The sequence below is a fragment of the Zea mays genome, chromosome 1 (assembly GCF_902167145.1).
Source record: "Zea mays cultivar B73 chromosome 1, Zm-B73-REFERENCE-NAM-5.0, whole genome shotgun sequence".
Classification (NCBI taxonomy): Eukaryota; Viridiplantae; Streptophyta; class Magnoliopsida; order Poales; family Poaceae; genus Zea; species Zea mays.
Genome location: NC_050096.1, coordinates 259,343,997 through 259,488,175, shown reverse-complemented (window position 1 = coordinate 259,488,175; position 144,179 = coordinate 259,343,997). Strand labels below are relative to the sequence as shown.

The following is a 144,179-nucleotide window of genomic DNA, read 5'->3' as shown; positions in this document are numbered from 1 at the left end:
TGGGCCCCATGCTGGTGATGGCCGCGATCTTCTCCGGGTTGGCTTCGATGCCTCGCTCGGAGACGATGAACCCCAAGAGCATGCCTCGGGGTACCCGAAGACACACTTCTCGGGATTAAGCTTCACGCCTTTCGCCTTGAGACATCGGAATGTCACTTCAAGGTCGGAAAGGAGGTCGGAGGCTTTCCTCGTCTTGACTACGATGTCATCGACGTAGGCCTCGACCGTCCAGCCAATGTGTTGGCCGAACACATGGTTCATGCACCGCTGGTACGTCGCGCCCACATTCCTCAAGCCGAACGGCATGGTGACATAGCAGTACATGCCGAAGGGTGTGATGAAAGAAGTCGCGAGCTGGTCGGACTCTTTCATCCTAATTTGGTGATACCCTGAGTAGGCATCGAGGAAAGACAGGGTTTCGCACCCAGCAGTGGAATCCACGATTTGATCGATGCGAGGCAGAGGGTAGGGAACCTTCGGACATGCTTTGTTTAGACCAGTGTAGTCTACACACATCCGCCATTTTCTCCTTTTCTTTCTCACAAGCACAGGGTTGGCAAGCCATTCGGGATGGAATACCTCTTTGATGAACCCTGCCGCCATTAGCTTGTGGATCTCCTCGCCTATGGCTCTGCGCTTTTCCTCGTCGAATCAGCGTAGAGGCTGCTTCACGGGTCAGGCTCCAGCTCGGATATCCAGCGAGTGCTCGGCGACATCCCTCGGTATGCCGGGCATGTCCGAGGGACTCCACGCGAAAACGTCGGCGTTCGCGCGGAGAAAGTCGACGAGCACTGCTTCCTATTTGGGATCGAGCTCGGAGCCGATCCGGATCTGCTTGGAGGCGTCGTTGTTGGGGTCGAGGGGGACGGACTTAACCGTCTCCGCTGGCTCGAAGTTGCCGGCGTGACGCATCACGTCTTGCACCTCCTTAGAGAGGCTCTCCAGGTCGGCGATGAGGGCCTCGGATTCGGCGAGGGCCTCGGCGTACTCCACGCACTCCACGTCGCATTCGAACGCGTGTTTGTACGTGGGGCCGATGGTGATGACCCCGTTGGGGCCCGACATCTTGAGCTTGAGGTAGGTGTAGTTGGGGACGGCCATGAACTTCGCGTAGCATGGCCTCCCCAGCACCGCGTGGTAGGTTCCTCGGAACCCGACCACCTCGAACGTGAGGGTCTCCCTTCGGAAGTTGGAGGGCGTTCCGAAGCAGATGGGAAGGTCGAGTCGTCCGAGGGGCTGGACGCGCTTTCCGGGGATGATCTCGTGGAAAGGCGCAGCGCCTGCCCGGACCGAGGATAGATCAACACGCAGGAGCCCGAGGGTCTCGGCGTAGATGATGTTGAGGCTGCTGCCTCCGTCCACGAGGACCTTGGTGAGCCTGACGTCGCTGATGACGGGGTCGACGACGAGCGGGTATTTCCCCGGGCTCGGCACGTGGTCGGGGTGGTCGGCTTGGTCGAAGGTGATGGGCTTGTCGGACCAGTCTAGGTAGACTGGCGCCGCCACCTTCACCGAACAGACCTCCCGACGCTCCTGCTTGCGGTGCCGAGCCGAGGTGTTCGCCGCTTGCCCACCGTAGATCATGAAGCAGTCGCGGACCTCGGGGAACTCTCCTGCATGGTGATCTTCCTTCTTGTCGTCGTCGCGAGCCCTGCCACCCTCCGCGGGTGGCCCGGCCCTGTGGAAGTGGCGCCGAAGCATGGCGCACTCCTCAAGGGTGTGCTTGACGGGCCCCTGATGATAGGGGCACGGCTCCTTGAGCATCTTGTCGAAGAGGTTGGCACCTCCGGGGGGTTTTCGAGGGTTCTTGTACTCGGCGGCGGCGACAAGGTCCGCGTCGGCGGCGGCGCGTTTCGCTTGCGACTTCTTCTTGCCCTTCTTCTTGGCGCCGCGCTGAGTTGACGCCTCGGGGACGTCTTTCGGTGGGTGGCCCTGGGGCTGCTTGTCCTTCCGGAAGATAGCCTCAAACGCCTCCTGGCCAGAGGCGAACTTGGTGGCGATGTCCATCAGCTCGCTCGCCCTGGTGGGGGTCTTTCGACCCAGCTTGCTGACCAGGTCGCGGCAAGTGGTGCCAGCGAGGAACGCACCAATGACATCTGAATCGGTGATGTTGGGCAGCTCAGTGCGCTGCTTCGAGAATCGCCGGATGTAGTCCCGGAGAGACTCTCTCGGCTGCTGCCGGCAGCTTCGGAGGTCCCAGGAGTTTCCAGGACGCACGTACGTGCCCTGGAAATTGTCGGCGAAGGCTTGGACCAGGTCGTCCCAGTTGGAGATCTGCCTCGGAGGCAGGTGCTCCAACCAAGCGCGAGCAGTGTCAGAGAGAAACAGGGGGAGGTTGCGGATGATGAAGTTGTCGTCGTCCGTTCCACCTAGTTGGCAGGCCAGCCGGTAGTCTGCGAGCCACAGTTCCGGTCTCGTCTCCCCCGAGTACTTTGTGATAGTAGTCGGGGGTCGGAACCGGGTCGGGAACGGCGCCCGTCGTATGGCGCGGCTGAAAGCCTGCGGACCGGGTGGTTTGGGCGAGGGACTCCGATCCTCCCCGCTGTCGTAGCGTCCCCCATGCCTGGGGTGGTAGCCTCGGCGCACCCTCTCGTCGAGGTGGGCCCGACGGTCGCGGTGATGGTGCTCGTTGCCGAGGCGACCCGGGGCCGCAGGCGCTGTGTTGCGCGTGCGCCCGGTGTGGACCGAGGCTTCCCGCATGAATCGGGAAGTCGCGGCACGATGTTCCGAGGGGTACCCCTGCCTTCGGGAGGCAGAGCTCTCGGCCCGTCGGACCGCGGCGCCCTCCAGGAGATTCTTGAGCTCTCCCTGGATTCGCCGCCCCTCGGTGGTTGATGGCTCCGGCATCGCGCGGAGAAGCATTGCTGCGGCAGCCAGGTTCTGGCCGACCCCACTGGAAGCGGGTGGCGGCCTCACCCTGACATCGTCGGCGACGCGGTGCTGGATACCCTGGGGTAGATGGCGCACTTCTCCGGACGGAGGTTGGCCCGCCCATTCCTGCCCGACGTCCCGGCGGATCGGCTCAAGCGCTCCTGCTCCCTCATCGAGCCTGGCCGGCACCCCGCGGATTTGCTCGAGGTGTGGGTCATGACCCCCCGCCGGAACGGGGACCACAGCTAGCTCCTGTAGGATGTCAACGTGAGGCACAGGCCTAGGGAGATCACCATTCTCCGGCATACCGAGATGGTTGCCTTCAGAGGGACCCCCTAGATCGACGTGGAAGCATTCACGACTTGGGTCGCAGTCCTCGTCGCCGAGGCTGCGACTACCATCGGAACAGTCGGAAAGGCAGTAGTCGCATGCGGTCATGAAGTCTCGCATGGCACTGGGGTTGCCAAGTCCAGAGAAATCCCAACAGAAGTCGGGCTCGTCATCTTCCTCGGACCCCGAGGGACCGTAGGTCGAGACGTCCGCGAGCCGGTCCCAGGGTGACCGCATACGAAACCCCAGAGGGTTTGGACTCGCCTCTACGAGAGCGTCCGCCAAAGCGAAGTCGCTTTGCGGGTCGAGGCTGAATCCGAAGGGCGTGAGATGGGAACCGGTGGGTACCTCTTGGTCGACGGGCGGTGACGAAGTCACATCCGGGACTGACTGCACCGTCGTCTCAGGTACGAGGGTGACGCCCAGCAAGCTTTCCGTGAGCGTGCTGGCGTCGTCCGTTTGCTCAGAATTGGCGTGTTGCGGGGAGACGGCGCTCGTCTTCGTCTCAAACGCGAGGTCGATGCCCGCCGCGCCCCCCGTTGGGGCGCCGGCACCGTCGACTCGCTCGACAGCCGACGAGGTGCCGCCTCCTGCTTGGCCTTGGTTGCCCCGCCTCCTCCTCCGTCGGCGGGGGAGAGGGCGGGGTGAACTCGAATGTTGCTCTTCCACCACGCGGGGAAGACGTCGTCGATTCCGCCGCCAACGGGCGGGCTGTCGGCCGCCATTTTTGCTGTCGCGCGTCGGGGGAAGGAGTACCATGTCGTAGCTGCCGTCGAGGGACATGAACTCAAAACTCCTGAAACGGAGCACCGTCCCGGGCTAGAGAGGTTGCTGGAGACTGCCCATCTGGAGCTTGACGGGAAGCTGTTCGTCAACACGCAGCAGGCCCCTACCTGGCGCGCCAACTGTCGGCGTTTCGAGACCGGGGGGTCCCTGGGCCGACGAGTGAGAATGTCGCCGCGTGCCCCAACCCAGATGGGTCGGCGCGAGGCCGAGCGCGAAGGGGGGGAAGAAGGCGTGAGAGAGGTGGAAATCCCGCGGCCTTCGTGTTCGTCCCGCGCCTAGGTCGGGTGCGCTTGCAGTAGGGGGTTACAAGCGTTCCACGCGGGAGGGAGCGAGCGGTCTCACGCGAGCGCCAGTCCCGTCCTCTTACCCGCGTGGGCCAACCCTCTGTAAGAGGGCCTTGGTCCTTCCTTTTATAGGCGTAAGGAGAGGATCCAGGTGTACAATGGGGGTGTAGCAGAGTGCTAACGTGTCTAGCGGAGGAGAGCTAGCGCCCTAAGTACATGCCATCGTGGCAGCCGGAGAGGTTTTGGCACCCGGTTCATGTGGTGTCGTGGCCGTCGGAGGAGCGCTGGAGCCTAGAGGAAGGATAGCTGTCGGGGCTGTCGAGTCCTTGCTGACGTCCTCTTGCTTCCGTAAGAGGGCTGGGAGCCGCCATCGTCATAGAGCGTGCGGGGCGCCATCATTACTTTGTCTGGCGGAGCAAGCCAGATGGGACGCCGGTCTTGTTTCCCGTAGCCTGAGTCAGCTTGGGGTAGGGTAATGATGGCGCCTCCTGTTGACGTGGCCGGTCCGCGCCCTAGGTTGGGCGATGTGGAGGCTCCTCCGAGGTCGAGGTCGAGTCTGTCTTCTGAGGCCGAGGTCGAGTCCGAGCCCCTGGGTCGGGCGAGGCGGAGACCATCGGCAGAGGCCAGGGCTGAGTCTGAGCCCTGGGGTCGGGCGAGGCGGAGTTCGTCGTCTTCAGGGGCTGAGCCCGAGTCCGAACCCTGGGTCGGGCGGAGCGGAGTTCGCCGTCTTCAGGGGCTGAGCCCGAGTCCGAGCCCTGGGTCGGGCGGAGCGGAGTTCGCCGTCTTCCGGGGCTTAGCCCGAGTCCGAGCCCTGGGTCGGGCGGAGCGAAGTTCGCCGTCTTCAGGGGTTGAGCCCGAGCCCTGGGTCGGGCGGAGCGGAGTTCGCCGTCTTTCGGGGCTTAGCCCGAGTCCGAGCCCTGGGTCGGGCGAAGCAGAGTTTCCTATGGTGCCTGAGGGCGGGCCTGACTGCCTGTCAGCCTCACTCTATCATGCGGCACAGCAGTCGGAGCGGCGCAGGCGGCGCTGTCCTTCTGTCAGGCCGGTTAGTGGAGCGGCGAAGTGACTGCGGTCACTCCGACTCTGTCGACTGGAGGACGCGCGTCAGGATAAAGGTGTCAGACCGCCTTTGCATTAAATGCCCCTGCGATTTGGTCGGTTGGCGTGGCGATTTGGCCAGGGTTGCTTCTTGGCGAAGACTGGGCCTCGGGCGAGCCGGAAGTTTGTTTGTCGCTGGAGGGAGCCTCGAGCGAGACGGAGATCCTCCGGGGTCGGCTGCCCTTGCCCGAGGCTGGGCTCGGGCGAGGCGTGATTGAGTCCCTCCAAATGGACCGATCTCTGACTTAGTCGCACCCATCAGGCCTTTGCAGCTTCGTGCTGATGGGGGTTACCTGCTGAGAATTAGGAGTCTTGAGGGTACCCCTAATTATGGTCCCCGACATAGAGGTTGTGATAAAAATTTGAGAATGTTTGGAGAAAGTTGTGATGCACTATGTGTAGAAACCTAAGTGACCTACACATGAAATCATAAAGTTTCAATGTAGACCGACTAGGTTTCTACACATATTGTCTCACAACTTTCTCGAAACATTTTCTCAAATTTTTATCACATCCTCAACATATGATATCATGATATGTGGACAAGTTTCATGATTTTCTGACTTTGTTTGTGTTTTATATAACTTTTAAACAACTCGATGGCAAGTTCACGACCATGTTGTGTCGACGCATCCTGGCAAGGTGGCGGTGGAGCGTGGTTGCTACCGCCGGCATCGCCTCCATTGCTCCTATAGAGGAACAACAGGCGTTGAGATCCGAGTCGTTGTTGGTTGTCGCGCTTGCAGTCACTCTGACGCTTAGGCGATGGGTCCTATCTGTGGATTAAGGTTTAGGGCGAGGTACTAGCGTTGGCTATCCTGCGACCCCCTTAATCCTTTATATGGCGTCGTGTTACTAGGGGCTCCAATCGAGGTTAGCGTCGGCCCTCCCAATCAAGGGCTCAATTAAGGAGATGGTTAGTTCGGTTTAATCCAATCCGGTCTCTGATGACCAGCTGTAGATGACACACCTAACAATCTCCCATTTGTTCTCTACATTCCTTATACTCAATTTTTCTGGATTCCATCCCTCGACAAGTTTACACATAGAGACCAATGTGTGGCAATGGCCGATTAAGTATCACCGCACTCATTGACTACAACATGCTCCCTTGCTTCAGAATGAAAAGATAATTTATTAGGTTGCAATTTGTAGCCTCTGTCAAAGATCATAGTCACTTCTTTAAAGCCATGACGGCTATGTGTTGTCTTAACACGTTGGATAGAAGGCCTTTTGTGAGCGGATCCGCTAGCATCTTCTATGTTCTTTTACGCTCAACTTTTATGGTTTGATCCTAAATCTTCTCCTTAACAACACAACACTGAATGCAATGAACTTAGCAACACTACTTGACTTGTTGTTATAGGAGTAAGATACTGCTAGCTCATTATTGCAGTAAATTCTCATTTCTATGCTATCAACCACTCTTAAACTGTTTGGGACAGCTCTAGCTCCAGAAAAATTGGTAGAGTTGGTGGAGCAGGTCATTAGATGCTTCAGAAAATCGTGGAGTTAGAGCGGTGAACCTTTAGAAAAATTTAGGTAAATTATTTTATTTATTATTTAGATTAAAATATTTTTAAATCTATTTAAATTGATATTATAAACTATAGCTCTACACTGAAGCTAGAACCCGGAGCCATCCTAAACACCCCCTTAATCCAGGTACGAGTTTCTACATCCATAGTACCTGCCCATTTGCCTCATACATGTCTAGAATTTGAGGGCGATGGTGTCACCATCATTTAATTGCAATAGGTTTTTTGACAAATTAGTAGCAATATTAGTTCTTAAAAACATCAAATCTGGATTTTTTTTGATATATCAATGTTACGTAAAAAATAAAAATCCAAGCAATTTATTTAGATTAATTTGTCGTGTAGATAATCAAATTGCCATGACTCAATAGCTCCCGCCACTACCGGAATCGCAGGCTTTGCCGAGTGTTGTATTCTTTGCCGAGTGCCTTTTGTCGGGCACTCGGCAAAGAAGGCTTTGCCGAGTGCCGCACTCGGTAAAGTTAGGCTCTCGGCAAAGAGCCCCTTTACCGAGTGCTGAACACTCGGCACAGGACGACACTCGGCAAAGACAAGTTTGCCGAGTGTCAAACACTCGGCAAAAGGCCGTCAGCGGCCGTCCCAAAGCTGACGGCCGTCAGTCTTTGCCGAGAGCCAACGGCTGGCACTCGGCAAAGAGGCTTCTTTGCCGAGTGCCACATAGTAGGCACTCGGCAAAGGAGGCTTTGTCGAGTGTCATCTCTAGACACTCGGCAAAGTATATTTTTATTTTTTATTTTGTCTCCCAAAATTTTTGTGGTATGTTCCTACACTATGTAGACCTACATGTATCATTTGTGGACAATTTTAACAGAGTTTTCAATCGTTAGTAGATTTAGTTCGTTTATTTAAATTTCTTCGGAAAATTTAGATTTGAACTGCAGGTCACTCGAAACTTGGAAAACCGTGCATGCAAAAATGATATTCATGTTACTTAGCATAAGTTACGACCGATTCTAGGAGCGGACCGGAAACTTCGAGCAACATGCTCACTAAACATGGCCGTGAACTTGCCATCCACATGTTTAAAAATTGTATAAAACACAAACAAAGTCAGAAAATCCTGAAACTTGTCCACGTGTCATGATATCATATGTATAGGCTGCGATAAAAAATTTAAAATGTTTGGAGAAATTTGTGAGACACTATGTGTACAAACCTAATCTCGCCTAGCTCACAGGAGGGACCCCACAGAGAGGATATGAGAGATTCATGGTTTATCTTAGCTTGTGGTCGGGAGGGAGGCCAATCAAGACTTTTCTAAACGACACCGGGCCGAAAAGAGGTGAAGTAATAGGCCGGGAAAGACTAACACTAGCTAGGGTTAGGCTAAGCCTAGATTACTCCTACTCATAAGGAATGAAAAAACAATGCAAAAAAGGTAAATTTGATAATAGATTTTATTGGGTCGATTGTGGGGGGCTTCAAGCGGTCGTACCCCTTCATCTATAAAAGGAGAGGTCTATACCCATTGCAAATATTTCGCTTACAACCATATCCGCAGTTACAACAAATATCCGTCCACGACTATACCCGCGGGTAGAAATTTATATCCATACACATGTTCATCGAGTTGTGGATGGGTTTCGAATATCCGTAAGATACGACATGCCTAATTATTTTTTTTCAACAACTCAATAGCATAATTAATCAACTTTCTTCTCAATTCACTGTCATACACAATTAAAAACTTAATAAAAGAATTATTATGGGCATACAAGTTGTGACTAGGATCACTGGAGCTTGGAAAGGGTAGCCGATGGCGGTGTTGCGCCTTATGGGATTTGGAAGGGGGCATGAGCCACAGTGCATAAAGCCAACAAGACTAGAAGGGGTGGCCAACGCTGGAAAATTAGAAGCCTTGGTCATGGGGTTAAAGGAGTTAGGATTTGGCATTTGCTGTGTAACATGAGCTAGAATAAAACAATAAGATACAGATCGATTTCTGATATTCAACAGATAATCCGTAGATTAGAGATAATATCATAATTCATACCCGTCCGACTTTAGGCAGATAGGGATCTGATCTGTACGTCAATATATATATATATATATATATATGACTCCATCGTATTGATGGATACCCGAATCCGTGTGCTAAATTGCCATCCTACCGATGATGAGGCGCGCACGGAACGGCGGGACGGGAAAGAAGCCTCTGCCGGATGGCAGCGGCCATACCGCACTGCGTCACTGTGTGGCTCACTCACCACGGCCGCGCGCGGCAGTAGCGGCGATGGCGATGGCGATTGGGTGCACGGATGGGATATGATGGCAAGTACAAGAAAGCTACGTCCATCTGTCTTCACACGTCAGAGACCACGCGGTCGCAGACAAGACACTCGGCAAAGGGACTGGCAAAGGGGCCCACTGGAGGACTCTTTGCCGAGTGCCAGTCCACCAGACACTCGGCAAAGAAGACTCCTTTGTCGAGTGCCTACGAGAGCTCTCGGCACAGGGACTGGCGGTGGGGCCCACTGGACCCGTCTTTGCCGAGGGCCTCTAGAACAAACACTCGGCAAAATTAGCCTCTTTGCCGAGTGCCAAAGAAGACACTCGGCAAAGGATCCGTCACCGTCACTTGGCGCCGTGACGGTGACTTTTTTTTGCTGAGTGCCAGATGGCACTCGGTCTGGCACTCGGCAAACTCTTTGCCGAGTGCCCGACAAAAAGTACTCGGCAAAGAGGCTGTTGCTGATGTACAGTTCGCCGAGCGTTCTTTGCCGAGTGTTACACTCGGCAAAGCCTTTGCCGAGTGTAAAATAGCCTTTGCCGAGTGTCTGCGACACTCGGCAAAGAAGCTGTGTCCGGTAGTGCGCCTCTAAGCAAACATCAAAATTGGGATATGAAAGCAACCTGAAAGATGAAATCAACATGTTATAAAAATTTAATTTAAGGTAAATGGCAGAACCATGAACCTTGTGAAGAATCGCGCAATCGCAAATTGATTTGGAGATCCCGATGGGAATTAGGAAAAAGAGATTGTTGTTGTTTACTGCTATCTTCGTTGGTTACTTGGTCGGTCGATAGTTCACTACCGGACACAGCTTCTTTGCCGAGTGTCGCAGACACTCGGCAAAGGCTATTTTACACTCGGCAAAGGCTTTGCCGAGTGTAACACTCGGCAAAGAACGCTCGGCGAACTGTACATCGGCAACAGCCTCTTTGCCGAGTACTTTTTGTCGGGCACTCGGCAAAGAGTTTGCCGAGTGCCATCTGACACTCGGCAAAGAAAAGTCACCGTCACGGCGCCAAGTGACGGTGACGGATCCTTTGCCGAGTGTCTTCTTTGGCACTCGACAAAGAGGCTAATTTTTGTCGAGTGTTTGCTCTAGAGGCCCTCGGCAAAGACGGGTCCAGTGGGCCCCACCGCCAGTCCCTGTGCCGAGAGCTCTCGTAGGCACTCGGCAAAGGAGTCTTCTTTGCCGAGTGTCTGGTGGACTGGCACTCGGCAAAGAGTCCTCCAATGGGCCCCTTTGCCAGTCCCTTTGCCGAGTGCCTTGGCAACAGCACTCGGCAAAGATGGCTTTGCCGGTTCCCAGGTTTCCTTCTTTGCCGAGTGCCATGGTCAGCACTCGGCAAAGATGGCTTTACCGGTTCCCAGGTTTCCTTCTTTGCCGAGTGCCAAGGTCATAGCACTCGGCAAAGCGACCCTTTGCCGAGTGTTACACTCGGCAAAGTGACCAGGATGTCCCTTTTTTATTTGTTTTTGTTGTTCCATCCAAACAAACAAAAGATATATATCATTCACATCACATTATATATCAATCGCATCACAGAATGAACACATTTATCATCAACACCATATATATCACAAAGTCTCACTAATATAAGTCTCACAAATATAAGTCAGGATCATCACAAAACAGATATAAGTCTGGATCATCACTAACATCACCAAGTATCTCACAAGACCAAGTCTAACTAACATCACCAACACTCACAAATATAAGTCTAGATCATCACAAAACAGATCATCAACGAGGTGGGCATCTGGACTGGTTCGGCGAAGGGCTGGACGAAGCATGAGGGTTGTTCGACGCCGCCGATTGACCCTGCACAGAGAAGAGATTGTATGTGTGAGAACATATGAATATATATCATGCAGTACTAAAATTTTGATACTCACAGGAGTAGTGAACTCAGCAGGGTCAGCTGCAGGGAACAACAAAGGTGGTGGAGCATGACCCTGTGCGGCGCCAAGGCTCTGCATGTACGCGAACATCTCCGCCATCCTCTTCTCCAGCTCCTCACGTTGCCTCCTCTCATCATCTAGCTGAGTCTGTAATATTTCGCCCTAATGTTACGATAATGCAAAGAGAAGATATATAATAATCAATGAACGATGAATAGATAAGGAATAACCTGGAGTTGCTGGATACGATGCTGTGAGCTGTCCTGCCGAGGTCGTATGGCTGGGCTCGCGCTCGTGCTCCTTGCTCGCACCTGAGAGAGAGTGGGAGTGGAGGACGAGTCGATTGCCCCGTCGGCAATCCAGTACCGCCCATGCCTCTTGCCTCCTTCGACCCTCATGAGGACATCTCTGTCGATGTCCTCGGTCCTCGGATCGTAATCTGGCCCATGGACCTCCTTGGCCATGGCGGTGTACTCACTGAGGCGGCTGTGGATGGCAGGGTTGGTGTACGCCTCGGGCCCGTCATCCGGGTTGTAGGTGACGTCGGACGTCGCCTTCCCCTTGTGGGCCATAGCATATGCCGAGAACGTGGAGCAAGGCGCGCCACCATGTGCCGCCGACTGCGAGAAAACCAACGAGATGGTTAGAAATCATGTCTAATCGAAAGTTATATACCTAAATAAAAAAGAGTGTGTACCCATGCTTCCGCGTATTTGCCCAGGCTGCGGCTGCCTTGATGGTGGGAGGGACCTTGCATCAGCAAACGCCATTCTCGGCTAGCGTTGTGCGCCTCGTCCCACTCAGCCGAGCACCACCTCTGCACCATCTGCTCCCAGCACTCAGGATGCGCGGCGCACCAATGAGGAATCATCTAAAAAAATATAAGTACACCGCATATCAGAAGATAAAAATAAGCATATTTAGTACCAATAATAAAGTTTTGTATTTACCTGCAAGTACTGGTCCGGAGTCAACGACATGGTTCGGGCGTCCTTCTTGTTCACCTTCTCCCCAAGGACGGAGCCGTGGTAAGTGACGATGGCCTAGATGCGCGCCTCGTAGTGCATGTCCACGACGAGCTTCTTACAGCACGTAGTAGACACCACATCCGCCCTGGCCTCGTATCCAGCATCGCATCTGAAGAAATCCTACATACAAAGACGATGTATCCATACATTATTTCAAGAATATGCAACAAATACGACTTATTAAACAATATAGTGCGAGGAAGACTTACCCACAGCTCTTGCTTCACCCGCTCCGCCTTGTTGTTGAATTGTCTGCCGTCCCGATCTACTGCATCGGGGGCGACGGCGTAGTGGTCGAAGGTGTATGCTGGGCTCGTCACTCCGGCGTACTCGACAAGTCCAGGGAAGTGTTCCCTGCATAGAAGGCCGAGGATGCCATTGGGGTTGCGGCCGTGACCCCCTGCAGTCTCCAAAACCATCCAAGACATGTCCAAGTGATTAAGATAAAGTATTAGTTTCTATTATTAATTTGAACATATAATATGAAAAAGCAGCAACAACATCTAAAGTTACCTACCTCTCTCCATCGGGTTGTATCAGCGGACGTCTGTCACGAAGTATGGGTCGCTTAGGGAGACTCGCGGGACCTCGCAGGTAGATACTCCTCGAACCTGAGGAGCCAGAACCTGAGACGTCCTGCTGAGCGGCGGCGGCGTCGACGTCGTCGTCCTGCTGCGTCGCATCGTCGTCGTCCTGCTGTGCCGCATCGATAGCGGCTTGCTGCTCCACCTGCTGTTGTACGGCGTCATCCTGCTGCGCCTCCTCCTCCGTCCTACGGGTGCTCCTCCTCCCCCTCCCCCTCCTCGTCCTCGTCCCACCGCCCACCATCTTTGTCCAACAACCTGCAATTAAGAGTAAACAATTAAGCACAAATAAAAAAATATGTATTTAGAAACATATGCAAAATAAATGAAATATAGCATTGCATCGATTAAAAATAATCTTCATATGTGTCCGGGTTAGCCGGACCACCTTCTGGGTTGGCCACGAGACCATCTATCTGTTGGCGAACTTCGGCACCAGTCAACATTGCAGGTGGGCGGTCTGTCACCACGACATCTTTCGTAAAGTTCTTGATGTCTAGTCGGAATGCATGGTCAGGAGGGAGAAATTGTCGATGTTTATCAAATGACGAATATTTGCCACCCTTCTTCAACCAAATGAACCTAAGAGCTTCCTTGCAAACTGGGCATGGGAACTTACCGTGAACACACCGGGCGCAAAATAGCCCATACGCCGGAAAGTCATGCATGGAGTACTGGTACCAAACATGCATTTTGAAGTTTGTCTTCGTAGCTCGGTCGTACGTCCATACCCCTTCCTCCCAAGCACGGACCAATTCATCAATCAAAGGCTCCATGTACACGCCCATTTTATTCCCCGGGTGTCCAGGAATTATCAACGACACGAATATGTTCTGTCTTTGAAAGCATACGCCGGGGGGATATTGATGGGGATAACGAACACGGGCCAACATGTGTATGGGGCAGCGGTCATTCCATAGGGATTGAACCCATCTGTGGCCAGCGCAACACGAACATTACGAGCCTCTTTAGCTTTCTCATGGTGAATGGCATCTGAAAGGGAATTAGGCTTACACCTAGTTCCTAAATAATTTTGGTGGTTGAATTGCCCAACACAAATAATTGGACTAACTAGTTTGCTCTAGTGTATAAGTTATACAGGTGTAAAAGGTTCTCACTTAGCCAATAAAAAGATCAAATATTGGATTCAACAAAGGAGCAAAGGAGCAACCGAAGGCACCTCTGGTCTGGGGCACCGGACTGTCCGGTGTACACCGGACAGTGTCCGGTGCACCAGAGGACTCCAACTCAAACTTGCCACCTTCGGGAATCTCCAGAGGCACTCGCGCTATATTTCACCGGACTGTCCGGTGTACACCGGACAGTGTCCGGTGCTCCAAGGAAGAGCCGCCTCCGGAACTCGCCAGCCTCGCGAATTCACTTCAGCCGCTCCTCTATAATTCACCGGACTGTCCGGTGTACACCAGACTGTCCGGTGTAACAGCGGAGCAACGGCTATTTCGGCGCCAACGGCTACCTGCGACGCATTAAATGCGCGTGCTGCGCGCGCAGACGTCAGGCGTGCCCATACTGGCACACCGGAAAATGAACAGGACATGTCTGGTGTGCACCGGACATCCAGGCGGGCCCAGAAGTCAGAAGCTCCAACGGTCAGAATCCAACGGCATTGGTGACGTGGCTGGGGCACCGGACATGTCTGGTGTGCACCGGACTGTCCGGTGCGCCATCAAACAGACAGCCTCCACCAACGGTCAAGTTTGGTGGTTGGGGCTATAAATACCCCAACCACCCCACCATTCATTGGATCCAAGTTTTCCACTTCCCAACTACTTACAAGAGCTCTAGCATTCAATTCTAGACACACCAAAGAGATCAAATCCTCTCCAAATTCCACACAACGCCCTAGTGATTAGAGAGAGAGATTTGCTTGTGTTCTTTCGAGCTCTTGCGCTTGGATTGCTTTCTTCTTTCTTGATTCTTTCATTGCGATCAAACTCACTTGTAATTGAGGCAAGAGACACCAAACTTGTGGTGGTCCTTGTGGGAACTTTGTGTTCCAAGTGATTGAGAAGAGAAAGCTCATTCGGTCCGAGGGACCGTTTGAGAGAGGGAAGGGTTGAAAGAGACCCGGCCTTTGTGGCCTCCTCAACGGGGAGTAGGTTTGCGAGAACCGAACCTCGGTAAAACAAATCCGCGTGTCACAATCCTTATTCTCTTGCGATTTGTTTTGCGCCCTCTCTCGCGGACTCAATTATATTTCTAACGCTAACCCGGCTTATAGTTGTGATTATTTTTGAGAATTTCAGTTTCGCCCTATTCACCCCCCCCCTCTAGGCGACTTTCAATTGGTATCAGAGCCCGGTGCTTCATTAGAGCCTAACCGCTCGAAGTGATGTCGGGAGATCTGAAAGGGAAATGTGCCCTTGGGCCATTTCTAAGTATTTTGGTGATTGAGTGCAAACACAAGTGCTTAAATGTGAACTTATGCCCATGGATGAACAAAGTGCAAATCACAAGTAAAGGTATGTTTCTAAACCTTAGTACATTGGTTTTGTGTACTAATATACTTGTCTAAGTGATAGAAACAGAGAGAAGAAGAAAGAAGAAGAGTTGGCTGTGTACAGCCAAAAGACTGCTTCGGTCTGGGGCACCGGACTGTCCGGTGCACCCGACGACAGAAGGCAAGGATGGCCTTCCAGATTTGTTCTCAACGGCTCCTAGCTGCCTTGGGGCTATAAAAGGGTCCCCTAGGCGCATGGAGGAGTACACCAAGCATTCCTACAACATTCCTAAGCACCAAGACATCGATCTCGCGCATTCGTTTCATTGTGATAGCATATAGAGCTCTTGTGGAGTTGTGAACTTCTTGAGTTGTGTTGCGAGCTCTTGTTGCTACTTGTGTGCGTGTTGTTGCTCTGATCTTTTGAAGTCTTGTGTGCGTTGCTCATTCCCCCCCTTGCTCTGTGTTTCTTTGTGAACTTCAATTGTAAGGGCGAGAGGCTCCAAGTTGTGGAGATTCCTCGCAAACGGGATTGAGAAAAAGCAAGCAAAACACCGTGGTATTCAAGTGGGTCTTTGGACCGCTTGAGAGGGGTTGATTGCAACCCTCGTCCGTTGGGACGCCACAACGTGGAGTAGGCAAGCGTTGGTCTTGGCCGAACCACGGGATAATCCACTGTGTCATCTCTGTGATTGATCTCTTGTGGTATTGTGTTGTTGAGACTCCTTTATAGCCACTTGGCAATTATTGTGCTAACACTTAACAAGTTTTTGTGGCTATAAGTTTGAGTTTCCCAGGATCACCTATTCACCCCCCCCCCCTCTAGGTGCTCTCAATTGGTATCAGAGCCGTTCTCTTCAAGAAAGGGACTAACCGCCCGAAGAGATGGATCCTAAGGGGAAGGGAATCGTGATCAACGACAAGGAAAAGGAGTCCTTCGTCAACGAGCCCAAAGATGACAAGCCTACCGACTCCGGCTCGGGCCATAGACGGAAGGAAGGGAAGAAGAAGAAGACAAGGCGCATCAAGGAGATCGTCTACTACGACGATAGTGATGAGTCTACTTCTTCCCAAAAGGACGACGACCACAACGACTACGAGCAAAGGAAACCGGTTAATTCTAACTTTTCCTTTGACTACTCTCGTATTCCGCAAAGTTCAAATTCACATTTGCTTTCCATTCCACTCGGCAAGCCCCCACACTTTGATGGGGAGGACTACGGATTTTGGAGCCACAAAATGCGTAGTCACCTATTCTCTCTCCATCCTAGCATATGGGAGATTGTAGATAGTGGAATGCACTTTAATAGTTCGGATAGTCCTATATTCATTAATGAGCAAATCCATAAGAATGCACAAGCTACTACTGTTCTTCTAGCTTCATTGTGCAGGGATGAATATAACAAAGTGAGTGGCTTGGATAACGCCAAGCAGATATGGGACACCCTCAAGATCTCTCACGAGGGCAACGACGTCACCATGCTCACCAAGATGGAGTTGGTGGAGGGCGAACTTGGGAGATTCGCTATGATAAGGGGGGAGGAGCCAACCCAAACATACAACCGGCTCAAAACCCTTGTCAACAAGATAAGAAGCTATGGAAGCACGCGATGGACGGACCACGACGTCGTCCGCCTAATGCTAAGGTCCTTTACCGTTCTTGATCCTCATTTGGTGAATAATATTCGTGAGAATCCCAGGTACACCAAAATGTCGCCCGAAGAAGTTCTTGGGAAGTTCGTAAGCGGGCGAATGATGATCAAGGAGGCAAGATACGTGGACGACGTGTTGAACGGTCCTATCCATGAGCCTCAACGCATTGCTCTCAAGGCAACAAGGAGCAAGGAGGCGCTACCAAGCAAGGTGGCGCAAGTTGAGGCGGTCGGGCTAAATAATGAGGAGATGGCCCTCATCATTAAGCGCTTCAAGACGGCGCTTAAAGGTCGCAAGGGACAGCCAAGCAAGACCAAGACAAAGGAGAAGCGCTCATGCTTCAAATGTGGTAAGATCGGTCATTTCATTGCTAACTGTCCCGATAATGAAAGTGACCAGGAAAAAGGGGACAAGAGGGAAAAGAAGAAGCATTACAAGAAGGCCAAGGGCGAGGCGCATCTAGGCAAAGAGTGGGACTCGGACTGCTCCTCCTCCGACTCTGACAATGAAGGACTCGCCGCCACCGCCTTCAACAAATCAACCCTCTTCCCCAACGAGCGTCACACATGCCTTATGGCAAGGGAGAAGAAGGTATGTACTCGCAACTCTACCTATGCTTCTTCAAGTGAGGACGAATCTAGTGATGAGGATGAAGTAGATTATTCATGTTTGTTCAAGGGCTTAGATAGATCTAAGATAGACAAAATTAATGAATTAATTGATGCCTTGAATGAAAAGAATATACTTTTAGAAAAGCAAGAGGATTTGTTATATGAAGAACATGATAAGTTTGTAGAGGCTCAAAAATCCCTTGCATTAGAAATTAAGAGGAATGAAATGCTTGCTTGTGAAGTGTCAACATGCCATGATTCTATTTCTAACTTAAAGAGCATAAACGATGATTTAAATGCTAAACTAGAGGTAGCTAGTAAATCTAATTCTTGTGTAGAACATGTTGAGATTTGCACTAGGTGTAAAGATTTTGATGTTGATGCTTGTTGTGATCATTTAGTTTCAATTTCTAAATTAACTGAGGAATTGGCTAGTCTTAATGCCCAACTTAAGACTAGCAAGAATGAATTTGATAAACTAAAATTTGCAAGGGATGCCTACACGATCGGTAGACACCCCTCAATTAAGGATGGACTTGGCTTCAAGAGGGAAGCCAAGAACTTAACAAGCCATAAGGCTCCTATCCCCGCTAAGGAGAAAGGGAAGGCCCCTATGGCTACTAGTGCTAAAAAGAACCATGCCTTTTTGTATCATGATAGGAGACAAACTAGAAATGCTTATAGGAGTTATAATGCTTATGATGATTTTGACTCTCATGCCATGTTTGTTTCTAGTTCTTCCCATATGCATGGTAGAAATATGTATAGGAGAAATGTTATTCATCATGTGCCTAGAAAGAACATTATTCATGCTCCTAGGAAAGTAGTGAATGAACCTTCTACAATTTATTGTGCTTTAAATGCTTCCTTTGCTATTTGTAGAAAGGATAAGAAAATAATTGCTAGGAAGTTAGGGGCAAGATGCAAGGGAGACAAAACTTGCATTTGGGTCCCTAAGAATATTTGTGCTAACCTTGTAGGACCCAACATGAGTTGGGTACCTAAAACCCAAGCCTAAATTTGCCTTGCAGGTTTATGCATCCGGGGGTTCAAGCTGGATTATTGACAGCGGATGCACAAACCATATGACGGGGGAGAAGAAGATGTTCACCTCCTACGTCAAGAATAAGGATTCCCAAGATTCAATCATATTTGGTGATGGGAATCAAGGCAAGGTAAAAGGGTTAGGTAAAATTGCAATTTCTAATGAGCACTCTATCTCTAATGTGTTTTTAGTAGAGTCTCTCGGATATAATTTGCTATCGGTTAGTCAATTATGCAATATGGGATATAACTGTCTATTTACAAATATAGATGTGTCTGTCTTTAGAAGAAGTGATGGTTCACTAGCTTTTAAGGGTGTATTAGACGGCAAACTTTATTTAGTTGATTTTGCAAAAGAAGAAGCCGGTCTAGATGCATGCTTAATAGCTAAGACTAGCATGGGCTGGCTGTGGCATCGCCGCTTAGCACATGTGGGGATGAAGAACCTTCACAAGCTTCTAAAGGGAGAACACGTGATAGGTTTGACTAACGTACAATTCGAAAAAGATAGACCTTGTGCAGCTTGTCAGGCAGGTAAACAGGTGGGAGGAGCGCATCACAGCAAGAATGTGATGACCACATCAAGACCCCTGGAGCTGCTACATATGGATCTCTTCGGACCCGTCACCTATCTGAGCATAGGAGGGAGTAAGTATGGTCTAGTTATTGTTGATGACTTTTCCCGCTTCACTTGGGTGTTCTTTTTGCAGGATAAGTCTGAAACCCAAGGGACCCTCAAGCGCTTCCTCAGGAGAGCTCAAAATGAGTTTGAGCTCAAGGTAAAGAAGATAAGGAGCGACAACGGGTCCGAGTTCAAGAACCTTCAAGTGGAAGAGTTCCTTGAAGAAGAAGGGATCAAGCACGAGTTCTCCGCTCCCTACACACCACAGCAAAATGGTGTGGTAGAGAGGAAGAACAGGACGCTCATCGATATGGCGAGGACGATGCTAGGAGAGTTCAAGACCCCCGAGTGCTTTTGGATGGAAGCCGTGAACACGGCTTGCCACGCCATCAACAGGGTCTACCTTCATCTCCTCCTCAAGAAGACATCGTATGAGCTACTAACCGGTAACAAACCCAATGTATCTTACTTTCGTGTATTTGGAAGCAAGTGCTACATTCTAGTGAAGAAGGGTAGAAATTCTAAGTTTGCTCCCAAAGCTGTAGAAGGGTTTTTGTTAGGTTATGACTCAAATACAAAGGCGTATAGAGTCTTCAACAAATCATCGGGTTTGGTTGAAGTCTCTAGCAACGTTGTATTTGATGAGACTAATAGCTCTCCAAGAGAGCAAGTTTTTGATTGTGATGATGTAGATGAAGAAGATGTTCCAACGGCCGCTATACGAACCATGGCGATTGGAGAAGTGCGGCCACAGGAACGAGATGAACGAGATCAACCTTCTTCCTCGCAAATGGTGCATCCCCCAACTCAAGAAGATGAACAGGTTCATCAACAGGAGGCGTGTGATCAAGGGGGAGCACAAGATGATCATGTGATGGAGGAAGAAGCGCAACCGGCACCTCCAACCCAAGTTCGAGCGATGATTCAAAGGGATCATCCCGTCGACCAAATTCTGGGTGACATTAGCAAGGGAGTAACTACTCGATCTCGATTAGTTAATTTTTGTGAGCATTACTCTTTTGTCTCTTCTATTGAGCCTTTCAGGGTAGAAGAGGCCTTACTAGATCCGGACTGGGTGTTGGCCATGCAAGAGGAGTTAAACAACTTCAAGTGCAATGAAGTTTGGACATTGGTACCACGTCCCAAGCAAAATGTTGTGGGAACCAAGTGGGTGTTCCGCAACAAACAGGACGAGCACGGGGTGGTGACAAGGAACAAGGCTCGACTTGTGGCAAAAGGTTATGCCCAAGTCGCAGGTTTGGACTTTGAGGAGACGTTTGCTCCTGTGGCTAGGCTAGAATCAATTCGTATCTTGCTAGCATATGCTGCTCACCATTCTTTCAGGTTGTTCCAAATGGATGTGAAGAGCGCTTTCCTCAACGGGCCAATAAAGGAGGAGGTGTACGTAGAGCAACCCCCTGGCTTCGAGGACGAACGGTACCCCAATCACGTGTGTAAGCTCTCTAAGGCGCTCTATGGACTTAAGCAAGCCCCAAGAGCATGGTATGAATGCCTTAGAGACTTTCTGATTGTTAATGCTTTCAAGGTTGGGAAAGCCGATCCAACTCTTTTTACAAAGACATGTGACGGTGATTTGTTTGTGTGCCAAATTTATGTCGATGACATAATATTTGGTTCTACTAACCAAAAGTCTTGTGAAGAGTTTAGCAGGGTGATGACGCAGAAATTCGAGATGTCGATGATGGGCAAGTTGAACTACTTCCTTGGGTTCCAAGTGAAGCAACTCAAGGAAGGCACCTTCATCTCCCAAACGAAGTACACGCAAGATCTGCTAAAGCGGTTTGGGATGAAGGACGCCAAGCCTGCAAAGACTCCGATGGGAACCGACGGACACACCGACCTCAACAAAGGAGGTAAGTCCGTTGATCAAAAAGCATACCGGTCAATGATAGGATCTTTGCTTTATTTATGTGCTAGTAGACCGGATATTATGCTTAGCGTATGCATGTGTGCTAGATTTCAATCCGATCCTAAGGAATGTCACTTAGTGGCGGTGAAGCGAATTCTTAGATATTTAGTTGCTACGCCTTGCTTCGGGCTCTGGTATCCAAAGGGGTCTACCTTTGACTTGGTTGGATACTCAGATTCCGACTATGCTGGATGTAAGGTCGATAGGAAGAGTACATCGGGGACGTGCCAATTCTTAGGAAGGTCCCTGGTGTCGTGGAACTCTAAGAAACAAACCTCTGTTGCCCTATCCACCGCTGAGGCCGAGTATGTTACCGCAGGACAGTGTTGCGCGCAACTACTTTGGATGAGGCAAACCCTCAGGGACTTTGGCTACAATCTGAGCAAAGTCCCACTCCTATGTGATAATGAGAGTGCTATCCGCATGGCGGAAAATCCTGTTGAGCACAGCCGCACAAAGCACATAGACATCCGGCATCACTTTTTGAGAGATCACCAGCAAAAGGGGGATATCGAAGTGTTTCATGTTAGCACCGAGAACCAGCTAGCCGATATCTTTACCAAGCCTCTAGATGAGAAGACCTTTTGCAGGCTGCGTAGTGAGCTAAATGTCCTAGATTCGCGGAACTTGGATTAAATTGTAGCATACATGTGTTTATGCCATTGATCATGTTCATTCTGCATTTTGTTGCTTATTGTGGTGCTCAAGTTGTACAAACACTCCCGGGACCTCACAAGTCCGTTGCAAAGTGATGCACATGTTTAGGGGGAGTTGTGTTACAACTTGACCCTTTGAGACTAACCATATGCTTGAGTTTGCATGATTTAGTCTCGAAGGAGAATTGAAAGGGAAAAGGTGGACTTGGACCATGAAAGACTTCCACTGCACTCCGATGAGAGGGTAACTTATTCCAAGTCCATCTCATGAACTCTTATTGCCATTTGCTCTTAATTGAAGATTCTGGTGAGGCAATGAGGTTAAAAGGGCCAAGATTGATCCCGTTTTGGTGCTTGATGCCAAAGGGGGAGAAAATAAAGGCCAAAGCAATAGATGGATCAGCTACCACTTGAGAAACTTTGAAAATAGTAGAGTAGAGCTTTTGGTTTATTCAAAACTCTTGCATTGTTTAGTAGAGTAGAGCTTTTGGTTTATTCAAAACTCTTGCATTGTTTCTTTCGTCAAAAGTTGGCTTCTTGTGGGGAGAAGTAGTAATTATGGGAAATAGGGGGAGTTTTTGAAATCTTTGATCAATCTCTTTTGGAATGACTCTCTTTACGCTTCAACATGTGTGTTTGACCCAGAGATAGAGATGTGAGTTTGATTTACAAAAACAAACCAAGTGGTGGCAAAGGATGATCCATATATGCCAAAATTAAATAGAACTCAAATTTATTCTATTTGAAGTGTTTTTGCACTTGTTCTAGTTGTTTTATGTTGTGTTGGCATAAATCACCAAAAAGGGGGAGATTGAAAGGGAAATGTGCCCTTGGGCCATTTCTAAGTATTTTGGTGATTGAGTGCAAACACAAGTGCTTAAATGTGAACTTATGCCCATGGATGAACAAAGTGCAAATCACAAGTAAAGGTATGTTTCTAAACCTTAGTACATTGGTTTTGTGTATTAATATACTTGTCTAAGTGATAGAAACAGAGAGAAGAAGAAAGAAGAAGAGTTGGCTGTGTACAGCCAAAAGACTGCTTCGGTCTGGGGCACCGGACTGTCCGGTGCACCCGACGACAGAAGGCAAGGATGGCCTTCCAGATTTGTTCTCAACGGCTCCTAGCTGCCTTGGGGCTATAAAAGGGTCCCCTAGGCGCATGGAGGAGTACACCAAGCATTCCTACAACATTCCTAAGCACCAAGACATCGATCTCGCGCATTCGTTTCATTGTGATAGCATATAGAGCTCTTGTGGAGTTGTGAACTTCTTGAGTTGTGTTGCGAGCTCTTGTTGCTACTTGTGTGCGTGTTGTTGCTCTGATCTTTTGAAGTCTTGTGTGCGTTGCTCATTCCCCCCCTTGCTCTGTGTTTCTTTGTGAACTTCAATTGTAAGGGCGAGAGGCTCCAAGTTGTGGAGATTCCTCGCAAACGGGATTGAGAAAAAGCAAGCAAAACACCGTGGTATTCAAGTGGGTCTTTGGAACGCTTGAGAGGGGTTGATTGCAACCCTCGTCCGTTGGGACGCCACAACGTGGAGTAGGCAAGCGTTGGTCTTGGCCGAACCACGGGATAATCCACTGTGTCATCTCTGTGATTGATCTCTTGTGGTATTGTGTTGTTGAGACTCCTTTATAGCCACTTGGCAATTATTGTGCTAACACTTAACAAGTTTTTGTGGCTATAAGTTTGAGTTTCCCAGGATCACCTATTCACCCCCCCCCCCCCCCTCTAGGTGCTCTCAAGATCACACCAAGAGGGAGATGGAAACCGGCGACAAGCCCACTACGAGCCAAGGGAGCACTTCATCGGAAGAGTCCCGCACCAAGAGGAAGGAGAAGAAGAAGGACTCCTCCAAACGGAAGGAGAAAAGATCCTCCTCTTCTCACCACAAGGAGAAGAAGGAGAAATCTTCTTCCCACAAGTCGCATCTGAGAGCACCTAGGGGGGTGAATAGGTGATCCTGTAAAACTTAAAAACTTAAGCCACAAAACTTTGATTAAGCGTTAGCACAGTTAATGCCACGTGGCTAGAGAGAAGATCTTGCACAATACGATAACCACAAGGAATTCAACACAGAGAAGACACAGTGATTTATCCCGTGGTTCGGCCAAGTACAAAACTTGCCTACTCCACGTTGTGGCGTCCCAACGGACGAGAGTTGCACTCAACTCCTCTCAAGTGATCCAATGATCAACTTGAATACCACAGTGTTATGCTTTTCTTTTCTTATCGCGTTCGCGAGGAATCTCCACAACTTGGAGTCTCTCACCCTTACACTTGAAGTTCACAAAGAAGCACGGAGTAAGGGAGGGAAGCAACACACACAAATCCACAGCAAAATGCGCACACACACGGCCAAGAATCGAGCTCAAAAGACTATCTCAAAGTTCTCACTAGAACGGAGCTCGAATCACTGAGAATGACAAACGAATGCGCAAAGACTGAGTGTGGATGATCAAGAATGCTCTAAGGTTGCTTGGTGTTCTCCTCCATGCGCCTAGGGGTCCCTTTTATAGTCCCAAGGCAGCTAGGAGCCGTTGAGAACAAATCTGAAAGGCCATCCTTGCCTTCTGTCGTCGGGCGCACCGGACAGTCCGGTGCACACCGGACAGTGTCCGGTGCCCGATTTCCTTCCTTAAATAGCGAAGCCGACCGTTGGCGGCCTTGGAGCCGTTGGCGCACCGGACATGTCCGGTGCACACCGGACAGTCCGGTGCCCCCATCTAGCCGTTGGCTCGGCCACGTGTCCCGCGCAGATCGCGCGGCCGACCGTTGGCCCGGCCGACCGTTGGCTCACCGGACAGTCCGGTGCACACCGGACAGTCCGGTGAATTTTAGCCGTACGATGTCAGCGAATTCCCGAGAGCGGCCACTTCACGCCGAGTCAGCCTGGCGCACCGGACACTGTCCGGTGCACCACCGGACAGTCCGGTGTGCTAGGCTGAGCTGAGTCTTGGCTGTACACAGCCAAGCCTTTTTCACCTCTTTTCTTTTCTTCTTCTTTCTATTTCTAACACTTAGACAAGTATATTAGTACACAAAACCAATGTACTAAGGCTTAGAAACATACCTTTACTCTTGATTTGCACTTTGTTCATCCATGAGCATAAATTCTCATTTAAGCACTTGTGTTGGCACTCAATCACCAAAATACTTAGAAATGACCCAAGGGCACATTTCTCTTTCAATCTCCCCCTTTTTGGTGATTTATGCCAACACAACATAAAGCAACTAGAACAAGTGCAAAATCACTTCAAATAAAACTCAAATTTATTTTGATTCAATTTTGGCATATATGGATCATCCTTTGCCACCACTTGGTTTGTTTTTGCAAATCAAACTCAAATCTCTATCTCTAAGTCAAACACACATGTTGAAGCATAAAGAGAGTCATTCCAAAAGAGATTGATCAAAGATTTCAAAAACTCCCCCTATTTCCCATAATCAACACTTCTCCCCACAAGAGGCCAACTTTTGACAAAAGAGACAATGCAAGAGTTTTGACAAACCAAAAGCTCTATTCTACTATTTTCAAAGTTTCTCAAGTGGTAGCTGATCCATCTATTGCTTTGGCCTTTATTTTCTCCCCCTTTGGCATCAAGCACCAAAACGGGATCAATCTTGGCCTTTTAACCCCATTGCCTCACCAAATTCGTCAATTAAGAGCAAATAGGCAATAAGAGTTTAAAGATGAACTTGGAATAGTTACTCTTTTCATCGAAGTGCAGTGGAAGTCTTGTATGGTCCAAGTCCACCTTTTCCTTTCAATCCTCCTTTGAGGCTAAAACAACCAAACTCAAGCATATGGTTAGTCTCAAAGGGTCAAGTTGTAGCAGAACTCCCCCTAAATATGTGCATCACTTACACAAGGACTTGTGAGGTCCGGGGAATGTTTGTACAACTTGAGCACCACAATAAGCAACAAAATGCAGAATGAACATGATCAAAGGCATAAACACATGTATGCTACAATTCAATCCAAGTTCCACGAATCTAAGACATTTAGCTCACTACGCAACCTGCAAAAGGTCTTCTCATCTAGAGGCTTGGTAAAGATATCGGCTAGCTGGTTCTCGGTGCTAACATGAAACACTTCGATATCTCCCTTTTGCTGGTGGTCTCTCAAAAAGTGATGCCGGATGTCAATGTGCTTTGTGCGGCTGTGTTCAACAGGATTTTCCGCCATGCGGATAGCACTCTCATTATCACATAGGAGTGGGACTTTGCTCAGATTGTAGCCAAAGTCCCGGAGGGTTTGCCTCATCCAAAGTAGTTGCGCGCAACACTGTCCTGCGGCAACATACTCGGCCTCAGCGGTGGATAGGGCAACGGAAGTTTGTTTCTTAGAGTTCCACGACACCAGGGACCTTCCTAAGAATTGGCACGTCCCCGATGTACTCTTCCTATCGACCTTACATCCAGCATAGTCGGAATCTGAGTATCCAACCAAGTCAAAGGTAGACCCCTTTGGATACCAGAGCCCGAAGCAAGGCGTAGCAACCAAATATCTAAGAATTCGCTTCACCGCCACTAAGTGACACTCCTTAGGATCGGATTGAAATCTAGCACACATGCATACGCTAAGCATAATATCTGGTCTACTAGCACATAAATAAAGTAAAGACCCTATCATTGACCGGTATGCTTTTTGATCAACGGACTTACCTCCTTTGTTGAGGTCGGTGTGTCCGTCGGTCCCCATCGGAGTCTTTGCGGGCTTGGCGTCCTTCATCCCAAACCGCTTTAGCAGATCTTGCGTGTACTTCGTTTGGGAGATTAAGGTACCGTCCTTGAGTTGCTTCACTTGGAACCCAAGGAAGTAGGTCAACTCGCCCATCATTGACATCTCGAATTTCTGTGTCATCACCCTGCTAAACTCTTCACAAGACTTTTGGTTAGTAGAACCAAATATTATGTCATCGACATAAATTTGGCACACAAACAAATCACCATCACATGTCTTTGTAAAAAGAGTTGGATCAGCTTTCCCAACCTTGAAAGCATTAGCAATTAAAAAGTCTCTAAGGCATTCATACCATGCTCTTGGGGCTTGCTTAAGTCCATAGAGCGCCTTAGAGAGCTTACACACATGGTCGGGGTACCGTTCATCCTCAAAGCCAGGGGGTTGCTCTACGTACACCTCCTCCTTGATCGGCCCATTTAGGAAAGCGCTCTTCACATCCATTTGGTACAACCTGAAAGAATGGTGAGCGGCATATGCTAGCAAGATACGAATGGACTCTAGCCTAGCCACAGGAGCAAAAGTCTCCTCAAAGTCCAAACCTGCGACTTGGGCATAACCTTTTGCCACAAGTCGAGCCTTGTTCCTTATCACCACTCCATGCTCGTCTTGTTTGTTGCGAAACACCCACTTGGTTCCCACAACATTTTGCTTAGGACGAGGCACCAGTGTCCAAACTTCATTGCGCTTGAAGTTGTTGAGTTCCTCCTGCATGGCCAACACCCAGTCCGGATCTAGCAAGGCCTCTTCTACCCTGAAAGGCTCAATAGAAGAGACAAAAGAGTAATGCTCACAAAAATTAACTAATCTCGAGCGAGTAGTTACTCCCTTGCTAATATCACCCAATATCTGGTCGACGGGATGATCCCTTTGAATCGTCGCTCGAACTTGGGTTGGAGGTGACGGTTGCGCTTCTTCCTCCATCACGTGATCATCTTGTGCTCCCCCTTGATCACACGCCCCCTTTTGATGAACCTGTTCATCGTCTTGAGTTGGGGGATGCACCGTTGTTGAGGAAGAAGGTTGATCTTGCTCCAAATGTTCTTGAGGCCGTACATCTCCAATCGCCATGGTGCGTATCGCGGCCGTTGGAACGTCTTCTTCATCTACATCATCAAGATCAACAACTTGCTCTCTTGGAGAGCCATTAGTCTCATCAAATACAACATCGCTAGAGACTTCAACCAAAACCGATGATTTGTTGAAGACCCTATACGCCTTTGTATTTGAATCATAACCTAATAAAAACCCTTCTATGGCTTTGGGAGCAAATTTGGAATTCCTACCCTTCTTCACTAGAATGTAGCATTTACTCCCAAAAACACGAAAATACGATACATTAGGTTTGTTACCGGTTAGCAGCTCATACGACGTCTTTTTGAGGAGGCGGTGAAGGTAGACCCTGTTGATAGCGTGGCAAGCCGTGTTCACGGCTTCCGACCAAAAGCACTCGGGGGTCTTGAATTCTCCAAGCATAGTCCTCGCCATATCTATGAGTGTCCTGTTCTTCCTCTCTACCACACCATTTTGCTGAGGTGTGTAGGGAGCGGAGAATTCGTGCTTGATCCCCTCCTCCTCAAGAAATTCCTCCACTTGAAGGTTCTTGAACTCGGACCCGTTGTCGCTCCTTATCTTTTTCACTTTGAGCTCAAACTCATTTTGAGCTCTCCTTAGGAAGCGCTTGAGGGTCCCTTGGGTTTCAGACTTATCCTGCAAAAAGAACACCCAAGTGAAGCGGGAAAAGTCATCAACAATAACTAGACCATACTTACTTCCTCCTATGCTCAGATAGGCGACGGGTCCGAAGAGGTCCATATGTAGCAGCTCCAGGGGTCTTGATGTTGTCATCACATTTTTGGTGTGATGAGAGCCTCCCACTTGTTTCCCTGCTTGACAAGCTGCACAAGGTCTATCTTTTTCGAAATGAACATTAGTTAGACCTATCACATGTTCTCCCTTTAGAAGCTTGTGGAGGTTCTTCATCCCCACATGTGCTAAGCGGCGATGCCACAGCCAGCCCATGCAAGTCTTAGCCATTAAGCATGCATCTAGACCGGCCTCTTCTTTTGCAAAATCAACTAGGTAAAGCTTGTCGTCTAGTACACCCTTAAAAGCTAGTGAACCATCACATCTTCTAAAGACAGACACATCTACATTTGTAAACAAACAGTTATATCCCATATTGCATAATTGACTAACAGATAGCAAATTATATCCAAGAGACTCTACTAAAAACACATTAGAGATAGAGTGCTCATTTGAGATTGCAATTTTACCTAACCCTTTTACCTTGCCTTGATTCCCATCACCGAATATTATTGAATCTTGGGAATCTTTGTTTTTGACGTAGGAGGTGAACATCTTCTTCTCCCCCGTCATATGGTTTGTGCATCCGCTGTAAATAATCCAGCTTGAACCCCCGGATGCATAAACCTGCAAGGCAAATTTAGGCTTGGGTCTTAGGTACCCAACTCATGTTGGGTCCTGCAAGGTTAGCACAAATATCCTTAGGGACCCAAATGCAAGTTTTGTCTCCCTTGCATCTTGCCCCTAATTTTCTAGCAACTATCTTCCTATTCTTTCTACAAATAGCAAAAGAAGCATTTAAAGCATGATATATTGTAGAAGGTTCATTTACTTTCCTAGGAACATTAACAACATTTCTCCTAGGCAAATTATGAACAGCATTTCTCCTACCAACATTTCTATCATGCACATAAGAAGAACTAGAAGCAAACATGGCATGAGAATCAAAGGCATTATATGCATTACAACTCCTATAAGCATTTCTAGATTGTCTCCTATCATGGTACATAAAAGCATGGTTCTTTTGCACACTACTAGCCATAGGGACCTTTCCTTTCTCCTTGGCGGAGATGGGGGCCTTATGGCTTGTCAAGTTCTTGGCTTCCCTCTTGTAGCCAAGTCCATCCTTAATTGAGGGGTGTCTACCAATCGTGTAGGCATCCCTTGCAAATTTTAGCTTGTCAAATTCATTCTTGCTAGTCTTAAGTTGGGCATTAAGACTAGCTAATTCCTCATTTAATTTAGAGATTGAAACTAAATGATCACTACAAGCATCAATGTCAAAATCTTTACACCTATTACAAGTTTCAACAATTTCTACACAAGAATTAGATTTACTAGCTACTTTTAGTTTAGCATTTAAATCATCATTAAAACTTTTTAACTTAGCAATAGTTTCATGACAAGAAGATAATTCACTAGAGAGCATTTCATTCCTCTTAATTTCTAGAGCAAGAGATTTCTGAGCTTCTACAAATTTATCATGTTCTTCATACAACAAATCCTCTTGCTTTTCTAACAGTATATTCCTATCATTCAAGGCATCAATCAATTCATTAATTTTGTCTACCTTAGTTCTATCTAATCCCTTGAATAAGCATGAGTAATCTATCTCATCATCATCACTAGACTCATCCTCACTTGAAGAAGCATAAGTACTAGTATTAGGAGTGCTTACTTTCTTCTCCCTTGCCATGAGGCAAGTGTGACGCTCGTTGGGGAAGAGGGATGACTTGTTGAAGGCAGTGCCGGCGAGTCCTTCATTGTCTGAGTCGGACGAGGAGCAGTCCGAATCCCACTCCTTGCCAAGATGAGCCTCGCCCTTTGCCTTCTTATAGTTCTTCTTTTTCTCCCTCTTGTTCCCTTGATCCTGATCACTATCATTGTCGGGACAGTTAGCAATAAAATGACCAAGCTTACCGCATTTGAAGCATGAGCGCTTCCCCTTGGCTTTGGTCTTGCTTGGTTGTCCCTTGCGATCTTTAAGCACCGTCTTGAATCTTTTGATGATGAGAGCCATCTCTTCATCATTAAGTCCGGCCGCCTCAATCTGTGCCACCTTGCTAGGTAGCGCCTCCTTGCTTCGTGTTGCCTTGAGAGCAAGAGGTTGCGGCTCGTTGATCGGACCATTCAAGGCGTCGTCCACGTATCTCGCCTCCTTGATCATCATTCGCCCGCTAACGAATTTCCCAAGAACTTCTTCGGGCGACATCTTGGTGTACCTGGGATTTTCACGAATATTGTTCACTAAATGAGGATCAAGAACGGTAAATGACCTTAGCATTAGGCGGACGACGTCGTGGTCCGTCCATCGCGTGCTCCCGTAGCTCCTTATTTTGTTGATAAGGGTCTTGAGCCGGTTGTATGTTTGTGTCGGCTCCTCGCCCCTTATCATCGCGAACCGTCCAAGCTCGCCTTCCACCAACTCCATTTTGGTGAGCAAGGTGACGTCGTTTCCCTCATGAGAGATCTTGAGGGTGTCCCAGATCTACTTGGCATTGTCCAAGCCGCTCACCTTGTGATACTCGTCCCTGCACAAAGAGGCTAGCAACACAGTAGTAGCTTGTGCATTTTTATGAATCTGTTCATTAATAAACACAGGGCTATCCGAGCTATCAAATTTCATTCCACTTTCCACAATCTCCCAAATGCTTGGATGGAGAGAAAACAAGTGAGTACGCATTTTGTGGCTCCAAAATCCGTAGTCCTCTCCATCAAAGTGAGGGGGCTTGCCAAGTGGAATGGGGAGCAATTGAGCATTTGAACTATGCGGGATGCGCGAATAATCGAAAGAAAAGTTTGAGTTAACCGTCTTTCGTCTATCGTGGGCGTCATCGTCCTTTTGGGAGGAGGAAGATTCGTCGCTGTCGTAGTAGACAATTTCCTTGATGCGCCTTGTCTTCTTCTTCCTCCCGTCTTTTCTTTTGTGGCCCGAGCCTGAGTCGGTGGGCTTGTCATCATTGGGCTCGTTGACGAAGGTCTCCTTCTCCTTGTCGTTGATCACCATCCCCTTGCCCTTAGGATCCATCTCTTCGGGCGGTTAGTCCCTTTCTTGAAGAGAACGGCTCTGATACCAATTGAGAGCACCTAGGGGGGGTGAATAGGTGATCCTGTAAAACTTAAAAACTTAAGCCACAAAACTTTGATTAAGCGTTAGCACAGTTAATGCCACGTGGCTAGAGAGAAGATCTTGCACAATACGATAACCACAAGGAATTCAACACAGAGAAGACACAGTGATTTATCCCGTGGTTCGGCCAAGTACAAAACTTGCCTACTCCACATTGTGGCGTCCCAACGGACGAGAGTTGCACTCAACTCCTCTCAAGTGATCCAATGATCAACTTGAATACCACAATGTTATGCTTTTCTTTTCTTATCGCGTTCGCGAGGAATCTCCACAACTTGGAGTCTCTCACCCTTACACTTGAAGTTCACAAAGAAGCACGGAGTAAGGGAGGGAAGCAACACACACAAATCCACAGCAAAATGCGCACACACACGGCCAAGAATCGAGCTCAAAAGACTATCTCAAAGTTCTCACTAGAACGGAGCTCGAATCACTGAGAATGACAAACGAATGCGCAAAGACTGAGTGTAGATGATCAAGAATGCTCTAAGGTTGCTTGGTGTTCTCCTCCATGCGCCTAGGGGTCCCTTTTATAGTCCCAAGGCAGCTAGGAGCCGTTGAGAACAAATCTGGAAGGCCATCCTTGCCTTCTGTCGTCGGGCGCACCGGACAGTCCGGTGCACACCGAACAGTGTCCGGTGCCCGATTTCCTTCCTTAAATAGCGAAGCCGACCGTTGGCGGCCTTGGAGCCGTTGGCGCACCGGACATGTCCGGTGCACACCGGACAGTCCGGTGCCCCCTTCTAGCCGTTGGCTCGGCCACGTGTCCCGCGCAGATCGCGCGGCCGACCGTTGGCCCGGCCGACCGTTGGCTCACCGGACAGTCCGGTGCACACCGAACAGTCCGGTGAATTTTAGTCGTACGATGTCGGCGACTTCCCGAGAGCGGTCACTTCACGCCGAGTCAGCCTGGCGCACCGGACACTGTCCGGTGCACCACCGGACAGTCCGGTGTGCCAGACTGAGCTGAGTCTTGGCTGTACACAGCCAAGCCTTTTTCACCTCTTTTCTTTTCTTCTTCTTTCTATTTCTAACACTTAGACAAGTATATTAGTACACAAAACCAATGTACTAAGGCTTAGAAACATACCTTTACTCTTGATTTGCACTTTGTTCATCCATGAGCATAAATTCTCATTTAAGCACTTGTGTTGGCACTCAATCACCAAAATACTTAGAAATGACCCAAGGGCACATTTCTCTTTCAGCATCGAAAAGGCGACAAGCACAAGAGGATGAGGAAGGTGGTCTACTACGAGACCGACACTTCATCAACATCCACCTCCGACTCCGATGTGCCCTCCGTAACTTCTAAACGCCAAGAGCGTAAGAAGTTTAGTAAGATCCCCTTACACTATCCTCGTACATCTAGACATACTCCATTACTTTCCGTTCCATTAGGCAAACCGCCAACCTTTGACGGTGAAGATTATGCTAGGTGGAGTGATTTAATGAAATTTCATCTAACCTCACTCCACAAAAGTATATGGAATGTTGTTGAGTTTGGAGCACAGGTACCATCCGTAGGGGATGAGGATTATGATGAGGACGAGGTGGCCCAAATCGAGCACTTCAACTCCCAAGCCACAACCATACTCTTGGCCTCTCTAAATAGAGAGGAATACAATAAGGTGCAAGGGTTGAAAAATGCAAAGAAAATTTGGGACCTCCTCAAGACCGCGCACGAGGGTGATGAACTAACAAAGATCACCAAGCGGGAAACGATCGAGGGGGAGCTTGGTCGCTTTCGACTTCGCCAAGGGGAAGAGCCACAAGACATGTACAACCGGCTCAAGACTTTGATGAACCAAGTGCGCAACCTCGGGAGCAAGAAGTGGGATGACCACGAGGTGGTTAAGGTTATTCTTAGATCACTCATTTTCCTTAACCCCACTCAAGTTCAATTAATTCGTGGTAATCCTAGATATACTCAAATGACCCCCGAGGAAGTTATCGGGAATTTTGTGAGCTTTGAATGTATGATCAAGGGCTCCAAGAAGATCAACGAGCTTGATGAACCCTCCACGTCCGAAGCACAACCCGTGGCATTTAAGGCGACGGAGGAGAAGAAGGAGGAGTCTACACCGAGTAGACAACCAATTGACGCCTCCAAGCTCGACAATGAGGAGATGGCTTTAATCATCAAAAGCTTTCGCCAAATCCTCAAGCAATGGAAGGGAAAGGATTACAAATCCCGTTCCAAGAAGGTTTGCTACAAGTGTGGTAAGCCCGGTCACTTTATCGCTAAATGTCCATTATCAAGTGACAGTGACAGGGATAACGACAAGAAGGGAAAGAGGAAAGAAAAGAAGAGGTACCACAAGAAGAGGGGCGGCGATGCCCACGTGTGCCGCGAGTGGGACTCCGACGAGAGCTCCACCGACTCCTCCTCCGACGAGGACGCCGCCAACATCGCCGTCACCAAGGGACTCCTCTTCCCAAACGTCGGCCACAAGTGCCTCATAGCAAAGGACGGCAAAAGGAAGAAGGTAAAATCAAGATCCTCCACTAAATATGAAACCTCTTGTAACACCCGGATTTTAGGGGTCCAAAACCCGGGCGCTAACAAAAACACCAGGTATGCTGGGACCAAGTCTCACACATATGATGTAAAGTGGCACAGGATCGAATGTCACATCTTTATATATAACAGGAGTTCTATACAAAATAAATAATTACATTATAAGGAGACAACGGTCCAGCAACCCAAAGTTGACTGGGAGACGACGACCTAGACCACTCACGAACTCATCGCAGCATCATCCATGAGCATCATCCTGCAGTACCTGGTCTTGACCTGTGGTGTATGTGAGACAGCAAGAGTGAGCTCACATACGTTCATCGCTCAACAAGTTGTGGGGAATAATGTGCATGAACTCGCCAAAGGTGGGAGCTCACGTGAAGTGTAAGGCTTACCAAAGAGGATGGTTAGAGCTGAGCATTGCTTTTAAAGTTGGTCAAAATTTTATTAGCAATTACTAAGTATAAGTAAATACCAACCCAATTAAATAGTAGAACAAAAGTAACAAACTCACCTGCGATGCAATGCATATGACAAATTGAGTTTAAGTTCCATAATTTAATCATGTGAGTGTCCGAGCTGCTCATGACCGTGAGCACGGCTAGTATACCAGTTTTACACTCTGCAGAGGTTGCGCATCTTTACCCACAAGTCATGTTACCCATCTGCCAAGGGATCGCGACTTCCCATACACCTCTACCGAGGAGGCGAGGCAGGGTAACACTACGAGGCCTTTACAAAGTTCCACTAGCTTCAGAAAACCCGCTACAGTTTATAGGAAGCTCCAATGCAGGAATCCCTTGCAGGACCGCCATCACAGCAAAATCCTCCCGAGGGCCTCCCCAGGAATCCCTTGCAGGACCGCCATCACAGCAAAATCCTCCCGAGGGCCTTCCCAGGAATCCCTTGCAGGACCGCCATCACAGCAAAATCCTCCCGAGGGCCTCCCTACACTGACCACTCCCCTACTGCCCTTGCCCCTTTCGGGTAAGGTAGTCTTCCACTAGCTTTCCTAATTAATCGGCCAAGGGCGTCCCATTAAACCCTTGTGGTAGCACTGTTTTCCCGGGTGGTTCTCCATGTTCCAATTAACATAATGATCTCATCATGAATAGTAAATAGCAACTGATAACAAAAGTATGAATAATATGTATCTCAATGCCCAAATCCACATATAGCACTAGCAAGTACTACCCAGAAAGTTTAGTGGTAAACAAGGCATAAAGATAGACAAACTAGGGTAACCTATTAGGTCCCATCAAATTAACCTATGCAGATCATTATGATTAATTAGAACATGAGTGGGTAAAAGAAGTGATCAAGGGCACAACTTGCCTGGCACTTGAGATTCCAGGTACCAAGATGATCTTCAGATCCTCGTTAACCTCACTGCTAGTCGTAGCAATACAAACAGACATGGTATAGGCAAAATTAAAATCACACCAAACATAAGAACATACTACATAATAATGATCTACGCGTTGCTACGAGACTAACGCAACTTGAACGGATCAATTCGGAGTTAAAACGGAGGAGTTATGAATTTCCAAGGGTGTTATGTGCTTGAAATGGGATTAAATAGGAAATTGATTTTCTAACTGTTTTCATGATAAAACAGAGACTCTAAGTGATAGACAATAAAATTACAAAATTTTAGAAATTGGAATGGAGTAATTTGGACTAAAAATGAAATTTCTATGCATTTTACAAGTTTTAGCACTTATTTATATAATAAAAATCCATTTTCCAATTCATTTATTCAGTTTAAATTAGCACTGGACTGGGCCTCATTTCCTTGAAAGCACAGGGGGCTCGGAGCAAAAGGTCCCAAGACACAGACAGACCCAGGCGCGGACGGCGGGTTCTATTTACTATAAACAAAAGGGCTCTTTAACAAAAGTGCCAGCGCGAAGGGGTATTCTCAATTATCGTCCGTAGGATCTAGATCTTGTGGCTCGGATTAGATTGTCCACTCAACGAACCGGTACGCTACGACGACGCTTGGATCCGGATCTGACGGTCCGAATTCTAAATAACCGAGATCGACTCGCACCCATCAGATTATGGATCTACGGCTCACATCCCCACCCTGACTCGGTATGGCTCGGCCTAATCCTAGCCGTTCCCTCACCATCCAACGGCCGATGCGGGGCGCGCGACTTTCTCCCCCAACCCGACGCACACACGGCGGAGACGGCGCCCAGTGCACGGCGGAGGCCTCGCCGGAGGAGGTCAATCCCAAGCTCCAGCGCGCCAAACTCTAATACGCTGGGCGCGGAATGAAATTAAGATGAACGCGAGCCAGGAGATCGGGTCCTTACCCTAAGTACGGAGCTGCTTCGGTCGGTCCACGGCGAGTCGCAAACGCGCGGTGGCGGTGACGAACTGGGCGCGCTCCGGTCATCCTCCGGCCCCGTAATCGCCACCGGAACGGACCAGGGGCGCGGGCGAAGCCTTCTGTCCGCACCCGAGGCCCCAATTTGGCGTCGAGCACCACCGGCGATGGTGAGGTCGTCAATTCGCCCGCTCGGTCACCACGGGTTCCGGCGTGAAATTGCCGATGGCCCAGGCATCCCAGCCCCCACGGAGTGCGCCATACGCCAACGCCGAGCCCAACAGAATTCCGCGCCTACACCATGGAAGCCAATCGCGACTCCGGCTAGAATAGCCGCGGCGGCTAGCTTTCTCTCCCTGCTATTTTGGTGGCGCGACTTGCTTGATAGTTGGACGAGGAGACTTTTAGGGGTTGCATATTTATACGCGGAATTGATCATAGTCCGATGGGTGCTCGGTTAGCCCTCAGCGAAGATCTAGGTGATTTTGCTTGAGTTTGTTGCGATCCACGCGGGTTGATAGAAGCTGCCGAGATCCATTGATGTGTGGAGAGGAAGAACCTGACTCGCCGGTCCCACATGACAATGACACCAGGCGAGGGTCCGTGTAGGAGTTGTGCGGCAAGGGCGCGATCGCTGCGGACTGCGTTGGGCTGGCGTAGGGATTTCCTGGTGGGCCGAAAAGGGGTGAGCCGGCCCAGGTAAGTTTCCTTTTTCTTTTCTTTTTGTTTCCCTTTTTTTCTCCTTTTCAAATTCAAACTCATTTCAAATTTAAACTCCGTTCTTGTGGCAAATTTGTCCTCAGTTTATATTGTGCTATTAAGGTACTGACCTTGAAGATACCTATTTTTATATATATTTTCTATAAATCCAATGTTCTTTCCCTTTCTTTTCTCTATTTTCAGGGTTTTATTTTTAAGTTAGGGTTTAAATTCCATGGACCAATTGATATGCTATTAATGACACATTTATTTTATTAAGTACAAATGCACAATCAAGTAAAACCCTGCATGATGCATAATTTTTTTTTTAGGGTCTTTTGTTAATTATTTATTTGTATGGGTGAGGTGTCCACATGAAATGATAAATAGGGATAACACACATACATATAAAGGAATATAATCTCTCCCTTTATTTTTTTTTACAAAGTGGGTATTACAAATCCTACCCCCCTTAAAAATAATCTCGTCCTCGAGATTTGTAGAAAAGGGATGCAACCAGTTTGGTTTAGGAATCAAAAGTTTTGTTTCAAGTTTTTTTTTTATACTTGCTAGTAGATGGTTTGGAAAATATAGATAGATATATATATATATGTGTGTGTGTATAGCCATCTATTATGTCAAATGAGGTACGCTTATGGCAAGTATAGGTTGTGGCAAGGAAGAGTATAGTAAGGAAAGACTTCATCCTGAACTGTGGATCTTGATTCCGCTGGCGATTCAACTTGATCTTTGAAGTCTTGGGTTGATGCTTATCCTTCTTTGATGTGGTTGGTCTTCTTTGGCCTTTATTTCTTGGAGTTGTCATCCGAGTTAAGGACATATGGCTAGGACATATGTGAGTAGGATGGATTGTATGGTGTAGGTAGGTTAGAATCTCTTGCTAGGTTAAAATTGTGGGGTTATGCAACTATTGGATGGTTAAGGTAGTTGCATATGGCCAAGTCGATCTGTCATTCTTTATTTAGTACATGGTGAACTAAGTTAAGACCCGTTCTATAGGAGTAGAGTCTAATCTATTTCATCAGTATTATCTAACATGTTTGATAAGTCACTTTAGATTAGATCAGATCTAGGTTAGATTGGTGTGACTAGTTTGACTAGATAAGATCTTATTTATTTTAGGCTAGATCATGGTTGTTACACTAGCGTGGGATAAATATGCTTATTGGGGTAAGATGAATCCATAAGGATAAGGTAGAATCTTTTGAGGTCAGATAGATCTATTAGGATAAGATAAATCTTTTTAAGATAAGATGAGAATATATTTTTTTTTAGGATAAGATGGATCTATGAGTGTAGGATAGACTTTTTCAAGATAAGATGAATTTTGCTAGGCTAGATTCTTTGATGAGGGATAACCTAGTTCATTTAGATATTTTTATAACCATTTTTTTTCTATATGTATATGCAGATGTGATCATGGACATTACTCCACAACTAATCACACTCAATCAAAGATCCAAATCAAACAAGTATCATAAGAACAAACATTCAAGCATACAAATACCTATAAAAATAGTTTTGTTTTTGTTCCTAAGAGTAGGTCTCCTATTCCTAAAGTCACTTTAGGCACAGGATTTCAAAGTGTGAAATCCACATTTGTCTTTAGAATGAAAAGGTAAGAATAATCAGAGTAAAGCGGAAATAGATGAGAAAAGATTAAGAAAAGTTTAGAAAAGAATCAGAGTAGCAAGGGTAAGTAAGTATTGGTTGTCCAGTTCTATCTAGGCTTCGTCCTACAGTCAACATTCCTCTGATACCACTTCTGTAACACCCGGATTTTAGGGGTCCAAAACCCGGGCGCTAACAAAAACACCAGGTATGCTGGGACCAAGTCTCACACATATGATGTAAAGTGGCACAGGATCGAATGTCACATCTTTATATATAACAGGAGTTCTATACAAAATAAATAATTACATTATAAGGAGACAACGGTCCAGCAACCCAAAGTTGACTGGGAGACGACGACCTAGACCACTCACGAACTCATCGCAGCATCATCCATGAGCATCATCCTGCAGTACCTGGTCTTGACCTGTGGTGTATGTGAGACAGCAAGAGTGAGCTCACATACGTTCATCGCTCAACAAGTTGTGGGGAATAATGTGCATGAACTCGCCAAAGGTGGGAGCTCACGTGAAGTGTAAGGCTTACCAAAGAGGATGGTTAGAGCTGAGCATTGCTTTTAAAGTTGGTCAAAATTTTATTAGCAATTACTAAGTATAAGTAAATACCAACCCAATTAAATAGTAGAACAAAAGTAACAAACTCACCTGCGATGCAATGCATATGACAAATTGAGTTTAAGTTCCATAATTTAATCATGTGAGTGTCCGAGCTGCTCATGACCGTGAGCACGGCTAGTATACCAGTTTTACACTCTGCAGAGGTTGCGCATCTTTACCCACAAGTCATGTTACCCATCTGCCAAGGGATCGCGACTTCCCATACACCTCTACCGAGGAGGCGAGGCAGGGTAACACTACGAGGCCTTTACAAAGTTCCACTAGCTTCAGAAAACCCGCTACAGTTTATAGGAAGCTCCAATGCAGGAATCCCTTGCAGGACCGCCATCACAGCAAAATCCTCCCGAGGGCCTCCCCAGGAATCCCTTGCAGGACCGCCATCACAGCAAAATCCTCCCGAGGGCCTTCCCAGGAATCCCTTGCAGGACCGCCATCACAGCAAAATCCTCCCGAGGGCCTCCCTACACTGACCACTCCCCTACTGCCCTTGCCCCTTTCGGGTAAGGTAGTCTTCCACTAGCTTTCCTAATTAATCGGCCAAGGGCGTCCCATTAAACCCTTGTGGTAGCACTGTTTTCCCGGGTGGTTCTCCATGTTCCAATTAACATAATGATCTCATCATGAATAGTAAATAGCAACTGATAACAAAAGTATGAATAATATGTATCTCAATGCCCAAATCCACATATAGCACTAGCAAGTACTACCCAGAAAGTTTAGTGGTAAACAAGGCATAAAGATAGACAAACTAGGGTAACCTATTAGGTCCCATCAAATTAACCTATGCAGATCATTATGATTAATTAGAACATGAGTGGGTAAAAGAAGTGATCAAGGGCACAACTTGCCTGGCACTTGAGATTCCAGGTACCAAGATGATCTTCAGATCCTCGTTAACCTCACTGCTAGTCGTAGCAATACAAACAGACATGGTATAGGCAAAATTAAAATCACACCAAACATAAGAACATACTACATAATAATGATCTACGCGTTGCTACGAGACTAACGCAACTTGAACGGATCAATTCGGAGTTAAAACGGAGGAGTTATGAATTTCCAAGGGTGTTATGTGCTTGAAATGGGATTAAATAGGAAATTGATTTTCTAACTGTTTTCATGATAAAACAGAGACTCTAAGTGATAGACAATAAAATTACAAAATTTTAGAAATTGGAATGGAGTAATTTGGACTAAAAATGAAATTTCTATGCATTTTACAAGTTTTAGCACTTATTTATATAATAAAAATCCATTTTCCAATTCATTTATTCAGTTTAAATTAGCACTGGACTGGGCCTCATTTCCTTGAAAGCACAGGGGGCTCGGAGCAAAAGGTCCCAAGACACAGACAGACCCAGGCGCGGACGGCGGGTTCTATTTACTATAAACAAAAGGGCTCTTTAACAAAAGTGCCAGCGCGAAGGGGTATTCTCAATTATCGTCCGTAGGATCTAGATCTTGTGGCTCGGATTAGATTGTCCACTCAACGAACCGGTACGCTACGACGACGCTTGGATCCGGATCTGACGGTCCGAATTCTAAATAACCGAGATCGACTCGCACCCATCAGATTATGGATCTACGGCTCACATCCCCACCCTGACTCGGTATGGCTCGGCCTAATCCTAGCCGTTCCCTCACCATCCAACGGCCGATGCGGGGCGCGCGACTTTCTCCCCCAACCCGACGCACACACGGCGGAGACGGCGCCCAGTGCACGGCGGAGGCCTCGCCGGAGGAGGTCAATCCCAAGCTCCAGCGCGCCAAACTCTAATACGCTGGGCGCGGAATGAAATTAAGATGAACGCGAGCCAGGAGATCGGGTCCTTACCCTAAGTACGGAGCTGCTTCGGTCGGTCCACGGCGAGTCGCAAACGCGCGGTGGCGGTGACGAACTGGGCGCGCTCCGGTCATCCTCCGGCCCCGTAATCGCCACCGGAACGGACCAGGGGCGCGGGCGAAGCCTTCTGTCCGCACCCGAGGCCCCAATTTGGCGTCGAGCACCACCGGCGATGGTGAGGTCGTCAATTCGCCCGCTCGGTCACCACGGGTTCCGGCGTGAAATTGCCGATGGCCCAGGCATCCCAGCCCCCACGGAGTGCGCCATACGCCAACGCCGAGCCCAACAGAATTCCGCGCCTACACCATGGAAGCCAATCGCGACTCCGGCTAGAATAGCCGCGGCGGCTAGCTTTCTCTCCCTGCTATTTTGGTGGCGCGACTTGCTTGATAGTTGGACGAGGAGACTTTTAGGGGTTGCATATTTATACGCGGAATTGATCATAGTCCGATGGGTGCTCGGTTAGCCCTCAGCGAAGATCTAGGTGATTTTGCTTGAGTTTGTTGCGATCCACGCGGGTTGATAGAAGCTGCCGAGATCCATTGATGTGTGGAGAGGAAGAACCTGACTCGCCGGTCCCACATGACAATGACACCAGGCGAGGGTCTGTGTAGGAGTTGTGCGGCAAGGGCGCGATCGCTGCGGACTGCGTTGGGCTGGCGTAGGGATTTCCTGGTGGGCCGAAAAGGGGTGAGCCGGCCCAGGTAAGTTTCCTTTTTCTTTTCTTTTTGTTTCCCTTTTTTTCTCCTTTTCAAATTCAAACTCATTTCAAATTTAAACTCCGTTCTTGTGGCAAATTTGTCCTCAGTTTATATTGTGCTATTAAGGTACTGACCTTGAAGATACCTATTTTTATATATATTTTCTATAAATCCAATGTTCTTTCCCTTTCTTTTCTCTATTTTCAGGGTTTTATTTTTAAGTTAGGGTTTAAATTCCATGGACCAATTGATATGCTATTAATGACACATTTATTTTATTAAGTACAAATGCACAATCAAGTAAAACCCTGCATGATGCATAATTTTTTTTTTAGGGTCTTTTGTTAATTATTTATTTGTATGGGTGAGGTGTCCACATGAAATGATAAATAGGGATAACACACATACATATAAAGGAATATAATCTCTCCCTTTATTTTTTTTTACAAAGTGGGTATTACACCTCTAGTGATGAGGATGATGCTAGCAATGAGGAGGATAACTTGCGCGTTCTTTTTGCCAACCTTAACATGGAACAAAAGGAAAAACTAAATGAGCTAATTAGTGCCATCCATGAAAAGGATGACCTCTTGGACTCCCAAGAGGACTTCCTAATCAAGGAAAATAAAAAGCATGTTAAGGTTAAAAATGCTTATGCTCTAGAGGTAGAAAAATGTGAGAAATTATCTAGTGAGCTAAGTACTTGCCATGATACTATTACCAACCTTAGAAATGAAAATGCTAGTTTAAATGCTAAGGTTGACTCACATGTTTGTAATGTTTCAATTCCCAATCTTAGAAATGATAATGATGATTTGCTTGCTAAGATTGAAGAATTAAACATTTCTCTTGCTAGCCTTAGAGTAGAAAATGAAAATTTAATTGCTAAGGCTAAAGAACTAAATGTTTGCAATGTTACAATTTCCGATCTTAGAGATAATAATGATATCTTGTGTGCTAAGATCGTTGAACTTAATTCATGCAAACCCTCTACATCTATTGTTGAGCATGTTTCCATATGTACTAGATGTAGAGATGTTGATATTAATGCTATTCATGATCACATGACTTTGATTAAACAACAAAATGATCATATAGCAATATTAGATGCAAAAATTGCCGAGCATAACTTAGAAAATGAAAAGTTCAAATTTGCTAGAAGTATGCTCTACAATGGGAGACGCCCTGGCATCAAGGATGGCATTGGCTTCCAAAGGGGAGACAATGTCAAACTCAATGCCCCTCCAAAGAATTTATCTAACTTTGTTAAGGGCAAGGCTCCCATGCCTCAAGATAACGAGGGTTACGTTTTGTACCCTGCCGGTTATCCCGAGAGCAAAATTAGAAGAACTCATTCTAGGAAGTCTCACTCTGGCCCTAACCATGCTTTCATATATAAAGGTGAGACATCTAGCTCTAGGCAACCAACCCGTGCTAAGTTGCCTAGAAAGAAAACTCCTAATGCATCAAATGATCATGCTATTTCATTCAAAACTTTTGATGCATCATATGTGCTTACTAACAAATCCGGCAAGGTAGTTGCCAAGTTTGTTGGGGGCAAGCACAAGGGCTCCAAGACTTGTGTTTGGGTACCCAAAGTTCTTGTTTCTAATGCCAAAGGACCCAAAACCGTTTGGGTACCTAAAATCAAGAACTAAAATTGTTTTGTAGGTTTATGCATCCGGGGGCTCAAGTTGGATACTCGACAGCGGATGCACAAACCACATGACAGGGGAGAAGAAGATGTTCTCCTCATATGAGAAAAACCAAGATCCCCAACGAGCTATCACATTCGGGGATGGAAATCAAGGTTTGGTCAAAGGATTGGGTAAAATTGCTATATCACCTGACCATACTATTTCCAATGTTTTTCTTGTAGATTCTTTAGATTACAATTTGCTTTCCGTTTCGCAACTATGTCAAATGGGCTACAACTGTCTATTTACTGATGTAGGTGTCACTGTCTTTAGAAGAAGTGATGATTCAATAGCATTTAAGGGAGTGTTAGAGGGTCAGCTATACTTGGTAGATTTTGATAGAGCTGAACTCGACACTTGCTTAATTGCTAAGACTAACTTGGGTTGGCTCTGGCACCGCCGACTAGCCCATGTTGGAATGAAGAATCTTCATAAGCTTCTAAAGGGAGAGCACATTTTAGGACTAACAAATGTTCATTTTGAGAAAGACATGATTTGTAGCGCATGCCAAGCCGGGAAGCAAGTTGGCACTCATCATCCACACAAGAACATCATAACTAGTGACAGGCCACTAGAGCTCCTACACATGGATTTATTCAGCCCGATCGCTTACATAAGCATCGGTGGGAGTAAGTATTGTCTAGTTATTGTGGATGATTATTCTCGCTTCACTTGGGTGTTCTTTTTGCAGGAAAAATCTCATACCCAAGAGACCTTAAAGGGATTCTTGAGACGGACTCAAAATGAGTTCGGCTTAAGGATCAAGAAAATTAGAAGCGACAACGGGACGGAGTTCAAGAACTCTCAAATTGAAGGCTTCCTTGAGGAGGAGGGCATCAAGCATGAGTTCTCTTCCCCCTACACCCCACAACAAAATGGTGTAGTGGAGAGGAAGAATCGAACTCTTTTGGACATGGCAAGAACCATGCTTGATGAGTACAAGACACCGGATCGGTTTTGGGCCGAGGCGGTCAACACTGCCTGCTACGCCATCAACCGATTATATCTACACTGAATCCTCAAGAAGACATCCTATGAACTCCTAACCGGTAAAAAGCCAAATATTTCATATTTTAGAGTTTTTGGCAGCAAATGTTTTATTCTTGTTAAAAGAGGTAGAAAATCTAAATTTGCTCCTAAAACTGTAGAAGGCTTTTTACTAGGATATGACTCAAACACAAGGGCATATAGAATCTTTAACAAATCCTCAGGACTTGTTGAAGTTTCTTGTGACGTTGTGTTTGATGAGACTAACGGCTCTCAAGTAGAGCAAGTTGATCTTGATGAGATAGGTGAAGAACAGGCTCCGTGCATCACGCTAAGGAACATGTCCATTGGGGATGTGTGTCCCAAGGAATCCGAAGAGCCTCCACATGCACAAGATCAATCATCCTCCTCCACGCAAGCATCTCCACCAACCCAAAATGAGGACCAGGCTCAAGTTGATGAAGGAGAAGATCAAAGAGATGAGCCACCTCAAGATGACGGCAATGATCAAGGGGGAGATGCAAAAGATCAAGACAAGGAGGATGAACAACCAAGGACGCCACACCCAAGAGTCCACCAAGCAATCCAACGAGATCACCCCGTCGACACCATCCTCGGCGACATTCATAAGGGGGTAACTACTCGATCTCGGGTTGCACATTTTTGTGAGCATTATTCTTTTGTTTCCTCTATTGAGCCACACAGGGTAGAGGAAGCACTACAAGATTCGGATTGGGTGATGGCGATGCAAGAAGAGCTCAACAACTTCACGAGGAACGAGGTATGGCATTTAGTTCCACGTCCTAACCAAAATGTTGTAGGAACCAAGTGGGTCTTCCGCAACAAGCAAGACGAGCATGGTGTGGTGACAAGGAACAAAGCTCGACTCGTGGCCAAGGGGTATTCACAAGTCGAAGGTTTGGATTTTGGTGAAACCTATGCACCCGTAGCTAGGCTTGAGTCAATTCGTATATTATTGGCCTATGCTACTTACCATGGCTTCAAGCTTTATCAAATGGACGTGAAGAGTGCCTTCCTCAATGGACCAATCAAGGAAGAGGTGTATGTTGAGCAACCTCCCGGCTTTGAAGATAGTGAGTATCCTAACCATGTCTATAAGCTCTCTAAGGCGCTTTATGGGCTCAAGCAAGCCCCAAGAGCATGGTATGAATGCCTTAGAGATTTCCTTATTGCAAATGGCTTCAAAGTCGGCAAGGCCGATCCTACTTTGTTCACTAAAACTCTTGACAATGATTTGTTCGTATGCCAAATTTATGTTGATGATATTATATTTGGGTCTACTAACGAATCTACATGTGAAGAATTTAGTAGGATCATGACAAAGAAATTCGAGATGTCTATGATGGGGGAGTTGAAGTATTTTCTAGGATTCCAAGTCAAGCAACTCCAAGAGGGCACCTTCATTAGCCAAACGAAGTACACTCAAGACATTCTAACCAAGTTTGGAATGAAGGATGCCAAGCCCATCAAGACACCCATGGGAACCAATGGGCATCTCGACCTCGACACGGGAGGTAAATCCGTCGATCAAAAGGTATACCGGTCGATGATTGGTTCATTGCTCTATTTATGTGCATCTCGACCGGACATTATGCTTTCCGTTTGTATGTGTGCAAGATTCCAAGCCGACCCTAAGGAATCACACCTTACGGCCGTAAAACGAATCTTGAGATATTTGGCTTACACTCCTAAGTTTGGGCTTTGGTACCCTCGGGGATCCACATTTGATTTGATTGGTTATTCGGATGCCGATTGGGCGGGGTGCAAGATTAATAGGAAGAGCACATCGGGGACTTGCCAGTTCTTGGGAAGATCCTTGGTGTCTTGGGCTTCAAAGAAGCAAAATTCGGTCGCTCTTTCCACCGTCGAAGCCGAGTATATTGCCGCAGGCCATTGTTGCGCGCAATTGCTTTGGATGAGGCAAACCCTGCGGGACTACGGTTACAAAATAACCAAAGTACCTCTTCTATGTGATAATGAGAGTGCAATTCGCATGGCGGATAATCCCGTCGAACATAGCCGCACTAAACACATAGCCATTCGGTATCATTTTCTTCGGGATCACCAACAAAAGGGGGATATCGAGATTTCATACGTTAACACTAAAGATCAATTAGCCGATATCTTTACCAAGCCTCTTGATGAACAAACTTTTACCAAACTTAGGCATGAGCTCAATATTCTTGATTCGAGAAATTTCTTTTGCTAATTTACACACATAGCTCTTAAATATACCTTTGATCATGTCTCTTTTACATGCTATGACTAATGTGCTTTCAAGTATATGTCAAACCAAGTCATAGGTATATTGAAAGGGAATTGGAGTCTTCGGCAAAGACAAAGGCTTCCACTCCACTCTACTACTCATCCTTCGTCGTCACTCCGAGCTTCTCTCCAACTTTGGTATAATCTTCACTCATTTATTGTATGACCAAAGGAGGAGAAAGTGCTTCGTTGGGCTCTAATGATTCCGTTTTTGGCGATTCATGCCAAAGGGGGAGAAAATATGAGCCCAAAGCAAAAGGACCGCACCACCACCTAATTTTTAAAATTTGGAGATTTTCAATTGGTCAATTTCAAATTGGTATCTTATTATGTTCTAAAGGGGGAGGAAGTAGTATTTCAAAAATGATAAATCAAAACCCTCTTGAACACTAAGAGGAGGATCTCATTTAGGGGGAGTTTTGTTTAGTCAAAGGAAAAGCATTTGAAACAAGGGGAGAAAATTTCAAACTTGAAATTGCTTTGAAAAATCCTATTCATTTACCTTTGATTATCTTGCAAAAGGACTTTAAAAAGAATTTACAAAAGAGTTTGCAAAAACAAAACTTGTGGTGCAAATGTGGTCCAATATGTTAAAAACAAAGAAACAATCCATGCACATCTTGTAAGTATTTACATTGGCTCAATTCCAAGCAACCTTTGCACTTACATTATGCAAACTAGTTCAATTTTGCACTTCTATATTTGCTTTGGTTTGTGTTGGCATCAATCACCAAAAAGGGGGAGATTGAAAGGGAATTAGGCTTACACCTAGTTCCTAAATAATTTTGGTGGTTGAATTGCCCAACACAAATAATTGGACTAACTAGTTTGCTCTAGTGTATAAGTTATACAGGTGTAAAAGGTTCTCACTTAGCCAATAAAAAGATCAAATATTGGATTCAACAAAGGAGCAAAGGAGCAACCGAAGGCACCTCTGGTCTGGGGCACCGAACTGTCCGGTGTACACCGGACAGTGTCCGGTGCACCAGAGGACTCCAACTCAAACTTGCCACCTTCGGGAATCTCCAGAGGCACTCGCGCTATATTTCACCGGACTGTCCGGTGTACACCGGACAGTGTCCGGTGCTCCAAGGAAGAGCCGCCTCCGGAACTCGCCAGCCTCGGGAATTCACTTCAGCCGCTCCTCTATAATTCACCGGACTGTCCGGTGTACACCAGACTGTCCGGTGTAACAGCGGAGCAACGGCTATTTCGGCGCCAACGGCTACCTGCGACGCATTAAATGCGCGTGCTGTGCGCGTAGACGTCAGGCGTGCCCATACTGGCGCACCGGACAATGAACAGGACATGTCCGGTGTGCACCGGACATCCAGGCGGGCCCAGAAGTCAGAAGCTCCAACGGTCAGAATCCAACGGCATTGGTGACGTGGCTGGGGCACCGGACTGTCCGGTGCGCCATCAAACAGACAGCCTCCACCAACGGTCAAGTTTGGTGGTTGGGGCTATAAATACCCCAACCACCCCACCATTCATTGGATCCAAGTTTTCCACTTCCCAACTACTTACAAGAGCTCTAGCATTCAATTCTAGACACACCAAAGAGATCAAATCCTCTCCAAATTCCACACAACGCCCTAGTGATTAGAGAGAGAGATTTGCTTGTGTTCTTTCGAGCTCTTGCGCTTGGATTGCTTTCTTCTTTCTTGATTCTTTCATTGCGATCAAACTCACTTGTAATTGAGGCAAGAGACACCAAACTTGTGGTGGTCCTTGTGGGAACTTTGTGTTCCAAGTGATTGAGAAGAGAAAGCTCATTCGGTCCGAGGGACCGTTTGAGAGAGGGAAGGGTTGAAAGAGACCTGGCCTTTGTGGCCTCCTCAACGGGGAGTAGGTTTGCGAGAACCGAACCTCGGTAAAACAAATCCGCGTGTCACACTCCTTATTCTCTTGCGATTTGTTTTGCGCCCTCTCTCGCGGACTCAATTATATTTCTAACGCTAACCCGGCTTATAGTTGTGATTATTTTTGAGAATTTCAGTTTCGCCCTATTCACCCCCCCCCCCCCCCTCTAGGCGACTTTCAGCATCAAAGTGGGTCCATGCTTCACCATCGGATGCATGAACCATCTTGTCAGGATTGTATCGTTTGCCTTTTTTGTGCCATGTCATCTGTTTCGCGGATTCCTCTGTCATGTATAGACGCTGGATCCTCGGTATGAATGGAAGGTGGCGTAGGATTGTCACGGGGATGTCGAGCTGCCTCTTCTATCCATCACCAGAGTCTACCTCCATGAACCTAGACGATTTACAAATCGGACAGTACTTTGTCAGTGTGTTCTTTCCTAAATAGGACGCAGCCCTTCGGACAAGCATGTATCTGCTCATACGTCATCTTGAGTGCACGAAGGAATTTCTGTGCCTCGTACATGCTCTTTGGCAGAACGTGATCCTCCGGAAGCAGGCTGCCAATAACTGTCAACAAACCATCGAAGGTGTCTCGACTCATGCTATACTGCGACTTGAACGCCATTATACGCCCAATGGCATCCAGTTGAGAAACCTTTGTCTTGCCGTGAAGGGGTTTCTGTGCCGCGTCAAACATGTCATAGAATGCCTTTGCGGTCGCCTCTGGCTCGTCCTCCATACGTCCTTCGGCGAACTGTGCCTCGTGATAGTCGTTCAACATGTCCGCTACCCCGGCATCAGCATCGTAATCCTCGACGCGTTGTCTCACCACCTCCTCTCTCGTGTGATGCGCTTCACCATGGAAGATCCACCGAGTATAGTCCGGCGTAAATCCATTCTTCCAAATATGTTCTACCATGGCCTTCTTTGTTTTCCTTTTCCTGTTGTCACATTTGCTGCACGGACAAGGGACTAGACTAGCTCCTTTAGCAGCTTCGCCAAATGCCCGTTCCACGAAAGCATCGGTCTTCCTAATCCATTCAGGGGTGACATCATTACGTCGAACGCGGCCCGTGTACATCCACTCATGGTCCTCCATCCTCTAACATATATAACCGAGTATAGTTTAATATAGACATGTAATGCATGTACACTACGTTCCTACCTTCTAATAGGTGAGGATAGGTCCTAATCCCACCCGCGGTTGCGTAGATGGAGTTAGTTTTCATGCTCTACTCCGATCCGAGATAGAATTTCGGCAGCACCTCCCCGCTGTTCTCCAGATACACGTCCTGGCAGGGAGAGTGTACTGTCCGGAGAACAACAGGGAGGTGACGCCAAAACTCTATCTCGGACCGGAGTAGAGCATGAAACTAACACCATCTACGCAACCGCGGGCTGTCCAAAAAACGTGGACAATTCGAAACTGATACATTTGTAGATATGCAAAGATCTGCATATCTACACCGTATCTCTTTCGAACGGGAGACGCCTAACTGGGTTACGTGATCTACGACCATGATGCGGAAATAGAGGTTATACCTAGGGTGGCGGTGGAGTCAGGCTAGTGGGGCTGTGGCAGGTCGGTGCAGTGGCGACGCGACGCGGTGCAGGCAGACCTGCAGCGGCTAGGAAGACAAGTATCTTCTCTGTAAAAAATAAATACAAGTCTGTTAATACAAAAAAATCGACAGCACCTCCCCTGTACGTTGAGGTTTTTAAAACCTGCAAATAAAACTAACAGCACGATGGCTGACATGCACACAGTAACAAGTTTATAAATGGTTGGGTGACCTCGGCTTACATGATTTATACATTCTATCATCTAATCAATAATAAATATAAATTGACGCATAAAAAGTTTATACCTCGCGTGGGGGCGACGATGGTACGCATGGCGTGGCCGGGAGGCGGTGGCGGCGCGCGAGGAGGTGGCTTCCGGCGGCGGTGGTGGCGCGCGGCGTTGGTGGCGGGGGCACGGCGAGGGGCGCGGGCACGGCGGCGCGGGCGCGCGGCGGCCGAGGGCGTGGAGGGTGTGCGCGGTCGGGCGAGGGGCACGGACGCGGTCGGGCGAGGGCGAGGGCGTAGAGGGCGCGTGTGGTCGGCCGAGGGCGTAGCGGGCGCGGCGGCGGCGGCGGCGCGTGAAAGTGAGAGGGCGAGGGCGCGGCGGCGGGCGAGGTTGCGGCGGCGGGCGGGCAGGCGCCGGCGAGAGCACGGCGGGCGGACGGGCGGGCGCCGGTGAGGTAGGGTGCGGCGGGCAGGCACCAGCGAGAGCACGGCGGGCGGACGGGCGGGCGCCGGCGAGGGCTCGGGCGCCGGCGAGGGAGGGCGCGGCGGGTGCGGGCGCCGGCGAGGGCGGCCGCGGCTGGCGCGGGCGGACGCGGCGTGGAGGAGGCCGCGGTGGGGTGTCGAGCCGGCGACGGCGCGGGGCGGCGGCGGCAGCGCAGGGAGGCGGCGGCGGGCGCGACAGACGAGAGAGCGAGAGCAGAGAAAGAAGGAGGAAGAATGGCGCGGGCGAAGTATATTCGCCTTCTTTGCCGAGTGCCCGTGATCTGGCACTCGGCAAAGTTTTTTTTAATTTTTAAAATAAACTTTGCCGAGTGCCAGATCGATGGCAAAGGATCCTTTGCCGAGTGTCTACCATCTGACACTCGGCAAAGATTAACTTACACATCTTTGCCGAGTGTCACCCTGGGGACACTCGGCAAAGCATACTTTGCCGAGTGTCAACCATTAGACACTCGGCAAAAGTATATTCTTATTTTTTTGATTTTGTCTCCCAAAATTTTTGTGGTATGTTCCTACACTATGTAGACCTACATGTATCATTTGTGGACAATTTTAACAGAGTTTTCAATCGTTAGTAGATTTAGTTCGTTTATTTGAATTTCTTCGGAAAATTTAGATTTGAACTGCAGGTCACTCGAAACTTGGAAAACCGTGCATGCAAAAATGATATTCATGTTACTTAGCATAAGTTACGACCGATTTCAGGAGCGGACCGGAAACTTCGAGCAACATGCTCACTAAATATGGCCGTGAACTTGCCATCCAAATGTTTAAAAATTGTATAAAACACAAACAAAGTCAGAAAATCCTGAAACTTGTCCACGTGTCATGATATCATATGTACAGGCTGCGATAAAAATTTTAGAATGTTTGGAGAAAGTTGTGGGACACTATGTGTAGAAACCTAAGAGAACTACACATGAAATCATAGAGTTTCAATGTGGATCTCTTAGGTTTGTACGCATAGTGTCTCACAAATTTCTCCAAACATTCTAAATTTTTTATCGCAGCCTGTACATATGATATCATGACACGTGGACAAGTTTCAGGATTTTCTGACTTTGTTTGTGTTTTATACAATTTTTAAACATGTGAATGGCAAGTTCACGGCCATGTTTAGTGAGCATGTTGCTCGAAGTTTCCGGTCCGCTCCTGAAATCGGTCGTAACTTATGCTAAGTAACATGAATATCATTTTTGCATGCACGGTTTTCTAAGTTTCGAGTGACCTGCAGTTCAAATCTAAATTTTCCGAAGAAATTTAAATAAACGAACTAAATCTACTAACGATTGAAAACTCTGTTAAAATTGTCCACAAATGATACATGTAGGTCTACATAGTGTAGGAACATACCACAAAAATTTTGGGAGACAAAATAAAAAAAATAAAAATATACTTTGCCGAGTGTCTAGAGATGACACTCGTCAAAGCCTCCTTTGCCGAGTGCCTACTATGTGGCACTCGACAAAGAAGCCTCTTTGCCGAGTGCCAGCCGTTGGCTCTCGGCAAAGACTGACGGCCGTCAGCTTTGGGACGGCCTCTGACGGCCCTTTGCCGAGAGCCTCTTTGCCGAGTGTTTGACACTCGACAAACTTGTCTTTGCCGAGTGTCGTCCTGTGCCGAGTGTTCAGCACTCGGTAAAGAGGCTCTTTGCCGAGAGCCTAACTTTACCGAGTGCGGCACTCGGCAAAGCCTTCTTTGCCGAGTGCCCGATAAAAGGCACTCGGTAAAGAATACAACACTCGGCAAAGCCTGCGATTCCGGTAGTGGTTGCGGCGGCGTGCAGCGTAAACATCTTATTAATATTCTAAAACGTGTAGGTTTCATTGCAAAATAACCCGGCTACGTCAACCATAAATTAGGGAAAAAGAAATATGGTGCGTTCGACCATCGTGATCTAGAATCTTCCAGTGTAAGTCAGGCTATTGCAGTTCTTATACAAGTCACTCGCAAAAAAATTGAAAAAAGGCTCTATGTGTTCTCGTTGTTCTACAAGATAGCTCCAGATCTCCAATCCTACGGTCCAACCTAGGTGATTTTCTCCGCGACCCTCTCGGTCTCTCCTCATTATATTATCGTTGCCTCCATCGCTGGCGGTTGTGCTCCAGCGCCCAGCACCGCCGCGGGTTTCGACTGTGCATCGTTGTCGCCATCGGCAGTGGTGGAGCTCCGATTTCCTTCCTTCGCGCCTTGTTCCATTGGCTTTGTTTATTTGCTTTATGCCTGAGAAGTAATCTGGTTTTGCAGTTAGCTTCCTTGTTCTTGCGGCTGACCAGAGTCAAGCTCGCCATCGCTGGAAGCCGCAACGGCAGCTCGGCGTTGTGCTTCTCCCTGTCTTTCTTCTTCTCCAAGAGCTCGAACGCGCCCCATCCTACGCAGGTTTGTAGCTGGGTTTCAGGTTAAGCCGGGAATTAAATAAATAAAAAGAATACATAACGATGAAAACTAACAATACAAAATAGTTACAATGTTGGTAAAAAAACATACACATTGTTACAGCAAGGAGCTTTTATACAAAAAAACCCTTCATATTCTATGGGGAATTTGAGTACTTCTTTATTATGGATTACAGTCTTATTGCTTTCAGGTTCTATACAAAACCTGCTGTAGAGACTTTTCATAGTGGTCATGTAAATACAATCTAAATCTCCCAACCCCCCCCCCCCCCCCCCCTTTACCTTTGCTTTGATCCTTTTCCAGTATATATGATTTATGAATTTTTTGCATGGAAATTCCATTCTATCAACCAGATAGCAATAGATTAATGGGTAGACATTGTAACCAACACTTTAAACATACTTTAGCTCCTAAAATAGACACATAAACCTACCAGTTAGGAAATACAATCATAACATCATCCTGTTTACGAGGTAGAGATGGCTTGTGTATAACTATATGACATATTATGAACGCTTTAATAAAGCCAAATATATTCTTCAACTCATTCTTATATTTTTTAAAAAATAAAAACTGCATACTATATATATGTCATGTGTTTTTCCATCGTTGCTTTTTGCATTATATATGGTTTCATCATGTTTTTTCTCCTGATACAAATAAAATTCTAGTGTAGACGAGAACAGAAGTAGTCGAAGGGCGGGAGATTTCATGAGAGCAAGCAAGTGTGAGAGAAAAAATAATTAAATAATGGGCTACTTGTGGCCATCGAATGGGCTGCTCGTGGCCTCCTACTCCTATGGGCCTTGTTAGAAAATAATTAAATAATATACTGATGCGTCGTGGTTAATGGTATACTGATGCGTCGTGGTTAATGGTGTCATCAAGATTCGTGGAGCAGATCGATAAATCTGGCTAGCTGGTCGATAAATCGGTACTCGGCGCCATCGGCCCCGCCGTATCCCCGATTTCATATTTCAAATTTGAGAAAATTTGTAAATTTTGATAACTTTTGATGTCAATTCCCTTACAAATACTATGGATTATTCCAAGACTTTTCATTAAAACCGAATTTAAAAATACGCATCCGAATTCAAACTAAAATTCAATGAAGTTTGAAAAAAAGTAAAAAAAAGAACATGTACTAAATGGGGCGATTGTTCACTTGGCCCAAACAACCCATTTTAAACTGTTGCACCTCAAATATATTCCTTAGAACTATTTGTTTTCAAATAAAACCCTTAAAGAAGTGTGACAAATATTCATTTGCATAAAAAGTTTAGCTCTTTGTTAGTGCATTCATTCTTGGAGCAAGATTTTTGTTTGTTAAGTTTTGGAAGGATTTGTTTTTGTATTCCATTAATACGAGGATCTCATTATTCTTTTCTTAGGAAAAAGGACTAAAAACTTATTTAACCATGGAGTTGATATTTTATTTTGGGTGAGTATTATTTCCAAGGTTCTTATAAAGTTTTCTAGAATTTAAAAAAATATGTCTTCATCTCACCAAAGAAAAGAATTTAGAAAAATAAAAGGATTTGAAAAGGAAGAAAAAGAAAAAAGAAAGGAAAATCTTTCACCCTCAGATGACCCGTGGTCGAATTCGGTCTAGGCGGCAGCCAATAAACTCATGTGTCGCGCCCCGCTCCTCCCCTCTCTCTCGGCTAACAGGTAGGTCTGCCTCCCTTGTTTCTCTGTTGCATGGGGCCCGGTCGTCAGCGCCTCTTCTCCCCTTTCCTATTCTTCTTCCTCCCTCCCTTTCCTTCTGAGCGTCGAGCTTCGCCCGGAATGGAAAGCAGGCGCCGCCCGAATCTTGCCTTCCTGCGCAATTGGAGCCGCCCCATGATCCCCTTACACCCCCCGTTCCCTTCCCTTGCTTCATTGGCCGCAATCCCAAGATCGGCGTGACACGGATGGCAAGGCCATCGCCGCCATGGTCATCTTCCCCCTGGCCGTGATCGCCCGACCCCTCTCCCTCTATAAAATCGAGAAGCCCCCCGTTCATCTGCGTCGCAAGCCAAGCTTCACTTCCTTTCCGCGTTCCCAAGCCCGAGCTCTCGCCGCGACCTCGTCGTGCCATCGTCCCGAGCTCCGTCCTCGCGTCGCGCCGACTCTGCTCGTAGTGGACACCACCGCCTACCTCGACCGGAGCTCCCTGCGTGCACGAGGAGGCCCTCGGACCCATTCCCAAGCTTTCCCGTCGCTTCAGTCACGCCGTCCACAACACCACCGCCATCATTCGTCGCCGGCCATCCTTGCTGCTCGGAACCCCCTCGGTAATGCCTCGATTGCACTTGTGTTTAGGGGTGTAAACGGTACAGATATCTGAGCATTCGATCGTTCGAAGACGCTAATTATTCGGCTGGATAGTTTTTTTTGATATCCGCAGAATTTTCGAATTTCGGGTTCGAATTCGAATATTACAGTTCGGATATCGGATACGGATACGAGATGACTGGTATCCGTCGGATTTCGGATATCCAGACCGATACCTGTCCGGATTTCATATTTCGGATATCCGGACATCTAACCAGATATCTTACCAGATTTCGGATATTTACATGTGGAATCGCTCTAAATATCTAAGATTCAACATAATCAATACTTCACTTTATCATTTTCATATGGAGACTTGAGGTTATGTTCTTATATAATGTTTATTGATCCTGGTAACTTATTTGCAATTTTCGGTCGATAGTGGAATATTTTATGAATTTAAATGCATTTTGATAATTTTCTATATAAAAATTATAATAATACACAAATAGTCTCGAAAAATCATGAAGTTTGACGGAGGAGCAATATATGCCCATATAGCATCCTCAAAAATGTTTGGGCCATAAAATCTAAAGATTGCCAGTGTTTTTTTCAATTCACTTTCACTTGTTACGTGAGTTACATGTGATATCACCTTAACTATCCAAATTTTAACATAATCAATACTTCACTTTATCATTTTCACATGAGGATTTGAGGTTATCTTCTTATATGATGTTTATTAGTTTTGGTAACTTATTTGCCATTTTTGGTTGACATTATAATATTTTATGGATTTAATTGCATTTTAATGATTTTCTACAGAAAGAAAATAATAATACACAAATAGCCTAAAAATCATGAAATTTGACGGAGGGGTAACATAAGTAAACATTGAATTCTAAAAAATGTTTGGACCATAAATTTCATAATGTGTCAGGGACTCTTTCATTTCACTTCCACTTATTGCGTGAGTTACATGTAAAATCACCACATGTATCCAAGTTTCAACATAATCAATACTTTACTATGATATGTGTGGAATGGTGTCTTATACGATATCCTACAAAAAAATCGTTACCGACGCTATCCGTGTTCGATTAGCTCCGTATTCGATCCACGACTATCTGTATTTGTATTAAACATCCGTATTTGTATTCGTATTCGAAGCTATCCGTATTCGAATTCGAATCCGAATAAAAATATGAAAACAAATATGATTTCATTGATATCCGTCCGTATTCGATTCGATTACACCCCTACTTGTGTTCTTCCCCGCTCCCTCCCAAGCCTTTTACCCTCTTCGATTTGCCTTGGAGCGCCGAGTTGGACAACTCCGGCGAGGCGCCACCACACGCCGACCACTGCACTCTGCCCTCCCTCGCCGCTGGCTCATCGACCACAGAGCCGATCGGGTTAAGTCGAGCCGACCCACCCTGACCATCAGATTCGGATCGTGCGACTGGAGTCAAACAAAGCTGAGACGACTAGCCTATTTAAATCTCAGCCCTAGGATTTTGATCGGATAGCCCCAGATCGCCCATACCACTTCACCTGAGCCACCGAGTGTTTCTTTTAAAAGAACCCTAAGCTTTTCTGTTTTCGTGATTAGGTCCTTCCACTATTAAGACCCTCACCGATAGGTCCCTGGTCTTTACAATTAGGTCCATGAAGTCTGATTTTCCTTATAATTTAACCATATCAAAGTATTTTTGCCATAAAATGCTCATTTCAAACCCAAATAAGTCGGTTCTTATTTTGTTAAGCTCCTAAAATTATGTTGAACATTTTAAGATGATTTTTATGGCATTTTCATAACCTCTTAAAATTGGGTATTTCTAGGTTATTAGTAATAACTAGAAATATGTTTTCCCTATTACAGTTTTTAAAAGAAAATTTGAGGCTTTGTTTCTAAAACAAATATAGGGACAGATAATAGACTAAGTACCCCCTCTCCTATAAGTTTATTTATATATGCCTTCTCTTGTTTCATAATTGGTGTGTGCTTATTGAATGTTGTATGTTTCCTTTATTTTGAATGTGTGCTATTAGAAGATACTCCCGTGATAGAAAATCGGGATCAGTTCAAAGAGAAACCTCAGGGTTTCTGTGAAGAAGGCAAGTGGACATCTTCCCCTATATTTCTATTTGATCCCAAATCATCAAGGCAATTAAGTTTACATTTTTATATGCATAATTTGATGGGGATTACCTACTTAGCATTTACTAGTCTTTACCAACCCATACCTTGATTAAACTTGGGTTTATGATTCGCTTATTAGTTGATATTGCTTTAACTTTGGTTAATGATGTCACTCCTTTATGCTATTAATGTTCCATGGATTAAACTTGTGCTATCGTTGTGGTTAATTGGATAACTAACAAGATCATGTGTGATAATTCGAACATGGAGTGACCACCCAGAAAACAGTGCAACCACAATCTCTAACTAGAGATGTATAACTAGAGAACTTCTCCCAGTCTAGATGTTCCATGGATTAAACTTGTGCTATTAATGTTCCTTTATGCTAAGATGTATAATTAGAGAGCTTCTCCCAATCTTGGGGCGACCAATAACAAAGGATTTGCTAGATATTTTTTAGTTCATCTAAGGCCTACTAAGCTTTGCTTGTCCACACAAACTGGTCTTGCTTTTTTAATAACTTAAAGAAAGGTAATCCTTGAATACTGAGCCAAGATATGAATCCGCTTAATGATGCCATACATTCAATCAGCCAATGCATGTCACTAAGGTAACTCAAAGGTTTTATATTTAGGATCACAACGATCTTATCTAGATTAGCTTCAATCCCTTGATGTGAGATGAGGTACCCTAACAACTTTCCATATGGCACGCCAAAGGTGCACTTGTCAGGATTTAGCTTACTACTAAAGTTTCTCGGGCTTTCGAGAGTTTATGAAAGATCGAAGATTAGTTTTTTCTTAACTCTGGGCTTGATTACCACATCATCAATGTATGCTTTCACATTGCTATGTAATTGAGATGCCAGACATTTCTAGATTCCCCTCTGATATATGACCCCCACATTATTTAGTCCAAATGGCATAGTGGTGTAACAGTATGTATCGAATGAAGTGATGAATAAAACCTTGATCTGGTCTTCTTCCTTTAACGGGATTTGATGATAGCCGGAATAATAGTCCAAGAAAGAGGGTAAATTTCAACTGGAGGTAGACTCTACAATTTGATCAATCTGTGGTAAATAAAATGGATCTTTTGGGCAAGCCTTATTAAGGTCGGTATAGTCAATACGCATTCGCCATTGTTTATTCTTCTTTTGAACAAGTACATGATTTTCTATTCACTCAGTGTGGAGTACCTCCTTTATGAAATCGACTTATACAAGCTGAGTTATCGCTTTTTTATTACATCTCGACTATCTTCAGTGAAACATCACAACTTCTGTTTGATGGGTTTGGAGGCAGGACTCACATTAAGTGTATGCTCAACTAGTTCTGTCGGGACTCCTAGCACGTTAGAATGTTTCTAGGTATAGATATCTTGATTATCCCTGAGGAAACATGTGGGCTTAAGTTCCTATTTTGGTTTAGGCTAGCCCCAATGTGAGTAACTTTGGTAGTATATGTTGTGTCTAGTTCAACCTATCTAGTGAGAGGGGACCAACCTATAGGTTTGCTACCTTTTTGTTTGAGGTGAGAAATCCTCTGCTAGTTTGTCATTCGAAGAATGCAATGCAAGGGCCGCCTTGAGGTTGTTGCATTTGGCTCATACCATCTAAGACTCGTCTAGACTACATCCTTCCTTGTCACAAGTATAAGACTATCTTATGTTTCCTTTGATGGAGATCATGCCCTTAGGTCTTACCATCTAAAAGACTAGGTAATTGTAATGAGAAATTTCCTTAAATTTTGTGAGTCTAGGCCTCCCTATGATGGCGTGATGAGTTGCATCAATGTCAGCTACCTCAAAGTGTAGGGACTCATGCAGAAATTGGACTCAGTACCAAAAATAATGTGTCCTAATGGTGTGGTAGACTAGCCAAGGATGATACCATAGAAGGGTGCTAGGCTTGGCCTCAATACCTTCTCGGATAAGCCCATCTTCCTGAAGGTTTTAGCAAAGATGATGTTTAGACTCATATCTCCTACCATCAAATTAAGGACTAGGGCATAACATCCTATGTGTGAAACGTGATTAGGTTGATCACTCATATCACAAGTAATAATTGTATTTTTGTTATGAAAAGTAATAGAAATGGAGTGATCTCCGTTCGAAAAAAAAATATCACAAGTAATAGGTAACTCTGACCATCGCTGGAACTTAGGTGTGGCAGGTTCCATGGCAAAACGTCTTCCATCTTATGGGTTCCATGCAACGACTCCAAGCTCTCTCTCTCTCTCTCTCTCTCTCTCTCTCTCTCTCTCTCTCTCTCTCTCTCTCTCTCTCTCTCTCTCTCTCTCTCTCTCTCTCTCTCTCTCTCTCTCTCTCTCTCTCTCTCTCTCTCTCTCTCTCTCTCTCTCTCTCTCTCTCTCTCTCTCTCTCTCTCTCTCTCTCTCTCTCTCTCTCTCTCTCTCTCTCTCTCTCTCTCTCTCTCTCTCTCTCTCTCTCTCTCTCTCTCTCTCTCTCTCTCTCTCTCTCTCTCTCTCTCTCTCTCTCTCTCTCTCTCTCTCTCTCTCTCTCTCTCTCTCTCTCTCTCTCTCTCTCTCTCTCTCTCTCTCTCTCTCTCTCTCTCTCTCTCTCTCTCTCTCTCTCTCTCTCTCTCTCTCTCTCTCTCTCTCTCTCTCTCTCTCTCTCTCTCTCTCTCTCTCTCTCTCTCTCTCTCTCTCTCTCTCTCTCTCTCTCTCTCTCTCTCTCTCTCTCTCTCTCTCTCTCTCTCTCTCTCTCTCTCTCTCTCTCTCTCTCTCTCTCTCTCTCTTACGCTTAGCAATGACTAGGCACGCTTGGCTCGGCCTCGATCATCCTATGGCTCTGAGGGAGGGTGGTCGCTCGGTATATTTACCCAAGAACCAAGGTAGAGTCTAGGCACGGGGACTATCTTCAATCAGATCACCACGGACGCGTTCGTAACAAACTGTAACAACCTCGTCCTAGAAGAAGCATCCGCCAAGCCAAGCCCACATGGAAGTGGTACACGACACGCGGCACATGCTGGCTGATGTGAACTGGAAAGTGGAGATGGGTCGTGTGGGATACAGGGAAGTTGGGTCGTAGTGGTTTGGCCCAATTGGTCGATGGAGTAAGGGACGGTTGGACCAGCTTTTGTAAATAGGCTCGTGAGTAGTTTCCCATTTTTTTATTTCTGTTTTCATTTTAAGTTCTGATTTCCGGTTTTTATTTTCTAATCTAAATCTCAAATTTCAAACATCACACTTAATGCACATCCAAAACTCCAGCATGAAGTGCAACAATATTTTATTATTCTATTTATTTATTATTCCTATTCAAGCAACTGCTTTTAAATATGCAATTCACATACATTATTCATTCAAAAATAAATATCCATTACTTGCTTATTTTGAGATAAAGTAATGTATACTCTTTTTTTATAAGTATTTCTAACTATATAGTTCGTTCAAAAAGTAATTCAAGTCATATGATGATTATTTTTATTCTATCATTTATGAGAAAACACTTTTATTTAAATCACGAAATTATTTTATTCCTAAATCCCAAAAATTGTATTTTATGGTGTTACAATTTCACATTAGCACATGGATGACAGTGAAGTCAATGACTATGTGGATGTCTTCGACATCATGGTGTAATAAGTTAAATACTATTTATGTTGTTATATTGGAGCACTGTGCAATGATTTTTATTTATGTAATCGCTGTGTACGTGAAATTTTAATTCTGACACATACATGGTTCAAATTCGATTTGCCTTCTGAAACCGGGCGTGACACTATATCTATATTTGTGGATTCTATTAAGTTGTGTGAGTATCGTAACTAGAAGTTGTCTTGTTAGGAAAATGTTGCCTTCCCTTATTTGTTTATGTATGCCAATATAATTATAATGAGTGGACCGAGCTCCCTCGAATCTAAGTCCGAGCCTATTAACCAAGTCTGAGTTGTCCAGTCCTAGACTGAATTCCCTGACTGTGTCTAGGGTTTAGGATTCAAAACGCCTGCTATTGATATATCTTGGATATCCCTGGCATGTGTGTTTACAAACAGTTAGCCTATTTCATATTGATAGTCGCCTAGAGGGGGGGTGAATAGGGCGAAACTGAAATTTACGAATATAAACACAACTACAAGCCGGGTTAGCGTTAGAAATATAAACGAGTCCGCGAGAGAGGGCGCAAAACAAATCGCAAGCGGATAACGAAGTGAGACACACGGATTTGTTTTACCGAGGTTCGGTTCTCGCAAACCTACTCCCCGTTGAGGAGGCCACAAAGGCCGGGTCTCTTTCAACCCTTCCCTCTCTCAAACGGTCCCTTGGACCGAGTGAGCTTCTCTTCTCAAATCAAAGTCGGGAACAAAACTTCCCCGCAAGGGCCACCACACAATTGGTGCCTCTTGCCTTGATTACAATGGAGTTTTGATCACAAGAACAAGTGAGAAAGAAAAGAAGCAATCCAAGAGCAAGAGCTCAAAAGAACACGGCAAATCTCTCTCGCTAATCACTAAAGCCTTGCGTGGAATTGGAGAGGATTTGATCTCTTTGTATGTGTCTAGAATTGAATGCCTAGCTCTTGTAAGTGGTTGAGAAGTGGGAAAAACTTGGATGCAATGAATGGTGGGGTGGTTGGGGTATTTATAGCCCCAACCACCAAAAGTGGCAGTTGGGAGGCTGTCTGTTCGATGGCGCACCGGACAGTCCGGTGCACACCGGACAGTCCGGTGCCCCCTGCCACGTCATCAATGCCGTTGGATTCAGACCGTTGGAGCTTCTGACTTGTGGGCCCGCCCTGGTGTCCGGTGCACACCGGACAGGTACTGTTGGCTGTCCGGTGTGCCAGCATGGGCGATTCTGACTCCTGCGCGCGCTGTGCGCGCATTAAATGCCGCAGCAGGTAGCCGTTGGCGCGAAGTAGCCGTTGCTCTGGAGTCGCACCGGACAGTCCGGTGCACACCGGACAGTCCGGTGAATTATAGTGGACTAGCCGTTGGAGTTTCCCGACGCTGGCGAGTTCCTGAGGCCGACCTCCCTTGGCGCACCGGACACTGTCCGGTGTACACCGGACAGTCCGGTGAATTATAGCCGAGTCGCCTCTGGAAATTCCCGAAGGCAGCGAGTTTGAGTCTGAGTCCCCCTGGTGCACCGGACATGTCCGGTGCCACACCGGACAGTCCGGTGCGCCAGGCCAGGGGTGCCTTCGGTTGCCCCTTTGCTCCTTTGTTGAATCCAAAACTTGGTCTTTTTATTGGCTGAGTGTGAACCTTTTACACCTGTATAATCTATACACTTGGGCAAACTAGTTAGTCCAAAGATTTGTGTTGGGCAATTCAACCATCAAAATTATATAGGAACTAGGTGTAAGCCTAATTCCCTTTCAATCTCCCCCTTTTTGGTGATTGATGCCAACATAAACCAAAGCAAATATAGAAGTGCATAATTGAACTAGTTTGCATAATGTAAGTGTAAAGGTTGCTTGGAATTGAGCCAATATAAATACTTACAAGATATGCATGGATTGTTTCTTTCATTTTTAACATTTTGGACCACTTTTGCACCACATGTTTTGTTTTTGCAAATTCTTTTGTAAATCCATTTCAGAGATCTTTTGCAAATAGTCAAAGGTAAATGAATAAGAGTTTGCAAAGCATTTTCAAGATTTGAAATTTTCTCCCCCTGTTTCAAATGCTTTTCCTTTGACTTAACAAAACTCCCCCTAAATTGAGATCCACCTCTTAGTGTTCAAGAGGGTTTTGATATATCATTTTTGAAATACTACTTTCTCCCCCTTCTTGAACATAAAAGAATACCAATTGAAAATATTCTTTGAAAAACTAGGTTTTTGAAATTGGTGGTGGTGCGGTCCTTTTGCTTTTGGGCTTATACTTTCTCCCCCTTTGGCATGAATCGCCAAAAACGGAATCATTAGAGCCCATTAAGTACTATCTTTCCCTTTGGTCATAATTAAATGAGTTAAGATTATACCAAAGACGAAGTCCGGTCCTTTTGCTTTGGGCTCCAAAGACAAGGTCCTTTTCTTGGAGCGATGGCGAAGGATGAGTTACGGAGTGGAAGCCTTTGTCTTCGCCGAAGACTCCAATTTCCTTTCAATACACCTATGACTTGGTTTGAAATACACTTGAAAAACACATTAGTCATAGCATATGAAAGAGATATGATCAAAGGTATATAAATGAGCTATGTGTGCAAGTTAGCAAAAGAAATTTCTAGAATCAAGAATATTGAGCTCATGCCTAAGTTTGGTAAAAGATTGTTCATCAAGTGGCTTGGTAAAGATATCGGCTAATTGATCTTTAGTATTAATGTAAGAAATCTCGATATCTCCCTTTTGTTGGTGATCCCTAAGAAAATGATACCGAATGGCTATGTGCTTAGTGCGGCTATGCTCGACGGGATTGTCGGCCATTTTGATTGCACTCTCATTATCACATAGCAAAGGGACTTTGGTTAATTTGTAACCGTAGTCCCGCAGGGTTTGCCTCATCCAAAGCAATTGCGCGCAACAATGACCTGCGGCAATGTACTCGGCTTCGGCGGTGGAAAGAGCGACCGAATTTTGCTTCTTTGAAGCCCAAGACACCAAGGATCTTCCCAAGAACTGGCAAGTCCCCGATGTGCTCTTCCTATTAATCTTACACCCCGCCCAATCGGCATCCGAATAACCAATCAAATCAAAAGTGGATCCCCGAGGATACCAAAGCCCAAACTTAGGTGTATAAGCCAAATATCTCAAGATTCGTTTTACGGCCGTAAGGTGAGATTCCTTAGGGTCGGATTGGAATCTTGCACACATGCAAACGGAAAGCATAATGTCCGGTCGAGATGCACATAAATAGAGTAATGATCCTATCATCGACCGGTATACCTTTTGATCCACGGACTTACCTCCCGTGTCGAGGTCGAGATGCCCATTTGTTCCCATGGGTGTTTTGATGGGCTTGGCATCCTTCATTCCAAACTTGCTTAGGATATCTTGAGTATACTTCGTTTGGCTAATGAAAGTGCCCTCTTGAAGTTGCTTGACTTGGAATCCTAGAAAATACTTCAACTCTCCCATCATAGACATCTCGAATTTCTTTGTCATGATCCTACTAAATTCTTCACATGTAGATTCGTTAGTAGACCCAAATATAATATCATCAACATAAATTTGGCATACAAACAAATCATTGTCAAGAGTTTTAGTGAATAAAGTAGGATCGGCCTTGCCGACTTTGAAGCCATTAGCAATAAGGAAATCTCTTAGGCATTCATACCATGCTCTTGGGGCTTGCTTGAGCCCATAAAGCGCCTTAGAGAGCCTATAGACATGGTTAGGATGCTCACTGTCTTCAAAGCCGGGAGGTTGCTCAACATAGACCTCTTCCTTGATTGGTCCATTGAGGAAGGCACTTTTCACGTCCATTTGATAAAGCTTAAAGCCATAGTAAGTAGCATAGGCCAATAATATGTGAATTGACTCAAGCCTAGCTACGGGTGCATAGGTTTCACCGAAATCCAAACCTTCGACTTGGGAATATCCCTTGGCCACAAGTCGTGCTTTGTTCCTTGTCACCACACCATGCTCATCTTGCTTGTTGCGGAAAACCCATTTGGTTCCTACAACATTTTGGTTAGGACGTGGAACCAAATGCCATACCTCATTCCTTGTGAAGTTGTTGAGTTCCTCTTGCATCGCCATCACCCAATCCGAATCTTGAAGTGCTTCCTCCACCCTGTGTGGCTCAATAGAGGAAACAAAAGAGTAATGCTCACAAAAATGTGCAACCCGAGATCGAGTAGTTACCCCCTTATGAATGTCGCCGAGGATGGTGTCGACGGGGTGATCTCGTTGGATTGCTTGGTGGACTCTTGGGTGTGGCGGCCTTGGTTCTTCCTCATCCTCCTTTTCTTGATCATTTGTATCTCCCCCTTGATCATTGCCATTATCTTGAGGTGGCTCATCTTCTTGATTTTGTTCTTCATCAACTTGAGCCTCATCCTCATTTTGAGTTGGTGGAGATGCTTGCGTGGAGGAGGACAGTTGATCTTGTGCATTTGGAGGCTCTTTGGATTCCTTAGGACACACATCCCCAATGGACATGTTCCTTAGCGCGATGCACGGAGCCTCTTCATTACCTATCTCATCAAGATCAACTTGCTCTACTTGAGAGCCGTTAGTTTCATCAAACACAACGTCACATGAGACTTCAACTAGTCCAGTGGACTTGTTAAAGACCCTATATGCCCTTGTGTTTGAGTCATAACCAAGTAAAAAGCCTTCTACAGTTTTAGGAGCAAATTTAGATTTTCTACCTCTTTTAACAAGAATAAAGCATTTGCTACCAAAAACTCTAAAGTATGAAATATTGGGCTTTTTACCGGTTAGGAGTTCATAGGATGTTTTCTTGAGGATTCGGTGAAGATATAACCGGTTGATGGCGTAGCAGGCGGTGTTGATCGCTTCGGCCCAAAACCGGTCCGGTGTCTTGTACTCATCAAGCATGGTTCTTGCCATGTCCAATAGAGTTCGATTCTTCCTCTCCACTACACCATTTTGTTGTGGTGAGTAGGGAGAGGAGAACTCATGCTTGATTCCCTCCTCCTCAAGGAAGCCTTCAATTTGAGAGTTCTTGAACTCCGTCCCGTTGTCGCTTCTTATTTTCTTGATCCTTAAACCGAACTCATTTTGAGCCCGTCTCAAGAATCCCTTTAAGGTCTCTTGGGTTTGAGATTTTTCCTGTAAAAAGAATACCCAAGTGAAGCGAGAATAATCATCCACTATTACAAGACAATACTTACTCCCACCGATGCTTATGTAAGCAATCGGGCCGAATAGATCCATGTGGAGTAGCTCAAGCGGCCTGTCGGTCGTCATGATGTTCTTGTGTGGATGATGGGCTCCAACTTGCTTTCCCGCCTGGCATGCGCTACAAATCCTGTCTTTCTCAAAATGAACATTTGTGAATCCTAAAATGTGTTCTCCCTTTAGAAGCTTATGAAGATTCTTCATCCCAACATGAGCTAGTCGGCGATGCCAGAGCCAACCCATGTTAGTCTTAGCAATTAAGCATGTGTCGAGTTCAGCTCTATCAAAATCTACTAAGTATAGATGACCCTCTAACACACCCTTAAATGCTATTGAATCATCACTTCTTCTAAAGACAGTGACACCTACATCAGTAAAAAGACAGTTGTAGCCCATTTGACATAATTGGGAAACAGAAAGCAAGTTGTAATCTAATGAATCAACAAGAAAAACATTGGAAATAGAATGGTCAGGAGATATAGCGATTTTACCAAGACCTTTGACCAAACCTTGATTTCCATCCCCGAATGTGATAGCTCGTTGGGGATCTTGGTTTTTCTCATAAGAGGAGAACATCTTTTTCTCCCCAGTCATGTGGTTCGTGCACCCGCTGTCGAGTATCCAACTTGAGCCCCCGGATGCATAAACCTACAAAACAATTTTAGTTCTTGACTTTAGGTACCCAGATGGTTTTGGGTCCTTTGGCATTAGACACAAGAACTTTGGGTACCCAAACACAAGTCTTGGAGCCCTTGTGCTTGCCCCCAACATATTTGGCAACTATCTTGCCGGATTTGTTAGTCAACACATAAGATGCATCAAAAGTCTTAAATGAAATGTTATGCTCATTTGATGCAATAGGAGTTTTCTTAGGCAACTTAGCACGGGTTGGTTGCCTAGAGCTAGATGTCTCACCCTTATACATAAAAGCATGATTAGGGCCAGAGTGAGACTTCCTAGAATGAATTCTCCTAATCTTGCTTTCAGGATAATCGGCAGGGTATAAAATGTAACCCTCGTTATCCTGAGGCATGGGAGCCTTGCCCTTAACAAAATTAGACAAGTTCTTAGGAGGGGCATTAAGTTTGACATTGTCTCCCCTTTGGTAGCCAATGCCATCCTTAATGCCAGGGCGTCTCCCATTATAGAGCATACTTCTAGCAAATTTAAATTTTTCATTTTCCAAGTTATGCTCGGTAATTTTAGCATCTAGTTTTGCTATATGATCATTTTGTTGTTTAATTAAAGCCATATGATCATGAATAGCATCAATGTTAACATCTCTACATCTAGTGCAAATAGATACATGCTCAACGATAGATGTAGAGGGTTTGCAAGATTTTAATTCTACAACCTTAGCTTGTAACATGTCATTTTTAGTTCTAAGGTCGGAAATTGTAGCATTGCAAATATCAAGATCTTTAGCCTTAGTAAGCAATTTTTCATTTTCAATTTTAAGGCTAGCAAGAAAAATGTTTAATTCTTCAATCCTAGCAAGCAAATCATCATTATTATTTCTAGGATTGGGAATTGAAACATTACAAACATGAGAGTCAACCTTAGTATTTAAACTAGCATTTTCATTCCTAAGGTTGTCAATCATCTCACGGCAAGTGCTTAGCTCATTAGATAACTTTTCACATTTCTCAATTTCAAGAGCATAAGCCTTTTTAACCTTAACATGTTTCTTGTTTTCTTTAATTAGACAATCCTCTTGGGAATCCAAAAGGTCATCCTTTTCATGAATAGCACTAACCAATTCATTTAATTTTTCCTTTTGAGCTATGTTAAGGTTGGCAAAAAGGGAACGCAAATTATCCTCCTCATCACTAGCATTATCATCACTAGAAGATTCATATTTAGTGGAGGAGTTGGATTTAACCTTCTTCCGTTTGCCGTCCTTTGCCATGAGGCACTTATGGCCGACGTTTGGGAAGAGGAGTCCCTTGGTGATGGCGATGTTGGCGGCGTCCTCGTCGTCGGAGGAGTCGCTTGAGCTTTCGTCGGAATCCCACTCCCGACACATATGGGCATCGCCGCCCTTCTTCTTGTAGTACCTCTTCTTCTCCTTTCTTCTCCCCTTCTTGTCGTCGCCTCGGTCACTGTCACTAGATATGGGACATTTAGCAATAAAATGACCGGGCTTACCACATTTGTAGCAAACCTTCTTGGAGCGGGACTTATAGTCCTTCCCCTTCCTTTGCTTGAGGATTTGGCGGAAGCTCTTGATGACGAGCGCCATTTCCTCATTGTCGAGCTTGGAGGCGTCTATTGGTTGTCGACTTGGTGTAGACTCCTCCTTCTTCTCCTCCGTTGCCTTGAATGCAACGGGTTGAGCTTCGGATGTGGTGGCATCATCAAGCTCGTTGATCTTCCTCGAGCCTTCGATCATGCACTCAAAACTAACAAAATTCCCGATAACTTCCTCGGGGGTCATTTTAGTATATCTAGGATTACCACGAATTAATTGAACTTGAGTAGGGTTAAGGAAAATAAGAGATCTTAGAATAACCTTAACCACCTCGTGGTCATCCCACTTTACGCTCCCGAGGTTGCGCACTTGGTTTACCAAGGTCTTGAGCCGATTGTACATGTGTTGTGGCTCCTCCCCTTTGCGAAGCCGGAACCGACCGAGCTCCCCCTCAATCGTTTCCCGCTTGGTGATCTTGGTGAGCTCATCACCTTCGTGCGCGGTCTTGAGTAAATCCCAAATCTCCTTTGCGTTCTTCAACCCTTGAACTTTGTTATACTCCTCTCTACTCAAAGAGGCTAGGAGTATTGTTGTTGCTTGAGAGTTGAAGTGCTCGATTTGGGCCACCTCATCCTCATCATAGCCCTCATCCCCTACGGACGGTACCTGCGCACCAAACTCAACAACATCCCATATACTTTTGTGGAGCGAGGTTAGATGAAATCGCATTAAATCGCTCCACCTTGCATAATCTTCACCATCAAAAGTTGGTGGTTTGCCTAATGGGACGGAAAGTAAAGGTGTATGTTTGGAAATGCGAGGGTAATGTAGGGGGATCTTACTATACTTCTTGCACTCTTGGCGCTTAGAAGTGACAGATGCCGCGTCGGAGCCGGAGGTAGATGTCGATGAAGTGTCGGTCTCGTAATAAACGACTTTCCTCATCCTCTTGTGTTTGTCCCCACTCCGACGTGGCTTGTGGGAAGAAGATTTCTCCCTCCTCTCCTTGTGATGAGAAGAAGACTTCTTCTCCTTCCCTTTGTTGGAGGAGCTCTTCTTCTTCTCCTTCCTTTTGATGTGGGACTCTTCCGATGAAGTGCTCCCGTGGCTTGTAGTGGGCTTTTCGCCGGTCTCCATCTCCTTCTTGGCGTGATCTCCCGACATCACTTCGAGCGGTTAGGCTCTAATGAAGCATCGGGCTCCGATACCAATTGATAGTCGCCTAGAGGGGAGGTGAATAGGGCGAAACTGAAATTTACGAATATAAACACAACTACAAGCCGAGTTAGCGTTAGAAATATAAACGAGTCCGCGAGAGAGGGCGCAAAACAAATCGCAAGCGGATAACGAAGTGAGACACACAGATTTGTTTTACCGAGGTTCAGTTCTCGCAAACCTACTCCCCGTTGAGGAGGCCACAAAGGCCGGGTCTCTTTCAACCCTTCCCTCTCTCAAACGGTCCCTTGGACCGAGTGAGCTTCTCTTCTCAAATCAAAGTCGGGAACAAAACTTCCCCGCAAGGGCCACCACACAATTGGTGCCTCTTGCCTTGATTACAATGGAGTTTTGATCACAAGAACAAGTGAGAAAGAAAAGAAGCAATCCAAGAGCAAGAGCTCAAAAGAACACGGCAAATCTCTCTCGCTAATCACTAAAGCCTTGCGTGGAATTGGAGAGGATTTGATCTCTTTGTATGTGTCTAGAATTGAATGCCTAGCTCTTGTAAGTGGTTGAGAAGTGGGAAAAACTTGGATGCAATGAATGGTGGGGTGGTTGGGGTATTTATAGCCCCAACCACCAAAAGTGGCCGTTGGGAGGCTGTCTGTTCGATGGCGCACCGGACAGTCCGATGCACACCGGACAGTCCGGTGCCCCCTGCCACGTCATCAATGCTGTTGGATTCAGACCGTTGGAGCTTCTGACTTGTGGGCCCGCCCTGGTGTCCGGTGCACACCGGACAGGTACTGTTGGCTGTCCGGTGTGCCAGCATGGGCGATTCTGACTCCTGCGCGCGCTGTGCGCGCATTAAATGCCGCAGCAGGTAGCCGTTGGCGCGAAGTAGCCGTTGCTCTGGAGTCGCACCGGACAGTCCGGTGCACACCGGACAGTCCGGTGAATTATAGTGGACTAGCCGTTGGAGTTTCCCGACGCTGGCGAGTTCCTGAGGCCGACCTCCCTTGGCGCACCGGACACTGTCCGGTGTACACCGGACAGTCCGGTGAATTATAGCCGAGTCGCCTCTGGAAATTCCCGAAGGCAGCGAGTTTGAGTCTGAGTCCCCCTGGTGCACCGGACATGTCCGGTGCCACACCGGACAGTCCGGTGCGCCAGGCCAGGGGTGCCTTCGGTTGCCCCTTTGCTCCTTTGTTGAATCCAAAACTTGGTCTTTTTATTGGCTGAGTGTGAACCTTTTACACCTGTATAATCTATACACTTGGGCAAACTAGTTAGTCCAAAGATTTATGTTGGGCAATTCAACCATCAAAATTATATAGGAACTAGGTGTAAGCCTAATTCCCTTTCACATATATTTTAGGAAATAAATTAAATTATTAAAAAGAAAAGATTGAGGATGATGTTGAAAACAAGGATATGGCACTAATTTAGGGTGTAGTATATTTGGGTCACTTCATGGTGCCCTATATTTTTTTATAAGCATTCATAAAATAAAGCAATGTTGAAGTTGTTTATGAGTTGAACTCTGTATCCGAAGATATAACAGTGATTTAAGGCACGGTAAAGATGCTCTAAGAGCATCTCTAATAAGGTGTCTCAAAATAATATCCCAAAAAACAAAATATTATACCATTTAATATGTTTAGGGTACTAAAAACAAATTGAGTTTCAACAGTTAGACCTTAAATCATGTATTTTAAAAAGTAAATTATATTGTTAGGAAAGAAAATATTAAGAATAATGTAGAAAACAAGGATATGACATTAATATAGCGTGTAGTATATTTAGGTCACTTTGTGATTTGTTCTATATTTTTTGATAAAATTAATAAAAATACACTTTTAAAAAAATTATTAGTCCATCCCTATATTTAAAATAGAACATTTAATACATTGTTGAAGATGCTCAAAGTCCTTTCACGTCTGCGTCTTAGCCACAGATTGAGGCCGACCAGGCAGGTGAACCGGATCTGAAACGAGTTTGTAAAGAAAAAATCTTATTTTTATTTTTGAATATATATATATATATATATATATATATATATATATATATATATTGTATAGAGCATGTGCTTCTAAGGATTCAAAACGCCTGCTATTGATATATCTTGGATATCCCTGGCATGTGTGTTTACAAACAGTTAGCCTAATTCATATATTTTAGGAAATAAATTAAATTATTAAAAATAAAAGATTAAGGATGATGTTGAAAACAAGGATATGGCACTAATTTAGGGTGTAGTATATTTGGGTCACTTCATGGTGCCCTATAATTTTTATAAGCATTCATAAAATAAAGCAATGTTGAAGTTGTTTATGAGTTGAACTCTGTATCGAAGATATAATAGTGATTTAAGGCACGGTAAAGATGTTATAAGAGCATCTCTAATAAGGTGTCTCAAAATACTATACCATTTAATATGTTTAAGGTACTAAAAACAAATTGAGGTCCAACAGTTAAACTTTAAATCATGTATTTTAAAAAGTAAATTATATTGTTAGGAAAGAAAATATTAAGAATAATGTAGAAAACAAGGATATGACATTGATATAGCGTGTAGTATATTTGGGTCACTTCATGATTTGTTTTATATTTTTGATAAAATTAATAAAAGACACTTTTAAAACTATTTTATGAGTTCATCCCTATATTCAAAATAGAACATTTAATACATTGTTGAAGATGCTCAAAGTCCTTTCACGTCTGCGTCTTGGCCACAGATTAAGGCCGGCGAGGCAGGTGAACCGGATCTGAAACGGGGTTTTAAAGAAAAAATCTTATTTTTTGAATATATCTATATATATAGTATATTATGAGCATGTGCTTCTAGTAACTAGAGAAGACCCAGGTCGGACGGTATCATCCGATCGAGTTAGACCTCGTTCGGGCGTCTATAAAAGAAGACGCGGAGCACTAGGCTTCAGTTTTTGACGTCCCACCCAGATTCACGAGCGGTGGCGCCCACCCAGGCGTGTGGGGCGGCGGTGGTTGTTACCCGTGGCGGCATACCCCGGCTGGCTCCCTGACCCGGACACGCGGTGGCGGTTCCTCGGTCGAGAGTAGCGGCAGCGATTCCCAGATCAGTGGCGCGGTGGCGGTGGCTCCCTGATCTAGAGGGCGAGCGATGGTGGGCCCCGACGAGGGCAAGCGGTGGCGCCTCCGGGGCCACGAAGCAGGCGAGAGGCGGCGGCACTCCCAAGGCGGGCGAGCAAGCAGCGATGCACCCCCCATGCCCAAGCGGCGCCGGCACACCCTAACCCACGAATGACGTTATTGCCCCCCGCGTGCGAGTAGCGACGGTGCCCCACGAGGCACGAGGTTCGAGCGGACCGAGTGACGACCTCAGTCCGTTCTTATTTCCTGACGGCGTCCTCCGACGACTACCACCTTTGATCCGTGTTATGTCTTTCGATTATTATGTTTTATGCCTACTACATGCACTATTTACGCTAAAACATGTAGGATTTTATGCTTGAACACAGAGTTCGTACATTAGTTTACTATATGCATATTTTTTGCATGCACGTTGAAAAGACAATTCCTTGATTTACGTTGTTCTTAATTATCATAAAAAATCAAATCAAATCATTTATGTTTGTAACTGCCAGATTTGTACGTCTGTTATAAAATTGTCTCTAATTCCCGTCTGATCGTAATTATCATAAAAATCAAATCAAATCGCTTATGTTCGTAACTGTCAGATTTTTACGTCTACCATAAAATTGTCCCTAATTCACGTCGGTGTTCTTAGTTGGACTAATATTAGGTTTTTTTATCAATTATGCTACACGTTGTAAGTATTTATATAACTTTGTATAAGAATTTAGGCTCTACGTGACTCATGTCATGCTTTTTTTTTGCGCGTGTGGAGTGGAAACGAAAATATCATTTAAAATTTGTGTGCATGCAATGAAAACTCTCACGATCTACCATAAATTTTGGATCTGCATACAAATAGAAACCGCATGCATCTGAGTCCCATATTTTTTGGATCTACTATAAAAATAGGATCGTGAATACAACCCACCAGGGCTATCAACCTCTCACATTGACTCGATATTCACGCTTATAACTGAGGACTTTTATGCTTAAAACTTAAGGTTTTTAAACTCGAACCTGTACAGAGTCGACCAGTGAACCACATGCCAGATTTTTTTAGTTGTGTACCGCATTGCATAAATACATACACCGCGTAGCACAATTTGTATAAGTATATATATCATAAAAAAAGTGGTTCTAAAGAGTTTAGCTGCATGGTTGTTGGATCGATCATATATTTATGAAAGAAATAAAACATTTAAATAATATTTTTTGTTTCCATGTTTGCTAATTCATTTCATTTCATCGCACATTATTGTCATCCTAAATTTACGTGCATGCAGCAAGAAACAGATTTTTACACAGTGTACCGAATCGCATAAATACATATATCGTGTAGCATAATTAGTATCAGTATATATCATAACTAGTTCTAACGAGCTTAGTTGCATGATAGTTATTAGGATCATATATTTATGGAGTAAATAAAGTATTAAATATGATATTTTTTTTGTTTTCATGCATGTCAATCAATTTTCTTTCATCGTATATTTTTGCAATCCTAATTTTGTACGCATACAATTAACAAGTAACAGATTTTTACGTGGTGTACCAAATTGTATAAATATTTAGACCGTATAACATAATTAGTATCAACATATACCATAAATTGGTCCTATATTTACATACATGCAGGGAAACATATTTACTCATACATGTGTTCCTATATATTTTTTTTTTGACGTGCACACACTCACGTAGTGTTGGGGACGCATCTGACAAACGGTCTTTGGGTGGGTGGACGCCAGGCCCAGCGGCCGGCCTCCGTGGATCCACAGACGAAGCTGACTTGGCAGACTACAATAATACTACGTACCTACCAGAACCCGCGTGCAGGATCTAGATCTGCAGATTACGCGGCGTGTGTGAAACTTTTGACTATAGCATGCCATGCGGCGCGTGAAACTTCCACGGGCATTCAAAAAACAGTCTCCAACCGGACGTCTACACGTCAAATCTTCCACGGCGTATATGCATGTAGGCATTCAACAAGCGAAGACTAAATTCAACGCGGCGCCTCATATGCATATGTGCTTGTCGGCATTCAAATTAAACGGTCTCCACAGGGAGACTCCCTGAGTACTCTCCCCTCGTCCATATTCGGCCAAGACGCAGACATCGATCTCTGGCCAAGCGGCCCAATCTCCTGTATCCCTAAGAGCATGTATAGTGTTGTTTAATGTACAGTAGTGATTTGATGTCTTTACACTATACATGCCCCAATTAAGTATTCTTCTCTTGGCCATATTCTGTTCGATTGGTTAACTGTATCATCCCGTTATAGATCATCATGTGCATTAACTTTAGTTGAGCATCTAGTTGAGTGTTTGTGTGAGGATGGGCTGCATAAGTATATACAAAATAAGTCGTTCTGAGACCATTTCCTTTCATGTGCACATACGCCCAGAATTATCATATCTAGTCGTCCAGGCTGACGCGAGCATGAGTGCGCATGTGCAACAAACGAATTAGCCGGATTATGTTATAAGGTTGTGTCTAGCAAATCATGTATATAACCATGTAAAACACTATTTTTTGCAATATAAATAGCACTTATAATGAAATTTAAACTGATAAGAGGATATTTGTTTAATATTATAATTTATCAAGATTATATAATACAACAAATTTTGAATTAACATTTAGTTCAAAATTTATTAGATTAAATAATTTAGCCAGATTATAATCCCAAACAAACATCCTCTAAATACTATGGTTAAAGAGGGCCTATTAAATAGAAGTTTTAGGGACTAAAGTTTAGTCCCTAAGTTTTTTTATATAGAGACAATAATTAAGTAAAAATAAAATATGTAAAAGGTATTTGATGGTATTACATATAAGAATTTGGAGAAAACCCGTTCGTAATATAGATTTTTGGTGTATAGAGAGCATTGTGAAGATTCTATAAAGAAGATATAGAGGATAATTATAATAATGGACATCGCGCTGGAGATAGTGTTCGCCGTAACAATACAACATGGCCTCAGTCCGGTCTCACCAACGCGATCTCGATCCGGACTTGGCACGGGAGTGGGTAGTCATAAACCATACTAAAATTTGCTTAGATCTATTTCCTTAGAAAAAAAAATATATATATATATATATACTTGATGTGCAAGTTCTTAAAAATTTCGGCAGAGGGTTCTCTTAGCTATTTATTTAGTATATGCAATATAAGAGACAGACAGACAGTGCCTGGTTGACTGGCTGTGCACAGGATTGATTCTCTTGGGTCTTCTTGGCTATTTTTTCAGTATATATATATATAAGATAAGATAGTAGTGATAAGTAGTGGCGGGTTGTTGAAGGAGATCCCACGACCGAACTTCTCTCTTGCCTTCGCTGGTCGAGATGACGATGAAAGCAAGTATGAAGCCCTACTGCGTGGCCATCATCATACAACTGATCTACACTGGCATGTTCGTGATATCCAAGGCTGCTTTCAACCATGGGATGAACACCTACGTGTTCATCTTCTATCGCCAGGCAGTTGGCTCCCTCATCTTGCTGCCTACAGCTCTTCTACAAAGGTATGTATAGCAATCATCTTTGTATCGCTTAATTCAGATCCGTTTGACTATGTTTGTTTTGTAGGAAAAATGCACGACCAGCCATGTCACTTGGGGTGCTCGTAAAGCTCTTCTTCTGTGCCTTAATCGGGTATAGTATGTACAGAGCGAAAGCAATGAAAAGCGATCACATTTAGCTAGTCCGTGCTTTACCTGTTGAAATTGCCTTTCAGGATTACGGTTGGGGTGAACCTGTACCACGTGAGCCTCAAGTTCACCACTGCAACGGTGGCATCTGCGGCGGACAGCTCGCTCCCGGCCGTCACCTTCTTCCTGGCGGTGCTTTTGAGGTTTTTATCATCGATATCATAGCCTGCAGCCACCTCGATCTTAATGCAGCCATCACTTTTTTTTCTTGGCACTGTGCTTAGGTGAGCCAGCAGGCTAATTAATAGTTCTGCTAGCTATAACATCGATCTGTCTGGCCAAGCAGCAAGCTAGGTTTATATAGTAATATTTGTATTTTTAAGTATGTTCAATAGATTTATAAAATGTCGATACACGTAAGAGTCTTGCAGAGCAGGGATGAAAACACCAGGATTGAAATAATGTTGCTTAATTAGTTAATTATTACCAGGATGGAGAGAGTGAAGCTGAGGAGCTCTTCAGGCATAGCCAAGGTCGCCGGCGTAGCGCTCTGCCTGGCGGGAGTCTTCACCATCGCCTTGTACACCGGCCCGTCCGTGAGCCCTATCAACCACCACCGTGCCTTCGCCTCTCAAGACCCAGCACCGAAACCTGTTGTAGTTCCCAGGGGGGTATGGATCAAATGGACGTTGCTCATGGTGGTCGCCAACATGTGCTGGTCTTTGTGGATAATTTGTCAGGTTCGCGCGCATGCATTCTGTGTTGTTCTCGCATGCTTGTCTGCATCTACATACACCACACGATAATGGCCTGTTCTCCTTGTCTGTTGACCGTCCGTGTGCAGGCAGCGGTGCAGAAGGATTATCCAGACAAGATGGTCGTCACCGTGACTCAGTGCCTGCTCAGCACGGCGCAGTCGTTCGTCGTCGCAGTGGTCGCAGAGCGGGACTTCTCCAAATGGAAGCTCCGCTTCGACATCAGCCTGCTCGCCGTCCTATACTCGGTAGTTTCCACTATTCATTCATTCATTTATTTGGTGACCATTAGAGTAGACGACGGCCGGTTTTACATGCATGCATCTGCATGCTTCAGGGTGTTATGGTGACGGGGGTGTCCTACTACCTGCAAACTTGGTGCCTAGAGATGAGAGGCCCCATGTTCTTCGCCACCTGGACGCCACTGTGCTTCGTGTTCACGATATTCTGCTCGTCGTTCTTTCTCGGAGAGATTGTTCACCTCGGCAGGTAAATCATGCATACACATACACTCACTATCAGCTGCTGATCACTGTTCTAAAAGCACGCTGAAATGAACTTTCCCTGGCAGCATCTTGGGTGGGATTTTGCTGGTCGCAAGTCTTTATACCATGCTGTGGGGTAAAAGCAAAGAGGACAAGACTGACGATGCCACCGATGATATTGAGAAATGTGGGGAGGATAACAAGTCCGCGGAGAGCTGCCCCGGAGAACAACAACGACAGCGTACTACAGCTACAGCAGCAGAGGTCAAAGAATCGACGTTGATAGGCTCGGCAGATTTGCGCGTCCAAGAACACTGAATCTGATAATATTAATTGGAGGATTGCATGAACCAATTTATACCACTTTTTTTCTAAATCTGCCGTCCAAGAACAGTGAATCTTTTTTCTAAATCGGCAGATTTGCGCGTCCAAGAACAGTGAACCTTCTGATCACAGAACCAATTTATACCACTTTTTTTCTAAATCTGCACATACGTTAGCGAAAAATTATACTGGTCAAACTTCGTGACTATGATCGATCTTTAAATTTTAACAAAATAAACTAGATAAATTTACACGACTAACCCAACAGGCCAACAGGAACAGGAATGACTTCCGGTCCCAATCTGAAGTTATTAACAAAATAATAATGTTGTTCCACAACACGTTGGGTTGGAAATTAACGAGACTCTAATTTCATATTTAAGCAATACTTCAAACTTTGTAGGCCACTAAGTTGATGTCTTAGCTATGATCCAGATGACCCAAAACTAACCGCTACAATTGAAAATATAATAAATCAATCTAAAGAACAAAACCATACATGCAACTAATTGATAAAACAAAACGAACAAGATTACCACACTAATCTTGCATAGTCATCACTTCAATTAAAATTTATATACATATGTGCTCTCCAACTGATACATCAAATATTGTATGAATCTAGTAATTATCTAAAACGAATTTTAATTTGGAAATGAGGGAGTAACTCACAACAGCTCTAATCCAGCCTCAACACGTTACACGTCTCGTTCTCTTGGGCTACCTGCCTACGCCTGGGGGCCTAGACTCCTCCTCGCTGGGCTGACGCCTTTATGCCGCCGAGCTCCCTTGCCAGGCCGTCCTGGCCACCACGGAGCACTCTGGCGGGCCGCCGCTGGTCAAGGGCTTCCGCGCGACCGCGCCAAACGAGCGTCTGGGAGGAACGCACGCAGGCACGGAGCTCGCCCCTCCGTCTCCGTCCGAGCTGCTTCACGCTGCAGGGGATGGCATATAATAATATAGAGTCAAAACTAAGAGTAGTAGAATAACAAATTTATCGATGGGCACATTCAAGAGCTCGCTTCCTTTATTTTTCCTTTTTCTTTTTTCCTTTTCCTTTTTTTCCTATTTTGATTTTTTTTTACATTTTCAGTATATCTCCAATGCAATATTCCACAATTTCCTGTTTGGTTCTTAGAAATTAGGAGGGATTGAAAAGTAATATAAGAATAAAATGAGAAACACTCTATAGATATTAGTTTCCGTTTAGGCCTTGTTCGTTTGTGTCGGATTGATGGGTCGGAACGATTTCTAACCGACTTGCTTCTCTAATTTATATAAACTTTGATTAGCTGGAACGATTCCGGGTGCAATCCGATGTAAACGAACAAGGCCTAATGGGATCCAAACGGTAGTAAATGTCTTCACGCATGCAATTACCATATACAACTATGTTTTACGGTACTTCATTTCTGTATGGGAAAACTTATGAAGATTAGCTGATGAGTAAAACTTATAAAAAAATGTATCAGATAACCTAATGGACGAGTACTCCCTGCTGACGACGACGGAGCTTGATCCGAACCCAAAAGGCCACAGCACAATGGCCCCTTGGGCCTTGGGTCACTGCAGCTGCATGCATGCGACTGTTGTTGGCGACGCAACACAAAGGCTCGGCCTCGGCGTGCAGTCCATCATTGGCACGGCCAGAAACACATCGGTCCAATCGGAATCGAGGCCTCCCTCCGGCACGGCACGCAGCATCTGGCGAACGAATGACCGCCTGAACTGACCTCGTTGCTGTCGGTCTCAACCGCAATCCTTCCTTCCTCCGGTCTCGTCCCTGCGACGCCTGGATCACAAGCGCCTCGACCGGCCAAAGCAAAAGACCCGTTCGTTCGTGAGCTGAGCTCTGCTCCCATGGTCTTCGTCAGTCTGGTTCTGATCTGACGGCGCCGCGCGCCCGCTTCCTTCACCTCTCTCCCGATGCCAGCGCCAACACAACAGAGTCCGGTCCCTGGCATGAGGAAAAGCAGCAGTGGATTCCCCTCCCGTCTCGAGCGCTGGTGGTCTGGTGATCATTGTGCTTGTTGCTGCTGCCAAAGCGAGCGCAGACGCCGACGCAGTCGAGCGCTGCATGCATGCATACGCTCCCTTTGGTTGCCTTTGCGTCGGATCAGTCATATCCGTGTTTCAGATCCCATGGCCTCCTTGTTCTTTTTTTTACCGTACTACAACTAGCGCTACTCCTAGTACTAGAATTTTGCATCGGATTCGTCACTCGGTGCTGCTCGGTCCCGTCCTGCGTGCGCGTAGGGAGGAGTCTGCATGTGTGTTGTTCATCTTTGCATCAACAAAAAAAAAAAGCAGAGAAAGGGAAAGCGAGACGGATCCCGCGGCCCGTCGTCTTTGCGTCACCGATCTCGAGACCCGAGCACACGGCAAAGAATCACCGCGCGCACACTCATGAGCTTTTTTGCAGTTTGCACACACAGCACAGCTCAAGCTCTCATCTATCTTTGGAGCGGAGACAGACTACCGACTACTACTCCCTCCTATACTACTACTCCAGTGTGCAGCTTACCGAGAAGACCTCGTATTGTACCACAGAATGTTCAGATACTCCCAACACACTTGCCTTTCACGCTGCACAAGAACATCGAACATCTCTGAATACCTTGCGCCTACTTTCACATGCTGCTGCCTGCGATGGTAAAATGGTGCTGTATAGGGGTACAAGCTGTCCAAGTCTAACTATCACGCAAGTAGCAGTACATGGTCCTGATGTGGAGGTGGAGCTGCGTGTGATCCTGTTGCTGGCTCTCCTCTATAGGAAGCAGACGAATAGACGACGATCAAGGAGGGGGGACAGCGGAGGATGGAGTAGAGTGCAATCTTCGCCCTGGCAGCACAAGAGAACAAAACCATCTGCTGCTCAACAGCGGCCAGGGGGGACCGGGGAATTCAGTGACGCGACGGCGCACAGCCTCGCTTTCGCTGTTACCGGGCCATGGCGGCCGGATGGCAAGCCCACGGGAACGAAGAACCTTTTGACTCCCCGGTCAAAGGTTCACACTACATGCCTCATGCCTGTGTGAAACAGAAGGCCATTCTGGGATGGATGGAATGGAAGGAACAGAACAGACGCTTGCTAATTTACTACGGTAACTACTCACTACAGAGTTACTGCTACTACCAGAACAAAGCATTTATCTTTCACCAGCTACAGTCCCAGTATGGCCACACCCCGAACGAGATGGAAGAAAAAGGGAAAAAGAGTAGAAGCAAAACTTACAAGAGAGTGAAAGAGAAGAGAGAACAATAGGGCAGAGAGCTCTTCTCTACCGCAAGGCATGGCGCCCCATGAACCGGCGTCGCATCCTCCCATAAAAAAAAAGAAAACACACCGACACGGATTCAAACCTCGTGCCCTAGCAGCACCAGGATCCTGCCAACCCTACCTCCTATAGCTACATACCCCTCTCCTCCCGCCAAATGCCCATGCCGCTCTGCTCTGTTGCCTTCCACCACCTCTCGCATGTGCTCCAGCCTAGCACAGCGACGGACGGTACGGTGGATGGAGGCCCCAGGGCCCAGCGGTCGCCGACGAACGAACGGTGACGGCACGAGGCGACCGAACAACGAGCACGCAGGCCGCCAATGTCCAGTCCAGGACCAGGGCCAGGTCACGCCACCAGGCGCCTCCGCTCGCCGGCGATGCTCAGCAGCCGCGCCACGCCCTTGATCCACATCTCGTGCTCCCGCTGGCTGCCGCACTCGAACTCGATCACCCGGTGCTCCGCGGTCCGCAGGCCGAAGTACCGCCGGTGCTCGCCGTCCTCCAGCAGGTGCCGCCCGGCCCACGCCGGCACGTCCCTGCACACGTCGATCACCACGCCTGCACGTAGCGAGAGCCAGTGTCAGTGTACGGGCAACGGGTGGCGCACGCTGCTCAGGCCATATCATGCGCGCCGCTTACTTTTCTTCTTCTTCGTGATCGTCCCCGCCACATGCCGGCTCTTCATCTTCAGCATCACCTGCGAAACACCGTCACGACCGTCACGCTAAAGTTCTATAACCCAAGTTGAGCTAGCATGCGGAAGCGGAAGGGATTCGTTTTACCAGGCCCATCCGGTTGATGTACACCGATACGACCTTCCAGTGCAGAGCGCCTGCAGAAGCAAAAAAAAAAGGCAAAAGAACAAAGCATGACTACGCCATACAGTACATTCTACTAGGCTAACAGTACGTACATCATGATTCGGAACACCGATTGTATTCCAGCAGTACACCATGATTGCAGGGAGCTAAAAAGATGGGCCCGTCACCTTTCCGTGTGCGTTTGAGGAGCTCGGTGCCGCGAGCGAGAAGCTCCTGGCTGCAGATGCCGAGGAAGTTGTTCTCCTCCTCCAGCGACACGTCGCTGACGCTGCTGCCGTTGCTCTCCAGCTTGCGATGCTGCTGCTGCTGCTTGGACGCGCCGTGCTTCTGGTTGTGCCCTCCTCCTCCGCCGCCGCCGCCGCCGCCGACCGCGCCCTTCTCTACCGGGATCACGGCCGCGATGTTCCACACCTCCTTCAGAGCCCTCGCCTTCAGCGTGGCCGCGCCTCTCAACGCTAAGACAACCAACCCAGCAAGTCCGTGTTACTGAACGCGCAAGCTCGCGCCGGGCCTGCTAGAGACGAATAGTCACAACAAACACGACACACACCGGTGGCCGCAGCAGCGGTGACGGTGACGATGTCTCCGGGCGTCCTGACGTTGACGGCCGACCCGACCACGGCCTCCAGGTGCTCCCGCTCGGCGCCGATGGACTCGGCCGCCTCCACGCACTGCGCGGCCACGAGCGTCGCCGCCGACGCCACGGCCATGTCCGTGCGGGCGGCCCGCTCGTCCTTGCCGGACGCCGAGGCTGCGGCCGTCGCCGCCGCCACGGCGGCCACGGCGGCCGCCACTGCCGCTACGGACACCGCCGCGTGCACCTGCGCGTTGTGCGCCCGCGTCTCCTCTTTCTTCTTCTCCTTGCGGTCCTTGAGCCACCGCCCCACCGTCTTGTTGCCCGCCCGGTAGGCCTGCGGCTTCGGCGTGCTCACCGCTCTGCAGTACTGCATGCGTGCATGGTTTCGGGTGTAAAACGCCCATTCAGTTTCATTTAGTGCTAAAGTTTCATTTAGAGAGAGCTACAGTTGGATCTTGTTGCATTTAGAACTGAACATATTTTTGTTAAATGACAATGACGCATCCAATGATCAAAGTGAAACATGTACAAGGTACAAATCAAGTGCAGTGAAGGTGCTGCATCAACAACCACCATGGTCTTGAAGTGACAGAACGGCTCCAGTTTCCTGATATGGGTCCCGAACCCACAGCGGCGAACTTAACGAAGAAAGGTGCAGCTCATCAGCCAGTACTAGCGCAACTCACTACACTTGCACACAGTGACAATGTTTACTGTAACCCCGTAGTAGCCTAGCCTGGGACAAAACAAACCAATCCATGAAAGCTAAGGCCAGCCAATATTCCATCCCAGAAAACCATTAATTAACTGTTGCGTCGCATCAGTATACAGGAGCGGCACATGAGAGATGACAATGATGAGGCGGCGAGGAGGAGGATGGATAATGCTAGCCCTAGATCGGCTAAAGCGGGCATCATTGCAGCGGATTAGAAAAGCTGGAGGGAATAACACTCGATTAGGGACCGAAAAGGCCCAGCCCGGCCAGCGTCATGATGCGGCCACGGCACGGACCGTGAGCATGCCTGCCGCGACTGCGAGCCTGCTGGCTGCTGCCAATGTCTTTCTCCTTTCACCCAGAGAGAGAGTGTGATGGGCAGAAGGTGCGACATGGCCTGCTGGTGCCTCCTACCAGACTGGACATCGCTGCAGCGTTTGCTTGTGCAGGCAGGGAGACCACGCGCAGGCGCGCGCTGAGACGGCGGCAGGCAGCGGGAATCAAAGCTTCTTTATCCAATGCTACTGTGTCCGCCGAGCAAGCAACACACTCTGCTCTGCTTAGGGAGAGTATAGAGTAGTACAACTGTGATTAGCTCAAGTGGAATGACCGGAGTGCCCCCCCTGTGCTGTGCTCGTGGGTTTGCCTATCCAACAAATCTCTAATCGGATCTTTGACCATGACCTCTCATTAGTAAGCTTTGTCCTTTCTCGGGGCATGTGGAACGCCGCAGATGTGGGGCATTCCTGGGCCAATTAGTCCCCTCACGAACAAAAAGCACGCATGGATCATGGATGGGAGGAGCATGAACATGTTTGCCGAGAAGAACTGAATCTGAAAGACTAAGGTCTCTTTGGTTTCCTGGTTTTCTACCTAAAGCGCCACACTCTGGCTAACTTTAGACGCTCGAATTAAAGAACTAAAGATTAGACAGAAAAGTTAGCTCTTTAGGCGCAAACCAAACAGCCCTTAAAAATGGTGGGATTTCTTCTCGCAGCAACGCGTACAAACAGATTGCTGGAACATGGAGCCACCGCCCACCACAGCGCTATCATTCCGAAGGAAACATATGCTGGAACATCAGAAAAAGGAAACTGGAACATGCAAATAATTCGCAAGGACTGACATCCAACCGCCTGTACAGTGTCCGGAAGGACTGGAGGGTACACAGCAAGGAATGAACAAAGCATGGAGCACACCAACAAGAGCATGGGAGAGAGGGAAAGGAGACGGCGCCTTTCTTGACGCAAGGATCCTACACATATGGGGCAAAGGAGGATTCTTTCCTCAAACCAACAGGAAGGCCAGAGCCTGGGTTAGTACACCGTGCTGTCCTCCTTCGAGATTCAGCAGCCAAACATTTGCTACTGATAAATGGGGGGGCTCCGACTGACAGAGGACTATTACGAGCTACAGTTTCGTTGAAGAGGAAGGTCTCCGTGCTGTTCGTGTGGCCGGATAGAGACCTGAATCTGCCATGTTTATTATGCTTATGCAGGGGTTGTCGGTGGTGGGGTGATGGAAAGAGACGCATCCGGCCGTGACAAAAGATCACTACTCCTGCTACTACTACCACGCTACACTGCGCTGGGGGGTCTGTGCGTGTGGGCGCGACACCGACGGCGAGGGCTCACGACGAACACAAACTCTCAGGCGAGGAGGAGAGGCACGACGGATTCGGGCGCAACCAAAGCTGTGAGGGGGGAAAAGGCAAAGGGCTTGCAGCAAGTCAGGGGTTTTATTGGAAGCCGCGAAAGGCACGCCCCTACCAGTTCTTTGTCTACTACTAGCTTTGGTTTCTTGTGGTACTCTAGCTCGAGAAAATTTGCTGCCCGGCACAGGGAAGGCTGCAAGGGTGGTCGCCTTGTCCCGGGCAGACCCACAGCTTCCAATGGCTGGCTGCTCTGCACCGCTCTCTCTTTCTCTATCTCTCTCTCTCTCTACTGGACGAATCATGCTTGTGTTGTGAAACTCACCAGCCTGCTCTCTTTTTTTACCGGTGCCAAGTGAATCACTCTGCCACTCGATCCCCAACGGGAATGCAGGCAAAACTAACCGAAGCTGCCAGTGCTTGTTATTACTGTTATAAAACTCTGTATTCACTAGTACAAAACAAAATAGCTGAATCCTACTGGTACAAAGAGACAACAGGTATGTAAACAGAAACTGTTTTCTTTAAGAAATAACGAGCAGTAGGTAACCTGACGCTGATATCCAACAAAAAGAAAACTACTAGTACTACTGTAGAATACCAAATGATTAAACAAAAACTTGGTCTGGAATCTTTTCATTCTTTTTTGTTATATCATTTCTGTCAAGGAGGGCGAGAACCACGGAGCACAAAGACATCATTTCCCCTGCCTTGGAAACAAAGCATACACCACGAACACAGCAACAGTGCGTCCACTAGAACCCGGCAGTAAAACAAAACAGTGCCGTACTGCCTTGGATTATCTCCCCCCTGAATCCCTGATTACTCTAGCAACGCAGTTAAAACACCTAATCTAACGGCGACAGCGTTGAAACAGCTAATGTAATGGCGTCTAGCTAGTACGGCTCACTCAACAGCGGCAAGTGAGCCAAACAAGTACCGCGTAAGAAACTGCAGGTTACTGCCAGACAAAAAAATTGCAGAGAAGCTGTACGTGCGACAAGTAGTATCCCCGAGGCACGTGAAGGTGGCGAGGCAAGAACTGACCTTTGCGTCATCGATCTCCGGCGAGACCGGCGGGCTGTCGGAGAGAGAGCCGCCGCCGTTGAGTGGGCCGCTGCTGTGCGAGAGCCGGCCGGAGGTGAGCGGCGCCACTTCCTGCTGCAGGGTTGGAACGCACAGCAAGAGTGCGTGGTTCAGACATCAGGAACCGGGATTCAGAGAGAGGTGCAGTAAGGTTAGCAGGAACACACAAAAAAAACACAACTGAAATCAAGTTTCTCGGAGGGAAAAGGCATGCTTGTCGCGCGAGGAATTGATGGTGCTTAATGGAAGAGCCGAGCCTTGACCATTAATGGCGGCTAAGCTGCGTAGTTCACTTAAGTAGAAAGAAAGGTGGGGATTATATCTGGGTGTTCCGGACATGGCAGGAGAACAAATCTCTCGTTTGGCAGCTTCTCCTTGTCCCAACCCGAGGTCAGAGTGAAACCAGTAGGAGAGCTGGCTGATTTGGCAAAAAACTGTACAGGCAGATGATGAAATCGAGCGGTTTCTACACAAACGATGGAGCCAACCAAGTAAAATGCAGCCAGGCAACAAAAAGATCCCGAATCGGCAAATAAAAAACGACCAAAGCACACTGTTTTTTATTTAATGGCGCACTGGTGTTGGTGTTGCCAACAGATTCGGCTTCTCTTTCTTTTTTTTTAAAAAAAAAGAAGAAACTAGTAAGTGCGATTTTGAGGAGGACGAAAGAAAAAAAAAGCGAGATGGATCGGAGTAGAGGGAGAAGGAACAGGTCGGGTCGAGGCTCTCACGGACTGCGCGAGGATCCGCTCCATGATGAGCTGCGACGTGGCCGCGGAGGCGAAGGAGAAGGAGCTCCCGGAGGCGGCGGCGGCGGCGGCGACCCCGTCGTCAAACTCGCACGAGGGGTCCTCCGCGATGGGGCTGGCCGCGAGCGCGTGCGCGGCCGGCGGCGGCGTCGGCGGCGGTGGCGCGAACGCGCGCCCCGAGGCGCTCCAGGAGCGGGAGAGGAACTCGAGCGGGTCGAGCGGCGGCTCCGGCGGCCGCAGCTCGCCGGCGGCGACGGTGGACGTGCGGGCCCGGGGATCGCCCATGCGCGCGGGGGTCGGGGAGTTACGGAGTGTGATGCGAGTGAGTGAGCGGGCGCGTTACCAGTGATCGATGGCCCAAATGCCAGTTCAGAGAGAGAGAGAGAGAGAGTGGGGCGGGTGGTTAAGCCCTCCGCTGCCTTTATAGCCTTGGTTCGTCTCGTCGTCCGTCCAGGCCTCACTTGCTCTACGGGCCCTTTTTTCACTTCTTTTATGTAACTTTTCTACGAGTCGTGCAACGAAGCATGTGTTACGGTTAGCAATGGGGAAAAGGACGTGTACTACTCCTGTGTCATCTATTATGCTGGTCAACACAGTACGAGTACGTTGATTTTATTTTAATTTTCATCACTGCTCTAAGGACTTATTTGGAGAGAAGGAATACAATACAAAACTGATAAAAAGGGGGGAAATAGAAAACGAGTGTAGGTAAAAAAAAGTGACGATTGAAACATAGGATGCTACTTGTTCACTCATGAATCTTGTAGAAATTGGTGTTTGGAACATAGGAATATAACCATATGGTGATTCCTTCATTCGAGTGAATAAGCACTTGTTCATCCCTTCATTTAAACGTGTGGCAACTTTCCAAGAGCATAAAGTAGATGTTTTAGGGCCTGTTTGGTTCGTGGCTAACTATGCCACACTTTGCCTAAGGTTAGTCGTTCGAATTGAAGAACTAACCTTAGGCAGAAAAGTTAGGCAAAGTGTGGCAACTGAGGCTACGATCCAAACATACCCTTACTCCTCCATTTTATACACGAAAGGAAAACTATGTTCTTCCGTTCTAATAAACACAAGTGATGTAAACCAAACATAGGAATTGGATTTCTTTCAAACTGCTACGGAAAACCTACAATGCAAACAATCCCGACAGCTAGTACTACAAAAAATACTCCAATCCAGCTATAATGTAAAATTCTAAATTATGGCGATTATCTTATAATCGAATCTTCAGTGATACTACTTGAGACGGTTTCCAACGCTGTCCTGGAATCGTGTTCTACCCCACGTCCGATGTGGTTTGGGGTTGAAACTCTACAACTGCTCCCCACCGACTTCATATATAGTGGGGAGTATTGTTCATCTCTATATATTAATTATGTCATTTACTTATTTATTTGCTATGTTGACCATGTTTAGTCTTTATAACCCGATAATAATGTGTATTAGGATACTACATGTTATATGCTTTTTAAAATTTTAAAACTGATCACAGAATATTAAACAAATGAGTTATATTGTATAAGGGAAACGATTAGACATGCATAGTATGTAGGTGTATCTTTTTTTAAAAAAAGTTGGAGTTGGTCTTAGATTGGATGTAAATCTCTACTACTTATTAAGGCTGCAAGAGTAGTCGGTCATTCCGTGTTCTGCCACCATTCCTGTTTTGTTCTGTCATTCTCATTCCCCCCTCCCTGCAAAGCCTATTCCTATTCTCATTCCTCCGTACAACTCACGTCTAGCTAAAATTAAAAAAACACACATGTCCTCAAGGGGATTTGAACCCGTGACCTCTCAAGCAAAGGCCAAGAGTAGCTACCGCTACACCACATGTGTGTTTATGTCTATATTTATGACAGGAAACACATCTACTACATCTCTCACCAAGCTCACTTACTACCCTTGCACAATGCATAGTAGTAAATAAGTATCACCGAGATTCTTGAATTATATTTTTGGATGGAGGTAATATTATTTAAAGAAGAGCTTTACATGCAATTTCTTTTATTTGAATAATGTTTTATTCTTAAATTCCCTTTTTACATGCGTGATATTTTTTCTTCGTAATATTTTTTCCATGGATCAGACTTGTGAGTCATTTTCATAAACCAACGCCAAGCATGAATCCATGTTCTTACATTAAACCCCGAACAAACATCATGAGCAGGAGGCACTCACGTTGGCGTCGCTCATCGATGACGAGAAGAAGTTTGGCGACTGTCAGTTCGACCTCTAGAAGGAGTCCTACATGGTCGCATGCGCCGCTGTGTACGACAAGCTCCCGCGAAGCCGCCGCTTGGACGCGGTACAGAGCAGCTGCACCGCGTTGTCCATCGTTAAGCAAGGGGCTTCATGGTTGTAGGCAACGTCAACGACTCTCAGGTTGTTCTAGACACCGCATCCGACGACGACGCCATCACGCCGTCCAGCTCATCGTCCACCTGAAGCCCAGCCTGCCACGTAAGTCGCTACTGACCGGACATGAATTCTTGTACGCTGAGATGATGGACGTTGCTGACGTTGTGTGAGTATCCTCGAACATGATGTATGTTAGTGGAGTAGCGTATCCAGTGGTGCAACAGCCAGGGGTACTACCTCGCCGATGAGCCCGGGGTGCACTTCGTTTGGCAGCCCAACCAAGAGTCATCGGTACTCTCGTCATGTCGCGCGCGTTCGACGACTACTATATCGAGGATTGTGGCGTCATCTTGGCGCCGGAGCCTAGAGGTGACGTAGAGGAGGATCGACAACAGTGACCAGTTCGTCATCGCCACCGTCAGGGTAGCTTTTGTGCCGGTCTGCCTTTAATTCTCTTCGCAAACACACGCACTTACCTTTTTGTTTAAGTAAGAGCGTATGGTGGTGCGTGTCTGATGACTAACGATGTATGAGGGAATTTCTTCCGGCATGTGTGGAATATGCTCTCCAATGATGAGACCATACAGATCGTGGCATATATCGAAGTCTGCATGATACTGATGGTTGCAATGTAGTGGTGAAACAACTAAATTAAAATAACAAAATTTATGTATGGCTAAGATCACAAATTGATTATGAAACATTTTCTCATAACAGTATAACACATATTTTATATATAAGTTATCGTAGTATACTGGTATTATATATTTCCGTCGCAACGCACAGGCACTCAGCTAGTAAGAGTTTTAAAAATAATCCATCTAAGATTGGATTATCCAAACACCGCTTTAGCCATAGTTTATTTATAGTGTGAATTGATGACATACACCCATACTTAAAATATCCTAAATAACAACAGAAAGTGTTCACATATTCATATGCCCCCGGATGACTCCTGATCAAGGAAGACCCAGTTCTACAAATCCAGCCAAGGTAAGCTCGGACACCTCATAGATAAGAACTTGTATATGTAGGCTAATGGGCTCAATCGAGACCCATAGACTTTGCAGTCCTGCCACCAGAAGGATTCCAGAAAGATAAATATGACAAAGAATTTCATATGATTGAGATAATATCGTGATTCTAATAGATTAGACAAGATCCTACTAGATAAAAAACAATTATAAAGTTAGATTCCGACCCCTTGTTAGCTCATGAAAGAGTCAGCTCGATCTTAATCCAGTAACTGACTCAGTACTTATCATGTAAGGCACCACCGAAGCAGCCCCATGAGGACACATAAGAGGTCATCAAATCATATTGCATATCAATAGATATCGACACAAACAAGATGTAGGATATTGTCTCATGCTGAGAGCCTAAGTTATATAAAGTTTAATACCTCTCTTGTCTTTACCTACAATTTTAGATCATATAACCAATCCCATAAATTCACTGTTGAATAGCTTTCATGACAATATACCCCTAGATATTTAGAGCTAAACCACTTAGCTAGAGCATAATGGCCCAACTCCGAATTTGACGATCCGATGACCGCACTCCCTTTATAGGTTTGATTTGCCTTGACATAACCTCTATGATGGATCTACATGTTGCCTTTGGTTCCTTTCGGAATCGCGTCCCGGGTTTTGAGGCTGAACTGTCAAATTTTCATATGTCGATAGATCGCCCTACTCATATGTGAATAGTTAATTAGTTGTAGATTTAGACCTACTTTAGTTCATATTTCTCAATGGCATATGTGAGTAGTTTAAATATTGAGTCATATGTTATTTATGTTGTTTTACACATTGTCACAAAAACAAGATTTAAGTACAAATCCAAGTGCACCACATATGTGTGTTAGCATCAAGTTTCACACATTTGACGACTCAGTGTATAGTGGCCAATGTCAAAAGCTTCATTAAGTAACTAAATAATATTCGTTTTAATATATATGTTTACTTGGTATTGTCGGGGACCATAATTAGGGGTACCCCCAAGACTCCTAATCTCAGCTGGTAACCCCCATCAGCACAAAGCTACAAAGGCCTGATGGGCGCGATTAAGGTCAAGGCTCAGTCCACTCAAGGGACACGATCTCGCCTCGCCCGAGCCTAGCCTCGAGCAAAGGCAGCCGACCCCGGAGGATTCACGTCTCGCCCGAGGGCCCCCTCAAGCAACGGACACACCTTCGGCTCGCCCAAGGCCCAGTCTTCGCAGAGAAGCAACCTTGGCCAGATCGCCACGCCAACCGACCATATCGCAGGAGCATTTAATGCAAGGATGGCCTGACACCTTATCCTGACGCGCGCTCTTCAGTCGACAGAGCCGAAGTGACCGCAGTCACTTCGCCGCTCCACTGACCGACCTGACAAGAAAACAGCGTCGTCTGCGTCACTCCGACTGCTGTGCCACTCGACAGAGTGAGGCTGACAGCAGCCAAGTCCGGCCTCGGGCGCCATAGGAAGCTCCGCCTCGCCCGACCCAGGGCTCGGCCCCCGTCTCGGCCTCGAAATATGGACTTCGCCTCGCCCGACCCCAGGGCTCGGACTCAACCTCGACCTCGGACGACGAACTCCGCCTCGCCCGACCCCAGGGCTCAGACTCAGCCTTGGCTCCGGAAGGCGACAAACTCCGCCTCGCCCGACCCCAGGGCTCGGACTCAGCCTCGGCTCCGGAAGACGACGTACTCCGCCTCGCCCGAGCCCAGGGCTCGGACTCAGCCTCGGCCTCGAAAGACGGACTCAACCTCGGCCTCGGAGGAGCCTCCGCCTCGCCCGACCTAGGGCTCGGACCGACCATGTCACAGGAAGGGCCATCATTACCCTACCCCTAGCTAGCTCAGGCTATGGGGAACAAGACCGACGTCCCATCTAGCTCGTCCCAGTAAACAAATAATGATGGTGCCCCGCGTGCTCCATGACGACGGCGGCTCTCAGCCCCTTATGGAAGCAAGGAGACGTCAGCAAGGACTCGACAGCCCCAACAGTTGTCCTTCCGCAAGGCTCCAGCGCTCCTCCGACGGCCATAACATCACACGAACAGGGTGCCAAAACCTCTCCGGCTGCCACGACGGCATGTACTTAGGGCTCTAGCTCCTCTCTGCTAGACACGTTAGCACACTGCTGCACCCCCATTGTACACCTGGACCCTCTCCTTACGCCTATAAAAGGAAGGTCCAGGGCTCTCTACGAGAAGGTTGGCCGCGCGGGAGAACGGGCCGACGCGTAAGTCTCTCGCTCTCTGGACGTTTGTAACCCCTACTGCAAGTGCACCCGACCTGGGCGCAGGGCAACACGAAGGCCACAGGTTTCCCCTTTGCCTGTTCTCTTTCCCCATTCGTGCTCCGTCTCGCGCCGACCCATCTAGGCTGGTGAAAGTCGCCTAGAGGGGGGGTGAATAGGGCAAAACTGAAATTTACAAAGTTAATCACAACTACAAGTCGGGTTAGCGTTAGAAATATAATCGAGTCCGCGAGAGAGGGTGCAAAACAAATCGCAAGTGAATAAAGAGTGTGACACGCGGATTTGTTTTACCGAGGTTCGATTCTCGCAAACCTACTCCCCGTTGAGGTGGTCACAAAGACCGGGTCTCTTTCAACCCTTTCCCTCTCTCAAACGGTCCCTCGGACCGAGTGAGCTTCTTCTTCTCAATCAAACGGGAACAAACTTCCCCGCAAGGACCACCACACAATTGTGTCTCTTGCCTTGGTTACAATTGAGTTGATCCCAAGAAAGATCGAAAGAAAACACGATTGCAAAAGCCAAGCGACAAGAGCGGCAAATAACACACGGATCTTTCTCTCTTTCAAGTCACTAATCACTAATGATCACTTGTCTCAACTTTGGAACTTGGAGAGATTGGAGGCTTTGAATGTGTCTTGGAATGGATTGCTAGCTCTTGTATTGAATGTTGAAGGTTGGAATGCTTGGGTGAAGTGAATAGAGGTGGTTGGTGAAAGTCGCCTAGAGGGGGGGTGAATAGGGCGAAACTGAAATTCTCAAAAATAATCACAACTACAAGCCGGGTTAGCGTTAGAAATATAATAGAGTCCACGAGAGAGGGCGCAAAACAAATCGCAAGCGAATAAGGAGTGTGACACGTGGATTTGTTTTACCGAGGTTCGGTTCTCGCAAACCTACTCCCCGTTGAGGAGGCCACAAAGGCCGGGTCTCTTTCAACCCTTACCCTCTCTCAAACGGTCCCTCGGACCGAGTGAGCTTTCTCTTCTCAATCACTTGGAACACAAAGTTCCTACAAGGACCACCACAAGATTGGTGTCTCTTGCCTCAATTACAAGTGAGTTTGATCGCAAGAAAGAATCAAGAAGGAAGAAAGCAATCCAAGCGCAAGAGCTCGAAAGAACACAAGCAAATCTCTCTCACTAGTCACTAGGGCGTTGTGTGGAGTGTGGAGAGGATTTGATCACTTTGGTGTGTCTAGAATTGAATGCTAGAGCTCTTGTAAGTAGTTGAGAAGTGGAAAACTTGGATGCAATGAATGGTGGGTGGTTGGGGGTATTTATAGCCCCAACCACCAAACTAGCCGTTTGGTGAGGCTGTCTGTTCGATGGCGCACCGGACATGTCCGGTGCTACAGCCACGTCACCAAAGCCGTTGGGTTCTGACCGTTGGAGCTCTGTCTTCTGGGCCCGCCTGGATGTCCGGTGGCGCACCGGACATGTACTGTAGGGTGTCCGGTGCGCCAGCATGGGCGTGCCTGACCTCTGCGCGCGCAGCGCGCGCATTTAATGCGTCGCAGGTAGCCGTTGGCGCCGAAGTAGCCGTTGCCCCGCTGTTACACCCGACAGTCCGGTGTACACCGGACAGTCCGATGAATTATAGCGGAGCAGCTGAAATTAATTCCCGAGGCTGGCGAGTTCCGATGAAGTGCTCCCGTGGCTCGTAGTGGGCTTGTCGCCGGTCTCCATCTCCCTCTTGGCGTGATCTCCCGACATCACTTCGAGCGGTTAGGCTCTAATGAAGCATCGGGCTCTGATACCAATTGAAAGTCGCCTAAAGGGGGGGTGAATAGGACGAAACTGAAATTTACAAATATAAACACAACTACAAGCCGGGTTAGCGTTAGAAATATAATAGAGTCCGCGAGAGAGGGTGCAAAACAAATCGCAAGCGAATAATGAAGTGAGACACGTGGATTTGTTTTACCGAGGTTCGGTTCTCTCAAACCTACTCCCCGTTGAGGAGGCCACAAAGGCCGGGTCTCTTTCAACCCTTACCCTCTCTCAAACGGTCCCTCGGACCGAGTGAGCTTTCTCTTCTCAATCACTTGGAACACAAAGTTCCTACAAGGACCACCACAAGATTGGTGTCTCTTGCCTCAATTACAAGTGAGTTTGATCGCAAGAAAGAATCAAGAAAGAAGAAAGAAATCCAAGCGCAAGAGCTCGAAAGAACACAAGCAAATCTCTCTCACTAATCACTAGGGCGTTGTGTGGAGTTTGGAGAGGATTTGATCACTTTGGTGTGTCTAGAATTGAATGCTAGAGCTCTTGTAAGTAGTTGAGAAGTGGAAAACTTGGATGACTTGAATGTGGGGTGGTTGGGGGTATTTATAGCCCCAACCACCAAACTAGCCATTTGGTGCAGGCTGGCTGTCGAGTGGTGCACCGGACAGTCTGGTGCACACCGGACAGTCCGGTGCGCACCGGACAGTCCGGTGCGCACCAAAGCCGTTGGGTTCCGACCGTTGGAGCTCTGTCTTTTGGGCCCGCCAGGATGTCCGGTGGCGCACCGGACATGTACTGTAGGGTGTCCGATGCGCCAGCATGGGCGTGCCTGACCTCTGCGCGCGCTGGCGCGCATTTAATGCGACGCAGGTAGCCGTTGGCGCCAGAAGTAGTCGTTGCCCCGCAGTTACACCGGACAGTCCGGTGTACACCGGACATGTCCGGTGAATTATAGCGGAGCAGCTGAAATGAATTCCCGAGGCTGGCGAGTTCCGGAGGCCGCTCTTCCTTGGAGCACCGGACATGTCCGGTGTACACCGGACAGTCCGGTGAATTATAGCGGAGTCGCCTCTGGAATTTCCCGAAGGTGACGACTTTGAAGTTGGAGTCCTCTGGTGCACCGGACATGTCCGGTGGCACACCGGACAGTCCGGTGCTCCAGACCAGAGGTGCCTTCGGTTGTCCCTTTGCTCTTTTGTTGAACCCAATACTTGGTATTTTTATTGGCTAAGTGTGAACCTTTGGCACCTGTATAACTTATACACTAGAGTAAACTAGTTAGTCCAAATATTTGTGTTGGGCAATTCAACCACCAAAATTATTTAGGGACTAGGTGTAAGCCTAATTCCTTTTCAGTTGGGATTGTATTTATAGCCACCAACCACTTTCTAGCCGTTGCTCCATTCTGCCGACCGCGGACGGTCCGTCCGCCTGGTCCGGACGGTCCGCTCCTGTAGATCAACGGCTGAAAACGCAACGGTCAGCAGTAACGGCTATATCAATGGCTATATTGCATTTAATGCGTCGTCAGATGTCAGATAAAGCCACTCGCGGACGGTCCGGTCGTGCACCCCGGACGGTCCGCGAGGACGCTATAATTCATTTTTCTGAACCCGTCACCTTCAGGTTTTTCGGTTCCGCACCTACCGGACAGTCCGCGCCTGAGGCCGGACGGTCCGCGCAAGGTCTCGGACGGTCCTTGCTTTTCCTCCGGACGGTCCGTATTGTAGACTTGTATTTTTGCATTGGTTCTGTCCGAGGGTCATCCTGGTGTTGCGGACGGTCCGCCGCAAGGGCCCGGACGGTCCGCGCTTGGCCTGTTTTTCCAAAAAAGCTTCTCCTGTCCGGAATAATTTACGGTATTCCGGACAGTCGATTTAGTATAGTTGTAGATGAACCTTTGGCACCTGTAGAATATATAATCTAGAGCAAACTAGTTAGTCCAATTATTTGTGTTGGGCAATTCAACCACCAAAATCAATTAGGAACTAGGTGTAAGCCTAATTCCCTTTCAATCTCCCCCTTTTTGGTGATTGATGCCAACACAAATCAAAGCAAATGTAGAAGTGCATAATTGAACTAGTTTGCCTAATGTAAGTGCAAAGGTTACTTGGAATTGAGCCAATATAAATACTTATAAGATATGCATGGATTGTTTCTTTTATTTTTAACATTTTGGACCACGCTTGCACCACATGTTTTGTTTTTTTTGCAAATTCTTTTGTAAATTCTTTTCAAAGTCCTTTTGCAAATAGTCAAAGGTAAGTGAATAAGATTTTGCGAAGCATTTTCAAGATTTGAAATTTTCTCCCCCTGTTTTAAATGCTTTTCCTTTGACTAAACAAAACTCCCTCTCAATGAAATCTCCTCTTAGTGTTCAAGAGGGTTTTAAGATATTGATTTTGAAAATACTACTCTCTCCCCTTTTTGAACACAATGAGGTACCAATTTGAGAATCATACCATTTGAAAAACTCTTTCTAAAATTAGTACCAATTGAAAACCAAAACTTTTTAAATGGGTGGTGGTGCGGTCCTTTTGCTTTGGGCTCATGCATGCTCTCTCCCCCTTTGGCATAAATCGCCAAAAACGGAATCATTAGAGCCCTTGAACTACCTTTCTCCCCTTTGGCAAATAAAACATATGAGTGAAGATTATACCAAAAGACGGAGAGATGCTCGGAGCGACGGTGAAGGATGAGTTACGGAGTGGAAGCCTTTGTCTTCACCGAAGACTCCAATTCCCTTTCAATATACCTATGACTTGGTTTGAAATTCACTTGGAAACACATTAGTCATAGCGCATGAAAGAGACAAGATCAAAGGTATATTTATGAGCTATGTGTGCAAATCAACAAAAGAAGTTCCTAGAATCAAGAATATTTAGCTCATGCCTAAGTTTGTTAAAGGTTTGTTCATCAAGTGGCTTGGTAAAGATATCGGCTAATTGATCTTTAGTATTAATGTATGAAATCTCGATATCTCCCTTTTGTTGGTGATCCCTTAGAAAATGATACCGAATGGCTATGTGTTTAGTGCGGCTATACTCAATAGGATTATCCGCCATGCGGATTGCACTCTCATTATCACATAGAAGAGAAACTTTGGTTAATTTGTAACCATAGTCCCTAAGGGTTTGCCTCATCCAAAGTAGTTGCGCGCAACAATGGCCTGCATCAATATACTAGGCTTCGGCGGTAGAAAGAGCTACTGAATTTTGCTTCTTTGAAGCCCAAGACACCAAGGATCTTCCCAAGAACTGGCAAGTCCCCGATGTGCTCTTTCTATTAATTTCACGCCGCCCAATCGGCATCCAAATAACCAATTAAATCAAATGTGGATCCCCTAGGATACCAAAGCCCAAACTTAGGAGTATAAACTAAATATCTCAAGATTCGTTTTACGGCCGTAAGGTGAGCTTCCTTAGGGTCGGCTTGGAATCTTGCACACATGCATACGGAAAGCATAATATCCGGTCGTGAAGCACATAAATAGAGTAAAGAACCAATCATCGACCGGTATACCTTTTGATCCACGGACTTACCTTCCGTGTCGAGGTCGAGATGCCCATTGGTTCCCATGGGTGTCTTGATGGGTTTGGCATCCTTCATCCCAAACTTGCTTAGAATATCTTGAGTATACTTCGTTTGGCTGAGGAAGGTGCCCTCTTGGAGTTGCTTCACTTGAAATCCTAAGAAATATTTCAACTCCCCCATCATAGACATCTTGAATTTTTGTGTCATGATCCTACTAAATTCTTCACATGTAGACTCGTTAGTAGACCCAAATAGAATATCATCAACATAAATTTGGCATACAAACAAGTCATTTTCAAGAGTTTTAGTGAAGAGTGTAGGATCTGCTTTTCCGACTTTGAATCCATTAGTGATAAGGAAATTTCTAAGGCATTCATACCATGCTCTTGGGGCTTGCTTGAGCCCATAAAGCGCCTTAGAGAGCTTATATACATGGTTAGGGTATTCACTATCTTCAAAGCCGGGAGGTTGCTCAACATAGACTTCTTCCTTGATTGGTCCATTGAGGAAGGCACTCTTCACGTCCATTTGATAAAGCTTGAAGCCATGGTAAGTAGCATAGGCTAATAATATACGAATGGACTCAAGCCTAGCTACGGGTGCATAGGTTTCACCGAAATCCAAACCTTCGACTTGGGAGTATCCCTTGGCCACAAGTCGGGCTTTGTTCCTTGTCACCACACCATGCTCATCTTGCTTGTTGCGGAAAACCCACTTGGTTCCTACAACATTTTGGTTAGGACGTGGAACTAAATGTCATACCTCATTCCTAGTGAAGTTGTTGAGCTCCTCTTGCATCGCCACCACCCAATCTGAATCTTGTAGTGCTTCCTCTACCCTGTGTGGCTCAATAGAGGAAACAAAAGAGTAATGCTCACAAAAATGTGCAACACGAGATCTAGTGGTTACCCCCTTATGGATGTCGCCGAGGATGGTGTCGACGGGGTGATCTCGTTGGATTGCTTGGTGGACTCTTGGGTGTGGCGGTCTTGGTTCTTCATCCTCCTTGTCTTGATCATTTGCATCTCCCCCTTGATCATTGCCGTCATCTTGAGGTGTCTCATCTCTTTGATCTTCTACTTCATCAACTTGAGCCTCATCCTCATTTTGAGTTGGTGGAGATGCTTGCGTGGAGGAGGATGGTTGATCTTGTGCTTTTGGAGACTCTTCGGATTCCTTAGGACACACATCCCCAATGGACATGTTCCTTAGCGCGGTGCATGGAGCCTCTTCAACACCTATCTCATCAAGATCAACTTGCTCTACTTGAGAGCCGTTAGTCTCATCAAACACAACGTCACAAGAAACTTCAACTAGTCCCGAGGACTTGTTAAAGACTCTATATGCCCTTGTGTTTGAATCATATCCTAGTAAAAAGCCTTCTACAGTCTTAGGAGTAAATTTAGATTTTCTACCTCTTTTAACAAGAATAAAGCATTTGCTACCAAAGACTCTAAAATATGAAATATTGGGCTTTTTACCGGTTATGAGTCCGTATGATGTCTTCTTGAGGATTCGGTGTAGATACAACCGGTTGATGGCGTAGCAGGCGGTGTTGACCGCCTCGGCCCAAAACCGATCTGAAGTCTTGTACTCATCAAACATGGTTCTTGCCATGTCCAATAGAGTTCTATTCTTCCTCTCCACTACACCATTTTGTTGTGGGGTGTAGGGAGAAGAGAACTCATGCTTGATTCCCTCCTCCTCAAGGAAGCCTTCAATTTGAGAGTTCTTGAACTCCGTTCGGTTGTCGCTTCTAATTTTCTTGATCCTTAAGCCAAACTCGTTTTGAGCTCGTCTTAAGAATCCCTTTAAGGCCTCTTGGGTATGAGATTTTTCTTGCAAAAAGAATACCCAAGTGAAGCGAGAATAATCATCCACAATAACTAGACAGTACTTACTCCCGACGATGCTTATATAAGTTATCGGGCCGAATAGATCCATGTGTAGGAGCTCCAGTGGCCTGTCAGTCGTCATGATGTTCTTGTGTGGATGATGGGCACCAACTTGCTTCCCTGCTTGGCATGCGCTACAAATCCTGTCTTTCTCAAATTGAACATTTGTTAATCCTAAAATGTGCTCTCCCTTTAGAAGCTTATGAAGATTCTTCATCCCAACATGTGCTAGTCGGCGATGCCAGAGCCAGCCCATGTTAGTCTTAGCAATTAAGCAAGTGTCAAGTTCAGCTCTATCAAAATCTACTAAGTATAGCTGACCCTCTAACACTCCCTTAAATGCTATTGAATCATCACTTCTTCTAAAGACAGTGACACCTACATCAGTAAAAAGACAGTTGTAGCCCATTTGACATAATTGCGAAACGGAAAGCAAATTGTAATCTAAGGAATCTACAAGAAAAACATTGGAAATTGAATGGTCAGGAGATATAGCAATTTTACCCAATCCTTTGACCAAACCTTGGTTTCCATCCCCTAATGTGATAGCTCGTTGGGGATCTTGGTTTTTCTCATAGGAGGAGAACATTTTCTTCTCCCCTGTCATGTGGTTTGTGCACCCGCTGTCGATGATCCAACTTGAGCCCCCGGATGCATAAACCTACAAAACAAGTTTAGTTCTTGACTTTAGGTACCCAAATGGTTTTGGGTCCTTTGGCATTAGACACAAGAACTTTAGGTACCCAAACACAAGTCTTTGACCCCTTGTGGTTGCCCCCGACATACTTGGCAACTATCTTGCCAGATTTGTTAGTTAGGACATATGATGCATCAAAAGTTTTAAATGAAATGCTATGGTCATTTGATGCACTAGCAGTTTTCTTCTTAGGCAACTTAGCATGGGTTGGTTGCCTAGAACTAGATGTCTCACCCTTATACATAAAAGCATGGTTAGGGCCAGAGTGAGACTTCTTAGAATGAATTCTCCTAATTTTGCTCTCAGGATAACCGGCAGGGTACAAAATGTAACCCTCGTTATCTTGAGGCATGGGAGCCTTGCCCTTAACAAAATTAGACAATTTCTTAAGAGGAGCATTAAGTTTGACATTGTCCCCCTTTTGGAAGCCAATGCCATCCTTGATGCCAGGACGTCTCCCACTATAAAGCATATTACGAGAAAAATTAAAATTTTCATTTTCAAGTTCATGCTCGGCAATTTTAGCATCTAATTTTGCTATATGATCATTTTGTTGTTTAATTAAAGTCATGTGATCATGAATAGCATTAATATCAACATCTCTACATCTAGTACAAATAGAAGTGTGCTCAACGGTAGATGTAGATAGTTTGCAAGATTTTAATTCTACAACCTTAGCATGCAATAAATCATTTTTACTTCTAAGGTCGGAAATGGTAACATTGCAAACATCAAAATCTTTAGCCTTAGCAAGCAATTTTTCATTTTCATTTCTAAGGCTAGCAAGAGACATGTTTAATTTTTTAATCTTAACAAGCAAATTATCATTATCATTTCTAAGATTGGGAATTGAAACATCACAAACATTTGAATCAACCTTAGCTAACAAATTAGCATTCTCATTTCTAAGGTTGTCTATAGTCTCATGGCAAGTGCTTAGCTCACTAGATAGTTTTTCACATTTTTGATAGTCGCCTAGAGGGGGGGTGAATAGGGCGAAAACTGAAATTTACAAATATAAACACAACTACAAGCCGGGTTAGCGTTAGTAATAAAGAAACGAGTCCGCAAGAGAGGGCGCAAAACAAATCCCAAGCGAATAAGCAAGTGAGACACGGAGATTTGTTTTACCGAGGTTCGATTCTTGCAAACCTACTCCCCGTTGAGGAGGCCACAAAGGCCGGGTCTCTTTCAACCCTTCCCTCTCTCAAACGATCCACGGATCGAGTGAGCTTTCTCTTCTCAATCACTTGGAACACAAAGTTGCCACAAGGACCACCACAAGTTTGGTGTCTCTTGCCTCAATTACAAGTGAGTTTGATTGCAAAGAAAGGATCAAGAAAGAAGAAAGCAATCCAAGCGCAAGAGCTCGAAAGAACACAAGCAAATCACTCTCTCTAATCACTATGGCGTTGTGTGGAGTTTGGAGAGGATTTGATCTCTTTGGTGTGTCTAGAATTGAATGCTAGAGCTCTTGTGATAGTTGGGAAGTGGAGAACTTGGATGCAATGAATGGTGGGGTGGTTGGGGTATTTATAGCCCCAACCACCAAAAGTGGCCGTTGGGAGGCTGTCTGTTCGATGGCGCACCGGACAGTCCGGTGCACACCGGACAGTCCGGTGCCCCCTGCCACGTCATCACTGCCGATGGATTCTAGCCGTTGGAGCTGCTGACTTGTGGGCCCGCCTGGGTGTCCGGTGCACACCGGACATGCACTGTTCCTTGTCCGGTGTGCCGGAGTGGGCATGCCTGACATCTGCGCGCGCAGAGCGCGCATTAAATGCGCGGCAGAGAGCCGTTGGCGCGGAGATAGCCGTTGCTCCGGAGTTGCACCGGACAGTCCGGTGAATTTTAGCGGACTAGCCGTTGGAGTTTCCCGAAGTTGGCGAGTTCCTGAGGCCGTCCTCCCTTGGCGCACCGGACACTGTCCGGTGTACACCGAACAGTCCGGTGAATTATAGCGCGAGTGCCTCTGGAAATTCCTGAAGGTGGCGAGTTCGAGTTGGAGTCCTCTGGTGCACCGGACACTGTCCGGTGATCCCAGACCAGAGGGCCTTCGGTTCCCACTTAGCTCCATTGTTGAATCCAAAACTTGGTCTTTTTATTGGTTGAGTGTGAACCTTTTACACCTGTGTAATCTATACACTCGGGCAAACTTAGTTAGTCCAAATGTTTGTGTTGGGTAATTCAACCACCAAAATTATATAGGAACTAGGTGTAAGCCTAATTCCCTTTCAATCTCCCCCTTTTTGGTGATTGATGCCAACACAAACCAAAGCAAATATAGAAGTGTATAATGAACTAGTTTGCATTATGTAAGTGTAAAGGTTGCTTGGAATTTAGCCAATATAAATACTTATAAGATATGCGTGGATTGTTTCTTACTTATAACATTTTGGACCACGCTAGCACCATATGTTTTGTTTTTGCAAAATCTTTTGTAAATCTTTTCTAAGTTCTTTTGCAAATAGTCAAAGGTAGTGAATAAGAGTTTTGCAAAGCATTTTCAAGATTTGAAATTTTCTCCCCCTGTTTCAAATGCTTTTCCTTTGACTTAAACAAAACTCCCCCTAAATGAGATCCTCCTCTTAGTGTTCAAGAGGGTTTTGATATGCCTTTTTGAAATGCTACTTTCTTCCCTTTTTGAACACAATAGTATACCAATTGAAAATATTCAACACTAAGTTTTTGAAATTGGTTGGTGGTGCGGTCCTTTTGCTTTGGGCTCATTTCTCCCCCTTTTTGGCATGAATCGCCAAAAACGGAACCATTAGAGCCCTTTAAGTGCTATCTTCCCCTTTGGTCATAAATAAATGAGTTAAGATTATACCAAAGACGAAATCCGGTCCTTTGGCTTTGGGCTCATTTCTCCCCAAAGTCCTTTTCTTTGATGCTCATGCTTGTCTTCCCCGAGAACGGAGAGTTGCTTGAAGCGACGGCGAAGGATGAGTTATGGAGTGTAAGCCTTTGTCTTCGCCGAAGACTCCAATTCCCTTTCAATATACCTATGACTTGGTTTTGAAAATAGACTTGAAAACATATAAGTCATAGCATATAAAAGAGATATGATTAAAGGTATATGAATGAGCTATGAGTGCAAGTTAACAAAAGAAATTCCTAGAATCAAGAATATTGAGCTCATGCCTAAGTTTGTTAAAAGATTGTTCATCAAGAGGCTTGGTAAAGATATCGGCTAATTGATCTTTAGTATTAATGTAAGAAATCTCGATATCTCCCTTTTGTTGGTGATCCCTTAAAAAATGATACCGAATGGCTATGTGTTTAGTGTGACTATGCTCGACGGGATTGTCGGCCATTTTGATTGCACTCTCATTGTCACATAGCAAAGGGACTTTGGTTAGTTTGTAACCGTAGTCCCGCAGGGTTTGCCTCATCCAAAGCAATTGCGCGCAACAATGACCTGCGGCAATATACTCGGCTTCGGCGGTGGAAAGAGCGACCGAATTTTGCTTCTTTGAAGCCCAAGACACCAAGGATCTTCCCAAGAACTGGCAAGTCCCCGATGTGCTCTTTCTATTGATTTTGCACCCCGCCCAATCGGCATCCGAATAACCAATTAAATCAAATGTGGATCCCCTAGGATACCAAAGCCCAAACTTAGGAGTATAAGCCAAATATCTCAAGATTCGTTTCACGGCCGTAAGGTGAGCTTCCTTAGGGTCGGCTTGGAATCTTGCACACATGCATACGGAAAGCATAATATCCGGTCGAGATGCACATAAGTAGAGTAAAGAACCTATCATCGACCGGTATACCTTTTGATCCACGGACTTACCTCCCGTGTCGAGGTCGAGATGCCCATTTGTTCCCATGGGTGTCTTGATGGGTTTGGCATCTTTCATTCCAAACTTGCTAAGAATATCTTGAGTGTACTTCGTTTGGCTTAGGAAGGTGCCCTCTTGGAGTTGCTTTACTTGGAATCCTAAGAAATACTTCAACTCCCCCATCATAGACATCTCGAATTTCTGTGTCATAATCCTACTAAACTCTTCACATGTAGACTCGTTAGTAGACCCAAATATAATATCATCAACATAAATTTGGCATACAAACAAGTCATTTTCAAGAGTTTTAGTAAAGAGTGTAGGATCGGCCTTTCCGACTTTGAATCCATTTGCAATAAGAAAATCTCTAAGGCATTCATACCATGCTCTTGGGGCTTGCTTGAGCCCATAAAGCGCCTTAGAGAGCTTATAGACATGGTTAGGATACTCACTGTCTTCAAATCCGGGAGGTTGCTCAACATAGACCTCTTCCTTGATTGGTCCATTGAGGAAGGCACTTTTCACGTCCATTTGATAAAGCTTAAAGCCATGGTAAGTAGCATAGGCCAATAATATGCGAATTGACTCAAGCCTAGCTACGGGTGCATAGGTTTCACCGAAATCCAAACCTTCGACTTGGGAGTATCCCTTGGCCACAAGTCGTGCTTTGTTCCTTGTCACCACACCATGCTCATCTTGCTTGTTGCGGAAGACCCATTTGGTTCCTACAACATTTTGGTTAGGACGTGGAACTAAATGCCATACCTCATTTCTCGTGAAGTTGTTGAGCTCCTCTTGCATCGCCACCACCCAATCCGAATCTTGAAGTGCTTCCTCTATCCTGTGTGGCTCAATAGAGGAAACAAACGAGTAATGTTCACAAAAATGTGCAACACGAGATCGAGTAGTTACCCCCTTATGAATGTCGCCTAGGATGGTGTCGACGGGGTGATCTTGTTGGATTGCTTGGTGGACTCTTGGGTGTGGCGGCCTTTGTTCCTCATCCACCTTGTCTTCCTCATTTGCATCTCCCCCTTGATTAATGCCATCATCTTGAGGTGGCTCATTGGCTTGATCTTCTACTTCATCAACTTGAGCTTCATCCTCATTTTGAGTTGGTGGAGATGCTTGCATGGAGGAGGATGGTTGATCTTGTACATTTGAAGGCTCTTCGGATTCCTTAGGACACACATCCCCAATGGACATGTTCCTTAGCGCGATGCATGGAGCCTCTTCATCACCTATCTCATCAAGATCAACTTGCTCTACTTGAGAGCCGTTAGTTTCATCAAACACAACGTCACATGAGACTTCAACTAGTCCAGTGGACTTGTTAAAGACCCTATATGCCCTTGTGTTTGAGTCATATCCTAGTAAAAAGCCTTCTACAGTCTTAGGAGCAAATTTAGATTTTCTACCTCTTTTAACAAGAATAAAGCATTTGCTACCAAAGACTCTAAAATATGAAATGTTGGGCTTTTTACCGGTTAGAAGTTCATACGATGTCTTCTTGAGGATTCGGTGAAGATATAATCGGTTGATGGCGTAGCAAGCGGTGTTGACCGCCTCGGCCCAAAACCGATCCGAAGTCTTGTACTCATCAAGCATGGTCCTTGCCATGTCCAATAGAGTTCTATTCTTCCTCTCCACTACACCATTTTGTTGTGGCGTGTAGGGAGAAGAGAACTCATGCTTGATGCCCTCCTCCTCAAGAAAGCCTTCAATTTGAGAGTTCTTGAACTCCGTCCCGTTGTCGCTTCTTATTTTCTTGATCCTTAAGCCGAACTCATTTTGAGCTCGTCTCAAGAATCCCTTTAAGGTCTCTTGGGTTTGAGATTTTTCCTGTAAAAAGAATACCCAAGTGAAGCGAGAATAATCATCCACAATAACAAGACAGTACTTACTCCCGCCGATGCTTATGTAAGCGATCGGGCCGAATAGATCCATGTGCAGGAGCTCTAGTGGCCTGTCGGTCGTCATTATGTTCTTGTGCGGATGATGAGAGCCAACTTGCTTTCCTGCTTGGCATGCGCTACAAATCCTGTCTTTCTCAAAATGAACATTGATTAGTCCTAAAATGTGCTCTCCCTTTAGAAGCTTATGAAGATTCTTCATTCCAACATGGGCTAGTCGGCGGTGCCAGAGCCAACCCATGTTAGTCTTAGCAATTAAGCAAGTGTCGAGTTCAGCTCTATCAAAATCTACCAAGTATAGCTGACCCTCTAACACTCCCTTAAATGCTATTGAATCATCACTTCTTCTAAAGACAGTGACACCTATATCAGTGAATAGACAGTTGTAGCCCATTTGACATAATTGAGAAACAGAAAGCAAGTTGTAATCTAAAGAATCAACAAGAAAAACATTGGAAATAGAATGGTCAGGAGATATAGCAATTTTACCCAAACCTTTGACCAAACCTTGATTTCCATCCCCGAATGTGATCGCTCTTTGGGGATCTTGGTTTTTCTCATATGAGGAGAACATCCTTTTCTCCCCTGTCATGTGGTTTGTGCACCCGCTGTCGAGTATCCAACTTGAGCCCCCGGATGCATAAACCTACAAAACAAGTTTAGTACTTGACTTTAGGTACCCAAATAGTTTTGGGTCCTTTGGCATTAGACACAAGAACTTTGGGTACCCAAACACAAGTCTTTGAACCCTTGTGCTTGCCCCCAACATATTTGGCAACTACCTTGTCGGATTTGTTAGTAAGCACATAAGAAGCATCAAAAGTTTTAAATGAAAGATTATGTTCATTTGATGCAGTAGGAGTTTTCTTAGGCAACTTAGCACGGGTTGGTTGCCTAGAACTAGATGTCTCACCCTTATACATAAAAGCATGATTAGGGCCAGAGTGAGACTTCCTAGAGTGAATTCTCCTAATCTTGCTCTCGGGATAACCGGCAGGGTATAAAATGTAACCCTCGTTATCCTGAGGCATGGGAGCCTTGCCCTTAACAAAGTTGGACAATCTCTTAGGAGGGGCACTAATTTTGACATTGTCTCCCCTTTGGAAGCCAATGCCATCCTTAATGCCAGGGCGTCTCCCATTATAAAGCATGCTACGAGCAAATTTAAATTTCTCATTTTCTAAGTTGTGCTCGGCAATTTTAGCATCTAGTTTTGCTATATGATCATTTTGTTGTTTAATTAAAGACATGTGATCATGAATAGCATTAACATCAATATCTCTACATCTATCACAAATAGACACATGCTCAATAGTAGATGTAGACGGTTTGCAAGAATTAAGTTCAACAATCTTAGCACGTAATATATCATTTTTATCTCTAAGATCGGAAATAGTGATATTGCAAACATCAAAATCTTTAGCCTTAGCAATCAAATTATCATTTTCTACTCTAAGGCTAGCAAGAGAAGTGTTTAATTCATCAATCCTAGCAAGCAAATCATCATTATTATCTCTAGGATTGGGGATTGAAATATTGCAAACATGTGATTCAACCTTAGCATTTAAACTAGCATTTTCATTCCTAAGGTTGTCAATCATCTCACGACAAGTGCTTAGCTCACTAGATAATTTTTCACATTTCTCAATTTCTAGAGCATAAGCATTTTTAACCTTAACATGTTTCTTGTTTTCTTTAATTAGACAATCCTCTTGGGAATCCAAAAGGTCATCTTTTTCATGAATAGCACTAATCAATTCATTTAATTTTTCCTTTTATGCTATGTTAAGGTTGGCAAAAAGGGAACGCAAGTTATCCTCCTCATCACTAGCATTATCATCACTAGAAGATTCATATTTAGTGGAGGAGTTAGATTTAACCTTTTTCCGTTTGCCGTCCTTTGCCATGAGGCACTTGTGGCCGACATTGGGGAAGAGGAGTCCCTTGGTGACGGCGATGTTGGCGGCGTTCTCGTCGTCGGAGGAGTCGCTAGAGCTTTCGTCGGAGTCCCACTCTCGACAAACATGGGCATCGCCGCCCTTCTTCTTGTAGTACCTCTTCTTCTCCTTTCTTCTCCCCTTCTTGTCGTCGCCCCTGTCACTATCACTTGATAATGGACATTTAGCAATAAAGTGACCGGGCTTACCACACTTGTAGCAAACCTTCTTGGAGCGGGACTTGTAGTCTTTCCCTCTCCTTTGCTTGAGGATTTGGCGGAAGCTCTTGATGACGAGCGCCATTTCCTCATTGTCGAGCTTGGAGGCGTCTATAGGTTGTCGACTTGGTGTAGCCTCCTCCTTCTTTTCCTCTGTCGCCTTAAATGCGACGGGTTGAGCTTCGGATGTGGATGGATCATCAAGTTCGTTGATCTTCCTCGAGCCTTCGATCATGCACTCAAAACTTACAAAATTCCCGATAACTTCCTCGGGGGTCATTTTAGTATATCTACAAGTTCTTCAACCCTTGAACTTTGTTATACTCCTCTCTACTTAAGGAGGCGAGGAGTATTGTTGTCGCTTGAGAGTTGAAGTGCTCGATTTGGGCCACCTCATCCTCATCATAGTCTTTATCCCCTACGGATGGTACCTGTGCACCAAACTCAACAACATCCCATATACTTTTGTGGAGTGAGGTTAGATGAAATCGCATTAAATCACTCCACCTAGCATAATCTTCACCATCAAAAGTTGGTGGTTTGCCTAATGGGACGGAAAGTAAAGGTGCATTTTTAGAAATGCGAGGGTAATGTAGGGGGATCTTACTAAACTTCTTACGCTCTTGGCGTTTAGAAGTTACGGAGGGCGCATCGGAGTCGGAGGTCGATGTTGATGAAGTGTCGGTCTCGTAGTAGACCACTTTTCTCATCCTTTTGTGCTTGTCCCCTCTCCGATGTGGCTTGTGGGAGGAAGATCTCTCCTTCTCTTTGTGGTGCGAAGAAGATTTCTTCTCCTTCCCTTTGTTGGAGGAGCTCTTCTTCTTCTCCTTCCTCTTGGTGCGGGACTCTTCCGATGAAGTGCTCCCGTGGCTTGTAGTGGGCTTTTCGCCGGTCTCCATCTCCTTCTTGGCGTGATCTCCCGACATCACTTCGAGCGGTTAGGCTCTAATGAAGCACCGGGCTCTGATACCAATTGATAGTCGCCTAGAGGGGGGGTGAATAGGGCGAAAACTGAAATTTACAAATATAAACACAACTACAAGCCGGGTTAGCGTTAGTAATAAAGAAACGAGTCCGCGAGAGAGGGCGCAAAACAAATCCCAAGCGAATAAGCAAGTGAGACACGGAGATTTGTTTTACCGAGGTTCGGTTCTTGCAAACCTACTCCCCGTTGAGGAGGCCACAAAGGCCGGGTCTCTTTCAACCCTTCCCTCTCTCAAACGATCCACGGATCGAGTGAGCTTTCTCTTCTCAATCACTTGGAACACAAAGTTCCCACAAGGACCACCACAAGTTTGGTGTCTCTTGCCTCAATTACAAGTGAGTTTAATTGCAAAGAAAGGATCAAGAAAGAAGAAAGCAATCCAAGCGCAAGAGCTCGAAAGAACACAAGCAAATCACTCTCTCTAATCACTATGGCGTTGTGTGGAGTTTGGAGAGGATTTGATCTCTTTGGTGTGTCTAGAATTGAATGCTAGAGCTCTTGTGATAGTTGGGAAGTGGAGAACTTGGATGCAATGAATGGTGGGGTGGTTGGGGTATTTATAGCCCCAACCACCAAAAGTGGTCGTTGGGAGGCTGTCTGTTCGATGGCGCACCGGACAGTCCGGTGCACACCGGACAGTCCGGTGCCCCCTGCCACGTCATCACTGCCGATGGATTCTAGTCGTTGGAGCTGCTGACTTGTGGGCCCGCCTGGGTGTCCGGTGCACACCGGACATGCACCGTTCCTTGTCCGGTGTGCCGGAGTGGGCGTGCCTGACATCTGCGCGCGCAGAGCCCGCATTAAATGCGCGGCAGAGAGCCGTTGGCGCGGAGATAGCCGTTGCTCCGGAGTTGCACCGGACAGTCCGGTGCACACCGGACAGTCCAGTGAATTTTAGCGGACTAGCCGTTGGAGTTTCCCGAAGCTGGCGAGTTCCTGAGGCCGTCCTCCCTTGGCGCACCGGACACTGTCCGGTGTACACCGGACAGTCCGGTGAATTATAGCGCGAGTGCCTCTGGAAATTCCCGAAGGTGGCGAGTTCGAGTTGGAGTCCTCTGGTGCACCGGACACTGTCCGGTGTACACCGGACAGTCCGGTGATCCCAGACCAGAGGGCCTTCGGTTCCCACTTAGCTCCATTGTTGAATCCAAAACTTGGTCTTTTTATTGGCTGAGTGTGAACCTTTTACACCTGTGTAATCTATACACTCGGGCAAACTTAGTTAGTCCAAATGTTTGTGATGGGTAATTCAACCACCAAAATTATATAGGAACTAGGTGTAAGCCTAATTCCCTTTCAATTTTCTACTTCTAGAGCGTAAGCATTTTTAACTTTAACATGCTTCTTGTTTTCTTTAATAAGGAAGTCCTCTTGGGAGTCCAAGAGATCATCCTTCTCATGGATAGCACTAATCAATTCATTTAATTTTTCTTTTTGTTGCATGTTTAAGTTGGCAAAAAGAGTACGCAAATTATCTTCCTCATCACTAGCATTATCATCGCTCGAGGATTCATATCTAGTGGAGGATTTGGATTTAACCTTCTTCTTTTTGTCGTCCTTTGCCATGAGGCACTTGTGGCCGACGTTGGGGAAGAGAAGGCCTTTGTTGATGGCGATGTTGGCGGCGTCCTCGTCGGAGGAGCTCTCGTCCGAGTCCCATTCGCGATATACATGGGCGTCGCCACCCTTCTTGTAATATTTCTTCTCCCCTTCTTGTCGTCGCCCCTGTCACTGTCACTAGAAATAGGACATTTTGCTATAAAGTGACCGGGCTTACCACACTTGTAGCAAACCTTCTTGGAGCGGGGCTTGTAATCTTTCTCCCTCCTTTGCTTGAGGATTTGGCGGAAGCTCTTGATGACGAGCGCCATTTCCTCGTTGTCGAGCTTTGAGGCGTCGATTGGTTGTCTACTTGGTGTAGACTCCTTCTCCTCTGTCGCCTTAAATGCGACCGGTTGTGCTTCGGATGTGGAGGGATCATCTAGCTCATTGATTTTCTTTGAGCCCTTGATCATGTACTCAAAGCTTACAAAATTCCCGATTACTTCCTCGGGAGTCATTAGTGTGTATCTAGGATTACCACGAATTAATTGAACTTGAGTAGGGTTAAGAAAATAAGTGATCTAAGAATAACCTTAACCATCTCGTGGTCATCCCACTTTTTGCTCCCGAGGTTGCGCACTTGGTTCACCAAGGTTTTGAGCTGGTTGTACATGTCTTGTGGCTCTTCCCCTTTTCGAAGCCAGAAGCGACCGAGCTCCCCCTCAATCGTTTCCCGCTTGGTGATCTTGGTTAGCTCGTCTCCTTCGTGCGCGGTTTTGAGCACGTCCCAAACTTCCTTGGCGCTCTTTAATCCTTGCACCTTGTTGTACTCCTCTCTACTTAGAGAAGCGAGGAGTATGGTTGTGGCTTGGGAGTTGAAGTGCTCGATTTGGGCCACCTCGTCCTCATCATAATCCTCATCCCCTACAGATGGTACCTGTGCTCCAAACTCAACAACATTCCATATACTTTTGTGGAGTGAGGTTAGATGAAATTTCATTAAGTCACTCCACCTAACATAATCTTCACCGTCAAAGGTTGGCGGTTTGCCTAATGGAACAGAAAGTAATGGAGTGTGTCTAGAAATGCGAGGGTAGTGTAAGGGGATCTTACTAAACTTTTTGCGCTCATGGCGCTTAGAAGTTATGGAGGGCGCGTCAGAACCGGAGGTAGAAGGTGATGAAGTATCGGTCTCGTAGTAGACCACCTTCCTCATCTTCTTTTTCTTGTCGCCACTCCGATGCGACTTGTGGGAAGAGGATTTCTTTTCCTTCCCTTTCTTTTTGTTGTGGGACTCTTCCGATGAAGCCTTCCCGTGACTTGTAGTGGGCTTGTCGCCGGTCTCTATCTCCCTCTTGGCGTGATCTCCCGACATCACTTCGAGCGGTTAGGCTCTAATGAAGCACCGACTTTGATACCAATTGAAAGTCGCCTAGAGGGGGGTGAATAGGGAAAAACTGAAATTTACAAAGTTAATCACAACTACAAGTCGGGTTAGCGTTAGAAATATAATCGAGTCCGCAAGAGAGGGTGCAAAACAAATCGCAAGTGAATAAAGAGTGTGACACACGGATTTGTTTTACCGAGGTTCGATTCTCGCAAACCTACTCCCCGTTGAGGTGGTCACAAAGACCGGGTCTCTTTCAACCCTTTCCCTCTCTCAAACGGTCCCTCGGACCGAGTGAGCTTCTTCTTCTCAATCAAACGGGAACAAACTTCCCCGCAAGGACCACCACACAATTGGTGTCTCTTGCCTTGGTTACAATTGAGTTGATCCCAAGAAAGATCGAAAGAAAACACGATTGCAAAAGCCAAGCGACAAGAGCGGCAAATAACACACGGATCTTTCTCTCTTTCAAGTCACTAATCACTAATGATCACTTGTCTCAACTTTGGAACTTGGAGAGATTGGAGGCTTTGAATGTGTCTTGGAATGGATTGCTAGCTCTTGTATTGAATGTTGAAGGTTGGAATGCTTGGGTGAAGTGAATAAAGGTGGTTGGGGTTGTATTTATAGCCACCAACCACTTCCTAGCCGTTGCTCCATTCTGCCGACCGCGGACGGTCCGCCCGCCTGGTCCGGACGGTCCGCCCCTATAGATTAACGGCTGAAAACGCAACGGTCAGCAGTAACGGCTATATTGCATTTAATGCGTCGTCAGATATCAGATAAAGCCAGTCACGGACGGTCTGGTCGTGCACCCCGGACGGTCCGCGAGGACGCTATAATTCATTTTTCTGAACCCGTCACCTTCGGGTTTTTCGGTTCCTCACCTACCAGACGGTCCGCGCCTGAGGCCGGACGGTCCGCGCAAGGTCTCGGACGGTCCGTAGTGTAGACTTGTATTTTTGCATTGGTTCTGTCCGAGGGTCATCCTGGTGTTGCGGACGGTCCGCCGCAAGGGCCCGGACGGTCCGCGCTTGGCCTGTTTTTCCAAAAAAGCTTATCCTGTCCGAAATAATCTACGGTATTCCGGACAGACGACTTAGTATAGTTGTAGATGAACCTTTGGCACCTGTACAATATATAATCTAGAGCAAACTAGTTAGTCGAATTATTTGTGTTAGGCAATTCAACCACCAAAATCAATTAGGAACTAGGTGTAAGCCTAATTCCCTTTCAGCTGGGACACGCGGCGACAATTTACTCGTCGGTCCAGGGACCCCCTGGGGTCGAAACGCCGACAGTTGGCGCGCCAGGTAGGGGCCTGCTGCGTGTTGACGAACAGCTTCCCGTCAAGCTCTAGATGGGTAGTCTCCCGCAACCTCTCCGACCCGGGACGATGCTTCGTTTCGGGAGTCTTGAGTTCATGTCCCTCGACGGCGGCTACGACATGATACTCCTTCCTCCGCAGCGCGACAGCGAAAATGGCGGTTGTCGGCCCGCCCACCGGCGGCGGAATCGACGACATCTTCCCCTCGTGGCGGAAGAGAAACATCCGGGTCTGTCTCGTCACCTTCCCCACCGACGGAGGAGGAGGCGGGGCAGACATGGCCAAGCAGGAGGCGGCACCTCGTCGGCTGTCGAGCGAGTCGACGGCGTCGGTGCCCCAACGGGGGACACGTCGGGCTTCGACCTCGCGTCTGAGACGAAGACGAGCGTTGTTTCCCTGCAACACGCCAACTCCAAGCGGACGGACGATGCCAACACGCTCGCGAAGGACTTGCTGGGTGTCAGCCTCGTACCTGAGACAACGGTGCAGTCCGCCCCTGACGCGACTTCGTCACCACCCGTCGATCAAGAGGTACCGACCGTTTCCCGTTCTATGCCTTTTAGATCGAGCTGCTTCCCACCAAGCGACCCCGCTTCGGTGGACACTTTCGTAAAGGCATGTCCAAGCCCTCCGGGGTACCATATGCGGTCGCCCTGGGACAGATTGACGACCGTCTCGACCTACGGACCCTCGGGTTCCGAGGAAGATGACGAGCCCGACTTTTGTTGGGATTTCTCCGGGCTCGGTAACCCCAGTGCCATGCAGGACTTCATGACCGCATGCGACTACTGCCTCTCCGATTGTTCCGATGGCAGCCGCAGCTTCGGCGACGAGGACTGCAGCCCAAGTCGTGAATGTTTCCACGTCGATCTAGGGGTCCCGGCGAAGGCAACCATCTTGGTATACCGGAGAACGGCGACCCCCCTAGGCCTGCGCCTCGCGTTGACATCCTTCGGGAGCTAGCTGTGGTCCCAGTCCCTGCGGGGGGTCAGGACGCACAGCTCGAGCAAATCCGCGAGATGCAGGCCAGGCTCGACGAGGGAGCAGGAACACTTGAGCAGTTCCGGCAGAACATCGGGCAGGAATGGGCAGACCGAGCTCCGGCCGGAGAAGCGCATCATCTACCCGAGGGCATCCAGCACTGCATTACCGATGACGTCAGGGCAAGGCCGCCACCGGCTTCCAGTGGGGTCGGCCAGAACCTGGCTGCGGCAGCAATACTACTCTGCGCGATGCCGGAACCATCGACCACCGAAGGACGGCGTATCCAGGGAGAGCTCAAGAATCTCCTGGAGGATGTCGCGGTCCGATGGGCCGAAAGCTCTGCCTCCCGAAGGCAGGGGTACCCCTCGGAGCATCGCGCCGTGACTTCCCGATTCATGTGAGAAGCCTTGGTCCATACCGGGCGCACGCGCAACACGGCGCCTGCGGCCCCGGGTCGCCTCGGCAACGAGCACCACCGCCGCGACCATCGAGCCCACCTCGACGAAAAGGTGCGCCAAGGCTACCACCCCAGGCGTGGGGAACGCTACGACAGCGGGGAGGATCGGAGTCCCTCGCCCGAACCACCCGGTCCGCAGGCTTTCAGCCGAGCCATACGACGAGCGCCGTTCCCGACCCGGTTCCGAACCCCGACTACCATCGCAAAGTACTTGGGGGAGACGAGGCTGGAACTTTGGCTCGCGGACTATCGACTGGCCTGCCAGCTGGGTGGAACGGACGATGACAACCTCATCATCCGCAACCTCCCCCTGTTCCTCTCCGACACCGCTCGGGCTTGGCTGGAGCATCTGCCTCCGGGGCAGATCTCCAACTGGGACGACCTGGTCCAAGCCTTCGCCGGCAACTTCCAGGGCACGTACGTGCGCCCTGGGAACTCCTGGGATCTCCGAAGCTGCCGCCAGCAGCCGGGAGAGTCTCTGCGGGACTACATCCGGTGATTCTCGAAGCAGCGCACCAAACTGCCCAACGTCACCGACTCGGACGTCATCGGTGTGTTCCTCGTTGGCACCACCTGTCGCGACCTGGTGAGCAAGCTGGGTCGCAAGACCCCCACCAGGGCGAGCGAGCTGATGGACATCGCCACCAAGTTCGCCTCTGGCCAGGAGGCGGTTGAGGCCATCTTCCGGAAGGACAAACAGCCCCAGGGCCGCCAGCCGGAAGACATCCCCGAGGCGTCCACTCAGCGCGGCACCAAGAAGAAGAACAAGAAGAAGTCGCAAGCGAAACGCGACGCCGCCGACGCGGACCTTGTCGCCGCCGCTGAGTACAAGAACCCTCGGAAACCTCCTGGAGGTGCCAATCTCTTCGATAAGATGCTCAAGGAGTCGTGCCCCTATCACCAGGGGCCCGTCAAGCACACCCTCGAGGAGTGCGTCATGCTTCGGCGCCACTTCCACAGGGCCGAGCCACCGGCAGAAGGTGGCCGAGCCCACAACAACAACAAGAAGGAGGATCACAAAGCAGAGGAGTTCCCCGAGGTCCATGACTGCTTCATGATCTACGGTGGGCAAGTGGCGAACGCCTTGGCTTGGCACCACAAGCAAGAGCGTCGGGAGGTCTGCTCGGTAAAGGTGGCGGTGCCAGTCTACCTAGACTGGTCCGACAAGCCCATCACCTTCGACCAGGGTGACCACCCCGACCGCGTGCCGAGCCCGGGGAAATATCCGCTCGTTGTCGACCCCGTCATCGGATACGTCAGGCTCACCAAGGTCCTCATGGACGGAGACAGCAGCCTCAACATCATCTACGCCGAGACCCTCGGGCTCCACGTCTCCGAGTGGGGCATCGAGGCCAACCCGGAGAAAATCGTGGCCATCACCAACATGGGGCCCATCAAGGACTTGAAAGGCGTACAGAGGGTCATGGGATGCCTTGCGGCTCTGAGCCGCTTCATCTCGCGCCTTGGCGAAAGAGGCCTACTTCTATACCACCTCTTAAGAAAGACCGAGTGCTTCACCTGGACCCCCGAGACCGAGGAAGCCCTCGGGAACCTGAAGGCGCTCCTTACGAACGCGCCCATCTTGGTGCCCCCTCGCTGCCGGAGAAGCCCTCTTGATCTACGTCGCCGCTACCACTCAGGTGGTCAGCGCCGCGATCGTGGTTGAGAGACGAGAAGAAGGGCATGCATTGCCCGTCAAGAGGCCGGTCTACTTCATCAGTGAGGTACTATCCGAGACCAAGATCTGCTACCCCACAGATTCAGAAGCTGTTGTACGCGGCGATTCTGACGCGGCGGAAGTTGCGACACTACTTCGAGTCTCATCTGGTGACTGTGGTGTCATCCTTCCCCCTAGGGGAGATCATCCAGTGCCGAGAGGCCTCGGGTAGGATTGCAAAGTGGGCGGCGGAAATCATGGGCGAGACAATCTCGTTCGCCCCTCAGAAGGCCATCAAGTCCCAAGTCTTGGTGGACTTTTGTGGCTGAATGGGTCAACACCCAACTCCCGGCAGCTCCGATCCAACCGGAACTCTGGACCATGTTTTTCGACGGGTCGCTGATGAAAACCGGGGCAGGCGCGGGCCTGCTCTTCATCTCGCCCCTCGGGAAACACCTTCGCTACGTGCTGCGCCTCCACTTCCCGGCGTCCAACAACGTGGCTGAGTACGAGGCTCTGGTCAACGGGTTGCGCATCGGCATCAAGCTAGGGGTCTGACGCCTCGACGCTCACGGTGACTCGCAGCTTGTCATCAACCAAGTCACGAAGAACTCCCACTGCCGCGACCCGAAGATGGAAGCCTACTGCGACGAGGTTCGGTGCCTGGAAGACAAGTTCTACGGGCTCGAGGTCAACCACGTCGCCCGGTGATACAACGAGACTGTGGACGAGCTGCCTAAGATAGCCTCGGAGTGGACAACCGTCACTCCCGACGTCTTCTCCCGAGACCTACATCAACCCTCAGTCAAGACCGACGACACGCCCGAGCCCGAGAAGGTCTCGGCCCAGCCCGAGGCGCCCTCGGCTCAGCCCGAGGCACCCTCGGCTCAGCTCGAGACACCCTCGGCTACCGAGGATGAGGCTCTGCGCGTCAAGGAAGAGCGGAATGGGGTCCCGCCTAATCGAAACTGGCAGACCCCGTACCTGCAATATCTCCACCGAGGAGAGCTACCCCTCGATAGAGCCGAAGCTCGGCGACTGGCGCGACGCGCCAAGTCATTCGTCTTACTGGGTGACGGGAAGGAGCTCTACCACCGCAGCCCCTTCGGCATCCTCCAGCGATGCATATCCATCGCCGAAGGCCAGGAGCTCTTACAAGAAATACACTCGGGGGCTTGCGGTCATCACGCAGCGCCTCGAGCCCTTGTTGGAAACGCTTTTCGATAAGGTTTCTACTGGCCGACCGCGGTGGCCGACGCCACTAGAATTATCCGCACCTGCAATGGGTGTCAATTCTATGCGAAGCAGACCCACCTGCTCGCTCAGGCTCTGCAAACAATGCCCATCACCTGGCCGTTTGCTGTGTGGGGTCTGGACCTCGTCGATCCCTTGCAGAAGGCACCCGGGGGCTACACGCACCTGCTGGTCGCCATCGACAAATTCTCCAAGTGGATCGAGGTTCGACCCCTAAACAGCATCAGGTCTGAACAGGCGGTGGCGTTCTTCACCAACATCATCCATCGCTTTGGGGTCCCGAACTCCATCATCACCGACAATGGCACCCAGTTCACCGGTAGAAAGTTCCTGGACTTCTGCGAGGATCACCACATCTGTGTGGACTGGGCCGCCGTGGCTCACCCCATGACGAATGGGCAGGTAGAGCGTGCCAACGACATGATTCTGCAAGGACTCAAGCCGAGGATCCACAACGACCTCAACAAGTTCGGCAGGCGATGGATGAAGGAACTCCCCTCGGTGGTCTGGAGTCTGAGGACAACGCCGAGCCGAGCTACGGGCTTCACACCGTTTTTTCTAGTCTATGGGGCCGAGGCCATCCTGCCCACAGACTTAGAATACGGTTCCCCGAGGACGCGGGCGTACGACGACCAAAGCAACCAGACCAATCGAGAAGACTCACTGGACCAGCTGGAAAAGGCTCGGGACATGGCCTTACTACACTCGGCGCGGTATCAGCAGTCCCTGCGACGCTACCACGCCCGAGGGGTTCGGTCCCAAGACCTCTAGGTGGGCGACTTGGTGCTTCGGCTGCGACAAGACGCCCGAGGGCGGCACAAGCTCACGCCTCCCTGGGAAGGGCCATTCATCATCGCCAAGATTTTGAAGCCCGAAACATACAAGCTGGCCAACAGTCAAGGCGAGGTCTACAGCAACGCTTGGAACATCCGACAGCTACGTCGCTTCTACCCTTAAGATGCTTTCAAGTTGTTCGTACACCTCATTTACATACAAAGTCTAACCATCAAGGAAGGGTCAGCCCTGCCTCGGCAAAGCCCGACCCTCCCTTAGGGGGCTAGAAGGGGGGCACCCCCTCTACGTCAAAATTTTCCTCGGAAAAAGTCTTTCTGCCAGAACATCTTTCGTGCTTTTTGACTACTTCGAAAGTGGGATCCTGAAAACGACGGAGTACACGTAAGCAGCCAAGGCCGACCGAGCCGAGGGACTCCTACGCCTCCGGGATACGGATACCTCACTCATCACCTTCTGCGATAAGTAACTCACGCTCGGATAAGCAATTCCGCTGACCAAACATGTCTTAATGCTCGGAAACCTTTCTGCCGAAATGGTTTTTCGGGTTTTCTCGGCTACATCGATAGCAGAATCCTACGGACGAGTAAAGAGTACACGTAAGCGGCAAGGCCGACCGAGCCGAGGGACTCCTATGCCTCCGGGATACGGATACCTCACTCATCACCTTCCGCGAAAAGTAACTCTCGCTCGGACAAACAATTCTGTTACCGACAAATAAGTCCTGATACTCGAAACAAGGGGAAAAGAAATGCAGCTTTACAACACAACGACGATATGTTTGGGCCTCGGCGGCCGCAGAAAACATACGCATGCTACAAGATGAACCGATCCTGCAGGCTCAGACGTCGATAGAGGGGGAGCAACAGCACCCTCGACGTCAACTCCACCTTCGGCGAAGTCCGACCGAGCCTCGGACGGCAACACGGGCGAAGGATCTCCGCTCCGAAGGACGACGTCAGCACCACGCCCGGGCCATCGCCGCCAGGATCTCCTCCAGGAACCCGGCCCGAGCAGACGGCTCGGCCGGTCGCCCCGAAGCCTCAGCCAGCTGTCCCCCGAGGACACCAGCCCGGCTCATGGCCTCGGCAACCCGACTCCGGTGCTGGTCCCGCTAGTTGACGGCCCGGCCAGGCTCCGGCCGACGAAGTCTCCTTTTCGAGCCAACTCTGCCTCTGTCCACGCTGGCACCGCTGCCCTCGACTCTGGCTCACCGCAGAGCGACCGAGGGTTCCTTTAACTAAGCAAGAGAAGCCTCGGGCGGCAAGGCCGACCGAGCCGAGGGACTCCTACACCTCCGGGATACGGATACCTCACTCGTCACCTTCGCACGAGGCAACTCACACTTGGTGAAGCGGTTCAGTTAGCCGACAGGCGAGTCCTAGTGCTCGAAATGAGGAAAAAACACGGCTTCATGCCAAAAATACATACATGTTCAGGCCCCGACAGCCACAATGAACAAACATCGGCACTCAAGGTGCCATTACAAACGGAACTCTGGTTCCACTCCCGCGGGTATGAACAACCTCCACACCGGAGAGCCTGCGGGGCGACAAGCTCCGAGCGACTCGCCAGCGACCTCTGCAGCAGCAGCAATGGTCCCAGGACGGACGCTGCAGCTGGAAGGCTCTCGTTCGCGTCCCCACTCAAGGGACACGAACCAGACATTAAAGCCAAAGAGCCGGAGGTTGGTCCACGGGTAGCGCTGACGGGCTTGTCGACGGAGAAGCTTTCTCGAGTTGCCACCACGTCAGCACCGACGGCGGCGTCCACCTGTCCACCAACGCCGCACCAGCGAGCGCTGGCCGCCCCAAAGCGCACCGGCAGGTCCTCACTCCCGTCCTCGCCGCGAAAGCGAGGACAGAGGACGGAATGTTGCATCCTAGCTGGGCAGCAACAGTTCGCCTTCCCCGACATGGCTGGAGGGCGCCTCCTCCGCAGAGCTGGGGGATGGTTTCCACCCCCAGAAGCTGGAAGAAGAGGTGGTCCGCTGACCCGCGCGAGAGCTAGAGCTCCGGCTCGCCTCGCCCTCCGCCCAGCCAGGATGATGAAGATCCTTGAAGCCGAGGGTGGGGCAGAGGCCGCAACCCGGCTTGCTTCTCCCCACCCTGGGACTGGTGGTCATCGTCTTGGGTGACCACCGGCGAGGGGATGCGGCCGGGCTGCCTGATGAAAATCCTTGAAGCCGAGCGATGGCTGAAAGGTACCAACTTCTGCGAAGTTGCATTCCTCCAACGACAGCAAGGCGAAAGCGACGCGAGTGTTCCCCATCCGGGGGCTCGGAAGGTGGAAGGATGCGATGCATGAAGGGAGTACGAAGACATGGTTGCCTTCCAAGGGGGTCACCCTCCTTTTAAAGGCAGCTCTTCCCACTTGCGTCCTCAGCCGTCGCGGGCTGAGTCCTCTCCAACACGCTCCAAGGTCCTCCCCCTACGACACGGGGGCTGGGTCCCACGCGTCATGCAAGCTGGCCCAGGCAGAAGAAGCCAAACCGCCGCACGCGGTGCGCATAACTGCCCAGCGGTTACAAGCGCTCCTCCACCTTCGCCCAGACCAGCGGGTGAAAAGGCGGACCGCCATGCAGGCGGCATGCAACCGCACTAGGGGGCGCACCCTTTCGACTTCGACGCGTCCAGCATGGAGGCCCAGGCCCACACGTCATGTAACCGGCGCGCCGATTACTACGTGCGAGAAACTGCACCACCACTCGCGCCAGTACCGCACCTTCTCGACTGCGGAACCGGCGCCGCGACTCGAGGCGGCCCTGCTCATGACCCGACAGTGCCAACCGAGCACATCGGTCATGAGTCAGTCAGCCGCGGGAGAAGGAGCGACGGTCGATACAGCCAGAAATGGGCCGACAGTAATGGCGGTGGCAGGCGGGCGGAAGCAGCAGTCAAGTCGTCAGCAGGCTCACGTCCCGTCCTAGGACAGTGGGAGAGCCCTCTCCCACGGCGTGAAGACGACGCGCCCGTGTTCCGTTCCCCGAACGGCTCGCGCACGCACAACGGCTGCCCCGCGAACCACCCGTCCCGTCGCATTAACTCTGCGGCAGGACAGGCGGCACCTTTGGCAGGCGAAGCAGGCGACGCTTCACCTCCGCCATAATGACCGCGTAAAAAAAAGGTGCGCCACGTCATTCGATTTCGTATCCTTTTCCACTTCCTCTTTCTCTCTCTTGCCACAGGGACCGGGAAAGGGGATACTCCGAAAGGGATCCTTCTCTGCGAAGGAAGCAGGCCCCGAGCCCCCCTACTGATCAGAGGTTCGAAGGCTGGCCCCTCTGAAGGGTTCAACAGCCGCCTCAGAGCACTCGGGCTCCGCGTCCACTACTGGTCAGAGGTTCGAAGGTTGGCCCCTCGGAAGGGTTCAACGGCCGCCTCAGGCCACTCGGGCTCCGTGCCCACTACTGATCAGGGGTTCGTAGGCTGGCCCCCGAAGGGTTCTGACAGCCGCCTCAGAGCACGCAGAGCGAGGGATGACCCTGGGTACGTTCGATACGTAACCAAGGCTCGGGCTACGCTCCCAAGGTACCCTAGGACATTTCCGAGACCCACAGGAACGATTTTGTAACGGAATCCCACCAGAGGGAGGCATCGAGCCCTCGGATCTCGTCAAAAGGGGACCGGGTCCGGCAAATCACCCGCAGGTACTTTTGGAGCGCGCCTCCGGGCCACTAGTCGACCCCTAACGAATGGGACACGGGCGTCCACTCTGATTACCCGTTAGCAACTCACTGGAGACACCATGTTCGGCGCCCTCCGAGGGCAACATGGCGCTTCCCCCCCTCCTCCTTGCGGAAAGGCGACGCAGAGGCGTATGTAAAAAGTCGAGTCTGTCCTTGACCGTCCTCTCGCTCTGTGTGGAGGCTCGGGGGCTGCTCTCGCAAACCCGGCTCCAGCCGAACCGTTGACAGCGTCAACATACCAGCCCGAGAACTTGGGACTCGACTATGCACCCGGGCTACAGCCAGTTCGCATGAGGGAACAACCAGACCGACCGAAGCATCACGAAACGCACTAAGACCTCGAAGGAGTCAAACCACTCCTCCGAGGCCTCGGGGGCTACACCCGGCGGGTGCGCTCGCGCGCACCCACCGGAACGAAAACGCAACCGAGAAAGGCCGGTCCCCTTGCAAAAAAGTGCGACAAAAGCCTCCAAGCGAGTATCAACACTCCCTTTGAGGCTCGGGGGCTACTGTCGGGGACCATAATTAGGGGTACCCCCAAGACTCCTAATCTCAGCTGGTAACCCCATCAGCACAAAGCTGCAAAGGCCTGATGGGCGCGATTAAGGTTAAGGCTCAGTCCACTCAAGGGACACGATCTCGCCTCGCCCGAGCCCAGCCTCGGGCAAAGGCAGCCGACCCCAGAGGATTCACGTCTTGCCCGAGGGCCCCCTCAAGCAACGGACACACCTTCGGCTCGCCCAAGGCCCAGTCTTCGCAGAGAAGCAACCTTGGCCAGATCGCCACGCCAACCGACCATATCGCAGGAGCATTTAATGCAAGGATGGCCTGACACCTTATCCTAACGCGCGCTCATCAGTCGACAGAGCCGAAGTGACCGCAGTCACTTCGCCGCTCCACTGACCGACCTGACAAGAAAATAGCGCCGTCTGCGTCACTCCGACTGCTTTGCCACTCGACATAGTGAGGCTGACAGCAGCCAAGTCCGGCCTCGAGCGCCATAGGAAGCTCCGCCTCGCCCGACCCCAGGGCTCGGCCCCCGTCTCGGCCTCGGAAGATGGACTTCGCCTCGCCCGACCTCAGGGCTCGGACTCAACCTCGACCTCGGACGACGAACTCCGCCTCGCCCGACCCAGGGCTCGGACTCAGCCTTGGCTCCGAAAGGCGACGAACTCCGCCTCGCCCGACCCCAGGGCTCGGACTCAGCCTCAGCTCCGGAAGACGACGTACTCCGCCTCGCCCGAGCCCAGGGCTCGGACTCAGCCTCGGCCTTGGAAGACGGACTCGACCTCGGCCTCGGAGGAGCCTCCGCCTCGCCCAACCTAGGGCTCGGACCGACCACGTCACAGGAAGAGCCATCATTACCCTACCCCTAGCTAGCTCAGGCTACGGGGAACAAGACCGGCGTCCCATCTAGCTCGTCCCGGTAAACAAATAATGATGGCGCCCCGCGTGCTCCATGACGACGACGGCTCTCAGCCCCTTACGGAAGCAAGGAGACGTTAGCAAGGACTCGACAGCCCCGACAGCTGTCCTTCCGCAAGGCTCCAGCGCTCTTCCGACGGCCACGACATTACACGAACAGGGTGCCAAAACCTCTCCGGTTGCCACGACGACATGTACTTAGGGCTCTAGCTCCTCTCTGCTAGACACGTTAGCACACTGCTGCACCCCCCATTGTACACCTGGACCCTCTCCTTACGCCTATAAAAGGAAGGTTCAGGGCTCTGTACGAGAAGGTTGGCCGCGCGGGAGAACGGGCCGACGCGTAAGTCTCTCGCTCTCTCCCACGCGGACGCTTGTAACCCCCTACTGCAAGCGCACCCGACCTGGGCGCAGGGCAACACGAAGGCCGCGAGTTTCCCCTTTGCCTGTTCTCTTCCCCCCTTCGTGCTCCGTCTCGCGCCGACCCATCTGGGTTGGGACACGCGGCGACAATTTACTCGTCGATCCAGGGACCCCCGGGGTCGAAACGCCGACAGGTATATATGGTCGAAAAGAGTATCATGGTTATTTAATTTCGCAGATCTAGAATCTTGCAATTTAGAAATTTTATATGTCACATACTTTATAAGTATTGCTTTTTTATATTAACATGTATTAGTATTACATATAGATATGAGAGAGATGGGTAATTTTGATGCAATTCGGGGGGATTTTCATGAATTATGTTTCATAATGGTAAAGTGGGTAAAATAGATAAAATATTAGAATATTAGCTTGAATTATTTATATAATGATAATTATGGATAATTTATATAAAAATTTAGGTTGTTATTTTTATTACCTTTAGTAGTAACAGGGGTTTGTAATCTATATGTGAAATTAGAGGGTTAGTTTATGTTTTTTATATAGTGGTAGAGGTGAATATTTTTTTATATAAATTTCAATTTATCCAATAGTTGTTATCGAATGTTGATGATTAGAGCCTACTAAATGAGAGGCCGTATATATATTTATCTTTATTGTGAGTTATCCCTTTATTCTAGTGTATCCACTGAGAGTTAATATGGTGCCTTCGTTAGAGCCTCTAATTAGTAGCAGTAAGATGATTTAGACTACGTGTGGAGAGGAGTCTATGGAATAAAAAGTAATACTAGCTGTACTGATCTCTAGAAAACATACAGAAGTTTTTTCTTGTACACAGAGGATTTGAAGGCAAAGGTCTAGCAAACGGGAGCTTTACATAGAGTTTTGTTTTATGTAATCAATAAAAAAACAAGATACAAAAAGGGAGCAGAGGTATTCAGAAGCGAGATACCGCGCAAAGCATGTGTGTCAGTTGCAAGGCGCGCAGTAAACAGCGTGATGCCAAAGATGCTTTCGTAGTCAAGGTTCTTCTCTTTTTTTTTTTCGTTTTGAAAACGAGCTGTAGTAAAAAGTTTTCAGCAGCATTCGTCTTGGGTTGGAGTCGTGACGTGGAACGGTTCCCTCTTCTTCTTTTTTTGCAACAGAATCTGGGCCTATCTCGCTCGAGGCCGTTTGGTCCTCAGGTCTCATGTGCTGCGTCTGTCTGCGTGATCTCAGACTCACCGACGGCCATCAGACCAGTGTGGGTCCTGACATTTTAGAGGCCCAGGACAAGACTTATAAAGGAGGCCTTTTATAATAATAATTATTACACATAAATATATTGTGTGTATATATTATCATTAAAGTATTTATATATATCTGAAAAAATTATTCATATTAAATAAAAGTAATTAAAATATTGCCTAAAAAAATATGACATATATGTGTCTAGATGACTCAAAAGGTTACTTCGAACAACGATTAAATGGATGCAATACGTTGTTAGATCAGTCGGTCGCTTGTCTGTCTACAACTGTGTGAGAGATAGAGATGAAACGACGTCGTTGTCTCGCTGCATGCTCAGAGTCTAGGTGGCTAAGGCTGAGACTACGAAGTACTGCTAGAATATAAAAATCAAGATTGATAGGCTATGTCTAATTTTTCTTGTTTGTTGTTGTTGTGTTGTTAACTTATAATTAGATCTTTAAAAGTTTTATAGAACTAGTATGTATATATATATATATATATATATATATATATATATACTGATATTTAGTAGATGAGATGAGGCCCCACTGATCTGGGGGCCCTGGTCGGGGGCACTGCTCGACCCCCGCCAGGGCCGGCGCTGCATCAGACGAGATTGAGACTAGGGATGAAAGTGGTAATCCGAACTGTGAGAATAAATTTAATATTTTAAAATAGATATGTATAAAATTTGATGTTGATCTTTTCTTATGTTATCAAGCACATTAGTACAAATATGAATAAAATATTATATAAGTTGTTTTATGTATTATTTGCTCCCTACAACACAAAAAGTTGAAAAAAATACCGAATTTGTTTCCGAATCCATACCGAAGTTTATATCTATTATTTAAGAAAATGTAGGATGAATTTGAGGTTTACCTTTTATGAATCTTAACAAGCTGAATGTTAAAAACAAGAATACAAATTTGTATTGTATATTCTATATCCTATTTATTCACAATCAAAGAAAAAACTGATTACCGAATAAATACCGTTTCCGACTGTTTTCATCCCTAATTGAGACGGTGCCTTGACCGCACGGCACTCGGCAGTGCATCGCTCGCCCTGGTCGACTGCCCCAGAAATCAAAAGGAGCGCTTTCGTCAGCGGCAGAAGTAGGACAAAACTAGTTGCAGATTCTCACGCGCTCAGTTACTACAGGCTACAGCACAGCAATGACGATATGACGCTGGGTGTGGACTTGTATTGTATCAGCACAGCACTACAAGCTCCTCTCCTCCTCGGTTCTACACAGTAATAACTCTCTGCACTCTCCAGCAGGCACGGTTCTCAGGATCCTGCTGCCGCTGAGATCTTCTATACATATAATTTCTCTTTTCTCTCCTATCTTCTCTGTACATTTTAATTTTTTCAACAACAGATATAAAAAAAACTAAAATATGTACGTTATATTTAAGAGTATGCCTTTAATACAAGTATTTACGCATACAGAACTAGATATAGAGGACGTTGTATGTCTCTAATATAATTCTTACGCGCGCAACGTTGAATTAGCCATATTGGGACACAAAACAAAGGAAAAAGAAAACCCAAAGCACTGAAATCAACCCAATGTTACAAATACCAGTTTTATACACGCGTAACTCCGGGTTCGAATAAAAGTTAGTAAATGAAGAAATTTTTATTAGTTAATATATATGAAAAGGTTTTTTTATTGCTTATCTAAAGTTCATCTGTGTGGGAGCATAATTTGATGGACTACTGATTATAATCCCAATTACTCCAAAGGTCCTACCAAATATAATTCGACATACAAAAAGATACAGTGGAACTGAGTGGGGCAGCAGGGAGCAAGGAAGGCTGTCGAAGATAGGGTTTAGGGTTTTCATCTGTCTGTCTTTACAAAATCTAGTTTCAACTCAGAACAGAACTATGGACTCGGACACTCGGTCAGAATTTCTTAACGTGCTCCGGCACGGTGTTCTGGTAATGCATGTCGCGCACGTTCACGGCGTGAGAGCTAAACTGGGTGTGGGGCCCACGCCTGCAGACTTTGCGGGGGCTTAACTCAATTGGAACACAGTGAATGCTCACGCGCAACAGACAAAACACATGGTACTGCTCACCTCTGTTAGGCCTTGTTCGTTTACATCGGATTGCACTCGGAATCGTTCCGGCTAATCAAAATTTATATAAATTAGAGAAGCAATCCGGCTCGGAATCGTTCCGGCCCACTAATCCGACACAAACGAACAAGGCCTTAGGCGGATATCTAGAAGGCATCAGAGGTATGTAAACTATTGCAACATTTAGGGGCTTTTTGGCAACAATGTCTTTTTTTAAATCATAGTTTTATATTAATGCATTCCGTAATTGTTAAGGCAATACCGTAATTTTGGCAGCTTAAAAATATCATGGTTTAAGAAACATTGTTGGGATACAACAATGTAAACTATGTATAAGGCAAAAGCAAGTGATGCCATGAAAACTTTAGGTTGAAGTAGAGTTTCAGGATTCCAACCGAACTCCTTATGGCATAGAAGAAGATGGTGTTAACTAAAACCATGGTATTGTATAGAAACTGTAAAATTATACTTCACTACCAAACAAGCCCTCAGTCGGTATTTGTTGTATTGGAAGTTTGGAACTTTGAAGTAGCAAGGACAAATTCTACTGGAAACGTACAAAATTTGATTGGATCTTGTTAACAAGTTCTCAAGTATTGTGTCATATAAGTACCATACCACTAAGACTTAACAGCAAGGTTAATAATATACCCAGCCGCCGACTATATGAAAACTTTTGCAACCTATCTAATATAGTTGATTGCTTGTGTAAGAAAATCTTTACAGTTAACAACTTAGTCCATCTATGTAGTAGTTAGTTCTTTATAACTTATGTACACATCTCTACTACTTATTAAGGCTGTGATAGTAGTCTGTCATTCCCTGTTCTGCACCTCTCAAGCAAATGCTAGCAGTAGCTACCACTACACCACACGTGTGTTTATGTCTACATTTATAACAGAAAACATATCTACTACATCTCTCCCCAAGCTCACCTGCTGCCCTTGCACAATGCGTAGTAGTAGATAAGTATCACCTAGATTCTTGAATTATATTTTTGGATGGAGGAAGTAGTATTTAAAGAAGAGCCTTGCATGCAATTTTTTTTGTTTGAATAATGTTTTCAACTTAAATTCTTTTTTTGCATGCGTGACATTTATTCTTCGTAATATTTTTCCATGGATCTGACTTGTGAGTTTTATAAACCAACGCCAAACATGAATCCATGTTTCTTACTTGAAAACCCCGAACAAACATCATTAGAAGGAGGCACTCGCGTTGGGGTCACTCATCGACGACAAGAAGAAACTTGACGACTGTCAGTTCGACCTCTAGAAACAGTCCTATGTGGCCACATGTGCCGCTATGTACGACAAGCTCCGGCGCAGCCGCCGCTTGGAAGCGGTGCAGAGCGGCTGCTTCGCGCTGTCCATCGTCAAGCAGAGGGACCTGATGGTCGTCGCCAATGTCAGTGACTCTCGGGTTGTTCTGGGCACCGCATTCGACGACGACGGCATCATGTCGTCCAGCTCAGCGTCCGCCATGAATTCTTGTGCACTGAGAGTCTGAGACGATGACCGTTGCTGACGTTGTATGAGTGTCCTCGAACACAATGTGTGTAGAGGAGTAGCGCATCCGGTGGTGCAACGGCCAGGGGTACTACCTTGCTGATGAGACCAGGGTGCACTTCGTTTTACAGCCCAGCCAAGAGTCATCAGTACTCGATATGTCACGCGTGTTCGACGACTACTATATCGAGGACTGTAGCGTCATCTTGGCACCAAAGGTGACGCAGAGGAGGACCGACAACAATGACCAGTTCGTCATCCTCGCCACCATTGGGGTAGCTTTTGTGTCGGCTTGCCTTTAATTCTCTTCGCAAACACACACTTGTCTTTTTGTTTAAGCAAAAGTGTATGGTGGTACGTGTTTAATGACTAACGATGTACGAGGGAATTTCTTCCGGTATGTGTAGAACGTGCTCTCCAATGATGAGACCATGCAAATCGTGACATATATCGAAGTCTGCATGATACTGATGGTTGCAATGTAGTGGTGAAACAGATAGATTATAAATAACAAAATTTATGTAGGCCAGAATCACAAATTGATTATGAAACATTTTTTTCTCATAACGGTATAACACACATTTTGTATATAAGTTATCGTAGTATACTGATATTATATATTCCCATTGCAACGCACGGGCATTCAGCTAGTATATATATATATATATATACATATACTTTCTGTAAAGGCTAGTTTGTGAATTATATTTTTCTAAATGATTTTTAATTTACAAGAGAAAATGAAATAATTTTACTTTGAAAAATGAAAATCTATTGGAAAAAAATGGGATTCTCAAACTAGGCCTAAGAAAAAAAAAATGACCAAACGTTTTTTATGATTCAAACTGCTCCAAGAAAGCAAGTGGAGTATGAAATAAAGACCAAAACTCTAATAAACAAATAAAGGCAGAACTCTAATACTCTATGGAACTCGTGATTTCTACTGATCATAGATGGACCGTACATGAATACGTTCCATTGTGTACTTGTACGGAAAGCGCATTTTGAAGGTGGTAGTCTTTTTTTTTTGAAAGCGTGGAAGCAAACCATCTGTTCCATTAAATTACGATCCAAATACAGATAAAATCATGGTTTGTTATAGATTTTTTATAAAGATTATTGAGCTGATGGTGTAAGGGTTTAAGTGTTAAATGTGACTTACGGTTAAAAAACGATCTAATGGATCAAATGATTTGTTTGCATGCTTATAAAGAATGACCGCTTACACAGTAAGCATTGCCTTTGCGATGAATATTATTAGGAAACGCGCACCACGTCCTCGTCCTGGAGTAGCAACGGTTTTCAACGTGGCAACCCATTTTCGCCCTGGAGTGCTTCAGGTACGGACGTACCTGTACCGTGGCAGGATTTTTTTTGGGGTTGTTGCTACAGGTAGGCTAGAGTTAGGAGCATGGATCAGTGGATAGAGTACCAGAGTACGTATACACCGTACAACATCGATTCGAATCGAATCCATAACATCATCGTACGTAGGCGCGCGGTCCGTGTCCGTATTACGCGCGCAACGTGGACGCCGCACGCCAGGGCTCTATAGACCCCCCGCGCCCTCCGGGGGATGCCCTGGGCGACGGACATGCTGGAGCTATAGGATCGGAAATACTTATCGGATAGGATTCTCTACACTGATCCCCATCCCCCGCGGCAGGCGGATGCGGCGGTGCCGTGGCCGTGCTGCGCGGCCACTGCTGCCATGCCACGGCCACTGTGCTGTGCTGTGCCTAGCCTAGGGCCCGGGCGGCAGCTACGCATGCATATGACGGGGGTGACCTCACGAGATCTGCCGCACAGTGCCCCGCCAGCATGCAGCAGCACTGGCGGTCTGGCGCGCGCAGAAGCAACAGCTAGGAAGGAGGCTCGGATGAGACAAGCTGACAAGGGCTGCTGGTGCTATCTCTGCCTGCCTGCGCTGCCGCTTGGTAGGGAGTCCGCAGTCCGGTGGAGGCCAGGCCAGGTAGCCGGTGGCCTGCGTTGCGCACCCGCACAGGCGCAGCAGCAGATGCCTAGACCGCACGGGTACGCTGATCGACGAGGCAGGCGCGCATGGCATGGCAGTGGCACGCTCGCTCGCTCGCCCGCCCGGCCGGCCGCGCTGCACAGTCGGCCGGGCCGGTGCTGCTCGAGGCGCCGCGACATGCGTGATGCGTCGTGGACAAGCAAGCTGCCTCTTGCCGCCCGCAGTTGCTGCCGGTAGGCGGACTGTTTCCCGTCCGTCTACTTGTAGAGTACGTACGTCCCTACAGATCTACTACTAGACCTGCAATGCAAGCGATACGGCAGCTGACTGGAAATGAATGCGGCTGCATTGGCTAGGCGTACGTACTCCTCCCGTATCGACTAGCGACCGGTCGTCCTCGGCCACAATCCTGATGTGCGGATGCATTGCCACGGCGGTTGTGGGATTGAGCAAGCCACAAGCCTGAAAGCCTGCCACTGCGCCTCCGGCTCCGCCTCCAACCGCGGCCGCGCGCGCATTCAAAGCCGGACAAGACAGCGTCCGTCCTCGCTACGCCTCAGCTTTCCCGTCGCCCGATGCCGCCTCACGCGGCCCGGCCCCACTGCTCGGCCAGCCGCAGCGGTAGCGCCACAGTGCCGCCCTGTACTACCTCGCAGGCGCAGCAGCGTCCGTCCGGCGTAGGAAGTGACCGCGGCGCTGTACGCCAGCACACACGTTCACGGTGACCACGCATCGATCGTAGCCTGCCCAACGAGACAGGCCACGGCCACCGAGGACGACGATCGACGAGCGGCAGTGCGGCACTGCGTCGGCGTCCGTACCACCAGCCACTCTCTCTACGAGAGGTGTACTCATGATCCAATCAATCCTTCAATCGTGTGGCTGGGCCACCGGCTCGAACCGGCCCTCTCTCTCTCTCGCTTAGGTCCGGCAATGCTTGTTTTCTCGCTCGGGTTTACGACCTTACGAGATTGTATAAAATAAAAAAATAACTATACATTATACTGTTTATAAAATAGGATATGAGATATGATAGCAGCTGTAGACAGTCTCAACACGTTTCGACCGAGTTCACATCTGGCAAAAAAAAGAAAAAAACTGCATCAAAATATTTTTTAGTTCGATCAGGCGGACGTACTTTGGTCTCACTAATTTTTAGTTTTTTTTATTTGGGAGAGATTTTTTCCAGATGGATTAAACCATGGACTAAAAACCAGGGCTCAAACTCTACCCGACGTACAAGTTTGATTTGTTTGCTGGCATTTACTTGTTTCGTATGGCTAGGCAAGGCTAATCTGGCTAGGGAACGAGAGCCAACATTTCCGTGTGCCTGAGTTGGTAAGAAAAATGACACTACAAAAGATATAGGCTTAAGGCAAAAAGGTTGTACATGCATGTAAGGTCTCAAGCTAGCTCGACCAGGGTGTGCGCCCGTACATTCCTACGTCATAGCACCCACATGTCAAAATCCAATTTTTTTTTACCAAGCTTGAGCCCATTGAAGCGAGAATAATATCTAGGCCTCTAGGAAGTTGCTTATTTTGGTGTAGTGCATTTGGATTATAGGAAATTTTCATGTGTTTTTCCTGTAAAAATAAACTAATTTATGTGAAATTTCTATATGGTTTCTATAAAATCCTGTGTTTCAAAGGAGGACTAAGAGCTAGCTTGAGAACCAACTTTTCTAAGAGATTTTCATTTTTCTCAAGAAAAAAATTAATTTATTTTTTCTTATAAAAATAGGAATACTTTAGAAAAAATACAGTTGTCAAACTAAAGGCTAATAATGTTACCTCTATCAAACGCCTATATTTTAACCTCTATCTAGCTCCTACATCTTGTGGGGAAAAAACAATGCACGCCCTATTTATTAGTGAAAAAAATTATACCAAACCATCTGCTGGAGAATCTGTACCCAACAGGGGCCTAATAAAGCCCTAAATGCTCTGTAGTAAAATCCTTAGCTGGCCAGGCTACACAGCAACCGGTAAAGAGATCCGGACACACCTGACAGACGGCCGACAACCTTGCCTAGCGAGGCGAGACGATTGGCCCCACTCTCATCGCGTCGCACGTGAGAGCTAAACAACTCGTCCGCACTGTCTCACGCACAAACAAACCAGCTAGCCTGCTATGCTCCTCGTATATGTTGTTAAGTCTGACTCGCGAAACGGCTAGCAACGTAGTAGCCGTGCGTGCACCTGCTTGCTTGCGAACTGCAGTCTGCAACGCGTTGCTCCTTCCAGCATCTCAGCAGCAGCGTAGGTCTCCTTTCTGCCGCGCGAATGCGCGATCGATCTCTCGTGTGCACGCATTGTATTGTACGCGCGCGCACGGTGACGAGCCTGGTCATCTGTACGTACTAGGGGGGTACGTTTCTTGGACACTGTTCGTGAGACTCTACTGTATCAAGGTCAACCCAGGCTTGACTAGTGTACCTACCTACTACTACTCCCACTTGCAACAGGCAACAGCCATCCCCCGGCCGCCCCGGTCATCTAGCTCTCACTGGCAGAAAATGGGCGCACTGGATCGACGGAATGGAACCATACGAGAGGTCAATTCATGCACAACGTAACGTACGAGAAATCATATTTTTCTTCTTCTTCTGCCTATAGATAGATATACAAGAGGTGCGACCGATGGCAACGTACGCAACACTTTTTGGGTGGTGTTTGGTTCACCAAATATAACGTAAATGATAATAATTTCACACACCGGCGGCAACAAGTTTCAATAGATCGGTATCAATTTCTAATGTGATATCTAACAACGATTGAATTTAAACAAATATGATTTAACGTTGTCAGTGAACCTTTAAGTTACAAATATGTGAACTAAATGTCAACTTGGTTGCATCTTCCCATGCAAGTTCTGGTATCGAAAATAGATTAGATGGATGGCAAAAAAACAAAACAAAAAAAAAGGCATTGAAGATGACGGACGGAGTATAACTGCTTGGATGCACGGTCATGGTGAAGGTGTGACATATCAGGGCTCTCTGGACCATGGCTGCTGCACTGCATTCAGTAGATCTGGACCGTACGCATGCCTTGCCTGCCGGAAGGCCGAAGAAGCAGAGGGACCGGATCGAAACGTCGAAGAAGCACACGCATTGATTGTAAGACGCATGCATGGGGGCCATGCCACGTACAGAGCGTCAGTAACAACAGTAGTGACCAGCAGTGCGTACTTGTTTAATTTTTTGTTGTTGTTGTTGTGCTGCACGGTTGCTGACTTTGCACGATAGAAGGGGAGAAACACGCAGTGCAGTGCAGTGCAGGCCGTCCTGGTAGTGGTCGTCGTCGCAGCACGCACGCCTTGCGTGCACAGGACAGGAACTAAGCAGGTGCGAGGGCGGGCGCTACCGACATGCATGCAGACGACTTCTTCTTCTACTACTGCTGCTGCGAGTGCATATGCTGCGCAGTAGTGCACCGGCACCGGCAGCAGCAGCAGCCAAGGATTCACTACTACTGTGAATATGTGATTAGGGACGGACGAGGTTTCACTACTGCGTGCGCGTGGTGTAGCTATTGCGGCATGTGAGTGCATTCATTGCATGTTTCCACTGTCAGGCCCCGCCGCGTCGAGTGGAAACCAGCGCCCAGCCCAACGATGATGTGATTCTCCGTCTCCATCTGCAGCAGACGGACGGCCACACCGCTCTCTATCGGCCCTTCTTGTTTCCGAACTGTGGTGGATGGAGGCCCTCCGGCGGAGGCACGCACAGCCGTGGACTGGAGAGGGCGTCCACGTCCACGTCCACCACCAACCGGTCGTATCGACCCGGCCCACCGTGCGGACCGCGACGGTCGACGGCGACACTAGCACGGCGTACGTGTCGCCGTCCACGCACCGGCCGGGGGAGGGGCGGGCACGCATCAGCCAGCCAGCACAATGATTCCCTGCAGTTCCGCCCCTGATCTCGGCTCTTTCTTCAACCCCCCACACGCGCGCCCGCGGGCGCCGGAGCCGTGCAGTACCAGGGACCCCCGGTCGCCGTCGAGCCTCCCACTAGTGCCCCACTCCCACTAGTAGATATGACGGGTGGGCATTGTGGCGGTGGCCCCTCCTCTCCCCTCCCTCCTCGTTCGGCCCAGCAAGAGCCTTACTACACGTCGGGTGAGAAAGATACATGGGAAACGAGAAGACAGCCATGGTGCTGCTGGTGCTGCCTCTCAAATCATGGCGTCCAACCTTGGCATCCTTATCTCACCATCAAGGCCGGCACTCGCCACTTGCACCGCACTGTCTCCATTACTCCGCACCATGCATGCATGCGCCAGTGGATCGAGTTTAGCGTGTGCTGGACTGCTGGTCTCTGGTGTATGATTGACTGATAACAGCTTGTTCAGAATATTCCCTCACACATACATTACGCACTGCTGCTGCTCGCGCGTGTGCTCTCTAGTCTTGAATAAATCTACTCTTCGTCTGCTGATAGCGTTCAGTTTTTGATCACTGAGACCGCCGCCGGCATCCAATGTGATGCTGCTGAACTCATCGGTTGGGGCCACTGCATGCGTAAAGTTAATGTATTTGTCTTCACTTGAATTTCTCGGACCAGTGCATGCATGCACCAGAAATATCAGCAGTAGTTCTTCATATAGGATTGGATGGGGGCATGGGGCCAGTGGCGACACACGTGATCAGCCGATCGCTGTTTTATACCACTAAACCGTACGTATTTTATCTCTGAAATAAGAAAAACATGACCTATACGTATTTTAGAATAAATTAAGAGCAGTACCATGTAGTGGTAAGTCGAAAGCTTACTAATTAATATGCTCAGACCCATGATGTTATCCGGCACGTGCAATCCCAATCCATATCCATTTAATCTTAGCCGATCCAGGTTGGTCATGATGGTCGAGCACTGTTTAGCTTAGTGTAATACTAACGTACAATTGCTCGTAGTAGTACTAGTGAAGGGGCACACAGTGTACATAGTACGTCGGTTTCCATCACCTGCCGGCCGGTGCGTGCATTTGAATTCATCTGCGGTGCGCTAATGATTGGCAATAGACATACTAGTAATAGAGTCGTCAGGGTCAGTGTATGTAGGCCACGGTCTTAATTAGTAGTAATCCTGTCCACGCGCGACGCGCGAAGCAACCCGATCTTTTGGTAGGAGTACGTGCGTGTAGTGACACTGACAGGCTTTAAATGGCACCGTGGGCCGTGGGGAGTGGTAGGTGCGTCGCCAATTGGCGTGCCTGTGTGTGTGTGTGGCTCGCCGTCGATCGTCATCGTCTAAAGACATCGATTCGTGTCGTGCGGCGTGTTTGGACCACGTGCCGCCTAGCTAGTGCATGCCTACCTATGGTGCCGGTGCAGGTGCTGCTAGCTGTACGTTGGCGCCTCTTCTAGCTCCGTTTGGCCGGCGGGGGCGTTCCGTACCGCTGCGGCGGTGGCTGGACCCGCTCCGTGCACACTGCACCTGCACGCGCGCGCGCACACCCTAGTCGTACTAGTAGACTATTAGTACAACTACATACCCACACGTACGTGCATTGCACGCACCAGCAAGCAGCGGCCGATGCGTCGCTAGCTAATTGATTACGGGCGGGCGGTGGCCGTGGCTGCCGGATGGACGACTGCAGCATGAGGAGAGCAGTGTTCATCCCGCCCGTACGTGTTCCTGATCCGTAATGGAACGGTGGGTGTTCTGGACCTCGCCGAAATGCGTTGCGATCGAGGAGAGCAGGCACAGACCGCCGCGCCGATCAGTGATGAAGCCACGCCGCCGCCGGCGTCAATCTGCCACAGCCGCGCAGCCGCTGCTTCTCCGTGCATCTGCAGCATGAGCACGAGGCATAAGCGGGCGTAGTACGCCGTACGGTGGAATTTTCTTCAGCTGTCAACGTACTGTACGCCTGACCACCATTTTTGAAAGCGACGAGGAAGAGGTGGAGCGTTGGCGTGCGTGTGGTGTGGTTTCGTCCGCACCGCGGTCGCGGCTCGGCTTGCTTGCGCCCGCCTGACTGCACAGCCTGCCCGCCCGGACTCGGGCCGTCATTTTGCGCACGCATGATTGTCATCCGTACCATGTCTTTTGTTTGGATTGATTACGATTAAGGGCTTGTTCGGTTAGCTCTCAATCCATGTGGATTGAGTGGGATTGGATGGATTTGAATCCCAAACAAGTCAAACTTCTTCTTAATTTTTTCCAATCCCATCCAATCCATGTGTATTGGGAATAACCGAACAAGGTCTAATAGGGAAATTCGTTTCCGGAAACTCTTGCCAACAGTGTCTTTTGTTTGGATTGATTACGATTAATGCCCTGTTCGGTTTTCAGGGATTGGAGCACCGGATTGATTACTATCTTGACTACTTCTCTAATTTATATAGATTTTGATGAGCTGTAACGAATCCTAGTTTATTCCTGTACGACCGAATAGGTCCTAAGAGGGAAATTCGTTCTCCTTTTAACCAAATGAACCCTTAAAGTCATACCTTAGTTTAACACCATTGCTTTTGCACCAGTCTATTAGTAAAAAAGTATAATCCATTACTCCTAGAGAAGGGTAACACTGGGCATAGATTTTAAAATCCACACCTTATGTTTTTGAGCGCTTAGCACCTGGTTGGCACCCTATCTACCCGATTGGAATGACAATGGATCGGGTAAAGCAAAAACCCGCCCGCAATCACAATAGCGAAGTCTAGCTAATGTCGTCCCTGATTGCACCCACGAGTGCTATTCCAAAACCGCACTCAAACCCAATCTCACTTGCTATATGAATTTTTTTTTATTTTTTCCGGCATTTTTAATCACCCAGCCAACTAATTAAAATATGTACTAGACCTTGCAGAAGAGAAACAAGACCAATCAAACAAACATGGTATATTACATACAGTCACGGTTGGGCACCAGAAGTCCTGAACCAATCATGGCGTATATTTCTCTCGTGCGAAACGCGCACACAGGTTGGTAATGGTTTGGGCCAAAACCTGCTTTACTGGTTTGGTTTCCTAATTGGGCTGATACGGTCTGGGTGGGAACGTGGGAATAAACTTGAAACTCTAATGGGCTGGTCCAGTTTGGGGCAACAGCTATAATGGTTTGGTTGGGTCAGCTTGGAGATTGTTTCACAACATTTGCGGTGCTACTTTCTCTCCGGCCTGGCTACCTGTGAGCTCAGCAACTAGGCCTCCCGCATAGGTCGGGCCAGATGGGCTAGATCCCTTGTGGGCCATCTGACACTGCTGTTTGTTGTTTGTCAATGGGTCTTTGCAGTCTGCTTTGCCTGCATCTACGAGGACGCGTCGGTTCCTCTCGTAGTGCGCGTGTGCGTGTACGTGTACGTGTACGCGTACATACGTGTTTCAAAAGCCCCTCAAAATAAGAAGATGCAGTGCCCTGGATGGATACGAGAATATGTTCACCTCTGCTCTCCCTCTACTTCTTGACGTTGGCGTGTACAAACAGCTCAAGTATCATCACTGCTAAACTGCGAAACTTCCACAAGCTTCCAGGGTCGAGCTCTGGGTACAACCTGTCTTCCATGGATGGCCAACCCTGCAAGCGATCCTTCACCTATCACACATGCGCGTGCAACCGTAACCCCCGCTTTTGATCTGTAAAGTAAATTCGTGTTCCCTTGCTTCTTATTTATATCGGTTAAACTTTTGAAGGTCTAACAAGATTTATTAAAGATATTATTAGCTTTTGTATCTCTAAATAAAGTTTATTATAGACCTAAATTCAACTGGCTATATAATAATAATAGTTACATACTGCTATAAATAAATACTAAGTCATTTTAGAGTGAATGACCATCAGCTATAGTGACGAGTATGGATGGTAATGAACCACGATCTAAATGTTTCTTCATAATTAGTATAGATTTTTAATAAATTTTAGTTAAAAACAAACAAATAAATATAGTTCGATTCTAACCTGATTCAACCTTTAAATTTTACAGTGTAAGATTTAGAACACATTACCACCAGAAGTGAAGAATGATATATATGTGGGTAAATGTAGTCAAAAGGCCTTGACCCATAAAAAACGTGAACACTTTACATACTGACATAGGGCCGCACACTGCACAGATACTGTGCAGTTATGCAGGGCAGGGGACTGGAAGGATGAAGACGAGAAACAAAAGGTAACAGAGTACTAATCTTGACACACATGCAGTGCAGCACGTCAGCTTGCTACCAGCTGGAATGGTCTGCACCGGCAGCAAGCCAGCAAAACCTTGCAAGGTAAGCATCGGCCAATCATTACATGCAAAATTTGTTCCTTCGAAAATGATTATATATATCACGACCGGTTTTCAAAACCTCCGCCCCTTTTTTTTTACGAATTTTTAAATCTTGGCTCATTGTTTAGCATCGCTGCTCAATTTTATACATTTCTACTATCAATAAATAATACGATTTTACTACTAGAGAGTGGCAATATCAAGCAACGATGCTAAACTAAGAGCACATATTTAAAAGTCTACCACATCAGCGCCAGCATCAGATGTGGCCAGCCATGATGGCAAGTCAACATCGTGGACGTACCAAGTTTTCAAAACCTCCGCCCCTCTTCTTTTTTACGAATTTCTAAATATTTGCTCATAGTTTAGCATCACTGCACCGATACTAAACTAAGAGCACATATTTAAAAGTCTCTTTTATTCGGCCCATCTCTCCTTACTCCTCCCGCACACCAGCACCACCACCCCATATCAACTCTGTCTTCTTCACGACCAACTCACACTTCAGCGTGCCATAAGATGTCGTATGCTAATGTGTTGAGTTTGACGATCTGCGAAAATAAATTAGAGAGTTTCAGGTCACGCCGGACTATCCGATAAGGAGCGTTGATTCATACAACACAATTATTTGAGTTAGTGTTTCTTCTACCGAGTCATCAAACCCTATAAACAGTGACATCTTCCGACCATGACTAGAGATGTTTTCATGGGCATCGAACTGATCCGACAATGACCATCGAATCATACGCTCCGAATAGTATTTCAAACGACTAGTTTTGACACAGTAGTAAATCGTTACCATTGTGTCTCATCAGATTGTGTGACTTGTTAGATGTGTGAGTGTTGGATGGTTAAACCATCATAAATTTGCCCAAATTTACTATAACAGGTTGGTTCGGTGCTTGTCCTCATAGAACCTCTCAAGCAGAGGGTGTACTTAGGGATGTTAATGGATCCAAATGTTCCTTTATAAACTCTTAGGGCATGTTGGTGACTTGTTCTCAAATGCTTCGAATTAAGAACAAGGCAACATAAAAAGTGTTACACATTAAGGTCCTTCGTCCTTCGAAACATTATGTCCCTTTGGGAAATAATGATTTAGGACGAAGGTTATCATAGACATACCTTCGGGAATATAATAAGTAATGCCGAAGGATTCATATAAAGCATGAAATACAAACATCAACATAAAATCATTTCTATTTTATTAACATGGAGAAATAGAAATGATTTTAAATTACAAATGTACCTTTGGTCCTGAGAGAAGGTAAAAAGTACAAGCGTGATGCAAAAGCCAATGCCAAGTCAGCGTGAACAGTACGGGAGTACTGTTCATCTATTTATAGACGCGGGACGCAGCCCACGTAAAATTACATCCATGTCCATTACATTTGTTAACGGCTTATGGAAATCTGTCGAGGCCCCCGAAGTCTTTTCATCTTTAAGTCGGTTCCCCCTTCTGCCATCGCGCCGAAGCTTCCCTGCGCACAGCTTCGGCTACACTCGACCTTCGTCTGGTTCAGGCTTCGTCCTGGCCGTGCTCCATATTCATAATTCTGGATCCGAAAATACCTGTTCTCATAATCCACTCGGAAAACATTGTCAAATCATGTTTTTGAGGACCTTCGGAGGACGAAGGCCCCCAACAGTAGCCCCTCGCAATATTAATTTGTTTGAAATAATAAATTCAGATTGCGATATGAACGAAGGCTTCATGCCGAAGGTCCGAAAAAACACCTTCCCTTTGCTAGAATAGCAACACTCAATGACAAGTGGGGTCTTTCAACTTTCAACGCATCAAACGTATAAATACGGCCATACCGCAAGCTTATTTTGCACGCTTTCTGGCCAACCACTCTTGCTCATTCATTTTTTAGCTCTTGCACACTGTGATCTGCTAAGCTTTTAGCTTTGAAGCTTCGGCTTTGAAAACAGTTTTTAGTGTTTCCGAAGATGTCTGAAGCTGCCAAGAAGGCTGCTGCTGAAATGAAGCTGAGTCTTGATGAAGAGAAGAACTTAGGGTTTCTTATAGCAATGTCGAAGACCAACACAGAAAAGATCACCAGGGAAATTCTGGAAGGGCTGTCTGAAGATACTGGTGACAGTGAAAGTTACGATGTGGACAGCGGTGGCGAAGACTCCGAAGATCGCCCCTGGCGACCAAGCCATTCAGTGTATGGTAAATCAACTATCAAAGAGAATCATCTTGTTAATATGAGAGGAAGGTATTTCCGGGATCTGTCCATTGTGAGGGCGGACGAAGGGGAAAAAACTTGTCCACACCCTGAAGAAAATGAAGTTGTGGTGTACCGAAGCTTTTTGAAAGCCGGATTGCGATTCCCCTTGAGCAGCTTCGTCGTGGAGGTGTTGAAAATCTTCGAAGTCTATCTTCATCAACTTACTCCAGAGGCTATTATAAGGTTAAATATCTTCGTGTGGGCCACAAGAAGCCAAGGTCTGAAGCCTGACGCAAGAAGCTTCTGTAATGTTCATGAATTATTATATGAAACAAAACCTTGGGGCAAAGAACAGTACCATAACAACTTTGGCTGCTACAGCTTCGTCTCTCGGTCCGGGGCAAGCTGTCCCGTACCAACCTTTCGGAAGAGATGGCCCGGGGATTGGATGACAGAATGGTTTTATGTGAAGAATGACTTATCAGCACGAGAAGACATTAAAGGTATAATTATGCGTCCTATTTGGCAAAGCTTCGGCCTTCGGAGGCCGAAGGTTGAAATGAACGAAGTCGCCGAAGAGTGCCAAAGAGCCTTCGGCGTTGTCTGCTCTTTTATAGGAACAAGGGACTTAGTACAAGAGCATATTGCCTTCAGGGTGTGGCCGCTTGCGGAGAAATGGGAGATGCCGAAGGAAACCATCAAAGAGTCCGACGAAGGCGGACTAGTCAGATTAAAATACACATTCAAATATGGGGACAAATTTGTCGAACCTGACGACGACTGGTTGAAAAACATTGAAATATTAAGTGACGAACTTCTTGGCGCATACTCGAAGGCTGAGAACACTGCGTTATCAGCAGCCTTCGGAGGCCGAAAAAAGAAGAGACTCAATCGGGTGTTTGATGCAATTGGGTTCTTTTACCCTGACTATCGTTATCCCACTCGAGGGCAGAAAAGAAAGAACACAACCTCTGCAGAAGAGGAAGCTGCAACTGCTCCTAGCGAGCCAGAATCAAAGAGAAAGAGGATAAAAGTCCTCACACACCGGCCACGCTATATTGAACCAGCTTCGGTGCCTGAGTTCACCGGAGAAGCTTCTTCGGCCACCGAAGCTGAACAGCCAACCTTGCTGCCAGAAACTGCAGAGATGGCCGAAGCACCATCCACAGGAAAAATGGAAGAAGCGAAAAAGCCGACTAAGGAAAAAACATTAGAAGTTTTGAGTCCTGCAGTAAATATTGAAACAGCAAAAAACCAAAAGGGGCCATCAGTGACCCCAAAAAGGAAAAGAATGGTAAATGTACTAGACGTCTTGGAGACAATTAAGTCTTCAAGCACAATTCCAAAAAAGAGTGTTGAAGTTGCTGAAGCTTCTACTGAAGCTTCGGCTCAACAAGCTGAAGCTGAAGCTGGGCCTTCAGAGCCCTACAAGGAGCAACCTTTTGAAGCCGAAGCAATAAAAATTCCAGAACCAGTATTAGTTGAAGAAACTGACACCGCCATCCCCGAAGCACCTGCCAGCATGCGTGATTACATGATACGACATGCTTCGGGGAAGAAGCTATCTGAAGAAGAAACTCATGAAGCCATCCATTATGCAAAGGAACTAAAATATCCGAAGGGGGCAGTAATATTCAATGGAACGAATGAAGATGACTTCTTATACTGCCTGCCTGACAACAAAGAGCTATCTGTCTGCCGAGAAATGGCCAGAAGTATTGGTTTCCCGAAGCTTGAATCTGGATTAAGCGCCATGACGAAAGAAGATCTCGCAGACAGTCTTGCGTACAACAGCCTGAAGGTATAGGAATTAAACACTTGAAAAACCCCCTTATTTTTACACAACTCATTCCTTTTTTCTTATATGAATTCTTTTTCGTATAGGGCCTGATCCTAAGCAACGCACTAAGAGCCCAAAAGAGCGCCGAAGATGAAAGCTATGAAATTGCGTTTAATAATTTACGCTCCGAAGTTATCAGACTGAGAAACGAAACTTTGGAAAAAGATAAAATTCTGCTTACACTGGTAGATAAAGTGAAAAAAGACGAAGCTGCTTCAAAGGCCCAGGCGGAAGCTCAAAAACGCGAGATTAAAGATCTTCAGAAACGGCTGGCTAGAGCTAAAGAGGAGCGCGCGCTTGAGGAAACGAAACGAGAACTTAGTGATTTTATGGTCAGCAAATTGGAATCAAGAGTTAAGGAGCTTCGCACATCTCAGGGGAAATGCTATGTCAAATCTGTAGAATGTGTGAATAAAATTAAATCCAGCTTCGCCAACGTAGGCGCCTTTTCCAGCGAAGAGAATTTCTCTCGAGGCAATCCCGAAGGTCCGCTGGAATGGATTAGCCACGAAGCAGAGGCCTTCGAAGAGATTCTGAACAGTCGTGGCGACATATGCGCTTTTTCGGGCGCCAGAGGAATTGCTTCTGTCTTAGAGAAGAAAGGTTGCGGGCATGTAAAATTTTTAGCTCAATCCGAAACTACCTTATCTTCCGAAGACATCAAGGACCCCTCGGCCGAAGCAAGCGTGGTTGGTGGCAAATTTTTTACTGATATCTGGAACGACGGCGGTCGAGAAATGGCGCAAGAGATCATCCAAAGTAGCGAAAAAGGCATTCATGACGCCAGAAAAGTAGCAGAAGCTGCCGAAAGGAGTACAGAGCCCGAAAGGCAATTAGGTACCAATTAGTCGCTCTTATTGTGTTGTAATTTTTATTCCAAACTTTGCTCAAGGTTTGCAAAAGTAATGAAGAAATGTTCTCTTCCCTCAGAAACTGCTGGATCAAATGTCGACGAAGAAATTAAACAAATGGCCGAAACTATCTTG

At 47.2% G+C, this 144,179-nt stretch overlaps 2 protein-coding genes across 4 annotated transcripts; one reads left to right on the top strand and one right to left on the bottom strand.

Moving 5' to 3' along the window:
• The first annotated feature begins 52,805 nt into the window (after positions 1–52,805).
• Positions 52,806–78,212, top strand: LOC109943524 (WAT1-related protein At5g64700). 2 transcript variants are annotated; one of them, XM_020546833.2, is made up of 9 exons: positions 52,806–52,982; positions 53,069–53,200; positions 76,113–76,388; positions 76,453–76,518; positions 76,601–76,717; positions 77,005–77,254; positions 77,359–77,517; positions 77,607–77,758; positions 77,841–78,212. In XM_020546833.2, exons 3-9 carry the CDS (start codon positions 76,210–76,212, stop codon positions 78,070–78,072), a joined length of 1,155 nt encoding a protein of 384 aa, XP_020402422.1. In that variant the 5' UTR covers positions 52,806–52,982; positions 53,069–53,200; positions 76,113–76,209; the 3' UTR covers positions 78,073–78,212. The 2 variants fall into 2 exon arrangements, with proteins under 2 accessions (XP_020402422.1, XP_020402423.1); XM_020546834.2 differs by having other exon boundaries at positions 52,811–52,853.
• Positions 78,213–81,151: 2,939 nt separating this feature from the next.
• On the bottom strand, positions 81,152–87,363 carry LOC100278869 (uncharacterized). Of its 2 annotated transcripts, none has more exons than XM_020549760.3 (7): positions 86,940–87,363; positions 86,170–86,280; positions 82,730–83,123; positions 82,347–82,634; positions 82,141–82,190; positions 81,998–82,055; positions 81,152–81,916 (listed from the first exon to the last, which is right to left on the bottom strand). In XM_020549760.3, exons 1-7 carry the CDS (start codon positions 87,240–87,242, stop codon positions 81,705–81,707), a joined length of 1,416 nt encoding a protein of 471 aa, XP_020405349.1. In that variant the 5' UTR covers positions 87,243–87,363; the 3' UTR covers positions 81,152–81,704. The 2 variants fall into 2 exon arrangements, with proteins under 2 accessions (XP_020405349.1, NP_001145477.2); NM_001152005.2 differs by having other exon boundaries at positions 86,170–86,283; positions 86,940–87,348.
• Between the last annotated feature and the right edge of the window lie 56,816 nt (positions 87,364–144,179).

Bases quoted from the DNA above. Each gene is read 5' to 3' on its own strand.
- LOC109943524 (XM_020546833.2), top strand. From the start codon at position 76,210: ATGACGATGAAAGCAAGTATGAAGCCCTACTGCGTGGCCATCATCATA. The intron at 77,255-77,358 runs GTTCGCGCGCAT...GTCCGTGTGCAG, and splicing joins CTTTGTGGATAATTTGTCAG to GCAGCGGTGCAGAAGGATTA. The intron at 77,518-77,606 runs GTAGTTTCCACT...TGCATGCTTCAG, and splicing joins TGCTCGCCGTCCTATACTCG to GGTGTTATGGTGACGGGGGT.
- LOC100278869 (NM_001152005.2), bottom strand. From the start codon at position 87,242: ATGGGCGATCCCCGGGCCCGCACGTCCACCGTCGCCGCCGGCGAGCTG. The intron at 82,635-82,729 runs GTGTGTGTCGTG...TGGTTGTCTTAG, and splicing joins CACCGCTGCTGCGGCCACCG to CGTTGAGAGGCGCGGCCACG. The intron at 82,056-82,140 runs GTAAAACGAATC...GGTGTTTCGCAG, and splicing joins ACATCAACCGGATGGGCCTG to GTGATGCTGAAGATGAAGAG.